The 144,179-nt window shown below is 46.7% G+C and overlaps 3 protein-coding genes across 3 annotated transcripts; all 3 read left to right on the forward strand.

The window, feature by feature from the left end:
* The first annotated feature begins 32,838 nt into the window (after window positions 1–32,838).
* On the forward strand, window positions 32,839–91,288 carry spz4 (Spaetzle domain-containing protein 4). Its single transcript, XM_084608271.1, has 8 exons — window positions 32,839–32,949; window positions 33,412–33,560; window positions 51,411–51,839; window positions 55,097–55,153; window positions 60,686–60,842; window positions 85,492–85,820; window positions 88,483–88,605; window positions 91,049–91,288. Exons 1-8 carry the CDS (start codon window positions 32,839–32,841, stop codon window positions 91,245–91,247), a joined length of 1,554 nt encoding a protein of 517 aa, XP_084464397.1. The 3' UTR covers window positions 91,248–91,288.
* A 22,552-nt stretch (window positions 91,289–113,840) lies between these two features.
* On the forward strand, window positions 113,841–115,732 carry LOC146182725 (uncharacterized). Its single transcript, XM_084608272.1, has 3 exons — window positions 113,841–114,006; window positions 114,969–115,416; window positions 115,709–115,732. Exons 2-3 carry the CDS (start codon window positions 115,084–115,086, stop codon window positions 115,730–115,732), a joined length of 357 nt encoding a protein of 118 aa, XP_084464398.1. The 5' UTR covers window positions 113,841–114,006; window positions 114,969–115,083.
* On the forward strand, window positions 115,729–119,824 carry LOC146182726 (uncharacterized). Its single transcript, XM_084608273.1, has 2 exons — window positions 115,729–116,295; window positions 119,469–119,824. Exons 1-2 carry the CDS (start codon window positions 115,729–115,731, stop codon window positions 119,538–119,540), a joined length of 639 nt encoding a protein of 212 aa, XP_084464399.1. The 3' UTR covers window positions 119,541–119,824.
* Window positions 119,825–144,179: the final 24,355 nt, after the last annotated feature.

Raw genomic sequence — 144,179 nt, forward strand, 5'->3', positions numbered from 1 at the left:
GGGTTTTCTCGCATGCACTGCACACACGGCAAGTGGATATGTCTCTCTGACTGCCGTAACAGCTGCGTTACTAGCCGGCCCAGACCATGAACAAGCATTAGTAAAGGGTTTTGGCCCTCAAGTCTTAGCTACATGCAGGTTGGGGTGTATGATGCATGCAGAATAAATACAGCAGTGCTAATAATGCAAATCATACATCATACAGTTGAATTTTCCTAACACAAATCAAGTAAAAATCAAATGCTCAAGAGAGATTTTTATTTATTTTGTGATCCTCAAAATGTTTTCATTGACAGTATGATGTTAACCATGATACAGTTCTTGGGCATTCTACCTCCTGCAGTGTTCCGAAACAAAACTAGCGCATATGTAAACAAGATCGTTTGAGCTCTTAAGATCATGTAACTTAAAATAGCGAAGATTGTGCACACTTCTAAAGTTTCGAAGCAGTGATAAATCTAGATCTTCTGAAGCAATAGCACAACAAACTGTTCAAATCGCATGTCGCAATTTTAGCTCAGCAACTAAAACGTGGTGTACCGGCCGTGCTTGCAGGCAGCTGTAATACACCGCAAGACAAGAAACCCTAGCTGCTGTGACTTTCGGGAAGTGCAGGATACAAACCGATAAAGCCTTGTAAAGGCTTCAAAAAAGTGCCCAATGTCCTTTTGGTATTTGCAAGCTTTCAGCTCTTAGCCATCGCAGCTACAATTCCTCGACAGTCTGATCCTACGTATCGCTAAACCTGCTACCGGCAGTCTAATTATCTGGCTTCTTCTAGCGAAATAGCTCTACAAATTCTTACTCTAGTACAATTTAGAGATATATGCAGCGACTGCATGATAACATCAACGAAAAGCGAACATTGGCCGAAAGAATTATGCATGCTAAACTTCAGCACGAACAGACGACACACGTTCTAATGGTTGCACTTGCAACAATTTTTCACCCATTTTCTTCAAATACGAAATGTTAATTAGGGTCATAACATGTGTGCAGATCATTATGGCCTTTTCTACGACCTAATTAGCGCTTATATAACACGTGAAGAGCCGAATTTAAGCTTGTCGATGCCGAGTTTCAAGCATAGCGCAGCAGGCGCGCGTCGGCAAGTTCCCTTGGAAGCGGATGATCGCCCCGAAACTGCCTTTGTAACTCCCGACGGCTTGTACGAATTTACAGTCATGCCGTTTGGCCTTTGTAATGCTCCGGCAACATTTGAGCGGATGATAGACAACATTTTGTGTGGCCTAAAGTGGAAGACGTGCCTCTGCTACCTCGACGACATTGTCGTCTTTTCTCCTGACTTTGACACACACCTCTACCGTCTGAAGCACGTTTTGACCTGCCTATCTGATGCCGGACTGCAGCTGAATTTTTGAAACAAAATGTGGTTTTGCCGTCCACCAGCCCACCACTCTCGGCCACGTTGTTTCCAAAGAAGGTGTATCTCCAGACCCTGCTAAACTTCGTGCCGTAGCAGCCTTCCCCAAACAGACTTCCATCAAAGATCTACGTAGCGTCCTCGGGCTGTGCTCTTACTTTCGTCGCTTTATTAGAAAGTTTTCTTCCATTGCTGCTCCCTTGACAGAACTTCTGTCCGGCAGTTCCGACCTTTCGTCGTGGTCACCAGCGTGCGACGATGCCTTCAATGCTTTACAAAACATCCTCACTGCATCGCCTGTCCTACGTCACTTCGACCCCACAACGCCTGCAGAGGTTCATACAGACCCCAGTGGTATTGGTCTCGGCGCTGTGCTCGCTTAGCGCAAATCAGGTTATACTGAATACGTGGTCGCCTTTGCTAGCCGTACACTCACGAAGGCCGAATCCAATTACTCTGTCACTAAAAAAGAGTGCTTAGCGATTATTTGGGCTCTTACTAAATTCCACCCTTACCTCTATGGTCGCCCTTTTGACGTGGTGACGGACCACCATGCGCTTTGCTGGCTTTCCTCACTGAAAGACCCGTCCGGCAGACTGGCAAGATGGGCTTTTCGCCTTCAGGAATATGATGTCCGCGTTGTTTACCGCTCCAACCGCAAGCATCACGACGCCGATGCACTTTCCCGCTGCCCCCTTACAGCGGAGGTCGCGAGCCTTTCCTCTTCCGACGATTCCTCGCCATCGCTTCACATCAATGACATGCCGTCAGCGCAACGCAAAGATCCTTGGATACATTCTATCCCCGATTTTATCTCATATCCTAAAGCTGCTTCTCCATAGCGTGCTCTCCGCCGCCATGCTTCCCACTTCGCCATTCGTGATAACCTCCTCTACCACCGCAACTACTGCGCAGATGGCCGCTATTCCCCGGCAGCTACGTTCGCAGATCTGTGACTATTTCCCCGCTGACCCGCAATCCGGTCACGCGGGCGTCTTCAAAACATACACCCGTCTCCGGCTGCGTTACTACTGGCGGGGCATGTACACCTTCGTACTCAAGTACGTTCGCTCATGCCTCACCTGTCAACGTCGCAAGTTATCTCCTCAACGTTCTGCTGGAGAGTTGCTGCCGTTACCCAGCCCATCACGCCCTTTCGACCGCGTCGGCATTGATTTGTACGGGCCACTTCCCTACACTACGGTCGGCAGCCGCTGGGCTATCGTGGCCTTTGATCATCTGACGAGGTATGCAGAAACCGCCGCACTTCCATCTGCCACAGCGTCAGAAGTAGGTTCCTTCCTTTTGCAGCGATTTGTTCTTCGCCATGGCGCACCTCGAGAGCTGCTCAGCGACAGAGGACGCGTTTTCTTGAGTGACATTGTGAAAGCTTTGCTCACCAAGTGCAACATTAGTCATAGAACCACCTCCGCCTATCATCCCCAGACTAATGGCCTCATGAGCGTTTCAATCGTACCCTTGGCGACATGCTCTCTATGTACGTCTCCTCCAACCACTCAAACTCGGACCTCGTTCTTCCGTATGTCACGTATGCATACAATACCGCAACGCAGTCTACTACTGGCTTCTCTCCTTTTTTTTTTCTCCTCTACGGCCGTCACCCCTCTGCTACAATCGACACCATACTCCCGTATCAGCCAGACATATCAGAGTATACTGCTTCGTCTCAAGGAGCCCAGTATGCGGAAGACTGTCGACAAATTGCCCGCGCATTCACGGCTAACACCCAGTACCGTCATAAATCCAACCATGACAGCCAACACTCTAGACCGGACTTCTCGTCTGGCGCTCTTGTGTGGCTGTGGATACCTTCCAATGCTCCTGGACTCTCTTCAAAATTTCTTGCTAAATACCATGGCCCATACCGAGTTCTAGAGCGCACCTTTTAGGTTAATTATGTGGTGGAACCTGTTACGCCGTCCCATAATCTACGCCGGCGCGGACGCGAGATTGTTCACGTCCAGCGCCTCAAACCCTATTACGACCCTGCCGTCTTGCTCACGCCGTAAGTCGCGAGAATGTCTCCTCTTCGTCCCGCGGCTAATTGTGAAGAGGAAGAAGTGCACGTCAGTCAGTGGAATCGTGATCGCTGCGCGTGCTGGACCTGACTGTGTTCGCTGTCGCTGTGTTCGCCGCTGATCTGGCCAGTCCTGCTGATCGAGTCCTGCTGATCTGCTCAATAAACCCCCCAGCTTACATGTTTATTAAAAAGCTTGCTGAGTAACAAGTTTAATTTTTCGAGCCGCTCCAGTTCGCGTCCTTTCCGTCCACCACGCCATCCTCACTTCATTGATGGCTGTAGCGGCCTGACGGATTGGACGACTCAACTGGCAGCTTGAAGGTCGCCCGAAACGCTGCTATGTTATTGTTTCTACTTTTGGCCCTCATACCAATAAAAGTTTTGTTTCGAAAGCCACACTACGCCAGTCGCTTCGCCTCTTCAGCGTGGTCGCACCTCCGAGGGTGCGCCGACTACACGAATGATCTTGAGCCAAGAAGAAGGAAGAAGAAGAAACCGCTGGTGATAACGACAACTCGATAGTTGCCACCCTGGTAGAGCCGAACAACAGCGAGTTGCCCGCACCGAAAGCTTTCGCTCCACATCCGTTTCAGCAGTGTTGAGCCTTATAATTTGTTCACCACTACCCCCATGTGTGCTTCACATGTATCGCATCACGCCATTTCTTGCTAAGCATGGCGCCGCCCGCGAGGTGAAAATGTTAAAACATGAAATTTAAGCTGCGTGAAATTCAATTTACCAAAGAGCATGGGTACCGGGCTTAAGTAAGGCAGTGTGCGGTTAGGGGAAAAATTATCTGGGGTTCAGAAAGTCGTCAGTGTGCTCCGGGAAATCAGGCCGACCATGAAGGCGTCGCAATGTTGGCGTTGCATATTTCCTTTCGCTCCTCCTCCTCCTGCTTTCTCTCTCGCCTCTATTTTCACCGATGGTTTTGCCTAAACGCAGTCTGCAAGTGCCTATGTCATCTGTACCTATCTTTGAAAAAGTATACTGTTCTGACTGTACGCTATATGCACCTGGGTGACCACTGCGTATCATGGGATATGGGCATACATGGCGGCCGCGGCACTCATGTATTTTCGTCGTACTTTCTGAGAACGTGATCCTCACCGAGTTTTAACATAGAGAACGGGTGCGCCTTATACACCGGTGCGACGTATCTCTGCTTTTTGTCATGAAAATTGCCATTTGGATGGGTGTGTGGCTCATACAAACGTTGAGGGTCCAGGTAGAACTAGAGGAAGAAGGTGCATAACATGGTAGAAATCACTGAATAAGCGTAGAGGGAGGAAGCCTCAGTTTGCAGGTCGAGCCAACGTTTCGACAAGTCCACTTGTCGAAACGGTGGCTCGACCTGCTAACTGAAGCTTCTCCCCTCTACCATTGTTCAGTGCTTCTTCATACCTTAATACAAATGTGCAACTTATACATGTACTCTCTCTGTTGTGTTTCCTCTGTGAGAGTACAGTCTCAGCGAAAAAAAAAAACGAAAAAAAAACGGGGCAGCAATAGCGTACTCCCCATCCCGTTGTCGTTGCAGCATCAGCATCTCTTTCGCGACGTGGTTGTTGAGCGGAACGTAGAAAAACGTGTGCCCTCTGCCGCACCATCAAAGTAGACAAGTTCGCAGCAATTACAGCAGCGGATATCGCGATCTTACCAAAGCAACGCCGTCCAATGGCTCGGCGGACAACGGCGCTCTCACCGTGCGCCGATTCGGTCTTCGATAGGCCTAAATATTTTCGCATCGAAAGCGTATCGGACAGTGGCTTGTAACTGCGCAACTGTAGAGTAACTGGTTTCTCATGGAACTGCTTTACGGCCCATTGCATCAATAAAAGAAGTATATTTGTTATTTCGGTGAAGCCTTAGTGGAGCATGCACACGATGAGCCACGGCGTACACCGGCGCGGGAGCAGTAACTGGCTTGTATCGTAGTTATCGCTCCTACCAGCAACATGATGTGGATCAGCGATTGTCTTGAACGATTTGTTTTTGGCAGCCGATGGCGCAAGAGATCCAGCGCATCGTTGGCGCGGAGGGCTTGCAGGACGCACGGCCGGTGCAGCGTGCGATGTTTACAGCGGTAGAGAAAGGGAAATGCGTATCATTTTCTACACTTCGTCGCTGGTATTAAGCTGTTTGGATTGTCAGAAACTTTCGTAGGCGATTGAAGTCAGGATTTACTGGAATGCAGTGAAGCAGAAACACATCACAGCCGCACTCTGATTGTTGTTGTATGCTTCCCGCATACGCTTTCGGCAATTGTCTTACAATTTCTATTTTGTACAGTTTACGATCACGCATTCCTGTCCCGAGGATGTTAGCCCTCAGAATGGCCCTAAAAAAGGGTTTTAAGTCTATTAAACGACAATATACGATCAGCAAGGACGCTCTGCAATGCATAAAGCGTGCGAATTCACAGCCAACTCGGGACTGGCAACAGTGGGCCGGCGCAATGAATGTGGTCAAACAGTATTTTCCTTCTTACTTATTTACTTTCGGTAAAATGGTCAACATTCGCTTTTACAGGAGTGATCCCGCCGAGCCGAAACGTTGGTACGAAGTGCTGTGTCGTGGGGTGCCATAACCCTGAAAACCGAGCCTCAACGCTCTTAAAGTTGGTGAGCGAATTCAGACATGGTGCTAGCGCACAAGACACACACTGCAGGTAGGCAGCGTGTGTCCTGCCCGCCTACCGGCAGTATGTGTCTTTCTTGTGCGCTAGCACCATGCATCTGAATTACTGAGCGACGAGGCCACCGTGTGAAACTATACCGATTCCTCGATCAAGTTTTGCGCAAGGCTGGTTTTCCATCCAAGCGGTCTCGCTCCGATTGGAGATGTGAAGGTCGTAAAAAAAACCCGGGAATTTGGGCGAATGGTTTACAAAGCTCATGTTTAAAACCCAACAAAATGGCTTACTGTGCAGCCGTCAGGAATACAGCGCAAAAGCACTGACTTTATCCTACGTAAGCTGCTTTATCTAAACACTAGCCTTCTTGCGCGCGGTGTTGGTTGTTCAGGTTGTTTTCTAGATGGCTGTAAAATAATTCTATGAGAGATATGTTAGAGCTGCCACCTGATAAGCTTCAGAGGAAACTAGAGAAAAGCTTCAATTTCTACGCTGCGCAGCCTTGATGCATGTGTAGCTACAACGGGAAAATATTAGTGCAGGTGATCTCTTTCGAGCTCGTGCACTTTACGCTAGTAACCATCTCTACCGGCGGCGGGCAGGAGGCGCCCCGGCGAGTTTTTGCTCCTCGCCAAGCCCGACCCACGCTCCAAGGTTAGGCGCCCCTTCTTCTTGTAACCGTTCTGCTCGCTCAATATTGAGCGCAGCTCTTTGGCGCCCGTTCCTGGGCTTCGCGTCGACGTCGGCAGCGTCGGCCTCGTAACCAGCTTCGCCCCAATTTCATCCTCCCAGATCGAGCCGGCGCTTCGGCAACCGGAGCCTCGAAAGAGGAGGGGGATGAAAAATGAAAAGTTCTCTATAATCGACATACGTCTCTTGCTCGAAATGTCTGCCTCAATCTGTCGAAAAGGTGAAACAGCTGATGAGCTGCGCTCAAATTTCGCATTAGAAAGTAACGTAATCGTTGTAATCAAGAGTTAGACGCAACATCGTCTGGTCAGGTGGTGGCATAAAGAAAATTATAGGGTCACTGACCGAGTCAAAGTTTAATAAAAACGAAATGACGTTTCGGAAACCCTACGGCTTCCTTGTTCACAATGGGGAAACCAGACATACAGCATGCGTTTATAGCTTCTTTAAAATGCATCGTAATGATCTAGCATAATCAGATGGTAGATTCCCCTGCGTCCAATTGAGCGTGCCATGAGTGATCTGAATCATCAGACTCAAGATACAATCGTCTAGCAGCAATCCGTTCTCTGGCAAGCACACGTGCCCCGTCCCAACTGATGGCGTGTCCAGTTTCTTGCACATGTTCGGCCAGAGCGTTAGTAGCACTGTGTCCTTTCGCCACATCATTTTTGTGCTGCTGTATCCGTTTGCACCAGTTTCCTGTTTCTCCGATAGAACTGCGGTCGCAATCTGCGCACGGAATCTTGTACACGACCCCAGGATATCTCTTAAGGGGAAGGGGGTCTTTCAGATTGACAAGCTCGTGCCTAAGTTTGCTCGTTGGAACGTGGGCAACTTGCACGCCGTACTTTCGGAATACCCGACCAAGCGCTTCACTAATCTGTGGGATGTAAGGGATGCTTGCTCGTTTTGGCTTAGAGGCATCGGAAACGTCAGAAGGTGGCGGTCGCTGTAGGAGTTTCTTTTCTGTGTTTGCCACAAAGCTTCTTGGATAGACATTTCTCGTCAAGTCCTTTTCGACAGTCTTCAGCTCTTCCTTGAGGGATTGCTCGTCAGAGCAAGTGTTTATTGCTCTTTTGATCAAGGAGCAGACAACGCTTGTGTGCCATCGGGTGGACAGAATAAAAGTCAAGATAACGGCCTGAGTGTGTAGGCTTTCTGTACACGGTGAAATCCAGTCTCGTGGGTTTTCGGATCACACGAGTGTCGAGGAACGATATACAGCCATTCCTCGACACTCGTGTGATCCGAAAACCCACGAGACTGGATTTCACCGTGTACAGAAAGCCTACACACTCAGGCCGTTATCTTGACTTTTATTCTGTCCACCCGATGGCACACAAGCGTTGTCTGCTCTTTGATCAAAAGAGCAATAAACACGTGCTCTGACGAGCAATCCCTCAAGGAAGAGCTGAAGACTGTCGAAAAGGATTTGACGAGAAATGTCTATCCAAGAAGCTTTGTGGCAAACACAGAAAAGAAACTCCTACAGCGACCGCCACCTTCTGACGTTTCCGATGCCTCTAAGCCAAAACGAGCAAGCATCCCTTACATCCCACAGATTAGTGAAGCGCTTGGTCGGGTATTCCGAAAGTACGGCGTGCAAGTTGCCCACGTTCCAACGAGCAAACTTAGGCACGAGCTTGTCAATCTGAAAGACCCCCTTCCCCTTAAGAGATATCCTGGGGTCGTGTACAAGATTCCGTGCGCAGATTGCGACCGCAGTTCTATCGGAGAAACAGGAAACTGGTGCAAACGGATACAGCAGCACAAAAATGATGTGGCGAAAGGACACAGTGCTACTAACGCTCTGGCCGAACATGTGCAAGAAACTGGACACGCCATCAGTTGGGACGGGGCACGTGTGCTTGCCAGAGAACGGATTGCTGCTAGACGATTGTATCTAGAGTCTGATGATTCAGATCACTCATGGCACGCTCAATCGGACGCAGGGGAATCTACCATCTGATTATGCTAGATCATTACGATGCATTTTAAAGAAGCTATAAACGCATGCTGTATGTCTGGTTTCCCCATTGTGAACAAGGAAGCCGTAGGGCTTCCGAAACGTCATTTCGTTTTTATTAAACTTTGACTTGGTCAGTGACCCTATAATTTTCTTTATAACGTAATCGTTGGAATTTTTTTCTTTCTGAGCTTTCCACGGCAACTCCTCAAACTGCCTCCTTCCCCTCAACCCTAGTTTTCTCCTTCTGTCTAACTTGTTTCGTCGTCTTGCGTTTGTTGCCGCCTGTAAACGACTCACTTCGATACTCCAATTTCTCGCTTCGAACACTTAAGGGAGCAAGTAGGCCCTAATCTTCAAATACATTTTTGCTTATGTTTATGACCCATTTTCTCATGATCTGCCTGGATTAGATCATTCATCATGTAATCAGCAATCTAAGCTCTTGATACTCAAGAAGGATTACTGTTTTCTGAATAGTGGAATTTTTGTTTGCTTTCTTTTAGTAGGACTACCAAATTATGCCAAAATTTGCACTAAATTAGCTTTAAATCAAAAGTATCTCATTGCTGATCGTCATTGCTTATCGACTTATGTCTGTTTTCGTGGAAGATTCTTATTTATAAAAACCCCTTCTTTCTCTTCGTCATTGCATGGGCGCTAAATATCCGGCTTCAAAATAAAAATAACCTCATTTGACCGTGAACGCACTCTGAAAAACTAGCAAAGTACCGCGCATCGCGAGTAATCCGGCTGTGTCGGAAGATGTGTTTGGATAAACAGATTACACTGGCTAACTGTTCACTGTTGTAAGATGAGTGATAACCGTCCCGCTATAGGTAAACTAACAAGGTGGCCAAAACATTTTTTTTTTGCAAATTAAGAGAGGCAGAGATGCCAATCAGGTTTCAAAGGGGGGCGTGGCTGGTTGCCGCCTAGGTATCTAAAAGTGTCGATTTCAGAGTAAATATTTTGCTTGTACATCAGTGAAAGATGAGACTATGTAGAGAATACAAAAGTGGTTTTAAATTACACAAAAACAACAAACTCATTTTTTTCTGAAATTGTCTGCCATTGCAATATTGGGATAGATATACTACCTTCAATGGTCCTTGAATAGGCGTGCGAAGCTTTGAGTTGAGCTTTTTGCATACAATTTTAAACAGAAGCATGTATGCCACTCATCAAAACAAGACGGCCACGACTCTACCGTTGTAACTGGGCAGTAATTGGAAGGATACATCTCCTTCGACCACTAGCGAGCTGGCGTTCCTTCACTACACAGTTTTCACTTACTCGGTCCCTGTAAACCGGCAGTGCTTGAAATTTGAAAGACGAAGATGGCAAACGCCATCTCATATCCATACCTCTGTTCTGCACGTCAGGTAGCAAGTAGCGTACCTCTGTAGTTTGTAACCCTTGTAACTGATAAACTTCTACGTGACCGCGCAAAAGCGGTGCTGCATTAAGCGTATACGAAAACCATGTCATTGTAGTAGTTTCTTAGATTAACGACACAAAAAGGATTCGAGCGGGTGGTAAAAGACGCTTTGGAGAACTCCGGGTCAGTAGACATTTGATACAGCAGCCCACATGTTAAATACGCCAACCACGACCATAAGTTAAGGCAGCACCGGCTAAAATTAGAAACCAGCCAGGCGCTGAGTAAGTGCCGGCTTCAGGCACTCTGTCTTAGATGGGTGGTGGTCGTCGAGGCCGAGATGGATCGAATATTAGAGAGAACAGGTTTGTTTATATGATTAGCACTGAAGCGGAGAACTTTCGCTCCGCATTTTAGTTTCCTGTGCACCTGTCTCTGGGCGGAAAATATACTTTTATTTAACGCGTAATCAGTGATTATTTTGTCCTAGTCACATGCGATGTCATTACAAAATACATTAACAAAACGGTATATTCTCCCCTCCCCACCAAGATGCCGGCCCGGGAATAGTGATGACGGGCTCGTATATAAATGCGGTTATTGTTCAAGATCGGTCATAACGGATCATCCACGCGGTTTACTCATTGCGAAAGGATGCCGAGGATGAGACGAGGTGTCCTTTGAAGGCGCGAACCCACTGGCGCCGTTGTGTGCGGTTTGAGAGACACGGCTGTATCCAGCTGATTTCCCGAAATCAAAAATGGGGACACTGTTATTGACGCTCATGGACTGAAACGGGAACACGCAATATCATGCCACCGCGTCCTGGGTGGTTCATGTTGGCCCAAGCCTTTTCATGAGAACAAATAGGAAGTTTTTTTCACACACCATCGAGATGCGACGCCGCGCCCTGATTGGTCCATACGGAGCGAACTCTGGCGGTCGGGTGAATTCTGAAAGGCCAGCGGGCGCGTCCAAATCAGCACCGCGGTATCAATATTTGAATAAGATAGAAAAATGCACCCCTCCGAAATTTCAGCCACCTGTGTTTAGTCACGTGCAGCGAATCACAAAATGCGTTTTCGTATTTCGTCCAAATCAAAAAGCGCCAAGTGTCCATCAGGAACGTTCGGGTCAGCAGAGTGGAATCAAATCGAATAAAGCACTGCGGAAAAAATAAAAGGAAAAAGCAACAGACAAATGCATCCAAGACAAGAACAGCGCGGAAGCAACCACGGGAAGCCGAGCAGGTACAGTATGAAGGTGCGAAAAAGCGAAACGCATTCGTGCCGCAGATTCGTATAGGGTTGCCTTTTAATTTTCATTTCGTATATACTGGTTATTCTCTCAGAAACAAAGAAAATTGGCTCAGGAAATAAGCGGAAAGTACCAATTCTCTAAACGACGGCAGCGCGCATCAAATGTTTTCACAGCGGCCTCACAGCATCCTGCACAAAGTGTCCCCTATGAACGTGGGTTCCCAACACCTCGACCCTTTTTTACATTTGCGGTGCCGAAATAGCCACAGCTGTCGGCTATTTTCTTCAAATCACATCGAAGCGTGTAAATCGCTGCACATTCACATCAAGCACGACTTCGTCCAAGCGCGAGTTTGTCACCTTCAACCGATGAAGCGCGAGCGAGAAGCAGGAGAGCGCGCAAGGCAGCTTTCACAACGGAAATCCAAGTCCGAGGACCAAACGCGCGCGCGAAGCGAGTTGGCTCTGCGTTCAGGGCACGCGCGAGCAAGCCGCTTTCAACAAACGCGAGCGCGGGCAAAGCGAGTTCACTCCGCGTGCGGACAGCGCAAAGAAACAAAAGTCTACAGGCGAGCTATCCGCTCTGCCCGATAAAATATGCGGCGTTGCCGGAGAAGGCGTTGTTCACTGTCTTCTGCAGTGCCACCCAGCGATGCATGGTTCCGGCCCCTACAGTGCTGAGAGTGTCGGAATGCATTTCCAATGCATTGCTTTGTACAAGAGCCAGTTGTCAGCTTGGAATGTGCCCCAAAGAGCCCGCCTACCCCACTCTCATCACCCATTTGTTCCTGCTTTTGGACCAGCTGCTAAGACACGAAAAAGTGTATTCAAAGAATCCTTCCAAAGCTTGGAAACGTAAGAGATGAATAAAAATCATAAAAGCAAGGAAAAGCTGAAACAGCACTTTGAGAACTAATTGCTCAGTGCGCTTCGGTCGGTGTAGTGGCCGTCCAAAGGCAGCTCTTTCCAGGCAATGTTTGCACAGGTCTCGGCACGCGATGGAATTACGAGCGCGCAGCTTCTATTTTCGGCAGGGCGAGGCTGTGGACGAAACCTTGAAAGAGGAGCGGGCGCCATCCGCGATGGCTCCGAAAAGCAAGGAGGTCCTTTGGGATTTCCCCTCCGCCAGGCATCGCGTGTCCTTGACACAGTGACGCGCCCGACGGTGCGAGCAGGTGAGACCACCGGAAGGCTTCCCGCGCAAGCGTGGCCGGTTTTCTGCTGACGCGCACCCTCCCTCAACTCTTTCATGCCTCCTGGCAACGCGGGGTGAACGGCCGGTCGACGCGCGGCCCTACTCGTCACGAGGCCTTTTGTTTTATTCAGATTCCGAAATGGTTGCAGCCGGTACTGTCTTTGCCCCCATTTTTGGTAGTGCCGTAGAAGGGCAACTGCTGCGGCTGCAGCGGCATCTTTCATCTTTGTCAGATACTATAACGAAGAAACGAGTAGCTCCCTTACTGTGTCGTTGCAGTATTGGTCATGAAGCTCAGAAGAGAAAGGTTCCAAAATATAGAAAAAAAGGAGAGGAGACAGTGGGCATCCCTGCAGCGCAGATGCTCTGACATCAGTTCTTTCAGATAACGCTTTGTTAATCATAAGGAGTGTAGAACAACATGCATAAGCCATTTTAACTCCTTTCATGACAACTTAGCTAATGCCAATATGTTCCAACAAAGAGTCATGAAGTGTTTCTATGACCTCCGTGTCATGTCCAGGGCATGACGTGGCTGAAGAATGAATAGATACGGGCTGGTTTCGCAAGCCAGAAAGAAAGACAGCCCCCATGTCCATTAACTACGCTTACAGAGTGTTTTAGCGCGTAGCACTACTCGCCTCAATCACGGATTTCGCCGACGTCTCTCTGACGGCGCTTTCTCTTCCTCTCTGCGTAAAGTGGAGAAAGAGGGGTGAGGACGCTCGTAACTAGACTTAGCAGTGAGGAGGCGGATAGGCCACTTATCTGCTGCCGAGGCTGTTTTCTCTGTCTCACCTCTCAGTGAACTTTAAGCATAGAAAGAGAAGGTGCCGAAGAAGTTCGGGGCGCGCGAGCTACACGTGACTGCTTAATCCGGAGTAACAGGGGCTTGCCGAACAGTGGCCGGTTAGGGCTTCGGCATCCGTAGCTGTCACCCGCCCTTGCTCTCTCACTGGGTGTATCGCGCGGCTCTGCCTCCTCCTCAGTTAAACCACCTGAAGCGCGCGTAAAAATGTAAATTGGTTCATAGGAAAGGACAGGCGCAATACTTGTCGCATGAACCCCGCTGAAAGAGGCGGGAGGAAGGTGGAGTAATAGCAGAACGAGAAATAGCCAATTATCACAATGCAGGGCTACGGAGTAGAACTCGACCGACGGCCGCTGTGTTTCGATGGAGGCGACAAGAGAGGCGTCCGTTTGCTGTGCACGTTAAGAATCCCCAGGAAGAAGTTACTCCGTAGACCTCCTACTATGGCACCTCTTCCTCACTTTTCGCTTTCACTCCTAACTTCTGGACCTATCTCGCTCATTCTGGGAGGACACTCTGCTTCTCCTTCTCCAGTAGTGATGATGATAGGCTAGTGAGCGACGCAATTAGGGCCAGCGTGTACTTATCATTGGACGTGGTTTGATTGTACTAGATTAGATTGGACTGGATTAGATTGGACTGCATTAAATTGGACTCGATTGGACTGTTTTGGACAGGATTTAAATGAATTGTATTTGACTGGAATGAGCTGCCCTTTATTGGAGTTGATCGGATTACACTGGATTTGATGGGGTTAGATTGGATTGAAGAGGAGTAGGCAGCCCAGCGTCAGGCACATGCATGCTTTTGCTACGTATATTCTGGCGTAGCTGAGGTAAGCCACGGCCATTTTTGTTGGAACTGAGGCGGCGCGCTAAATAAAATTTGTGAGTGCAACTTGGGATCCATCAATGGCTTTTCTGCTCTTCTGCATACCGCCCTTGACAGCATGCTTCTCCGCCCACCGGTATCCCAGTGGCGAGGGCACTTGACTGCTGAACGCACTGACGTGGATGTGGCAGTGCTTTTCGATGGATGCAAAAAGCGAGGCACCCGTGCAGCAAATGAAAGTAAAACTAAAAGCATGCTTTCTTCCTTTTTTCCGAGAACAGCGCAGTATGCTTCCCTCCTGAGACCAAAGCAGGGGGATGATATTTCATATCTTATTTTAAGGCGCACGGAGTCACCGCTGCGTTCATCAGTGCCATCGATTTCGATGGGCTGCGAATAAACACGGCATTTACCGATTCGCATTACGCTTCAATACAATGCAAAACATGCGCTGTCATCGGGCCGTCGTGACCGCGACGAGACTATGTCCGGATCGCGATAGCTGCATTTCCTAAATAGCAGCTGCGTACTGCCTTTGCCAATCAATGCGGTCAAGAGGCAGTACTTTCAGAGCATAGTTTTTATTCATTATATCATAATCTTTCATTTCGTTGTATCTGATCCACACTGCTGTGCAGGATTGACTTTATCTTCAGGGACTCATTTCGTTTTGACGCTACGAAACGCAGCACGCTCAATTTGTCTTCAACGCGCTGTTTTTAGAACTAAACGATATCGGTGCTGCTTCATAGGAAACAGGAATAGTAAATGAAGCATGCTGTAACAGACAGTTTTAGACATTGCGGCTCCTGAAGGCTCAGAGATTGGCTCAACAAAATTTTCTCTGGGGCTAAAAGCTCACTACCTATAAAAACAACGATGAAAGCCGTTTGGTGCCCTTTTAATCCACCTGGTTTTCAACAGAGCGGAGCGCACCCACGCCGTTGCAGACGATGCGGCGAGACTGCGCACCTCTGCAGTCTGCGCTTCCGCGAGCTTCCCAGCAGGACTCGATGGCAGCGCTCGCCGCATCGCTGGGCCACGCGCTGCGAATTTGCCTCTAACTGTGAAAAAGCCTGTACAGCACACGTGCATAAGTTGTGGAACCCAAGGCGGATGCTGTTACGCCGCATAGTCCCCAGCCGAGTTTCACAAACGTCTCTTAGTTTCCATGCGTTTTCATTTTCCAAGCTGTTTACTGTGTGGTGCACTCCATGGTTGTCTTCTTTCTCACCTTTATTTTTTTCAAGGGAAGATCCCATGCTGGTTGTCTTTATTTTTTCGACTTCAATGACATAAACTTCTGTTGGCAGATTGGGCTTAAACTCGTGTCGTCTTTTAACACTGTCCTTTCAAACCCAATGAGGGCTCGTATTTTCTTTCAAGAACGTCCCGACTAGCCAAATCACGATTACTGTTACTATTCACACGGCGGCTCACTATCCCTAAGTCCCTCATCGCTGCGTGCGAGTGAAGCGGTGAGCGCACAATCACGCGTAACAGCTGCGCCGTTCTACAACAAGCGCTCGTAGTTGTGGCTAGCGCTGTCTGCCGCCGCTTGGTTTCACTTTGGGCAGAGTAAAAATACGAAATTTGTGGAATTTCTCTAATTTAAGAAAGTTGCATCTGCGAAATTTCCAAGAATGGCACTTTCGAAATTCAGGAAACTGGCGTGGTTATTACTTATGGGTGGCTAATAAATAGGGAGATTAATTTTACTCGTTGAAAGAATTTAACTATTCAGTGTAGTTATCAAGCCTTCTAGTTAGCTCGTTTTGGCCGTTTTATTGTGCATTATACCGCTGACAGTACTATACCGAAGAATGTGGTCTCCAAATAGAAAAATAAACCTATTTTTAAATATTACGGAATGCCTTGCATGAAACACTCCGTATGCTGGCATTCAAAAATGTACGCGATTGCACGGTTTTCTCATAGTCTGCACGCTGAATTGGCCATATTCCACGTGGTTATAAAAATGAAGTACTGTAGCCTCCGTCGTTTGTGCACCGCCGGTCACTTGGGCGCCTGAACGGAGTACACGAAGGCGGAGCTAAACGAAGTTCCAATATTTCCCGGATTACCTCCTGGTGCCCTCATGCTGTTCTGCGCTTGGATTGCGCATGCGCCAACAAACGTCTTCTTAGTCCAGTGGTAGGCTATCCAGCGGAGCACACTTAGTGTACGCCCTGACCGCTCTGACCACCAAGCCTGAGTGGTACATTCTCATCCCTGCCAGCGAGCACATGACGAGCGAGGCGAGAGCGCTGAATGGGTTCCGCGCAATGAGTTGAGGACTCGTGACGCCCTGTCACCGCGGTAGATGGCGCAAAAAGTACACTCGACTTAAAGCCCCTCGACTCCGCAACGCCGACAGGCGGAGGCGACCTGTTAAAAAGCCGTCATCACCATCAACGAGAGGCGCATTATACAGCTCGTTACGGTGACAATTATCTCATCAGTTAATGCTCACATCAGCTCTGAATTGCGGGGGATGCCGGAATATTTTATAAATTTTGTGGATTTCTTCAATTAATCTGCACAGTGTATTTGACGCTTGTATGTTGTCGATGTCGCTGATGTAAATTTGGTTTCGTTGGTGGGGTTTTAACGTCCCAAAGCGACTCAGCTGGCTTTGAGAGACACCGTAGTGGAGGACTCCATAACCTTCGGCTGGGGTTCTTTAACGTGCATTGACATATTGCACAGCACTCGGACGCCTTGCTTTGCTCCTCCATCGAAAAGCAGCCGTCGCAGCCGGGATTGGATCCCGCATCCTTGGCGACAGTAGTTGGGCGCCCTAACCACTGCGCCACCTCAGCGGGTGCAATATTTGATGGTTCCAGATACTATGCATGCATTCAACGTTTACTATATGAAATGCGTGGCGTACTTCGAGAAAAGCAATTAAAGAATATGGCAGATTTTATCAACTCGATGATGCCGGCACAGATTTGGCGGCTCAGCCAATAAGGCGTCCTGCTTTACAGACCTTTGCATCGGGCGCGAGGGTTATAGAAATTCCTCCTTTCTCTACAATCGAAAACCGGTTTCGCTGGCGCTTCCACAGTGATTGCGCGGGCGGGCATTCGGCAGTCCAGTGAAGAATATGGCAGCGCCCAGGGAGACCAAAATGCAAATGTCTCCAGTTAATACAATCGCGTTCAATTTGTAACGAAGGCAAGAGCTTATTGCAAACAGCTGGTATGGTAGAACATAAAGCGATGCTTTTTCTGGTTCCCATTAGATTGAGTTTTGAGTTCAAAGCTTTCTCTCTCGTTTTCTCTCCTGTGGTCTGGTTGGCAGTAAAACGAAGATATGACGCTTACTTCGCTTGTATCAAGATATTTATTGTTTCTGGCTTGTTTTGATTGTTGATGCTGGCAAAGGAGAAAGTACAGGGTTGAAATTGAATATTGATACATTCCTAGATCAATACACGATAATTCGAACTTAATGCCTATCAATATTCCCGTGTAACAACCCAATATCCTCAACATACTACAGTTCCCTTCATGGAGAATTCTGATGGAAAATAAAATACAACCGCATAAAGAAACCTGATCCTGAAAGGCTTAAGTCGAATGGGACTGTAGAAAGAAGTGTTTATCAACACATAGAGAAGATAACACCTGATCAACACGTGAATGCAAAATGAAGAGACAGAAGTGACCCTCAGTCGGCGAAAAGTATGCGTTAAGTAGATAGGCTGAATTTATTACTCCGTGACGGTGTGTGGATTCATCGGGAAGAATGGGGGACCTCCGCCTTTAAGTGCATGACGCGTTAGGATTAACGGCTCCTGTTGGCGGCTTCCCTAGCAGTTCCTTGTTCACATACATACAGCATCTGCTCGCTTATTTTTCAATACCTTCACTCAGAGGTGTCAAACACACGGCCTGCGAGCCGCATATGCGGCCCACCGGATCCAAATATTTCATCCTTTCTTCCGAAAGAATGTGCGCGTTTTACGAGTCGGCTTTACCACTATATACACTGTTTCAAAATAAAATAACTAAAAGGCCGCGTTCCGAGACGGTATACGTTGAAAATGAAATCTGAGGTAATTTAGGACGGACGTCAGCTACGTTCAATGGCAAGGCGGTGGACAACCCCACCTCTTTTTTATCTACATGTCTATATTGTATTTTGTTTTGTTATTTCTTTTAAGGACAGTTGACTGTGGTCTGTTATTAGCTGTTGTGCCGTTTTAGTAGCTGTCTCCAAGCTATTCTTAAATGGCGCCTCTCCACAGTTTAAGCAGAATCGAGCACAGGCCTTTTTCTTTTCCACAAAGGACGGGTGGGTTTGGTTTGCGATCAAGACATTTTTGTTTTTATTTATTTGATTTGTTGTTTACATTTAAATTTTCAAATTGTTTTTATTCGTACCATTTATTTTTTTTGTCATTTGTAAGCTCCTCGCCCGTGTACGGTTTATAAATAGCGTCCCTCACTCGGCATCCAAGAGAATGGGAAGGTTAATTCATATGTCATCCTCGAACCTCAAATGAGCAAACAGAGCTGACAGCTCTTCCCAACTTTATGACAGCGTGGGCCATTGTTATGTCAAAACTGCCATCCACTGCCTGCCAGGCCCACGGCTGTATTTATTTATTTATTGAGGCTGCCTCACAGGCTCCAAGCGTTGGAGTATTGTGTCAGGGGGGGGAATGCATAAATAGGGGTAATAACAGGAGCTTGAATGACATGATTATACAATTCTGATTTACTGTTAGTACTCATTTAACAGTAAGAACATCATTGCATAATGCTAAATGACTGCTAGTACTCATCATAAAAGAATAAGAAGAAAGAATAAGAAAGAATAATTACTGACTCGTCAATACAACATTTATTGACGAGTCAGTAATTAGAAAAAAATGGCTGTTATTTCTGTCCTAAAGGAAGCTGGATCACGAATACTGGCGATGTGTTGCGGAAGACCATTCCAGTGAACAATAGCCTTCGGCAAAGCGCATGAACTGAATACAACGGTTTTACCTGAAAAGCACTGGAAGCTGAAGTGGTTGTTTAAACAGAGCGAGGTGCGGTGAGGTTACGCAAGAGGGAGAGACCAATGATTAGTACTGTAGACTATCTTGTGAAATAAGGAGACTAGGGCAATTAATCTTCGTGATTGTAAGGTGCAAAGACAGAGCGATAATTTAATGTTTGTGACGCTTGAGTGACGGTCATAGTTTCTGGGGTTGAAACGCGCAGCACGATTTTGAACTGATTCAAGGGAATGAATTAAATAAGCCTGGTGAGGTGACCAAATAGACGATGCTTACTCCAGTTGCGGACGAACAAATCTATTATAGGCGAGCTTACGGGTAGTAGCAAGAGTTCCATGAAAGTTCCGTTTTAGGTATCCTAAGGTACGGGATACTTTAGCTGTTATTTTCTGTATATGAGTAGACCAGGACAAGTTATTGAAAAATGGACACCGAGGTGTTTGTAAGAAGACACCTCAGAGACTAAGCTGTTATTGCGTATGCCATTGAATGAAGAGTTTGATTTGTTGCGGCTGAATGTCATTAACTTTTATTTATCGGTGTTCAGCGACATTTGCCATGATGAACACCAAGCGGTTACATGATCGAGGTCCCTTTGAAGTGCAAGGCGATCGGCACGTGATCTGATTTTGCGATAAATTATGCAGTCATCTGTGAACAAGCGAATGGTTGATGTAATGTTGGATGGCCGATCATTAATGTAAATCAGGAGCAGCAATGGGCCCAGGACGCTTCCTTGAGGAACACCAGATAGAACATCGATAAACGGAGATGAGTGACCGCTAGCAACTGTAAACTGCTTGCGAAAAGGCAATAAATTCCTTAGCCATGAGGTTGTTAGTGAGTTTAGGTTGAGGGAAGTAATTTTGCCTGTTAAACGTGAATGCGCAACGTGGTCGAATGCTTTTGAAAAATCTAAGAATATGCAGTCTGTTTGGAAGCTCTCGTCCATATTGCGTAGCAGCTCATTAGTAAATTCCAGTACTTGAATCTTACACAAGAAGCCTTTCCTGAAGCCGTGCTGGTTAGCAAAAAGAACTTTTTACTATCTAGATGCTGCGCCAGTGCTGATACGATGATGTGTTCGAGGATTTTACATGGGAAAGATGTCAAAGATATGGGACGATAGTTTTGCGCGTTCTTTTTATCACCTAATTTGAAGATGGGTATAATTTTATCAATTTTCCAATCCCTTGGAATTTCACCAGTTGAGCAGAGTTGCATTTTCAGCCGTATTTGATTTGCCGGATATTTGAACAGTTCTCGTCGGGATCGCAAAAATCAGCTGGTGAATGCGCCACTTATCATGTTCCCTTTTCTCGCTTCCGTGTATGCGCATGATCGTTAGTGGTTATTCCTAGCTATAAATATAGAGGAATATTAATATAGATAATGCAGAAAAATCCTGTAGCATTGTTGAGAGGGTGGCAGGCATCGACATTAAGATTAACAAGCGATAAAAACTGCAGGTTGTGCAGGCCTACGCATCTGCATGTAGTCATGGGAACCAGGCAGTCGAAATCTTCTACGAAGATGTAGATTTCCCAATGGAGAAAGTAAAGGCGCAGTTTAGTGTACTAATGGGCGACTTCACTGCCAAGCCAGGGAAGAAGCAGGCTGAAGACAGCAGTGGGTGACTATATAATGGTTCTAGGAATAGCAGCGGAGAGTTACTAGTTGAGTTTGCAGACCGAAATAACTTAGGAATCATGAATGCCTTCTTCAGCAAACGGAAGAACCTGAAATGGACATGGAAAAGCCTTAACGGGGAGACTAAAAATGAAATTACCTTCATACTGTGTTCTAACCCCAACATTAAGCAGGATGTATAGGTAATCGCGAAGGTGCGATGCAGTGACCACAGGATGGTAAGGTGTGGAATTAGTTTAGGTCTGAAGAGGGAGCGATACAGGTGAGTACGAAAGAACTCCATTAACGAATTAGCGGTGAGGGGAAGGGCAGAATAATTCAGGATCTCGCTACAGAAAAGATATTCAGCTTTAACTGAGGATGACGACATTAGCCAAGAAGCAATGGCTAATAATTTCAGAAATATTGTCACGCCCGTAACGTGACCAAGACGACCTTCAGGCAGGTTTGACAGGCCAAGTTCACACAGCCAACGGGGCCTAGCACAGGCACCACCAGACAAGGTCCAACAGAGCGCGCACCCCTCGAACTCCTCTTCTTCCTTTTCCTGGATATCCTGAACACTTCTCTGTAACACCTCCCCCGTCGCAGACGAATTCTGCGGGAGAGTCACTCATCAAGACTACGGTGACAAGTTTAAGTGTCGCGACGTGAGTGACCTCAGTGCGTGCTGAAAGTCGGCCACTTTTGGGGAGGCGCGCAATCCGACAAGTACGGTCACTAATTTTGTCCAAGATCACGCAGGGATCGGTATACTGCGCGAGCGTTTTCTTGCTTAAACCATGCTTCCGTGTTGGACGCGAAGCCAGACCAACTGGCCAGGGAGATAGGCGACGTGGCAATAATGGGCGTCGTAACGGGATTTCGAGCGTTTTTGTGAGGCGAGCGTTCTCAGGCGAGCTATCCGGCGGGCTTCTTCAACCAGGCAGAAGATCTCGGCAACCCCAGAATCGGTGTCTGTGAAGAATGAAAGAATGATTTCGAGAGTGTGTCGAGGAGAGCGGGCATACAGAAGAAAACAACGGACTGTAATTGTTGTTTCCGGTTGAGCGGCATTGTCTGCGTACGTTATAAATGGTAATACAGAGTCCCAATTCTTGTGGTAGGCGGCGATGTACACTGAAAGCATGTTGGTGATTGTCTCGTTGGTTCGCTTGGCCAGTCCATTTGTTTGAGGATGACACTGTGAAGATTGTCGGGAAGGCATGCACAAGCGAAGGAGTTCTTCCACATCTGCGGTGAACTGGGTACCGCGGTCCCTGGGCAACATTTGTGGTGGCCCATGGCGAAGTAAGAAAAGTGAAAAAGTGAAAAATGAAGAGGGAGACCTGGTATGCTGTAGCCGACGGAAGAGCTGCCATTTCGCAATAACGTGTGTGATAAACAGTGCAGATAATGATCCAGCGGTTACTGTCATGAGGTTTGGGAAAGGGCCCCAGTAGGTCTATGCCGGCCTGCTCGAAAGGAGATCTTGGCGGCTTCACATCATGTAGGAGATAACAGGAAGGGCACCAGTGAAACGTTTGTGACTGGCACACTGAACACAGCTCCTAACATACTCCTCAGTGGTTTCCCGCATCCGGGCGTCATGCGGGCGTCAGGGAACAGAGGTAATGCCACGGCGATGTAATCGTCAAAATTGTCGGCGTCACATTTTTTCGTCGCAACCGGCAAACGTGAGAGACAGTCCGCGTCATCGTGGCGACGCCCGTTCTTGTATGACACTGTTTAATCAAATTCTCGCAACCAAATTGCACACCGAACAAGGCGGCCAGATGGGTCGCAGAGGTTGTCAGCCAACATAGGGAATGATGATCAGTAACCACTGTGAGTGGGCATCCGTACAAATAGGACCGAAACCGATGAGCTGCGAAGACTACAACGAGGAACTCTTGCTCTGTAATTGTGCAATTGCGCTCAGGTTTACTTAAGGAGCGACTGGCGTAAGCTATAACATGTTCCTTGTCGCAATAGAGCTGAATCAATACAGCACCGATGCCAACACCACTGGAGTCAGTATGCCCTTCCCTGGTGGCAGAAGAGTTGAAAAGCCGAAGAATTGGATGTGATGTTAGTAGAAACTTTAGTTAGTGAAAAGAGTCACAATCGGCTGTTCACTCGTAGAGGGCGTCTATGCGGTAAAGGCACGTCAGCGGGTGAGCAATATCTGCAAAACGGGGAATGAAGTGGCGAAAATATGAACAAAGTCTGAAGAGACGTCGAAGTTCCTTTATATTCTGATGTGTTGGAAATGGCGCAACGGCAGGTCTGACTCCCTCACGATCAACAAGGTGGCCAAGAACCAAAGTCTGCCGTTCACCGAAGCAACACTTCTTCGCATACGAGACCAGCGTTTTTCAGGCAGTCCATTATAAGAGCAAGACGTTCATTGTGCTCATGGAATGTCCGGCCAAAAATGACATCATCGAGGTAGCACATCATCATCATTATCAGCCTGAATATACCCACTGCAGGGCGAAGGCCTCTCCCATATTTCTCCACTTAACCCGGTTCTGTGCTAGCTGCATCCACTTGACCCCTGCGAACTTCTTAATCTCATCCGCCCACCTAACTTTCTGCCTCCCCCTGCTACGCTTTCCTTCCCTTGGAATCCAGTTTGTTACCCTCAGCGACCATCGGTTATCCTCTCTTCGCACTACATGTCCTGCCCATGTCCATTTCTTCTTCTTAATTTCCACTAGAATGTCGTTAACTCGAGTTATTAGCACATACATATATGCCATTTTAAGCCACGTAGGATGATATTTATGGATACCATCCTACGTGGCTTAAAATGGCATATAAAATGGCAGCACATACATATATGCCATTTTAAGCCACGTAGGATGGCATCCATAAATGTCTCGAAAGTTGCAGGAGCATTGCACAGCCCGAACGGCTTTACGTTAAATTCAAACAGGCCGTCGGGTGTGATTGGGCTTCTTGTCGTGAGGGTGCATAGGTATCTGCCAATATCCCGACCACAGATCAACAGATGAAAAGTAAGCTTTGGCGTCATCGATTCGGGGAAGAGGATCAACGTCTTCTCTGGTACAGCATTGAGATGGCTCTAGTCCACGAAAAAGCGCCATATACCATCTTTGTTCTTCACCAGAATGATAGGAGCAGCCCAAGGACTTCATGACTCTTGAATAATGCCTTTGTCCAGCATATCCCGAACCTGTTCACTAATCACCTGGCGTTTTGTGGGCGGCACTCTCTACGGCTTCTTTAGAACTGGCTGTGAGCGTATAACCTTCGGGTACGGGTACGTGTCGGGAATGCACCGAGAACCACTTGTCTCTGAAAAGTCAAAGATGGACGTGTTCTTGAACAGTAAAGTTTCTAGCATCTCACGCTGTTCGCTGGTTAGAATTTGCTGATCATTCGGCGCCGTTGTGATTCAGGCGCTGGAGCAGACGTGACTCTGTTAGGCCCGTCTTCTATCAAATCACTGACGGAGCAGCATCATCTTGGCTATACATGGCAATCTTCATATCCATGGGCAAAACCACCGGTTGCGAAAAGCAATTGACGTCCCACAAACGTGTGCCACCCTTGACCACTGACAGCACGCAGTGAGGAACCACAATGAGTTGGCACAGTTGTAATGAAGCGGCACCACCGCAGCATCGAAGGTGTTGGAAGCACGACTGGAGCGCAACACTGGGACGTACACTATAGAAAGGGCTGGTACATTGGTATCCTGAGCAGGGCCGGATTATTCAGGGTTCAAGGGGTTCAAATGAACCGGGCCCTGCGTTCCCCGAGAGCTGAAAAAAGATGTAGGATTTCAATGTTTTGTCTAAAAAACAGTGCAATCATCTTCTTACTGATTTTTCATGATTCAAATTAAAGCTTATGGATCGCTATGTCGAATGGTTCAAAAGATATTCGTCGCATCATATGCATAATCCTGAAGCCAGCCTCATATTTCGCCACTCAAAGTAAAAAGCTTTGTACTCTCCTAAGTAGACGAAAAAAATCCATATAGTTTTAGCAGGTTCTAAATTAATTAAGTTGGTTTTAGCTGGTCCAAGGTTCCAGATGCCTACCGGCTGGAAGGCAGCGGATCCCAGTTGTTGGTCAAATGGTATCAACTTGTTCCAGCTGGGTTTCAGTGGGGAATAAGCTCGTACCAGTTGGTAAACCAACTGACCTCCATCATTACTGCTGTCGAGGTCAGTTATGTATTTTATTATGCTTAGCGTAAGCAGTGAAATCTGTGATAAAGCGATATATTTTTATGTTCTGGCAGCTCATAGCTGAGAGCCACCTCAATAATTTGTCGTTGCTGTGAGCGGAGACGCGAGATTCTTAGACGGGTTAGCGTTGAAGTTCTCATCAAGAAACTGTCCCAGCAAAACGCTGGAAAATGTCGATAGAAATGTAAATGTAAAATTAAAATGCAGGCATGTTTTGTGAATACACTTCGCATTTAAGAAGTTTAATTCCTGTAAAATATTTGCTCTCATATTTTCTTGATTGTGCAAGCAAGTGATGCAAAAAATAGGAGGACGCTTAAGCTTCGCCTTGTAGACGCTTAAGTGTCCAACCTATAATAAAGGAAAGTGCATGCACGCAAACGAGGATCCATATGGGAAGCCGGCGAACAGAAGCTGTTAACACATGTACTTAAAGGCGGAGCTTAAGTATCGACCATATTTTCATTTACCACCCTCATCCTATTTCCCACCCTGGTCATATTTACAAGCATTTGCGAGAAACTCATAAACAAGGCCAATCTCTACTTTGTCGTTCCTCACAGACAGTATATCGTCCTGCATTCAACCAAAAACATAACCACTCGGGAGCTCAGTCTAGGTGCCAGTCTGTCCGCGTGCTCTGCGAGAAAGTATATGCTCCGGCGATGTTTTTTACGATCAGTCTACATATTCTTCGAGTAAATATGATTTTCTCTGTACGGAAATTCTTAAACGTATCTAGCCTCAGTCATGACAACATGACGGGGGTGTGTCTGTGGGGTGTGTTTTGGTGTCAGAACACCGCTCGAAATTTTCTGACTGCTGCATGCCCTCGCTCCCCTGCCTCCATTACATCCTTTATTTCGCCCACATATTTGTTTCTACCGGCGACGTACAATACCTCCTAAAATATTTCTGGTTACGCCTCTGCAACAGGGGACGGGGTAGGGGGGGGGGGGTGAGTTATAGGGGCCCTCTTAATTTTTTTTAACCGGGCCCTCATCACAGTTAATCTGGCCCTGATCCTGAGACATACAAAACACATCCTTCTGCTCTGGGGACTCCTCTAAGAGCCCAGAAAGAAGGGAACTCTCAATGCAGAGTTCTCTGGAGCAGAAAAGCAATGATGAGAATCGCGTCATGCGTACACCGCGAAAGTACTGCAAACTCCGCTGTGAATATCATTCAGCCAAGGCACACCGTAGCACTGCACGTTCCCAAAGAGCACAATAACTCACCACCTGCTCCATGAAAATTCACATCTCTGTATCATATAAACAAAACTTTGTGGCCTAACCGCTTCTTAAATGATAAACTCACAATTGAAATGGATTTCCCCGTATCCATTAAAGTCATTGTCGCCACCCCGCTGACAAGCACAGAAACAGTGTTCTTTAACACTATAACAGATGATCGAATTTGTAAAGGAAGCGCACAGTCTCCAGCGGCTTCGCCTTCAGCGGCCACGCTTAATAGTCCTTTCTTATATACACTGCCTTTTACATGGTCTTAAAAATCTGGCCCATAGGTATAAGTTACGTGTTTTCGGCCCCAAATAAGGTCAATAAAATTTGCTCAATTGTAGAAAATAAGGCCCGCAATCCTAATAAATCTGTAGCGTCTTGTGGCATTGAACATGATAAGAAATTATTGCCGTGCACTGAGGGGGGTGGGGGGTTGGTCAAATATACATAGGTAAAACGGGATGGTGTATTAACAAACGGCTCAGAGAACGTCTTAACGCATTAGACTCTATCCGCTCCACTAATTTAATTGATCATTGCCGAGTGTGTAAGTTCTGTTTTTCTTCCTTATACTATAGTGATATTTTGTAAAACACAGACCAGTTTACCAGAGAAATTGTCGAGGCTTATCAGATGAGACAAAAAAAAAAAAAAAACAAGAGCAAGTGTCAGCAAACCATCCCTGCTCCTGCGTGACAGTGTGGTTTCCTATCTTGACCTAACATAGTAGCACGCGGCTTCTGGTTTTGCTGTTGGGTTGTTGCCTGTTTCCTTATGAATGCGTGTTTCCTGTGAATAAACGTTAGTTGAGAGTCAGGTCTTATCCTGTGTTTTTCTACCGTTCGTCCCCGTTGTTTGCGCTGGGATTGTTTTGGATCATGTTCTTAATCTGGGCTTCACCTATCTATACTCTGCTCTGAAAATCATCTTATCTCTGTGCTCCTACAGAAGCTTAGCTTTGTACTGAAGTTAAAAGGTCACATTTTAAACTTATTTCTCATCACCGGTGTCGTGGCAAAAAGGCAAAACTTGAAAATGCTGCTGAACTGGACTTTGATATAACCACGGTTAAACCTATTGGGGTAGTGAAAGCTACGGCAACTGACTACGCTAAGGTGCTTCGCCTCTACCAACTACCGAGTTATCCGTCTGCTTCGTCTACTTCTTCATTTTTTCCATTGTTTTCTTCTTTTATTTCTTGTTCTTGTTCTTCGTCTTCGGTTACTTTTTCCTCTTTCTTCTTTCTCTCCTACTTTTTCTTCTTCTTCCTCTTCCACGGTGCCACGCCGACGGCTTGAAAACCTACCACAGTGTAGCTTTCGCTACTAAACCTGTTTAAAAATAATTTGCTCAGTCCCATCATTTATTGTACAGGAAAAGCACAAATGCGAGAGATGCATTGCACGATCTCCACTTGAGCTTTGTTACTGATGAAATAGCAGCAATCTTTCCAAGAGCGGAAACCGGTGTGCCAATAATACTTGCCTTCTTCTGCCCACCCATAACCTGGTTATTGCCCCCAGCGCCCTGACGTCAAAAAAGGATCTTGACAGCACCGGTTAAGTGGTGACAGCCGGAGCCGCTAACTATAATTCCACCGAAGATTCCCAAAAAGCGGAAGCTGTATTATTTATTTATTTACCATTACTCTGCGCTATGAAGGCACGGAGTACTAAAATGGAGGCAGAATAAAAACTAATCTTCAACTGGTGCAGCGCAACGGCATGAAACCTAGACAAGAGAATGGGACAGACAGCGCTGAGCTGACAACATAGGTTTATTCGGGATGCCAATGCCCTATATACACTGGATACACTGGCGCCACCGAAAAACACGAAATGGCAACATGGGACAGCACAGTCAACCCGTATCACTCTGGCATGCAGATATTTTCATCAAGTCCGGCAATTACAAGATAGCAGATAGTTCAGCTCTTTCTCTACTATGGCAACGGATGGTGTGCTGACACATTTCGCACCAAGCTGCTTAACTTCCGATACTTCAATAATCTCCCTTGTTAGCTTATCTTTGTGGGTGGTGACAATCTGGCATTTGTTCAATATTGGATAACACAAGCAGTCACTACAGTGAATTCTTATGTGGCAAACAGAACTCTTAACATTGGTGCGATGTTCCCTAAGTCTGTCATTCAGTCAACGGCCTGTCTGGCCAATGTACGATGAGCCGCAGGACAGGGGGATCGAGTAAACAACAATATTCATACAAGACACATATTTACTTAGATCATTTTTCTTGCAATTGTTACCATCTTCTTCTGTCCTCTTACCAGTTCTATTCGCACGCGAGCACATGGAATTTAATCTGACAGGGGCTGAAAACACCACATCCACACCAGCTCTTTTCCTATTATTCTCAAATTATGGGACAAAACATGGATGTATGGTGTAACGGCCACATTCTTTTCGACGTTGCTATGTTTGACCCTGTCACCAACTTTTAACTTTTTCAGCAGTCCTTCTGCAACTGAAGTAATCATCTCAAGAGGGTATCCTGCCTGAACATGCCTATCTACTTCCCCTGAAAAGCTGCAGGTAACTTTGTCGGTGCAGACATTTTTCACAGCATTGCTTAAGCATGATGTCACTATGCCCCTTTAACAAGTTTCGAGTGAGCTGAGCTGTACGGAACAATGGCTCTTTACTTCTGGGCTCGAACGACCAGCAACCATGAACAGCGGTAAAATGGAATTTGAGATCCAGAAACTTTGCAAGACCGTTAACTAGCACTGCGTGCATTATTTCAAGTAGCACCATGAAATCAGGAAACAAAAAAAATAACAAAGGTCATTTACGTAGTTTGTGAAACGTGCCGAGTCACTTATACTAAAACAAGATAATCATCTACAAACCTAAACACTTGTTTCACATTTATACCCACAAGGCGTTTTTCAAGTGCCTTCTCTATCATTGAAAGATAGAAATCGCTGAGCAATGGCGCAGTGCATGAACCAATGCATATTCCTTTCTTTGGTATTAGAACTTTTCCTTCCCATTCGGCATAGGCAGATTGAAGGTAAGCAAGTAGTAGTTCTAAAAAGTTATCTGCCGCAGTGCCAAAGGCATTCTGAAATGCTATCGCTCCATAGCGGTCAATTTCTTCACATTTCTTCACAAAGTTTGTCATGAGAAATGGAATAAATCAAGTCTGTAATGTCAATGGAAAACGCGTGCAGTGGCTTGGCCTGGTCGTTTTTTTTTCAATTACTTCATGCGACGTTTTCACCCGATAAGGACCGTCAATGGTTAGCAGTGTTAGGTTCTTCTGCAAAAACCTCTCTAAGCACTTTTGCCGTGTGCCATTCTCAGTAACGATTAATGACTTGTTTTATTCCATTCCTCATGACAAACTGTTAGAGTGCAATTGTGAAGAAATTGACAGCTATGGAGCGACAGCATTTCAGAATGCCTCTGTCATTGCGGCAGATAACGTTTTAGAACTACTACTTGCTTACCTTCAATCTACCTATGCCAAATGGGAAGGAAAGGTTCCTATACAAAAAAAAAGGGATACTCATTGGTTCATGCATCGCGCTATTGCTCAGCGACTTCCATCTTGCAATGAATGACAAGGCACTCGAAAAACGTCTTGTGGGTATAAATATGAAACGAGTGTTTAGGTTTGTTGATGATTATCTTGTTTTGATAGAATGTGACTCGGTACTTTCTGACAAACTACGTGAATGACCTTTGTTATGTTTTTTTTTTCTGATCCTATGGCGCCACTTGAAATAACGTACGAAGTGCCAGCTAACGGCCTTATAAAGTTTCTGAACCCGACATTGCATTTTACCGCTGCTCATTGTTGCCGGTTGTTTGAGCCCAGAAGTAAAATGCCATTGTTTCCGTACAGCTCAGCTCACTCTAAACTTGTTAAAAGGGGCATAGTGACATCATGCTTGAGCAATGGTGTGAAAAAATCCTGCACCGACAAAGTTACCTGCAGTTTTTCAGGTCAAGTAGATAGGCTTGTTGAGGCAGAATACCCTTTTGAGATGCTTGCTTCAGTAGCAGAAGGAATGTTAAAAAAACTAAAAGTTAGTGACATGGTCAAACATAGCAACGTCGAAAAGAATGTGGCCGTTATACCATACATCCATGTTTTGTCCCATAATTTGAGAATAATAGGAAAAGAACTGATGTTGATGTGGGGTTTTGAGCCCCTGTCAGATTAAATGCCATGTGCTCGCGTGTGAATAGAACTGGTAAGAGGACAGGAAGAAGATGCTAACAATTGCAAGAAAAATCATCTCAGCAAATATGTTTCTTGGATGAATAATGTTGTTTACTGGATCCCCCTGTCCAGCGTTTCTTCGTACATCGGCCAGACAGGCCGTTGACTGAATGACAGACTTAGGGAACATCGCACTAATGTTAAGAAAGCTGTTTGCCACATAGGAAATCACTGTAGTGACTGCTTGTGTTATCCATTATTGAACAAAAGCCAGACTGTCACCACCCTCAAAGATAAGCTAACAAAGGAGATTATTCAGGTATCGCAAATTAAGCAGCTTGGTGCGAAATGTGTCAGCACACCATCCGTTGCCATATCAGAGAAAGAGCTGAACTATCTGCTATCTTGTAATTGCCGGACTTGATGAAGTTATATTCATGCCAGAGTGATACGGGTTGACTGTGCTGTCACATTTTTCCATTTCATGTTTTTCTGCTGCGCCAAGGTATATATAGCGTTGACACCTTGAATAAATTTATGTTGTCAGTTCAGTCCTGTGTCTGTCTCATTCTCTTGTCTAGATTTTGTTCCGTTGCGCTGCACCAGTTGAAGATGTAAGACCAAATAACCCTCCAGTTCTCGTTGAAAAACTACATAATCATGGTGTGCGACTCCTACGCACATTGACGAAGCGCAGATGATAAATATTCACCCTAAGATTTCCTCTCTTTTTTTTCACTGTAGTGCTGGTTTTGATGTTCGCCTTGAGTAAGATAATTACTGCACCCCTCGTTTCCTTGCCAATAATTGTTTTCATTTTCACTCAAAACAGATAAATAAATTGATCGCTGAATGAATACGGCGAACACTAAATAATTGCAGTTAGTAAAACATTCGCCGAACACTCATGTTCCGACATAATGGTAAGACGAGATAATATCAATGAGTTCTTTCAGGGACCTGGAGTTTTTTTGCGTGTCATTTCAAATACATGGACAATACTTTTTTATTTTTCTAGGCCCAGAATTCCGGGAAACCTTCTGTTATGCATATTTCATGGGAACAGCCTAAGCTACCTGTTGAATTTCCCGTAGAAAACCAATGCACTTCTCTTTTAAAAGTTATTGTGAAGCTGCTGTGGAATATTGTACGGTACATACTATGAAGCTATTGATATAAATGGTCTAAAATTCTAATGCTTAGCAAAATGTTGCTTATTAGGTTTGTCCAACGGTCATGTGTAATTATGACTTTGAACAAAAAATCAGTCCGATGCTTTTTAAACAGTTTAAGAGTGAAATAGGTGTGCAAAATTGCAAGTTAAATTCATAACGATAATGATAGAAATGTCCTAAGGTTTACAGACGTACCAAAATGCTTTCCGAACTTTCTCCCCCACTCACAAAAAAATTAATAATTCAGACTGCAAAAAAAGTGATGCGCGCATCAGCTAGAAGTATGTGGAAGGATGGTCAGTAGATATATTGATTATTATTGCGGTGTTAAAAAACATGTAAGGAATTACTTTGAAAACTTTTTTCAGAAAATGTTGACATTTTTGGGTACGTATTCAACACAGAACACACAGGGCTCCTTTCAGCCAAATCGAAGGAACCTGCTTCTTCAGCCTAATGGTAGCGTGGTCTCTCGCGACTGAAGGGTGACAATCACGATTCCCGTCTTGTTGCCGCAAGTTTCTTTTTTTTTTGTGCAGTTAACTTGCTCTCCATCTTTGCATGTCGAAATGACGTGCAAATCACGTTACGACCTACTGATTAAAAGTAATCTGATCCTTTTGATCCTTTTTTTTTCTTTCCGACGTCATGAGCCCTTTGACCAATTCTGCTGTTTTCGACACAATGCCAACAACTAAAACGACACTGCAGTTTCCACTGAACGGAGTCCTTAACGCTTTTGTGTTAACTGCGTCTCGCTCTTAACGTGATGCTTGTTGGCGATAGACGGAGCGCACTGTTGGCATCCGGGATCCGGTAAAAATGTCCCCGGAAAAAAGTCCCCGGAGTAAATGTCCCTTCTTGCGAAGTATGAAAAAGTGTCTCCGAATGGGGGCTGAAATCCTGGATTTCCCCGTGGCGAACTGCATTGATCTATGTCTGCATGATGTATGTTAACTTTATTACAGCGGTTCCACTTGTCGGCTTGGAGGTGACCACGAATATAGAACTGAGGCAGGCATTAATAACAAAAAAAAAAAGAGAAAATTGATGGCATCGGTAATCTGCGCCTCGATCGTCTTCGCTTTTTTGCTGGGAAAAGGTGAGCTGAGCTCCGGGTTTACCAGACTAAAAGCTTGGAGCGATGCTTTAGGGTGGGCATGGTGCACGACTGGTTAATCCTCATCCTGCTTACACCGTCATCACCCTTATCACCATTCTACACCGTCATCAGAGGAACGGTTGAACCTCGTCACCAGAAGGTCTGGGAGGTGATTCTAGTGACGTCGTCTGCTTTTGGCGGTTCCCCGAGACTACCATGCGCCGATCCGCTTGTACCGTTCTCAGTGGGCAGTATTACCGAGCTGATTAGACCTGTCCTAATGATTACTCAACGAGCTCAGGAGCTAGGAACCACGCAACGTGTAAAGAGCCAGATGGATCTTTCACCATGCTTTTCCGCAGTTCTTGTAAACATCTCGGGCGCCCAGAGGACAGAGGTGCGAAAGGATGATTACATTTAACTAAAGGTAGAGAGAATGGCTTAAAATGCGTACTTTTTACATGTGAGTTCCCAAAGAAATCATTTTTAGTTCCAGTTTTTGCCTTCAGGACAAGTGGCTGGTTCTTCAGGGGTCGTTTCTTCCCGGTACATTTTTTCTGGGGACGTTTTTACCTACACCCGTTGGTATCCATCGTGTGCCGCCACATACCCTCTTTTGTCTCGCACGCAGTGGCAGCAACAGCAGCAGTCCGGCCGGCCCGGGGGTGCGGCCGACGCGCAGAGCTGCGGACCACGCATTTCGGCCCGATTTCTGCTTGACATCCCCTGCGACATGACGCGCAGCGCCTTCTGCAACGTTGCTGGCAGCTCTTACCCGTGGTATGTACTACATGAAACACGACACCGCCTGCAGAATGACGGTTTCGGGGCCGTAGGTATGTTTACATGAAGTCGACCAAAATCGATTCGAGTCAACTTTTAGAAGAAAAAGTGTGAAAACTTCGAGGAAAGGAGTAAAAGACCATTCGCTTGTTTGATCTTGAGAACTCACTTTTTCATTCGAAAAAATTTCTTCCCGCACCTGTCGAGGTCATAAATGAAGGTACGTATCTGGTAACCTTTTGTCTTCTTGGTTGGCTCAGTGGCAACGTCAGTCACGACCAAGCAGGTTTGTAACAAATGACCAGTTGCTGATACGGCCGTTTTAAACACCACTCTACCACTACCGCGTGCCGCGCGACCGTGCCAAGGTTCCAGTTTACATGAGTCGTAATTAAAGCAGCGTCTAACTTCCTTGCCGAGAAGGAAATACTAGGAATTTCTAACCCGCCTTCTTGCTCCAGCGTTCGTCAGCATCCATGTGGGTACACCACAGGCAAGAGGGGCATTGATGAAAGGGGCATGATGGATGTCTTGCGGTCTCCATCATCAGGACGCTCCGCGGCTAAAGCGTCAGTGTGAGCAGCCACCAGTGGCCGAGCACAAATAAAAGGGAGCCAAAATTTGTCCCCTGGTGTGTATCCAAGCAGCTCTCGCCCCTACTATGCACTAAATATTAGTCTTAATCTTCTGAAAAACAGCGCGACTTGGACAAGGACGGAAGGAAGACAACACGACAGCGCCTGTCGTGTTGTCTTCCTTCCGTCCTTGTCCAAGTCGCGCTGTTCTTCAGAAAATTACATACCAACTCGCCCAAGCATCAGTTCTAGAATTAGTCTTAAACATTGGAGCCTGGTGCTCAGAGAGATCAAACAGGAAGACGGCGGGACGAGCGTGGTACATGTATGGAAATAAAGGCCATACTTGCAGCTAGCCGTCAGAGGCAGTTTGACACGACCTTGTGTCCCACCCTCTACATTTCTTTATGTCTAAACCCTGGAATGAAACTGGGACCCTAGACCTCAACAAATATGTTTAAGGTAGCACATAATTAAGGATCGAGTTGTGCCTACTCATAGTTGGTCGTTACCTGCTAGTCTAGTTGACCTTGCACGGGCTATTTTTCTTGTCAAGCAAACGTTGCTGATGCCTTCCGAAGAAACAAGCTCTGCCGTCCTATTTCTGAGTATCACAATAGCATATCTTGCGCTCACGTTGGCTCTCGATGATTTCTGTTTCTCCTGGTCTTGCATGCACATGTAATGCAACAGCGCTCCTTTTTGGGTATATTGTAATGCACATGGGCCAGTCATCCACACCCACAGCTTCCTTCTTCTTATACGTTCACGTTGCAGTTGCCTGGTCTCTAGATCATTAATAAAGCCTCAGTGATCAAATACGCATTTAGTGCCAGCTTAATGCTGTTTCTTGATTGCATACTCTCGACAGGTGTGTAGCATCAGCGCCCAAAAGAAACTCCACCTTATTGGCAATTCTTGTTAACAAACTCAGTCACCCTTTACGTATCCGTTCCTGTTCTTGACAGAAATTCTTTAGGCCTTTTTCTGTTTTGATTTTCTTGAGCAGCGATGACTGTTATTCGCCCAAAACGCAGTCCAAGAGCCGAGACGTGCCGGTGCGAATTTGAAGAAATAAATGTTTAGCCCTCCGCTGCGGACCACCTCACAGCCTATGTTGCTTCGGGGCGACAAGCACATATGCTATCCATATATATATATATATATATATATATATATATATATATATATATATATATATATATATATATATATATATATATATATATATATATATATTCAAAACATGTCCGGACACTCTTATGCAAACAGCCATACACATAAATATTGCTGCCACCACGATGCGAGTAATTTTGCTTTGGGCGCTATTGTAGTTCAGGTCCAAAAGGGTCAACAACGTGTACTGACGTACGCAAGTCGTTATTCTGCCACTGAAAAAGAGTGCCTCACCATTGTGTGGGCAATTATGAAGTTCAGACCATACCTGTACCGGAGACCTTTCAAAGTAGTGACCGATCATCACGCACTTTGCTGGTTAGCCAGTATCAAGGATCCGTCAGGGCGCCTTGCACGATGGAGTCTCCGCCTACAAGAATATGACATCACAGTGACCTACACATCTGGTCGTAAACATTTGGACGCAGATTGTCTTTCCCGGGCTCCCGTCAAGCCTGCCCTAACTGACGCTGGCGAAGACGACGCCTTCGTCGACGCAGTAAGCTCTGCAGACTTCGGCGTGCAACAACGCACCGATCCTGATCTTCAGCCAATAATCGATTATCTGCAAAGTGCTAGCGGCAGAGTTCCTGTAGCTTACCGGCGCGCTTTACCATCTCTCTGCCTACGCAACGACGTGCTGTTCAAAAAGGAGTTTGCCCGACATTACTTGCTTGTCGTTCCTACGAATCTACGCAATAAAATTTTGTATGCCTGCCACGACGAACCAGCTTCCCGCCACCTTGGAATCACTAGAACGCAAGCCCGAATGACAAAAAAATGCTACTGGCCTCGTTTGGGACATGACGTTACGAATTATGTTCGCACTTGCCGTGACTGTCAGCGCTGAAAGATTCCTCCTGTCAAGCTAGCCGGCTTCCTAAAACCCATAGAGCCTCCTTCACAGCCGTTCCAACAAATCGGGATAGATTTGTTAGGACCATTCCTCACCTCAAGCTGCGGACAAAAGTGGATAATAGTCGGCACCGACTACCTGACACGTTACGTGGAGACAGCGGCACTTCCGAGTGGAACCGCTATAGAAGTTGCAAAACTCTTTGTACTGTAAATCGTCCTGCGCCATGGTGCTCCCCGGGTTGTGATCACGGACTGAGGTGCTGCTTTTTCTGCTGAGTTTATGTAGCATATTCTTGACCTAAGTAACACAAGTCACCGCAGGTCTACTTCCTACCATCCCCAAACCAACGGACTAACCGAACGTTTAAACAGAACGCTTGCTGACATGCTTTCAATGTATGTGGACGTTCAGCACAAAACGTGGGATGCAGTCCTACCTTACGTACCGTTCGCGTACAATACAGCCATCCAAGAAACAATGAATATGACGCCGTTTAGCCTTGTTTATGGCCGCCAAGTCACCACAACATTCGACGCCATGCTGCCCCATGTCGACGACCACCCCAATCGTGACGTTGCGTACTTTTTGCAACATGCCGAAGAAGCCCGCTAGCTCGCTAAGCTGCACATCCGTGAGCAGCAGGTGCAGGATGCGCGACCCTACAACCTGCGGCACCGCGAGGTTGAATATCAAACGGGTGATCTTGTGTGGGTTTGGTCTCCTATTCGACGACGTGGACTTAGCGAAAAGGTCTTGCGTCGCTACTTCGGTCCTTACCGAATTCTGCACCGCGTTGGAGCTCTCAACTACGAAGCTGCTCCCCACGAGGCCCCACGATCAAGTCATTCCGCACGCCCAGAGATGGTCCACGTCGTTCGCCTCAAACCTTATCACGCGAGGACGCCCTCCCTGTGAGTCTGTGACTTGCCTCGAGCATCGGGTCGATGCTTCCTCACCGGGGGAGCTAATGCTGCCAGTGTGAAGAAGAGAAGAAAGGCAGAAGACGACAAAGTCCCGTTTCGCGCTCGCACCGTTTGTCCCTAGACTTCGCCATCACCGGGCTCTCTGTGTTACCGGCTCTGTGCCTTCACACGCCATTTTGCTACGTGATAATATATCTAGCTATACAGCAAAAAAGAATGTGACATTCTGCTTTCTCTTCGCATATTTCGTTATTGAGAAGAGCGCTTCATGGCAGACGGTTCGTCTAGACGAGCAGAAGGTGGAAAAAGCATAAAGCGAGCTATCTTCAGAGGCAGAGTATCCCAATACATTATGTCAGACAGCCACGAGCCGCGCTTGACCCCCGAGGAGCCGCAGTTTGCTATACCATACCATGTTATTTTGTAACAGAAGAGCGCTCTGAACTAGAAAACGGTCGATCGTCATCGCGGCACTGTGCACTCGACGCTTCCTGCCGCATGTTTTGCCTTGCTGAGCTAAAATATGGCACTAGACTCCTCAGGTGACGGCATCACAAGACCTTGCAGATACGAGACCGGTGGGGTTGAGAATGATGTCACCATAAGGCAGCCCCAAACACACACGCAAGCACACGCACACTTCAAGATTACATATTTCGTATGAAGAACGTTATTATAAGGCTGTGAAAGGGTATGACCATAAAAGTGATTCACAACATCTGCAATGCAGGCCACTCTCCCTGCGTTTGCCAGCCTGTAGCTTACGACCTAGCATGCCTCTGTACAGATGTGTTACCGGCGTATGCACTGGAGTGCATAGGAATTTGAGCGAGCTTCTTCCATACATTCCCATGGAAGCAGCTCTCACCAGAAGTCTAACACTGTGAAGGCCACACCGACATCAGCAGCAACATCGTCACCTATTTAGGAGTGTCACGCGCTGACACTGCTCCGTAGGCTCAGCTACTGCGCCACAATGCAGCCACCTGATCCACATACCTTTGGGATGGAGACAACCATTCTTGCATCTGAAAGGTTGTCGCTTCCGGCCATGGCTTGCGTCTGAATACAGGGGCATCATCGATGGCGCTTCGGAAACGATTGTGTTTCTACCATCTCTAGTTCGTCACCGGCTTGTCCCCGCTGTAGGATCAGTATACTCGCCAGAAGTCACAGATTCATGAGAGACCACATCGCCATCAGCAAAAATTTCATTGTAGCCTATAAAACTGCATCCACAGACAATACTCCACGTGCTCGGTGACTGCGCCTTGTACAAGAAAGCCACCTATGCTAATCTTTGTGATGGAAGTCATAAGTCACATGCCATTTTCGCCAAAACATAAACATTGCCCAGTATCAGAGCCTTGCTTATTGCGTTGCCTTTGCCGTTGAGTGTGCTATGTAAATCACTTGTTACGCATGTTTTAAGCTGATATCGAATCTGCCGCTGGTTCCGATAGCATTACTTTTATACTACCTAATTCCAGAAGTTAAGCGCTCGCTACAACTATTTGAATGCGGAGATACGAGGGAGCTCGTCTACTGATCCCAAGGACACTGTTTCAATCTCGGTGCGGCGGCCGCGCTTTGATAGAGGCAATAGATAAGGCGCCCGTGCACTGTGGGCACGTTAAGGAATCTCTGTTGGTAGAAACTTCCAGAATCCTCCACTCCGGCTTCTATCATAGCCGATATCTGTTTAATGCAATAAAACTTATAAGCCGTGACCAAAAGCATATTCCCCTTAGAAAAAATTAAAAGATAATCAACGGCACTAAAAAGGTTCATTTGCTGTTGCTGAAGGCACATTAAGCTGGAATAATAATATTTCCTATAATATCTTCGAAACTATAGCAGAGAAACATCAATGGAATCTGACATCTGCCGCAATAGACTTGAAAGAACAGTGAAGCACAACGACATAGAAAGATGGAAACAGCACATCATCTCTGTAATGATTCAGTCGATCGAATTCCACCAGAACTGTCAAATTTTCTCTTACAATACTTTTATGTATATACGTATGTGTTTTGTCGATAAAAATAAACAGTTGTAAGTTTGCGCTACATTCGTGTGTTGTCCTTTACCTGTCTAGCAAGTAGCGCAGTATTCGCCATTACGATCAACCAACTGGCACCCGTGTTAGCATTGTTGTAAGATGCACCTGTGTCAACTGGCTCTGAATCACAAGAAAACAAGCCCTAAAGCATTGAAGAAGGCTTTTCCTACTGGTTTTATATCTCGCGGAAGCAATTTCTTGCATTCGTTAAAACGCAGTGTGTCTGATACTGTTCGCGCTCAAAAATTTGCAGGTTTGCTCAAGACGATATGTGTTTAACACATAGTTAAATGCCTTTGAAGAAAGGGCATAGCTGCGGTCACGTCACTAACCATTAATACAACGTGAACACGCTACGCTCTTGAATGTCTGCCCATTTTCCGTAGCATTCAGTAACACCTTCGAATGCGTGAACTCACTTCGGACATCACTTCGACATCCTGTAGCAAAATACTGTTACTAACGGGAAATTTGTTACAGTCTGTGCCGTAACGTACACATAAGCCCTAACTGAAAACGGTTGAAAAGGCTCAAGGGGAGGAGATGCTTTCTTCTTGTCCCCATTTACCGCTGTATGCCACAGTGCTTCATCCAACCCCGAAATATTATGGCTTTTCAAGAGCGCTTCTCCCATAACAAAGCTTCTTTGTGTTTGTTATGGACTCGCGTAGATCACTCCAGACTGCATGCGTGCGTATTCTGAACAGTACCATTCATAAATGTGTTGCCTGTTACCAAATGCTCCCGTACTTTTTCAAGTGTTGGGGCGGGGAATAGGGGCTTTCTTATCTGGTAGAACAATAAAGTTGTTACCAATCTATCAGTCACTAGCAGAACATATTTAATTCCACAATAACATGTCGAAAGGAATCAATGATCTTTATTATTATCTGTTTAAATTTTGACCCCATTTAGACTTTTTTCATTTTGCTGAAAAAAATGTTTCAACCGCCGCATTTGCTTAATTATCCGGATAAAATAACCCGTATCCAACGAGGATGCGCTAATATTCTCGGCTTCATACTACCTATAATAGGCCTGAAAATCAGTCATCTAAAAGTTATCTACCAGGAAGCGGAGACCAGAAATACCTCATGCTATTTTCAAATATATCTTTAATCCAAATTTGATATCTGATGAAAGAATACGTCTCCGGTAAGGCGAGGTATAAATTGCAACATCACTTCACGTCGTTTCACCCAATTGCGGTGACTCATTGATTAGGTTGCTATGCTGCTGAGCCCGAGTATGCTGGTTCAATCCCGGCCACTGTAGCCGCTTTTCGATGGAAGCGAAAAGCAAGGGGCGATGTCAGTGCATGATAAAGCATTTCAAGTGTCCGCATTTTCCGCAGCCCTTCCCTAAGGCTTCTGTCGTAGCCCGAGCCCCTTTGAGACATTGAACTATATATGCACTAAACCAAATACGAGTCCACTTTTCACACTAGTTTAATGTATATGGTTTAGATCACTGGTTCTAAAACTTGGCTCCGCGAGCTCCCATTTCAGTGCTCCTCCCCCCCCCCCCCTTCACACACACACAGACACGCACTGCTACGGACTCAATTCTGTCGTAATTCTAGCTATGCATTCGAGCGAGGAACAGTGTGTGATTATTTCGAACCAGTTTACAGACTTACAAGTTCTTGTCATAGCTCACTCCTGAGTATTACGCTATCAGCATAGGCACCGTTGGAAGGAGATGAGGAGGGAGGGGGGGGAGGCAGGGTGCTTTATTGATGGCTTGTTCGGTTACTTGCGGCTAAAAGTTTGAAAACCCCTGATTTAGATTGTCGGCAAAAATAAACAATCTCACTAATACTAAAGGTGGATCTACACCTCAGCAGAAAACACACACAAGGTGGACAACAGGACACGAGGCTGACCTTACTCGAAGAAAGTCCGTGAAAAGTCGTACTTGCCTTCACAAATCAGAGCGCTGTATATTCGTAATAATCAGGGAGTTCCCCGATGAATGCCCGAGCCGGCCAAAAACCTCACAACTTCTTCTGGTGGCGTCTTGATACAATGCGACAGCAATCTTGCCCAGCACTGTGTAAAGGCGACCAAAAACGTAGAAAGTAGGGATCGAAGAGAAGAAAGGAACAAGAAGACGGGCTCATAAAACTAGAAAGATGCTACAGGAGGATCTGGATATGAGCTGGTTGGTTCATATGAAATGTGGAACAGCCTAACAGAAAAATGCCCAAAATGAAAATCACAGAACACGAGGCTGACCTTGCTAGAACAAAGCTGTGTGGCTTTATTTTAGGCCGTATAGTTGCGCCTTTGACATGAATCAACTAGCTCAGATCCAGATCGTCTCACTAGCACGTTTGTCCAGAGCTAACGTGTCATACTGATTGCAATTAACCGAGGTTGGCCAGGCTCTCAAAACGACTGGAAAATAAATAACGACTGATACGTTGAAATGGAAAGCATAACTGATGATACAAAACACGGCGTTTCGGGCCGCGCACGAGTACCTTGTTCCCATTAAAATGAAGGAAACAGGGGAGTGGCATTATATTTCTTTCATATATGTCAAGCATATATAATTCCAATTTCTTCTTACTTAATTTCTATATGAACAAGGCTTGCTTTTTGGGAACGTTGTTCAATTTCACGTGTGAAAATGTTTCTCCCCGACCAGACAAGCTTTCGTCCAACTCTCGATTTCAAAGAGAGATTGTTGTTATGTTCTACCTAATGTAGGATTAGGTCTGCTGCATAGAATAAATTATTCAATGCCGAAAAATGGTTACTTATATTTAGTAATGGTAACTACTCATTTTATCACAGTGACCTACTAAACTTACTAATCAGCAATCCCTAGCTATTCTGAGAAGTTCGAACTTCTATGTAGCTTTCCGATATTGCACGGACGAATGGCTGAAGCAAGACGGGGACCGGTTACCACCGCGCAAAAAGAGTAACTACGCATTCGTATCTGTGTTCACTACTGAACCTGTTGTGCCTTAGAAGTTGCGGTATGCTAATGTAGAAGTGTTATTTTCAGCCTTCATTTATAATACGAAACTTTGATCGAAGGCGAATGGTGGCAGTGCATGCCAACTTAGCCATGTCATGCGGTCCTCTGACGTCACCCATTCCGATGACCAATGAATGAATGGCCTTGTCTCAAGCTGGCAGAATGAGGGCCGTGATTTGACTATTAGAATTATCTACAAAAACGGCTTTTAATGTTTTAATATTAAAAGAAGATATGTGCAAGCACTCTTCTGCCAGAAATGCTTGTTTGCGTGCCTATTACGAAAGATGAGAAAAGAGGTAAATAGTGGAATTATTCTCTCATAAGGTGAAAACTTTGCAGACGTGGCACGTAGCATGCTTAAATATAATTAAAACTCAAGTGAACCATTTCAGGCCAGGTAGCGTGTAGCAAGTGTCCAGTATTGGCGCGCTTTTCTCACGCCGTCTATTCCATGACATGAAGTCTATTCTAGGGAGGGAATGGCGGGTCCGTTTGCTTGGTTTACAGGGTTTAACATCCTAAACTGACTCAGGCTAGGAGGGATGCTGTATTGGAGGGCTAGAGGTAATCTATACCGCGTTTCTTTTTAAAGTGCAGTGGCATTTCGCAAGAAACCCACTGCAAGGGTATCTTGGTTTCTCCTCCAATTAAGCGAGAGTCCTGATCACTTAGCCACAGCGGTATTGATAAAGAAAGTTGTCTAAAGAATACTGTTTTAGCTAGCACATCTTTTTCTTCCAACTAAGCTCGCCGCTTCTACAAAAATGGCCGGGGTCTGAATTTACTTCGCTTTTGTCTCTTGAAGAGACCCTTCAACTGTGTGCGCTCAGCGAGCGTTATATGTTCGTTCATCTTTCTTCTCGATCTAAAAGCAGCCACTTTTCCTGTCGTGTTCCGATCGTTTGTCCTGTCCTTTGTGCGAATTTCAATTATGCTAAACAGACCACATATTTGCCACTGAATTCAAGTGTAAATGCTCTAAACTTAACCCCCATAAATATTCAGCAACTAGGCGCATTGAATAGCGTACTATTTTTGCAGGTATGTTTTACTTTGCGCCTCTTCCATAATATTTCTAGCGCTCGCACAAAAAGCGAAAGTTAAGACAAACAATTGGCCATATTTTTTCTAATATGATGTTTGGAGTGAGTGTTTACAGCGGCACTAAATGTGCGAAGGCAGTGTGTGCAGTGTTCTACAGGGTTCACGCTGTTCGGCACCACTCACTAAGAAGGCGCCGAAGGTTAGAGAATTTTTTTGTTTTTTTGTTTACACGTTGTAAACGTTTGTCTCCGATAATGGCAATCACCTTTGCAAGGATGCCATGTCAAAACAACGAAAGCATATACGTGATGTTTACCAATGCAGAAGATGGAGCAATTGGTTACGCCGCCAGCTACTTTGTTTAGCAGTGCTGATAGATTTTTCAGCACTTTAAACACACACACACGCCCGCAAGCCCCCCCCCCCCCCACACACACACACACAGCGTGTTATACAAATACATGTACACCGCAACCCGTCATGATATTATATTTCATAGCCTGTTACCCTTACCGCCTTCATTCCCTTTGTCATTGGTATGGATATTATACGCAAAGTTCAGTTGTTGTAATGCGCTGTGGCCACTTTACTCGAATAACTGCTCAGAAATTTACCGAAGAAAACTACGCACGAAATGCACCCGATTCATTCTCTCCACTGTGCTCAGTTCTCGCGATATGTCCTGCGTGTGGTAAATGTGAGAAGAGCTAAACCACGGCGCAGTTCGAAGCGCGAAGCCGTCTTGTAGAAGCAGTACTGCGTGTGGCCATATGCTGCACCGGAAAATGAACGTAGCAGTGTCACGCGGCTGTAGTAAAACTTTCCACGAGATCGTTAGAATAAGGTCTGAAGTGTGCGCAAGAATATTAACTCAAGTTCATTGAAGGTAGTGGCGTAATCGAGCTCTACACTCGACGCCTGTTACAGCGCACGTGCATAATCGAGAAAACAAATGCGTTTTATCCAGTGAAGCGCTCGGGAAGCACACTTTGCGGCGCTACTTCCCGCAACTGTATATTATTTAAAAATGACTGTCTAAATGATGAAATGAAACGGGAGCCACTTCACTCCGAGTTTATAGTGCCTTCTATGAAATTATTATCAGAGCAGTTATATTGGTTCTATAAACTCCTAGTTCTTCTAGATGAGCTCAGTGGGTTCCTCCAAGATCTCATAAATTAAAGAGAATATTTGAAAAAAACCTCCATCGCAACTTAGTCATACCTTCGAAAAATGTTTGTAGGCTTCAGGGTCATCAGCGGGAGCTTAGACAGAGTCTTGCAAATTGTTTTTCGTCTGGATCTTCCTGATATCTCTATGGAGTCTTTAACCCGGCCTCTCAGGCCTCGAAAAGGCGGAGATCTCATTGTGCTAGACGATGACTCCCTTTCGTTCTCACGCAGTGCCATTCCCCTCTTTTTGGTTCCTCTCGCGTGTAGTAGAGAGCTGGCCCCAATGCTCTTTCCCTCTGGAGTGAAAAGCTGTGAACGCCCTCATCTCAGCCCAGTCCACCAAGCTTCTCGAGTTACGCGCTGGGCGACGGGCGTTTTTCAAGCTCGCCTCTTTCCGATCTGGAAAGCAGGCAGGAAGCGCATCGTCCGGCACGCAGTCGTTAAAAGCGTCACGGCAGCTAACAACTGATCATTAACTGATTACTGCATTTCACTCCACACAGATTGAAATATAAATCCTCAGAATTTGAGCTTATCGGTGTTGAATATAGTTTAAAAATTAATTTTCATTATTAATATCGGGATCAGCTTTCAGGTCTGGCAACCATTGGCCACTGAGGTCACAATGAGATATCATCCTCATGTCGTCTGCTATTTGTGGTGTCGGCTGCACTTTTGCATGCACGCCGTGGTTGACGGTCACGGAGTTCTTTTTTTGTACATCAAAAATCTTATTCACATATTTTCTTTCACTATTTCACTATTCACTATATAATATGCCACCGTAGTGATATTAGGACTTGTTTTGACCTTCGTGGAGATTGTTAAGGAGGCCGAAATCGATGGGTTCAGCTGTATTATTTAAGCATACACTCAGGAGCATATTATTCTTACGTTGTGAGAGTTAGCCTGCCAAGCAACAAGCGCTCCCGCATATAAAAAGGTGCATGTCCCACCCCAGGGAGCACATGCGACCGGCCCGATATTGAAAATTGAATGGCGACGTCTGGTCCACCCGTGGCCCGGCGTTGCCAATGCACTACCAATAATAGTACAACCATGCGATAACATTGACCACTCTTGGACCAGTGATTTACATGTTACCTCCATGATTGGCATTCATGGGCTATCAATGGATAATAATGACCTTGCGTATAGAATTCCTTTCCATCATTGTATACACAGTGATATATGATGGCCAATATTACCCGGCCATTGGCAATGTCTTGCCCATAATTCGCGAATCATGGCATACATTGGTAAATATTTTCGTGCCAGTATATATGGCTTGTCGACATTGAATTAGCTTGGTATTCATTGGCCAATATCATGCCGCCGGTCCTAGTGGCTTGTAAACATTGTACGCATCTTCAGTTCCAGTGGCCGATATTGCCCAACGAGTGGTGGCCACTGGCGTACATTGAACATATCATGGCATGCATTGGTAAATATTGTCCAGCCAGTATTGGCGGCTTGTTAACATCGAATATATCGACATACATTGGTCAATATCCCCCTGCCAATCGTGACGGCTTCTCGACATTGTGTATATCTGCGGATAAAATGGTCGATGATGGCATACAATGGTAAATATTGTCCTGCCAGTATAGCTGGCTTGTCAACACTTATGTTTTGGCATATATTGGTTAATGTTATCCCACCGGTCTTAGTGGCTTCCCAACAATGTATACTTGTTGGTTCCAGTGGGCAATATTGTCCAGTAAGCTGTGGCGACAAGCCAGCATTGCAGCTATCATGGCATACATTGCTGAATATTGCAATGCCAGTATTGATTGCTTGTCAGCATCGAATTTATCTTGGCATACATTGGTCAATATCCTCCCACCAGTCGTCCTGGCTTCCCAGCATTGTATATCTGCAATTAAAGTGGTCGATGTTGCCTGACGAAGTGTAATGGCTTGCCAAAATACCATACATCTTTACATAGGTTAATCAATATTTTTTGCCATCATTGATGGCCTGTGAACTTGAAATATTTGCTGTCTAACAATGGTCAATATTTTACTAATATTTGAGATGGTTTCCCAATAATGTATCCATCATAGTTTATAGTGGTCGATATTTTATGGGTAGCTGCGATGGCTTGCCAACATTGCACGCATCATTGTATGTATTGATTGATATGATCCTGTTAGTATAGCTGGCTTATCTACATTGGATACATTTTGGCATGCAGGGGTCCATGGGGCCGTGCCAGTCTTGAGGACTTTACAACAATGAATATGACTGGATTACAGTGGTCGATATTGTCCACTGAGTTTTGACGGCTGGAAAAACATGGCACATAACATGACGTGTTGGCCGGAATTGGCTTGCATATATTAAAGATCAATTCTCAACCTGCCCTGATATATTTTTACCGTCCCGAACAATACTGTTGTGTCCTTCGCGATGGCTTTCAAGTATGTTTTATACATCGTCAACGATATAGTAACAGCAGTAGAGAACATTTATTCAAGAAAAATTGCTTAGGCGGTAAGGGCACGGTTGGTATAGTGTCCTCCCAGATTGCTCCGGTGGCTTAACTCCTGCCGGCGTAAGGCTTCAGATTCTTGACAAGCCCATGCCATGAGATAAAGGAAGATGTTCATTAGCCAAAATATTTAAAATGCCCCGAAATTAATGATTGGGTTGCGCTATATGCATGCAAGCAGGGTAGATCAGTGCTCCTGTGACTGTGCCTTATGATGGAGAAAACATGCCTTTCATGCGGTAACATCTTCATGAAGCAATACTGCACGAGGACCGACCACTGTGTCAATCGTCAAAAAAAATATAAATAAAAAAGAAGTGTGTCCTTAAATTGCAGCCTGCATTGCAGACGACGCTCCGACGAGTATCCTGTGTGACGTCACAAGAGGTTTTCCGGTCGCTGTCGGTGGGAGGAGCTTCCCGATTCCAATTTCTACAGGTTTTTTTTTTGTAATATGCGCCGCGCGAAAAGCACTAAAATTTCGCGAGTAGAATCACGGACGTGTATATTATTCATAGAAGTAAAAAACGAGAATACATCGAACGACCCTGTCATTGCCTCCTTAAGTATTTAGGGGACGATGGGGAGGGGGAAATGGCATGCCTTGCGTAAACACCATAGAGGTGGGTTGTTGGCGGAGGGAAGTAATGAATTTTGTCCTCAGGGCTTCGGGCCTCAAATATAGATATAACAGTAAATTGAATTGCTGTGATAAAAATGTGCAATTTGATTTTTTCTTAGTAAATCATAATGAAAGTATTTACTTTTATTGTCTGGGAAATTACAAATAAAATGATTTACTTTAGAGCAGTAATTTCGCTGCAAGAGTAGTTTATTTCTTTCGAAATTACTTATCGAAAATGCCCCACTGCTGCCCTTTATATTAGAGTGTTTACGGCCCGAAATTTGAATCCTGAGTTCTATTCGGATCCTATGCTACAGACCCGAGCCAGGCCCGGCCATCACAATTAAAGCCCGAGCCCGGCCCATGGGCTCTTTACCATGGGCTGAAGCAGCTAGGGAGGGATGGGGGTTGAGAGTCGGGCGGAAACGCACGAGCACAACTGCGCGCATGGTGCCGAGGTAAATTTCTGGCAACGCCAAGGGACTAAATAACCTGCTTCGGCGGTTTCAAACTAGCCCACTAACTAACCCATGTAGCTGTTTTTATAAGGAAGGGAATATGTTGTATATTTGGTTTCTGTTCTAGTTTGTGATCACCTGCCACCTGCCATATACACGGTCGCTCTGTGTATATAAGTGAATGCATGCTGAAATAAAGGGGATTTTCTTGGTTGCTTGGCAGTCGGTGAGCATCTGCGGTACACGCCGCTACAACACTCTGCAGTAGTCATTTCAATGTAATGCCAATAATTTTGGCAATAGTAATTAATGAAGTAATTCCTTTTCAAAAGCCACTTTGTCATATATACTCAAACGCAGCTGATAATTTCGATCGATAAAATGTTTGTATTAAACTCTTTCTCCGCACAAGAAAACAAAAACAGGCGCATATGCATGTGCCTTGCGTGCTCATGTGCTCCCGCTGTTACTCCGCATAGCTTCAGGACCTCGTGAGGTGCGGCCCCATGCCATCATATATCCCCTTAGTTGCCTCGCTATTTGTTTCGGAAGGTCCTTTGAACAATAAGGTATGCAGCACACGCTGCAAGACTCAGTATTGATTATGCACAGCAATAGTTAAATAGTAACCTTCTACAGCATAATTACTAGCTACATAACTTCAGTAGAGCATTCGTCTTATGCTGCTTACCGCCCCCATGTTTTTATCTGTTATAGCATAGATGAGGGCGTTTGGGTGTTTGCGCTCGCCACTTGGAGATGCCGTTGATAAAGCGGTCCACCGTGTTCGCCAAACTTCGCAGGGTGAGGCTGACTGTCTTTACTCCATGGTGAGATGCAGTCTCGCATTTCGCCGACAAAAATGCGACACATCGAACAAGAAAACTGACATGTCGGCTCATGAGAGGGGTTTCCTTTGGTGTCATAATTCCACATCCTACCGGCACATAGCAAAGAAATGCTGTATTCTTATTGGTTTTAATTTTTTTAACGGGCTTTTCGGAAGGTAACTGAATACCATGGCTGGCATCGGAGCGGTATGGTTTCCGTAAGTTTCTTAGAAATCGGTGGTATCAGTCATAACATCATAGAAATGAGAAATAGAAACCAGGATTTATTGTTATGTCCCATAGACGACACGTGTTCTTTACGCCTGCGCTCAGTCATGCTCGGCTAATCCGCAGTGCGCTAATACGGCGCCCTACACGAGAAACGTATGAAAAGAAAACGCCCCGTCTCCATACTGCAGAAGATGGCGTCCTCAATCGTTTTGACTGCACAATTTAGAACCCTAGGGGTGTTGGCTATTTCGACTCTATGTTCAATAGAAGAGCAGGCATCGCAGTGAAGAGTTGCTTCATGAAAAGTTAAAACCGAAAATAAATCTCCGCTAGGCTTCAGACATATTCTCCCCTGGAATTTAGCCCGCGTTAAAGCCTGCATGTTGTAACCGGGGCCGTCGAAGCAAGAAGGATTTATTCGCGTTGAGAGCGAGCCAAACTAGTCAGACTTTTCGTTATATTCAGGTGGCATTGAGCGCGAATGCGTTCAAACAACGGTAAAATGTAATATGTGCACCATATTACTGGTTTTAATAAGCGGAGTGCAACAAGCATCACAGCGGAAGGCATTCCTTTTGACCATAGTTAAGAGCCGAGTAAATGGGTCTTGGAATCGCCACTTCATGGCTAGCCAGATAACGATCGAAGAGTTCGGGTATTCGACGCCTCATTTGTTGACAGCTGAGCTGAAAGTACTGTAGGACAGGAGGTTGCAGGCTACACTTGAGTTTGTTGCAAAATGGTGTGATGAAGTGAGGGCAGTGGAAGGCAGAGTGGGGGACGACTAAAACTACAAATGTGCGACCTTCAGTCACCCACCGATTGGACGTCTGGCGAGACGGTCCAGCGGGTCACATGTATCGGCTGGCAGCTCCCTCTTCACGTGGATAAACCGGCAAATTTTGAATGAGACGCCGTTGATGTACAGCTGGGATTAGAAAAACCTGAACTACACAGTGGTGCAGTACAATAAAAGAGGGCACAGCTGCGCACGGGTTGGTAGGTTGGGGTGCAAACTCGGGTGCCACGCATCGTGCTATGAGTTCATTGCGAAGACAGGAGCTCATTAGCGCAGGGCCTCTTTCTCGTGTCGTGAAGCCCGTGGCCACCAAATATGTGGCGCACAATGGCGCGAGAAAGAGGGTGGCATAATTATTAAAGGCTGAGCCCGACCATGGACAAAGGGGGCGTAGCATACCACAGAATATTGCGAGATAGCTGCCGTGCCAGCAAGGCGCTAAGTGCGTTCAGTTCTACTCGTGTTCACGCCGGTTATTCCTTTTCACGTGTACTAAGGCAGCGGGGATGCAACGATTTGCTGTGCCTTATATGCTAAGCTGATTAGCTCGCGCTTCTCTGGATCCCCACTTTTGATTGGAGTACTCTGTCGTAAAATGGGTTTCAAGTCTATTTCGTGTTCCCTTAAACTTTTCTTCGCTAGTATTTCTAGCACTACATTAATTATATTAATTTCGAACCATTTCTTGAAGTGCACTTTGACTTAGGGTTCGTCGAGAAGTCAAACGCAACAGCAGTTTAGAATTTCTCAGAAAAAGAACTGCTGTGCGGTTCATGGCGAAGTACAGCTGTTCAGCTCACGTCGAAGTATTACCTTTGACAAAAGTGACTAGGCTACATGGTTTACTTGGGACTCTTATAGTGGAGTCCTCTTGAGTTGCCTAAATATGGAAATGTATCGAAAGGTGAGGACGATGGGGCTTCCTTACATCACTTTTTTTTACGGGTAGAGCAAGCGCTCCACTACATGACATAGACGCAGCCCAAGCAGTCGGGTTACTTTGGCAAAAACTGCATGTATGCTGTAGCCCTTTCCGGCACCAGAATACAAACCCTCTGTTAGAAATCGCAGTTTCTACCTGCGTCTTAGAGCGGTCACTATTTCCTGCTTGTGCAATTCATTTGCAGTTTATGAGGCGGAATGATTCACAGAAAGGACATGAAGTTCATTACCCCTTCTTTGATGTCCTTTCAGGGACCGCTTCTTGAAAGTAAAGCTCATGCAGTGTTCAATTAGTGTCTGATGTCTCGAAATTGGTTTCGAGAAAACAATGCGTAGACGTGCACATGGTAGTGTATGGTTTGCAAAACAAAGAGAAAAAGATGGTCTGCTGCCCAGGGATGGTTTTGCACTGGAGGACCTTTCGGGTGGTACAAGTTGGATAAGGTAAGAAGGCCCTCGAAGGTCATGCTCTCCGTGTATCACACTGGCGTTACGTACACGTGCCTTTCCTTTCTCCTCCCGTCCTGAACCAATACTGATGTTTAGCTTACCTGCGGCTTGTGCTTTCAATAATATCTATAGGGACAACGCACTGAAATAGCTCCCTCGTGCCAGGCTGTATACGAGCGGATCTCCCTCCATTTGATTCATGCCTCGTCACAGGCACGCTGTGCGGCGCTACATCTTCGAGAACCAGGGCCTCGTGCGGCGCATGTACGGCGACCAGAGACACAGCGTTATCGTGGGCAGCGAGCTGGAAGCACGAAGGCTGCGCTACGACGACCTGCGCTTCCACGAGCCGGCTGACGTGCCTGCTCGGCCGCAAAGCTCCGCATCGTCTCGGATTCGTGGTCGGGCAGCGTACCGGGTCCGACCAAACAGCCGCTACGCCAACCTGCTCAAGACGTCGCCCTTCGCCGACGGCGAGAAGGTGCGACCGCCGTCTCAGCGGCCTCAGCCGATCACGGACTCCACTGTGGGCCTGACGGCTGGCACAGCAGGCACGAGCCCTGCAACGGAAGCGTCCAGGACTAGCCCTGTCACCACGACGCCGGCTGTGCTCGATGACGACGCTACCATCTACAGACCTGGGTAAGTGGATGTAGAAGTTGATGTTGGTGATGTAGGGTGGAAGTTGGACGTTGGTATTGTAGGGTGAGCGCTAACTCACGGTTACAACAATATACTTTAGGAACACAGCAACTAATCCATATTCTGGGAATTAAATATTTGGGGACACTAATTAACGCAGAGAACTGCGATCATGAACATCTATGTCTTTTTTATTGTCGGTGTAGCAATAATAATAAAATACACAATCTATGAAGCATAGGCGAAAGCTACAAAAAAGGCTCCATTTCTATTTCTTGTACGCTCCATTGCCATGCTATAAATTATTCCGTTGTGTACAATAACACTTGCGATTGTTTTGTCGGCGCAGCTCCTCGAGAGGAAGGAAGGAAGGAAGGAAGAAAAATGTTTATTTCAAGTATGTGTACATACTTGAGGGGGAGGGCAAAAGGCATGCAAGCCTGACGATGCCCATCCCCCTTGGTGCACCTGGCGCAGCAATACAGCGTAACATGTGCAACAGTAATAGAACATGTGAAATGAATACACACGAATTACAAAGGAAAATTACCGTAGGCACATCAAAGATATGTTGACAGAAGTTTAAAAGACACTTTCAACATTCATTAGACCCGCTTTCATCGGTATAAGTTTATGAGGGTTCTGCTGAAAGCATCTCAGCTACTTTTTTCCTGAATAAGCGCTCGTTTCTGCATTTATGGATGATATATTTTATTTCTTTACTAGAATTAAAAAGAGCTGTTATCTTGTACAATGTAGCTTGAGAGCCATAATTTGTTCTCATTCTGGGTGGCCTGACAGAATAATTTCTTAGTTCGTACTTCTTGTGTTCGACAGTGTGCATGATGTCTGCAAGTGTCCCCATGTAAAACAAGTAGTGAGCATGACTGGCCAGCCGCAGTGTGATTAGTTTATAAATATTTAATATCGTTAAGCTACCCCAGTGTGGAACTGTGGTCTCTAGATACCAGAGATGACTCTAATTGCTCTTTTTTGTAACAGAAAGAGTGATTTCAAATTTGTGTCAGATGTGCTACCCCAAACCAGAGAGGGATGTGAATGCTAAGCGTTTAGGACAGTCTTTTCATCTTCGCTCCTGTTATTCTAAACGGATGCATTTCAAAAGGGTATTAGGGCATTCGCCAAGGCCGCTGAATCCACGGAGTCGAGGACAATAATGAACTAAAATCAGATGTAAAGGGAAGGCGCAATAGGAAAGCTCTCAACTTAGGTCATTGCATTTTTGTTGGGTGATGAAACAGCGGAAGGCTAAAATGCAGTTTTCACCCCTGATGGCTTAGTGGCTATGGACTGGGCTGCTCAGCCGGAAAACCTGAGTACTGACCCGGCCGCGACTGCAATTTGATGGAGGTGTCACACATCTCAAAGCCCTCTGAATATGCCAAGGAGGTCTAAATTTTTCCGAAGTCCTCCATTATGCCGTGCTTATAGCCCGAGTCGCTTCGGGTGTTAAACCAAGTACTGCACTACTACTACTATATTTGACGGTACAGCGTTAGAGGGCCCGTTTTGCAGTTTTCCAGATTTGGCCTGGCCGTTTCAAGATCCTTGCATTCTAGTCACGCATGCTATCTCTAGGCCACTCAAGCATGTTCATGCGGCTTGGTTAAGCGGGGCTTTACACCTGTCGGGTGGTTTTCACGCACTGTGGTATCGTATGTGGTCATGCTGAAAAGTGCGTCTATATAACCGAAGCACCAATAAGGAGTTAGGGATTAGGCGAGCTACAAAGTGGAGTCGAAATGGGGCCACAGGCGGGGGCCGCTACAGCAATCGCTTCATTCGGTGGACTGTAATGGTCCCCCATTTGTATCCTGCATTCAGCGGACACAAGAACTACATGTGTGAAACCAAGGAGTTCGCTTGATTAAAGAAACAACAACATTCCAATACCTTAATGGATAGGTGAATATATAGAAAATCTGTTATTTTTGCTTTTTCTGTCGTAACACTGACACAAGTGCATTGTCTTTACGGCTTTTTACACTTTAAGAGTGGTGACACGCTTATGTGAAATGCACTGGCAGCGATCAATGCCACGTTTCTTTATGGCTTGTCAAGGCACGAAATTGGGCTGCTTAGTTTTGCCCGGTATACCGTGAGCGGAGGTATTATTTCAAGGGAGCGATAGAAAACGAAAACGAAGCCCACGCTTACCTACATTGGCACACAGAAAATACAACCGGAATTCATTCTTTCTGGCTAACATCCCGGCCTTCCGCCCTCCTTTTCTCCTCCTCCCCCCGGCAGGTACAGATAAGCGACTACAAAGAAAATTCCATCTCTCCAGACAGGCAATCTCTATTTCTTACAATGCTACGGAAAAAGCACTTACACAGTCATTACTCTTTTTGCGTATTGAAAAGCTTCAACGATCTTGCGTGTGACTTATTCCCGCTTTTGTTTGCTTAGTCGTGGCGCTCATATTGTGTCCTATTATTTCGTCCTGTTCTGTGAACAATTATCAATTCAGCTTCTTTAGAAGAGTTAAATGATCCGCTGTTTGCAATGAAATAATAAAAAAAATAAACGAAGGAGCAGGTAATGTAAAAACATTCAATAAGCAGCCAAGAACTCATTAATAACGTTCCCCACGCCGAAGCGTCCAACGCGGAAAACTATCTCCTTCGCTCCCCATCTTTCTGTATTATTTCAGCCGCCTACAACGCGCAGACAACCCCTGCATATCTTCGGAGCCACGGTTGTTATGATATTTATTAATCTTCTCTTGATCGCAGAAGTCAGCACTGCTTTTCAAGGCTGCATGTCCAAGGAGACCACCAGACAACTAATGCTATATTAGTATTCTATAAATTAATTTTTGTTTCAGTGACCATAATGCCATAGCACAATACCTGAGCAGTGGTCGGGCAGTAAGTTTTTGTGGAAACGCTTTGAATACATTCCAGAAGAGTGGTACGGGGAAAACAACAGAGAACATGAAATAACGAAATAAAATCTCCGCACCTTTCCATAATTATTTTAGAAAAAGTGATGCAAAAAAATCAACGCTAAGATGCGAAAAAAAATATCATAAAGAGAGCGCTCACGGAGAACGCTAAACGCCCTCGGTACAAAAGCAGGGCTTTATGACGACCCTGTTATTTTTCGTTTTTCAGATGAGTGCATTTTGAAGCTTCAGATCGCGTTCCGGCATACTTTCTGTGTGTTTTGTGGTCTCGCGTTTCGAGGTTGTGGCACTGTGTGGATGCATGTGCGCACCGTTTCCCTTTCAGCTGGCTGGGTGCTGCGATTTCCAACGCTGCCCGGTTGTTCCGCAAGCTTCCCCATTGGTGCGTTTGCTCGTGCAAGACAAGTGCGTACGTGCCGTGCAGTGAAGCGCCTTCTTACGCTGCTGAAAAATACACGTTTACCGTGTGGAATCATTACAATGAAAAATTTGAATCAAAGGTGGCACAGATCTATAGGGTTCTTGGTGCTAGCGTGTTCGGTTATTTGATTTGAACATATTGCTTACTGCTTCCGTGGTTTTGTTTTAGGACTTTAGTTCCGGTCGCTGCTGATTTTTTTTTTAGCGATCTTCTAATTCTGCTAGACGAATGAAGTATTTTTGTAATATAATATGACAATCCTGTGTTCTCAAAAGTCTTTTAGGGTCTGCCTCTACGTTTATATAAGCGTGAATTGTTTACTGCGTTAAAATATTACCTGTTAGAGGTCTGCTTGTATACAAAATCTCTATCGCAGTTGAAAGATTAAGGCTGACAAATCGGGCTGGCAGGAAATGAGGGCGGCGAGCTCAAGTTTGAATCGGGAATATAGGAAGACATGTTCTGGTTGGGTTATCGCACTGGACTGATCAAGAAGGCCACGCGTGACATTGTCGGCGAGTTGACTAGAGCGATAGAATTAGCGTTTACTCGTCGGAGTATTCAGAAAACCTGCATTAGCTTTGCGTCATAGTCTCACGTACAAGCAGTTTATGAACATGCTCAACAGACAAACTGATCGAGGCCTTAGAATGACAGTCACTAACCAAGCAGGCGCAGAGGGGATGATGATGCCTGATCTGCGGAGACATAGAAACTACGAGAGATAACCCTGAAATCGCAAAGCTGTGCGCCTTATTCAGCAACATCAACGCAGCATTATCACATTTCTACATTCGCTAGTTGAATGCGAAGATTTACTAAACGTAACCGGTATTCAAAGAGCCAGAAATGTATGCGCTTTCATGCCCTGCATACCAAGGTTTTTGGTTAAGTCAAATGCTTAACATTCCTTTTGTAGTAATCTCCCCGATTTTTAACCACTACGCATAATTCAACATCACCAATGCATGAAAGAGATAGTCGCGGGGAAGAGGATCTTCGAACAGATATTCACTGAGTGACGATAAATATCATCTCGCTTAATTCTGCACACTGCAGCATATCTGGCCCACAATTGCTGGTTGTCTTACAATACCGCGCAGTGCCTCTGGTTTGTGTTTATAGAGTATGCGTTGTCGCCTTCGCTACGTGCAAGCGCAATTTGTGATGCCAAGTTAGACAAAGAGAAATGGGTATTAAAATGTCACCCCCCTGGCAGGACGGACCGACCTTAGAAACTAGAGGAAAACGAGAACGAATTTCTGCGTTGCATCCAATACTTGTAGAGTGGTGAAGCAACACTTTTTTAATGCTTTGGTTTCCCTAATATTCTTCAAAATGAATTCTCCAATAATGGAAACCTAATTTTGGAAAAAAGATATTCAGCCAACTGCGAGCAGTCCGAGGCTCAGAGTTCGAAATAAGCGCAGTAGTACTGTAACAGTAAACCACTTCATCGGCAGACGTTGCGTTTGCATAGAGCTTCTTACACGCCTCATGCGCTCATTTGATCATCGTGCTAAAAAAAAAAAACCACACTCCTTCGTGTTTCAAGGCTTTAGAATCAGAGGCTTTCCCACTTCCAAAAGCTAATTTGCCACCGTTTTGTTCGCGGTTACGGAACGGCCGCTCACCATAGGTACTAGGCATGGTAATTTTCAAAATTAGTTCTTAAAATGTGCTAATTGGCAATGTGATAAGTTTCAAGATAGTATCTTAACTATAATTCTGAGCCTGTCAGAGAAAAAACTTCAAAATTTTATGTTTTTGCATGGAACATGTAGGACATGGCCCTTTTTTTTTTTCGGTTGGGTTGGAATAACTTTACGCCATAATTTAAGACTGCTTGTGAGATTTACATTAAATTTTCGTGAACCAATGTTGTAAGATGACTTCGCTAAAAAATATATCCTACATTTTGCTTTCTTGAACAACATGACCTTTGCTAAACCACCGAACGGTCTCACATGTGTTACGGAGCCAAGAGAGCACTTAAATGAAACCTTGAGCGAGATTTAAAACCTGCTTTCAACATTTATGTCGCGTGTGTTAAAATGGTTTTACATAGTTTGTTTCAAACAATTTGATATGCAAGCTCTAGGCATTCATGGCGGATTATCTTCCACTAGCAATTACTGGTGAGAGGGCTTTGAGATAAGGATTTTGGGAGAAAACGGCTTTTTTTTTCTTCCCGTTTTAAGTCGTACTGTGGAGTACTTAAAAGTCAAATTTTGGAATTGCTCTACATGATATTCAGATTTCCTAACGAAATTTGTAAATTTAGTAGAGTACGTCGGCAAGGAAAGTATAAGAATGACAAAGCACGGTTCATTTAGATTTCTTCGATTTGAGTCATTACATTACGACTAATGGTCAGTTGATCAGGAAGGCTTAAACGGCGAGTGTTGCGCGCTGGAATCATTTTGTTAGCGGTTTAAAATGAGCACAAACACGACACACAATAGACCCCCTTGACGGCATGCAACTAGCTTTTATTCGACTCATACTGGAACATATATAGTTTTCATTCACTACACGAAGCTGCCTTGTCATTCACAAGAGGTCTCGTGTCACTGCCCTCCCCTCCCACTCCCACTCCGCTCCTCAGTGGCATGCGATTGCGCAGACAACAAATTTCTTTCAGTGAAAATGCCAGGAAAGGTGTGCTAACACATAAATGTCGCCCGCTTCATGAATATGAAGGGCTTCAATGATTTTATTTTCCTTTTCCCGAGCACCATGCCTGCACCACAGACTTAGTATCATATATACTGGGCAGCAATCTTTGTACCTCGTGCAATGTTTCACCAGTTCCGTTCCCCTGGCGAGTGATGCAGATCGTAGGATGTTTTCTTGTGCTGTCATTCACGCACCTTCCTGTGCGTGCGGCCGATACATCATACATTGCCACAAGCAAGCGGCACGGTGTACACGACTACCGTTCTGTACATCACAAACTTTGTGCGGCGCTTTTTGCTGCAGCACGAATTCTTCGTTTCCGTACATACAGAGCATAGCCGTACACCAGGAGCCGTGAACAGCACCCCTAGGCCATACTTCTGTGCCACTTTATTGATGCAGCGGGATAGACAGTGGAAATAAGAGACCGCGGCTAGACGCTTGTGCTTTTCTTCAGATGGTTTGGCTTTACGCCGCCAAAGTCGTCATTGACGTCCCATATCAGTGCTTGAGCCACCGCAGTCATCGTTTCATGACGGTAGTCTGCCTGGGCCAAACAGTTTGCTGCTCCAGGAGACGGCATATTCCATGTTAGGCCGGCATGACTTTTGCAATGCCGCACGCAGACGTTCATCACTATGGCACGCTTCACTAACTTCGAATGAGCCGAAGCATGGTCTAAAACCTGTTGTTTTTTTTTAGATCGCGGAGTGTAGGTCCAGCCTATGCGCTTTTCAGTGTTGTAGATAAACAATACTAAAAACTGATAATTCCATTCATTGTTACAGTACAGTTGTCCATCGCCTTTAAGGATGAGAACCCGTTCCCTGGCTGTGGCATTGATTTGGCTATCTGCGCAACCGCATGCCACGCACGGGTGGAGGGGGGGAGGCCACGACACCTGTTGTGAATGACAAGGAATGTGCGTATGTTCAGTGCAAACTACATATGTTCATGTATGTGTGGAGTGAAATCTCGTTGCAGTCTAGCCAGTGTCACCTGGTGTGTCACCTTCGTTTGTGTCTGTTTCTAAACAGATAAGAAAACTATTCGAGCAAACCGTTACTTGCAGCCCAACTTGAAGTTTTAAGGAAGTGTTGCGCGCCTATGTTATGCATCAGAATACGCCTAGATGTAGGGAAAACAAAATAAACTTAACTTTCAATCAGCTGCTATTTTCTGGCTGCCCCTTATCGATAGCTCAAAAATTTGCTGCCTGAAGGAGAGCAGAACTTGAAAAACTCAAACATTACTGATTATTTCTCATTTACACAAAGCAAAACCAAGGCTATCATGCGCCGCATGCGCCAAGCTGGTTTAGTATAGTGAAACAAAATGCGATTACCTCCAAATATCATCCTGCGTTGCAGCATGAGCCGACATCCCTTGAAGATTCCTATATTTCTTCCAGAATTATTTCTACAGTTTCCCTCATCAGCTTCTCAGATTCAACAACTGAGATCCTGAGAATCGTCTGCTCAGCCAGTACCATTGATGGCCTCTCGAACACGAACTTGATGCCTGTATGGGGTGTTGTATAAAAGGCGCACTTACAGACTTGTTTTTCAGCTTCCTTATTTTTCTTTTCTTTTGTGCAGGAAGCTTTCAGCAATATACTTCTGAACCTCAAACAGAGCAACCTTATAAACACCTACGAGCATACTGCAAATTTCACCCTTAGGCGATTCCTTCTCGCTCAATTAATTTTTCTCCACGTAGGCTTTCTATGTCTCATCCCGGCTGTGAGAGTAGCTGAAGGTTAACACTACCAGTACCAGACACCTGCAAGCGGCAGTATTTTGGGAGTCAAAGAATCCGGCAGTAGCGCATGTGTGGGAACAGCAATGTATATAAAAAAACATTTAGGTGTCATGCTTTGGGCCCTTCATAGTCTTATTCGAAGTATATTCCCAATGCTTCTGGTAATATACAATTGTTTCTATGTCCTTTTCTCAACATTTCAAATTTTCATGAATTTTATGTTTCTAGCAGCCAACAAACGTCACACAAAACAAGTTGCGGACACACACGCATAAGCCGTGATTAAAGGGGGAGCTAACTTTCGTTTCTGCTGGTTCCTTCGAAGTTATTCTTTATATTGCTACTACCCTATATTTACGAACTTTAAGTATACGGCTTTTTGGAGTATGTGCCTCAATATCTGATTCCATTGCTGAGCGTTGCACTTTATTTTTCTTTTTGATATGGTAGGAAGCGGTGTACGAAGTTTGACGTTGCACAGTAGCATGGGCTAGAGGGTAGCCATAATGGCGCCCGTAATTTGATATACCTGGGGTTCTTTGCCGTGCACATGCGTCGCAGAGCACATGAACGCCTCGCGTTTCACATCCATCGAAACGACGTCACTGCAACTGGGTCTCGGTCCCAGCAGTGGAGCGCCTCCGATGATCCGCTGTGATGAGCTTTTCTTTTTCGTTTCGCGAGAGCGTGTTCCGCAAAGTTGGTTCAGGATAAGTCGAAGTCATTGCTTCGCCCCATTAGGATCAGTAGCCGAGGTCGTGGTAGGCACTAAACGTAAGCGCGTCATTGTAGTGGTTCGATGCGCAACCATGGACCGGAGAAATGCCACTGCGAACTGAAAGAACAGCTGCCCACATTGATGCTACTCTGCTGGCACATATACCTCATTACCTACACTACTGGCCGTCCTTTCTCCAGTCAATATTTGTGTCTGCAAATAATTTTTACAAGATTGGGACGTAGGTAAAAATAGTTTACTGTTTTTTTTTTTCGAAGAAAGAAAAACCAAACATTATTGCAATACTACCCGACGCGTTCATTTTCGGTGTGCAGGACCCCGACTCAAGTGGTGTTTCACAAAGAACCAGTCCCCTCCAGGGCGCCTTCGGGGACCTCGACCAGCACGCAGACCGCCCAGGACTTCACCACGACGAAGACAATGCCCACAACAACAGCTCCTGTCCCGGCCGCCGCTGTCACCACTAGAGAGGTAGGAGAATTTCTGCTCTCTGCATATATTTTCTCGCTGCAGGTAACATGCATTGTCCTGACCCGTTAATAGAAGTCGTTATATTGTTAAGGTTTATTTACAGAATGGTTCTGCACCTTAGCCTGATGTGCTAACCAACAGATGCTGAGCTTCCTCTTCTTCAACTTCTATCCCGGAGAGCCTCTTTTTGCACTTTGTTCTCTTCTGTTCGCATGCCTGACATTTCCCCCTTCGCAGACGAAGCCCCTGGGCTGTCAGTCAGAGTCCCGAGCGAGAGTGGCAGCGCTTCATTCTTGCGACATGAACTACCTGTGTTTTCCGAGAGGGGCGACCTTGGGAACATTGGCGAGACACGACGTAGTTCAACTCATTGATGCGTTTGAGCACAATAAATGGGCCTGTGTAGTGCGACAACAGCTTCTGGGACAAACCACGCTAGCCACACTAAGTCGCCGGGAAGATAGGAGACATCCTGATGCCGACGATCGTAGCGCTGCTTAGAGCGGTCCTGCGAGGCCAGAGTGCGTAATCGGGCGACCCGACGAGCCTCTTCAGCGCAGCAGAGGGTGCTCGAAACAGACGGCTCGGTGTCGAGAGAGAACGGCAAAATGGTGTCAAGAGAACGTCGAGGCGGACGGGCGTAGAGGAGGAAAAATGGACTATAGGAAGTTGTCTCATGCTTCGAGGTGTTATAGGCGTAGGTAATGAAAGGAAGCACGTCATCCCAGTTCTTGTGCCGCGAGTCAACATACATCGCAAGCATGTTCGTCAGTGTCCGGTTTGTACGTTCGACGAGGCCATTTGTCTGGGGATGGTACGGCGTAGAGTGACGCAACTGGCAAGTACAATAGCGCAGAAGCTGTTCCACAACATCTGCCGTAAACTGGCGGCCTCGGTCACTGATAATTACACGCGGAGGCCCATGACGGAGGACGACAGCGTGAAGAAGAAAGAACGAGACGTCAGCGGCGGTGGCGGAAGGGATGGCGGCAGTTTCACAGTAACGCGTGAGATGATCAACGCACACGATGACCCAGCGATTGCCTTTGGACGAGCGGGGAAACGGGCCTATGAGGTCAACACCCACTTGCTCATATGGTGTGGTCGGTGGTGTCACCGGATGTAAGTGGCCCGGCGGAGAAGTGGTGGGGAGCTTGAACCGCTGGCACTGCACGCAGGAGTTCACGTAACGCTGAGTTGTTCGACGCATATTTGGCCAGTAGAAACGTTCCTTAATGCGCGTAAGAGTCCTGGCAAACCCCAAGTGCCCAGCTGTAACGTCATCGTGCATAGAGCGTAGAACAGAGGAGTAGAGGCTAGCCGGAACGACTAGCAGAAAGCGTGCACCGCCAGACGAGTAATTTTTTCGATACAGCAAACCATCGCGAATGCAGAAAGGGTTCGCAGATGCCGGATCATGAGCTTTTTCAGAAAGTGATACCAAGTCTTGATCTTTTCGTTGTTCTCGCTGGAAAGTGGCAAGATCCGGAAATTGTACGGGAACGGCGGCAAGATAGTCGTCAAAGTTGTCATCGCAGAGGGTAGTCGCGAGAGGCAGCCGCGAGAGGCAGTCAGCGTCAGCGTGTTGGCGGCCACTTTTGTAAGACACTGTAAAGTTGAACTCCTGAAGGCGTAATGCCCAGCGGGCCAGCCGACCGCAGGGGTCGCGTAGATTCACCAGCCAGCAAAGCGAATGATGATCGGTGATGACTGTAAAGGAACGTCCATAAAGGTACGAGCGAAACCGCTGTACGCCAAAAACGACGGCAAGGCACTCTTGCTCCGTCACGGTATAGTTGCGTTCAGACTTGCTAAGGGTGCGACTTGCGTAAGCGACAACGTGTTGGTTTCCGTCATGCTGTTGTATGAGCACAGCACCCACGCCGATGCCACTTGCGTCAGTGTGGAGTTCAGTGGGAGCTGTCGGGCTGAAATGACGCAGTATGGGCCGCGAGGTAAGAAGAAACTTGAGCTGGCGAAACGCATAATAACATTCAGGAGTCCATTTGAAAGGAATATCTTTCTGCAAGAGGCATGTGAGGGGGTAGGCTACTTCAGCAAACTTAGGGATGAAGCGTCGAAAGTATGAGCAAAGTCCTAGGAAGCTCCTGAGTTCTTTCACAGACTTGGGCTCTTTGACGCAACTGACAGCTTCAATCTTCTGTGGGTCAGGCCTAACACCGTCTTTGTCAACCAAATGCCCAAGCACAACGATTTGTCGTTCACCGAAGCGGCACTTCTTAGAGTTCAGCACAAGACCCGCTTCCTCCATGCAGTTAAGGACCACAGCTAAACGGCTCTTATGCTCGGCGAAGGTCTTCCCGAAGATCACTACGTCATCTAGGTAACACATGCAAATTTGCCACTTCAGTCCACTCAAAAGAGTGTCCATAAATCTTTCAAAGGTAGCCGGAGCGTTGCATAGGCCGAAAGGCATCACGTTAAATTCATACAACCCATCGGGAGTCACGAATGCCGTCTTCTCCTTGTCTTTCGGATGCATCGGTATCTGCCAATATCCGGACCGTAATTCAACAGATGAAAAGTAGGAAGCTGAATGGAGGCAGTCAATGGCATCATCAACACGCGGGAGCGGGTAAACATCCTTCTTGGTGACAGTATTGAGGCGGCGATAGTCGACACAAAATCGCCAGGTGCCATCTTTCTTTTTCACGAGAATCACAGGGGCGGCCCATGGGCTAGATGATTCCTGAATGATTCCTCTTTGCATCATATCACGGACCTGTTCGTCAATTATCTTACGTTCTGAAGGTGAAACACGGTATGGTGTCTGTCTAATCGGGTGTGCAGATCCAGTGTCGATCATGTGATGGGTGCGGGATGGCGGAATTGGTGGTGGCTGATCTCGAGCAAAGTCGAACACGTCCGCATGTTCCATAAGAACCTCCATCAATATTCGGCGATCGTTGGTGGGTAGCGATTGATTTATCATGGACTGAAACTGGGAATCAGCATGATCTGGACGTCTAGTTGAACGAGCAACGCCGTCACTGAACGAGGCGATGTGCATAGAAAGGCGTTTTTCAAAGCCGGCGAGTTTCAAACCACGCGGCAATACGGCAGGTTCATTGGTATGGTTGACAGTCCAAAGCGTGGCACGGCCCTCGTTCACTCGAACAACGCTGCGGGGCACCAACACACTCTTTTTAGCACTGGAAAGGGAAGCGGGTTCCACCAGAGCGTCGAAGGCATTGGGAACCGTGCCCGAAGACACAACTGGGACGAAGATGGCGGACATCGCCGGAACGACGGTATCCTCGAAGACAGAAAACACTTGGACAGCCCGCGGCGAGTCTTCTATGAGGGCCGATCGAAGGCTGGGGCTTATTGATATCTCGCTACTGTTGAAGTCGAGAGTTGCGCCACACTGCTGTAAAAAGTCAACTCCTAGAATAACGTCGTGCGTAGAGCGAGGGAGCACCGTAAATTCAGTTCTAAACTCGTGTCCAGCCATCGCTACATTTACATAACAAATACCAAGTGGAACCAACGATTCTCCCCCTACACCTCAAAATATGACAGTTCTATCCCAACCAAACATAATTTTGCGGCCGAGACCGTTCTTAAAATCTAAGCTCCTCACGGAAACTGCAGCACCCGTATCCACTAAGGCCATAACACAAACACCATCCACTAACACTTCCAAGCGGTTCTTCAGCATAACGACCGGTAGAGGAATTGGCAATATCGATGACCTGGCGACCGCACCTCCATCGGCCGCACACGCTAGTTTCCCGGTGGCGGAGAAGAGCGGCGGGGAGAAGGCGATTGTCGGGAGCGGCGGGCAGGAGGAGTCAGGCTGCGATCAGAAACTGGTGAGTCGTTGCGTGGTGGTACGTAGCGGTAGGAGCCCGAAGGAGGGGGATATGTCGGGTCACGGACTTTTGGACTCACGGTAGAACGGCGATTCCACCATTGGCGCTGGTAGCGTGGTGGCGGGTTCCGGCGGCGGCAGAATCTGGATATGTGGCCAAGCATACCACAGCGGTAACAGACGGGTGGTTCACGAGCACGGTACAAATAATAGTCCTCGGTAACAGGATCGAAGCGATCAACAAAGTCCAGCCGCTGGGGTTGTTGCGGAGGAGGTGGCGTCCTGTAGTGGGTACGAGCTGGGGGAGCAGGGCCATATGAGTCGTTTCGGTGGTTACGGACGGGAGGAGGAGTGGTAGAACATCAAGAAGAGCGCTGGATGGGAGCTGCCTGCAGGGAGCAGCTATCACAGGGGATTGCACTGCGGTTCACATCTTGATGGCGGCAGAGCTCATCACGGACAATTTGGCGAATCATGTCGGCCAAATGCGGAGGCTCGTGTGAATGCTCGTGACAATCCACGCTTGCAACAGTGGTCACGTTAGGCAGACGGCCGAATTTCGGGGTTATGCGACGCAGCTTTAAAGTTTCGAACGTACGACAGTGCTTGATCATGGCCGTGGGAGAATCCAGTTTTCTTTTGTAATTAAAAAGTTGTATACGTCCACCGCGATGCCCTTTAAGAGGTGGCCAACTCTGTCTTCGTCGGACATGGTCGGATTCACCGCTTTGCAGAGTTTTAGGACCTCTTCTATGTACATTGTGCATGTTTCACCAGGCCCTTGGGCTCGCTGGAATAAAGTCTGCTCAGCGCATTTCCGTTTTGTCGTGGTATCCCCGAAACAATTTCGAATCTCCTCTTCAAAACGCTCCCAGCTCGTTAAGGACGCTTCATGGTTCTCAAACCATGTCAGGGCTGTGGAGTCCAAGAAAAAAACATTTGCCAGCATTACAGTGGCATCCCAGCGATTGTACTTGCTCACCCGCTGGTAATTGGTGAGCCAGTCGTCCACGTCTTCGCCAGCCTTGCCAGAAAAGGTCCGCGGCTCACGGTAATGCTGCCATGCGGGTGCCGCTGGACCTGGCTGCCGTGCATCGCCGTCTTGAATCATTGTGGGTGTCAAAGGGGGGAGCCCAGCGAGTCGTCGGCTCGAACGAGGTAGAGAGGTATCCGTGGTGATCTTTCAGCACCTTCCACCACACTGTTAAGGTTTATTTACAGAATGGTTCTGCACCTTAGCCTGATGTTGTTGTTGTTGTTCTCCTCTAATGTGATGGCACATACCCACACAGGGGGATCGGCCAAGAATTGGGGTGCAGAGATAGTAGATTTTGAGATGTATAACTACATCGGAAAAAAAAAATAAATGCTAGGGAATAGAATAGGAAATGTAAATATGATAAACCAAAATATATAAGAGTAAATACTAACGCACGCAGTAAGAGAATAGTAAGATTTATATGTACAGATTAAAACTTCAAAGCATATTAGCCAGGTAGACGTTTTGTTTCTATTAAGAAGTTTTGAATGGCGTTGAAAACATACCTGTGGCTGTACCCAAGCATGGTGGCACCGAACGATAATAAAATTTGGATGCTCAAATTAAGACCCAGCTGTTGTAACGGCTTCTCTAAGTACCGCTTTCTCATCATGGTAAAACGGCGGCAAAATATCAAGAAATGGTCTATTGTTTCCGGTTCCCCGCAGAATGCGCAGACAGGAGAAAGCGCCAAACCAGAATTGTGCATATAGAAATTTAGGGGCGGAATACGACAGCGTAGCATTGTTAGAGAGACCTCAGTCTGCCTTGATTGACATGATTTCCTATTCCAGGAATACTTGAGGTGCAGGTAGTCATCCGAGGATAAAATAGATCCAGACTGCGTGCTTAATAAGGCACGCCGCCGAAATAGTGCTGCTGTTATGTACGCTGTTGCCGGGAGGATGGGCAATACAGGGCCGTTCAGAGAATCTTTGGCTAGTCTGTCTGCAATCTCATTGGCTGTCACATTGCTGTGTCCTGGTACCCACGCTATATGTATGAGCCTCAAATGTGAGGGGAGCAATGAAAGAAAGGTGTTTAAAATTTGCGAGTCCATATTCGAAGAAAGCGACAAGCACAAAGAATAAGAGTCTGTAATTACAGCCACTGTTGAGTATGTTGGGTCTAGTTTGCGCAGAGCAAGCACCTCCGCCAGCAACTCCGCCTGGAAAATTGGAGTAAAATCCGGAAGACGTACTGAAAAAGCCCAGTCTAAAAGCGGACAGTATATTCCAACGCCGGCTTTTTCATTAAATTGAGAAGCATCCGTTGCTATCGTTATGCTAACGGGAAGACTTTGTAAATGATCTTCTAATAATCCATTTAAAATGTGAGGTGCTAAGTGTTTCGCATTATTTGGGAAAATGTCATCAAAGATGATTTGAACCGACGATGCACTTACTTTTGTTGGAAAGATGTTAGAAAGGACTACGTGCAAAGGATGTAACAGATTTTGCACTAGAATTACCTGCGGGGTATGAAACCGAGGCCATACGACTCCAAAAAAGGAGTCTGGCTCGCAACAAAAAATTGATATGGAGCGGTGGAATTGTGATTCATATATTTTCAGATACGTCTGGACAGTCAAGTATTGTAATCTAGTTAATAACGGTGGTATTCGGGCTTCAAGGTATAATACATTATTAGCCATGAATTTGGGGAGCCCAAGGCATAATCTAAGCGCTTCCCGCTCTAAAAGAACAAGCGGACGAATTTTGTAAGCAGGTGAACCAGAAAATAACACAGATCCAAATTCTATAATTGGGCGGACATACATAACATAAATCATTAATAGTGCGTCTCGCCGCATCACAGACCTTGGACTGCTTAACCTGCGCAACATACCCACAGCACGTGCCCCCTTCGCTGCAACATGTTCAATGTGATCCCTCCATGCCAGATGGTCATCGTAAATCACCCCTAGATATTTCAAAGACTTAACTTGAGGAATCATTTTCTGCTTAAATGTTAGAGCAAGAGTTACCGGATCCTGAATTTGGAAAACAAGGAACGCGCACTTTTTAACATTTAATTTAAATCTTAAGTCATCTAACCAATTTTGAAGGAAGCTTAGGTACGATTGCAGGCCCTGTTGAGAGATTGAATGTCAGGTGCAGCCGTAAAGAATGCGATGTCATCCGCATAGACATACGTGCGGATCTCCTGATGAGTGGGAATTGAACTCATTAAAATGTTAAAGAGCACGGGCGAGAGAACTGCCCCTTGAGGGACACCTCTCGTTTGTTGATATTTGCTAGAATGTACACCATTCAATGAACAGTAAAATTGTCTGTTTTGTAGGAATGTAGATATCCAATCAATTAAGTATTGTGGAAAACATAGCAATTCTAATCTGTGCAATAAAATTCGGGGCTCTACACTATCATAAGCCTTCTCTATATCTAGAGTCACCAATGCAGCATGCATTTTGTTGCGCCGCGCAAGAAGAATTCGACTCTCAAGGTCGGTATGTGCATTCCATATTGAAAATTTTGCTCGAAATCCGATTTGACAGGGACTAAGAATATGTTTTTGTTCGACAAACTCGGCAACACGTTTGAGTACGACCCTTTCAATTAATTTTACCAAGTTTGATGTTAAAGATATTGGTCTGATATTTTCCAAAGTATAGCCACCACCATTGTGTTTCCGTAAAGGAATCACTTTGGCTAGTTTCCAGTCACCAGGTATCCAAGAATGAATAATTGAATAATTTACCAATTCTAACAAGGAATTTGGAGACACTTCAAAGAGGATTTTTAACATTTTTGACGTTACTCCGTCAGGGCCAGGCGCAGCAGTTGGCAACGTCATTATAATCGAAGAAAGCTGAGAAAAAGTAATTTTAGGAACATCCTTAACCGTATATACTGGGCCTACTAACGTAGGGTATTTGGGAAGTGTTGGCAAAAAACGCTTTTCTAAACCTTTAGCGATGTTTTCTACTGTTCTAAGAACTTCTTTAGGAGTCGAAACACATGAGGGTAAATTTTCTGAGACAGGAATCTTTTTCCGCGATTTTAAAAACCTGAAAAGTGCACGTCGGTTATTAGATTGTGAAAGGTAATTGAAATACTCATTATCATAATTATCTTTCGCTTGTGCGACTGTGCGTTTAAATGCAGCTGCAAAAAATTTAAAATCATGCCAATTTTTGGGGCACTGGTTGTGAAGGAGCTTCTTCCATGCAGCCTTTCTTCTTCTATAATCGCGCGAACAATCTGCATTCCACCATTTTGGTGATGCATTGCCTTTAGATGCACGTACTAAGAATTCACACTTCTTACGACAGGATGCAATAGCCTGGCATAATGTTTGCGATTTTAACTGTTCCGTAGACTCAACCACTGACTCAAGAGACGAAATCAAAAATGAGTGAAACTGGTTATAATTTACGTATGATCTCAACTGAGATGTCGGCAGAGTTAAGCGGCAGTTAACCTCAAAAACAATAGGTATATGGTCGCTAGAGGTGCCACCATCAATTGTCGACCAATTTAGTATAGAAACACTAGTGCTGGAAAAAGTTAAATCTATCACAGATTGACTGTGAGCACGTACAAAAGTTGGTAAGCCAGAATTCATGCAGTGAAGGTTATTGTCTGAACGCCAATCCCACAGACGCTTGCCGCAGGGATCCATCTTGTAACCCCACGATACATGGTGCGAATTAAAATCTCCAGCCAAAATAACCGAATTTTGACAATTAACTAGTAGGTGGTCTAGAGATCTGGTGTCCTGAACACCATGAGGGAAATAAACATTCGCTAATGTAAACGGACTGAACCCTGGAATTTCAAAATCTAGAGCCAATAATTCTGAATCTAAACTAGAATATTGAAAGGAAATCTTAGCCCTATGACAAAATTTTGAAGAAACTAGAATCAGTAACCCACCACCTCTTGACTGCCGATCTTGTCGAAATGATCGATAATTTTGTAAGTGAAAATGTTTTTCAGTTGTAAGCCAAGTTTCTTGTAAAACAATTATTACTGGATTATGTTTTAAAGAAAGATAAACTAAATCTGTAGTAGCTGAAAGAAGAGATCTACAATTCCACTGAAGAACTTTTAACTTTCCTATGTTTATGTAATCCGGGCAGCAGCAACAGCCTGCCCCAAAATGTTTTCCTTTGGTTTAGATCCTAGCTGTTGCTTTCTTTGATTTTGCTTGTGGGCGAGGTGATGACGGGTTTGACAACGGGGATCCACTGCGTTTTAGAATTCGCCTATCTGTCTCTTCCATATCTGCATCGTGAGCCTCGCCTGACTTGTTGGAATTAAGCATAGGTAATGCGGAAAGAGACTCATTTTGCGAACAAGACATTGCAGCTAATGAGTGCTGCACTGATAGTGAATGTCCAGGTGCCGCAGGAGAAACCATAGCAGTTTGCACAGTCTGAGAATTATTAGCTGCTAGAACATTGGATATGCATTCTGTGACTATTGTCACAATCCTATCCACCATTTTGGTCATGGTTGCCTTCATAGCAGTTGTTATGGTTTTAGACATCGTGGAATCTAATGGAGCTCCTGAACGGGCCGACACACCTGCATACCCATAAGCTCTGTCTTTAATTTCCTGAATTGCCTCACGCCTCGAGCAACGTTTACGGTCAATAATCTCCAGAATTTTCATTTCATGCGCTCTACAGGGACATTCCAAAGAATTTGCTGAGTGAAGTCCGCCGCAAAGACAACATTTGACAATTTGATCAGAGCATAAGTGTGTTTTATGTGCTTCACCGCATTTGCAACACCGCTAAGTGGATTTGCAACCGCCTGCAGTATGGCCATAACGCCAACAGTTGTTGCACTGCAGAGGCTTTGATGGTAGGTGATCAACTCTGAATATTAAAGGCCACGCTTTAATCTCCGATGGACAGACTGTGCCTGCAAATGTAGCAATAACCGATTCTATCGGCACACGAACATTATTTACCTCCCGGCTACAGCGATAGACCGCAACAACGCCTGCCGCGGAAAGAAGGTCAAGGGTTTCTTGTGGACTTAATGAGGAATCTACACCTCGGACTAGACCTCTTGTGCAAGCCAGGTGTGAAGGGATAAAACTGCTTACCTGATGAGAGGCGAAAGGGGAGCATTTTAGCAGGTCCTTTATGCATGATAGTTCTGGCGAACGGCAAATAATCCCGCCGCGACCAAATTGGCGCACCTCGGCTATTCCTTCGTAGAAGAAAGTGATTTCCTGAAGGGCAGCTCGAACAGCTCCTGGGTTGTTCATTTTAATGGTGCCCCCATCCTTAGGTACGAGTGCCACAGGGATGTTGCGGACACCGGAGCTCTGAAGAGCTTCCAAGGGCAGATCATCGGTCAGGAGGGAAGCCGACCAAGGGGAGCGCCCTTGGCCGGGGGACTGCGTCGACATTACCTTAAATTGACAATGTCACCGCGTGCGTTAGTCAACAGAGAACAAAAGAAGCACAGGGGAAAGACAAAACCGGGACCAGCAACCCAATACTTAGCCGATCGTCAAGGAGCAAAGGGCGTCAACAGGCACCAGCCGACACTTCTCGAACGTGCTAACCAACAGATGGTGAGCTTCCTCTTCTTCAACTTCTATCCCGGAGAGCCTCTTTTTGCACTTTGTTCTCTTCTGTTCGCATGCCTGACAATGTATTCTCCATTCGTTTGCCGTGGCGTTCACGGTATTACGATGTCAGGCGAAGGCACCAAGCAGCCAGTCACAGGTACCACGCGGTATCTGATGCGCTCGTTGGCGACCGCATTCGTCACACGCCGCATGCACCAGCTCGCCATTAGCTGCGATACAGAGAAAATGGTGACGTATGGCTGGCTTGAGGGCCATAACTTCGCCACTGAGCAGCAGTGACCACTGAAAGATGGCCAAATAAATTGGAAATGCAAAACGAATAATCAGTCTTTAAATCATACACTCTAAAAACAACCGGCTGAAGTAGGGAGTAACGTCCACTTTGGTCGTCAAATCGGGCCGTTAAACCGCGAGAGGAGCAACTGCGGCGAGAAGCGTGCCGTGTGCAAATGTGGAGGATTAATATTTAGTGCTGGCTCGAAAAAGAATAAAAAGAGGGGGAAGGGGAAGACGAACTGTTCGGTTGATCCGTGGCCTCCCTTCCCGCCTCTCTTGTCGCGTGTTTCAGGTGCAGAGGTATTTCTGGCTAGATCGACAAAACGTGCATACTATGTTGCTGGCATTGCATACTACGTGCTGGAAGTAGCTTTTTTGACGCTGGGTGTGTAGCTGGCATCCGCGATGCACTGAGAGAAGTGCTGTATGTGTACTGGGGCCGCACTGGTCCCAGTATTGCTTTGGAAATCGTCGGAAGTCCGGAAACTGGGAGGCGAGAAATAATGCGCATGTGAAAGATATGGTTCAAGTACGCACTTTTCTGCTACGAAGTCGCTGCGTATCTGTACGAAGACAAAGGCAGTATCTTTTTTCTAGAGTTTCCATGTTTCGATAGGTCGTTTAGAGCGTTCCGAGAGAGACCACGATCGCCGCGCCTCTGATATTTCATGACACACTGACGACAACGTACAACTAAAGCTGGAATTGAATGATGTGGGTTACCATGCAAAAAAAAAAAAAACTTCACAGCTGATCTTGAGGGCACTCTAACACAAATATTATTGCCAAAATGTTCAACGCGGGCTCAATCGCAGGCTCCATACAGGGCCTACGCATTAGCGAGCGTCGCCTGCATCGCGCTCAGTATATATAGCAGAAAACAAATAAAACGAGGCAGAGAGCAGTTTAATGATATAGAAAAGTTCTAGACTGTCTCATTTGTTACCTGGAAAAAATTGGAACACGGCCCACTTCCTGGTTTCCTTTTATCGCTGTTCTGATGTGGTCGCTATTAAGCTCCGTGGTGCTTATTGCAGTCTCTTGTATGTATTCTCCCAACAGCATTAGCAACAGCAGTGAAGCTAAATCACCCAAGAAAAAAAGTTATGTGGTGAAGTCTATTTTGAAGGCTTGACGTTCTCATAGAAACTTTGCCAAATCGATGCAAGCATTCGTTTTCTACTCGGTCTTCCTCTTCCCATGCACAGCGTTCAGTTCTGGGGGTTTTCGAGCTTTTTGGATTTTATGGCTCCCCGTTTTACAGATAGTGGCGGGTATAATCTAGTTTGCCGCCTTAATTTAGAACGTAGTCAAGGAGCTTTCTTCCTTTCGTTCGTTCTGCATAAGCAGAGGCTCATCTCGTTTCTGTTTCATTTTGAATAAGGTACCAGCAGGAGCTCCAAGGCAACAATGTTCTTTTTTTTTAATTTTTCTTTCTTTTCTTCAATTACCTTGACGAGTGCCGTTTTCTTTAAACGTGCTGAATTTCCCTCGCCGGATGTGTTTTCCTAGAAACCTCAGCAAAGTATATAACATCTGTACTGTAACGGTGCTCGCCTATGGAACGAAAACATGGAAACTAACGAAGAGGTTTCACTTAAGGACATGTGGCGCGGAAAATGAAAAATGCTGCATCCGGAGACAGTTGCAGAGCGTGTAGAGTGGGCCAGAAAGGAAACACGCGAGTCAGTAACGTCCTTTCCGAATTCAAATAGAAGAACTAGGCGCTGACAGTGTATAGAGTGCGTTGGCAGGGTTTCCTACTGTCCTTAATTGTATTCCAATAAAAAGGCTACCGCTGGAGAGGGCGGCAGAGGGTTAGGTAGGCAGATGAATCTTACAAGCTTTGGTGAGAAGGGATATCTGCAGCTGGCACAAGACTGGTTTCCTTGCAGAATCGTGGAAGGGTCGTTTGTACTATAGAGTGGGCGCGTTCAGGCTGTGGTGACGATAGAGACACATCGCCGCATGCAATCGCTGCGTTTTGAGGCAGTGGCTACTACTACGCCTGACTGATCACACCGTCGCATGTTAGGGTTGTGCGCTAAAGAAGCGTCAGGAGCATTCGATGGCTCTGTTTTTAGGTTGTGGCCGGTGGTCGGAAGCTGCATATATGCGGGTACTTTCAAGTCAATGAACGCAAACTCGATAAGAACAAACTAGGGTTTTCGAGGTATCAAGATAGCTTACAGGGCTTTGCAATACCAGTGTTGGCGGATATCAGAAGACACGAAAATAAAACTAACTAGCAGGCTGGATAGCTGATTTCCAATAGTTAAATTGTGACAGTGGTTGAGCGCATGGCTGTTGTGCGCAGGAACCGTTCCTGCATTTAGGATTGAGAAATAAACCTCGTATGCCTTCGCTGTTGTTAAGAAAAAGTTTCGGCTGCCACGAATTCTTTTCGAACAGTGCTCTCTCCGAAGCGACGTGAATAACCAGGCCTCATTCTTTGGCTCCCCTTTATTTTCGCGGCACAGCTCCCGCTGCTACCGCCTATACATAAGACACTAGGCTACATGACATGTCACATGGTGCTTAAAGTTTGACTTCGTTTCGCGCGCTCCAACCACGCGCGCTTTTAGATGACGGAGAGCGGTGCCGATATCATTGAGTCACAGCGCCCCCCCCCCCGCCCCCCAGAACGATCATCACGTTTCCAAAACTCTTAAAAATGGTGCCTATTACAAACGGGGGCAGCAATGCCTGATTGTAATCAGGTGCCAAACTGTGATAGGTTATAAAAGGCAAAACGGTAAAGATGCCATGCTTATATATCAAAAAGCTAGGTTTTCAAAACAGTTGCCCCATTGAATTAAACCAGCGGTACTGAACTGCATACCCAGCCGATATAGACATCAGCGCAATTTCTTAGTGTATCGTAAGCTGTTAAGTCAACTGGAACTTCCCATCGCTGCCAATATGAAAGCAAAGATGCCTTTATTGTCTCACTTTTCGTTGGACACCTCAATCGCGCCTCGGTATAAAAAAGTTGGAGGACAAAATAAATAAAAAAGCAAAGGCGCAGTGACCCAATTTTTTGAGGACACAAAAATCGCTCTGCGTAGGAAAGAAGGTAATAAAATAAGGCAGTGTGATTGACAATCGGTTTCGTGGAAAGAAGAGGCGCAGCAATTGTCTCTCTGCACGATGCACATCTCAACAGCACTGTGGAAATAAAGTGGATACGATGGATCTTCAGCGCTTTTGCATTAGTAGGGTGATTAGGGGCAAAACATGACATTACTGATGGCTTGAAGACTAGGTTTAAGGGATACAAATTCATACCTGCAAGAGAAAAGTTTATTCTTACTCGACATGGAATTTGAAGCTACAGAATCGCATTCAAATAGGCTAATTGTCAAATGGAGGCTTAAATTATAATTGGTGTGAGAGAGTTCTGCTCCTCAATGCACAACCCTCGCGTAATCATTCTAGCAATGTTTAACGCTCGCCGCTTCTATTGAAACCGTATTGATCGTGAATTTTTCCAGAATCCGCGTGTCTCACACGATATTTCTCCGAGGTTCTCAACCACGGGTACGACAGTGTACTTATGTATACTCAACTCAGGATAGGCAATTTAAAGCTGAAAGAATTCTGCGGGCCGCGTAGTAGCGTAACTTTCACTTATTTCTATCCGCTGTCTTGAATATTGTCATTGGCCTTCGGTGTGCGTGCTTGAATTGTTCCAGGGATGAATTTTTCCAGTGACGTCACTAGCCAGGTAGCACAAAGTGGGTTATAATGTGGGGGCCCGCGTTGGGCCAGTAGGGGCAGCCCATACTGGCCCCATGCGGGATTTGCAATGCGTATCCAGAGGGGCCCCGCGTGGGCTGCCCAATTTTGCCGCGATTGGTCCCAATCTGTATCCGTGTGGGCAGCCGAAATAGGGCATCGCGCCTCCAGCCCAGATAGCCGAATGTGGGCAGCATACCAGAATCATTAATGGGTCCTACGTTTATGAAGGCAGTGGCGCCCCATTGATCAAGGTTTTAATTTTTAAGTCGAATAATTCCTCCAATATATGAATTGCCCCGGCGCGGGCTTTGCGGAGACCAGTCGTTTCGAGCTGGCCCACGTTCCCCGCTCATGGGTTGAATCTGGCATTTTCGGGGCTGCCCAAGTTCCATCAATCATCAAGTGTGAAACATTGAGCACTATTTCTTTACCTTGCATTCGACACCCAGTAATATAAAAGAAATTTATTCCCAACACTACAATTATATGGGCTGGCCCCATCACCCTACATATGTTGGTCTGAATATTTATTCTGGTCGTGTGTGTAGAATAATAATAGAGGAAAAATTTCGAGGTAGTTCAGTACATACTCGTAAACCCGAACAGTTACTGCAGCATATTTTCTGCCAATACTGCATAATTAAGGTTGTGTTTAGAGTAAAAATAGATATCCTTTATTCATGGCATGGATATGCATAGAATAGTTATGTGAAAAATCTAGAAGATGCAATTAGCGGCCGGTATAAGATGAATTACATAAATAAAATGGTGCCTGAAAGATAGGATGAAGATGTTACAGAGCAGTAAGCCCGCCTACGGCCAATTTGGGGCCCACTGCTGCCTTTCATGGGTAGCCTCAATTGGGCTTACCATATTTTTACCGCATCGAGTAAGAATATATGTTACATTTGCCCGCAATTACCCAAGAAATACCCGTCTCGGCAGCGTGGAGGCTTATGCCCGCTTTTCAGCCCGGATGCGAACCATGCGGGACATATTCAGTTTTTGAGTGGGCAGCCCCATTTGGGCTAGCCAGTCTATTATTCGCTTTAGGCCCACATTTGCATCAGATGCGCCCTAGAGTGCCCCGCAAGAGACCGATGCGTGCAGAAAGGGGAAGGACCACTTTCCTGCCCCGCTACAGGCCATGCGGAAATTATCTTGGTCTTTCGCGGGCAGCACCATTTTGGGCAGCCCAGGAATTTTCTGCATGAAGCCTACATTTCCGTTCGACCTTCCCTCGAGAACCCCTCAAGAGTCCTATGTAGGCAATACGCGGGCATACCCGTAATTAGCCCCGCCGCGGCCCATGTGGGACCAAACTGCGCTTTTGAATGGGCAGCCCCAAATAGATAAGTCCAGGCTTTTTCTACACAAGGCGTAAATTTTCTTTGCATTGGCCCTAAAATTGCCCAAGCGGGACTCTCGAGGGCCAGATGTGGGAATATGTACTCAGTTAGCCCTTTCCACCCCTGTATGATGCCCAGAGGGAAAACGCAGGGGCAAGCCCAATTTGGGCTTGCACGCTTGATCCCTAAAGGGGGCCCTCGTAGGTGCTATCGTGGTTGCCCAAGCCCAACTTGCCCATACGGGCCCCAGGTGGGCCACGTAATGTGTGCTACTTGGGTGCTGTGGCCCGGTGCTGTGGCCCGTCACAAATCCCTACCTTCCCCTCCTCGCCCTTACCTACATAAAATTGCTGGTTAATTAGCTACGGGTAAACCTAGTTTGTAGCAATAGCCTAATGCCCTCCACTACTGCGGCTCTTTCTATTTACACTCCCACCTTCCTCCTTTTCCTTACGACTTGGTTAAGGTGCCCGCGGAGAATTGGGACAGATTCTGCTCCTCTTACTTCCTGTAAACCAATTTGAAACGCCGCTGTGCCTGCTGCACTGACTCTGGTGCGGCGTTTGAGCAAGCACCAAATGAACGGCGTCGCACGGACGCCTAGATCGAACGCCTGGCAGGGTTAACTTCGCCTGGTGACGTCATGACCGGGTGTGACGCCATTACAACGCCACTTCAGGTTATTAGCTATTGCCGGTGTGACGTCGTGACGACATCACTTCCAACCATGACTTCACCATGTTATTACGTCATAGCCAGCCATTTTCAATACTCATGACTATTTAGTCATGACTGATGACTCATTGGGACATGGGCAGGACATGTAGTGCGAAGAGAGGATAACCGATGGTCGCTGAGGGTAACAAACTGGATTCCAAGGGAAGGAAAGCATAGCAGGGGGCGGCAGAAAGTTAGGTGGGCGGATGAGATTAAGAAGTTCGCAGGGGTCAAGTGGATGCAGCTAGCACAGAACCGGGTTTAGTGGAGAAATATGGGAGAGGCCTTCGCCCTGCAGTGGGTATATTCAGGCTGATGATGATGATGATGATGATGATGACGATGATGATGACGACTCATTAGTACTAGTTAGTGACTAGGTAGTCCCAATTCAATATAAAGCAGTCCAATCTAATCTAATCTAGTCTAATTCAATTCAATCATGTCCAATGCTGATTACTCGCTAGCCCGAAATATGCCGCTGTCTAGCCCAACATAATCACTGTCACCCTCACGCTAGAAGAGGAGACTCAATTTGCGCTACTGACGATCCCTGGCGTAGCGCAGGTGGTTATGCGCTTGTTTGGGGATCCGAAGAATGGGGGTTCGATTCTCGTTCGAGCCAGCAGGGTGGCTTATTAGTACTGCGGCGCCGCCAGTTGTGGCTGTAGCCTGGCGATGGCGGATGGACGCCTGCAGGAGCGGTTACCGCACGACGACCGCGACGAGGCGGGTTCCCGGATAGTCGAGCCCCTTGGTGTGACGTCACACAGAGGACGGGTCGGGCGCCCAACGGCTGAAGTCCCTCGATGGGCTTTATCAACTCTAGGAGCGGTGGCCGTGCGGCGACCGCGACGAGCCCAGTTGCTGGAAAATCGAGGGCTGTGTGGTGACATCACAGTGCGGCGACGGTGTAGAAGCGAAAACCTGGCATAATGTCGACAAAATAACTCCCTTTCTCGCATAACGAAAGATAGCTCCATCCTGCTTTTCAATCGCTGTCCATATCGCCTTTCTTGCGTTCTGCGGCTAATTTTCACCCCTCCTTTCACTTTGTGCACTTCTCGCCGCTGCAACATGACTGAACAAGACGGACAATAAATAAAAAAAAATGAACCTTTTTCTGCGCTACACAACCGAAGTATTGTGCGTAAGAAACGCATAAAAAGACGAAACGCATTTGTGTTCCATGTTCAGCCGCAGAGCTGTGGAAATTCATTATTATTCCAAATTTTCCTCTCAATATTTTTGTTCAGTTTCTTTGCTCTCAGTCTCTCGGAGATAATTCAGACGCATCAACACAGCTCCCACTCTTTCTCTTAACATTGAAGGCGGAGCGTGTCCGCGAGAAATGGTCTCACGCGACCAGTCCGAAATCCACAGTTTGTATAAGAACACCGGTTTATTCCGGGGCAACAAAAAAGTAGTCGGTAATTATTCCGCTATAGAAGTCGGGCGGTTCGTGTTCCCTGTCTTCTATATATAATTGCATTTGTATAGAACCCACATGGGTTTGAGGGTTAACTGCATTTGCCAATAGGCGCTTACGCATGGTACGTTCAAATAGTCCGACATTGCTACGCATGAAACCGCACGAAACTACGATTGTGACACTCTCGGGGCAAACCAAAGTACGATCAGAAATCACGTTGGGCGCCAGATGAAGGCTCCACCTTTTATTAAACAGGTCCGCGAGAAATGGTCTCGCCCGACCCCCTCGAGTCACAAATCCACAATTTGTATAAACAACACCGGTTTATCCGGGCCAGCAAGAAGGCACTTCGGAACGATGCATCGGAATACACTATAGAGTGAATCATACAATTGAGGCTTGCAGCAGCGCTATGCCAAGATTAAAAAAACCAATAGGTGGGGCTTAGCTTTAGTTTAGCCCGGCAGGTTGCGACAGAAATAATAGCATGGCTACGGTATAGTTAAGTTCCAATAGTGGTTTACCATGTTGACCGTACAATTACCACAGGACACACATTAGAGTTTAGTATTGTTTAGCGTTATTGATTGTACCTATAAGGACACTTCGGTGATCACTGAACTAGTGAGACTTTGTCTACACACAGGTAATCACATAGCCATCAGACTGTAGAGTCTAGTCTTTAAGGCTAGCTCGACACGTTCTACACGCCACTCTACTTCTTATAGTCTACTCGTCCCGTTCTGGATAAGCTAGGTGGAGAGTAGGTTACATGAGCTCGCTTACCGGAGTTAAGCAGCCTTTATGCCATACGCGATCACACACCCAGCACACACTACTGAAGGGGTTATTCGTGAATCGCCTATGAAATTCACGCGTAGTCGAGTCAAATTCACCAACTCTTCTCGCATACTCTGAACGTCATTACTCTTCCAAGTCCCCCACTGACAAAGTCAAACCAGGCTTTACAAGTGAAGCTTCCCGTCTCTTTTTCAAACGTACAGCTCGTTCTGGCGATGTCTCTTCTGCACGCCGTTTCCTCCGGGTCTCGTCATACTTTGCTTGTCGAGCAGCACGACCAATACGCTCCTTTTCAAGCCGTTGTTGCCGTTCTTCTTCTGTTCCCTGAACGCGTCGTTGCCGCCTTGTTGCATTCCAATGTCCTTGACCGCTGCGTGAACACGTCGGCAAAGGGTCTTCACTGTTTAAACCGTCCATTACAGTGTCGTTTTCCTCCTTTTCCTCTCATCTTTGAAAGAACAGGTGAAAGCAGCGCCTCCACTCTGTAGCAGCGCGGCTCCAGCTGTAGCGCGCTGTGCTGTACAGACTGCCGCCATCCCCCGACGACTCGACTTGGTAGCCCATCTCTCGCAGCTTCTATGACGTCACAGCCATCACGTGACTACGCCGTGGCTACGCGAAGGGCTGAAAATTGGAGTAGTATTGCTTTCGAAATAAAAGAAGGGGAACTGTGCTTTTACACGGCGTGGCAGGGCAAAACAAACTTGGGTGTAAATAGGGGGATGCGGCACTGCAGAATCGCTCATAGCGGCAGCAGAGACATTGCTTCGCGCGCGGCAATAAGTCACGCAAACAGTCGACATAGCCGCAGCGAAAAAACACAATCACAGAAGGAAGACACAAGGACCAACGCTGTACGTGTCTTGTACGTGTAGGTGTCTTCCTTCTGTGATTGTGTTTTTTCGCTGCGGCTATCTCGAATTTAAGCTACCAACTCGCCCAAAAGCTTGTTTTACTGAGTCACGCAAACAGCCTAACCCTTCTCCGGAAACATCACTTCAGTCTTCATCCTGGTCGGGCTCCGCTCCGCCGTCCGTGTTCACCCAGGATGAATCGTGGCGCTTGCTGACATCACGACCGCGTCCCAGGAGCGCTCTCAAGAATCTTCCGTTCTTGTCTTTCTGCTGTCCTTATTAGGCTCCCTCTCAATCCGAGCACATTTCACGCCCCGCGAGAAAGTCTTCACATGCGCAGTTGTGCTACCTCCGCGTGCACCCAGACAGAATGGGAGTTCAAAAGGCCATGAGAGGCGCGGAAGCCCCAGCCTCATCATACCAAATAGCTTACACCCGCACTCTATTAGCTTACCTCATCAATTCGTGGAGTTGGTACTTGCCGCTGAAGGGCCCTAAAGCTCTTCCGTTGCCTGAAGAGCAGCAACCGCAGACTTCGCTTGGCTAACGTGCAACTCTTACTCCATGTCTTCGACGGAGGAGCGCTCTGGGATCACCGCGATGAAGAAAAAGGCGATGGGTTGCGTTGTATTCTGCGCGGCCCGGTATGCGCATCTCTTAGTCGCCTCGAATACCTTCTCAGGATCCTAAACCAGAACCACCCGATGGCGAGATTCCTGAGGGTCGAATACTGACCCCTGCTTCAGCGAACGGCACCACGCCGGCTCAAATGTAGCCAGATGCAACAGTATGCATGCTGCAGAAGTCGTTCAGTTCGTGAAATGGTTCAGCCAGTCGGCGCCAGGCTCTTGCATACGGCAGTGCTCATACTACGCTTTGTGCTTGTGTTTTTAATGCCGAACTGTGTACTTCGGCTTGCGCGATGAACACGTTTGAGCCGCAGCTTAAATGGTTAACAATTACGCTTACTTGGATAAAGATAAAGAGGATATTTTTAAACGGGCATGATATTTGGTGTATCGTGGCACGATATGCAGCAGGATTGATTATCTCCATTGTCGAAATGAGTTTATTACGAGATGGGAAGCAGAGGATTTTAGGTAGTAAAATTAGGACGAGTCATATATTGCCGCCAGGAATTGTGGCCCAGGATTCCACGACAATATTGCCGAATTTTCTGTTATAATATGACCCCAGGACATATTTCTACTTGAGATAAACCATTCCGTCGAGCGAGTCCTGGGTGCATATCCAGAGGTTTTTATGTTCTTCCCCACCCTCTCAGGGGGACATCTCTTACTATGCATGTAATCCACTCTAATACGTGTACTCAGGCATACGTTGGAAACAAACATAAGTGTCCCGCTTTCGGTATATTTGGAGGTTCATGAGTGTTCTACGTGAGCAGTCCGAAGACAGCTGTTCTCTGCAAGCTTAGCACCTCCGTGCGAGTGAGCACGCATCCCATGTCTAGGGCGCATCTTTGGTTTCCAGCAGTATAGAATCATCATGTGTTGCGAGGCGCCCTTAGTGCTGCCCTTGTGCGAAAGTAAACCGCTTATTTCAGGCTTTCGTCTCAGTTGATACGAGGCAGTATGCGTATATTAGGACCCGAGTCCTGGGAACAGCTGTTCTATTGACACCACTTAGACTACCTCGGTGAAAGCTGCTGACTGTTTCAAAAGCGTGTCCAAAGATGAAAGCTCCGTTGACACTTTGCAACCAAAGATTCGCTTCATACTGCAACCTAGGGCGTTTGGCTGCATGAGTTTAAAGGCACTCGAGGTATGTGCGGTCTTATAATATCAGTTCACAAAGAAATCCTTTGAGCCGACCTATTCCCCCAGCCCGTTTAAGAGCTCTCAATCAATGAATCAGTACCTAACCGAGCCTTTAACTACCACAATTGTCCACGAAATATGGCATACATCGGTGAAACCACTTTGCTTTGCATTCAGATTCTCTATATTTCACTTCCCAAATCTTCATTCCTCCAAAATGGTATAAGCTGTACCCTGCATCCAGAGCAAAAAGCTGCCAATGCGTATTGATGTCATACGACAACAACACATTCTGCTGAGAAACAGCCATTTCGAGTTGGGCGATGGCGGTCGTCATCGGGCTCTATTTTATTACGAACTGAGTTCTATTTTTTTTTTGTTTTAACAATAACCTTCTTTTCTTTACAGAGAAGACATAGACACCCACATAATGCACGTGAATCATCCTGCGGATGTTTTCTCTGCAGCACTCTTCCTAAAGCGCCTAGATTGTGGTAAAAAGTCCCCATCCACTCATTTCTCTTTATGTTTTTTTTTGTCAGCCCCTTATGAGCACAGAGATTGATTCTCTTCGTCTTAGTGACCGGCATCATCACCTTTTCACAGAGTATTTGGTTACGATTTTTCCCCGCACCCATCTCGCCCCTCTCAATCCACTCCCCCAAGCGCTGCCAGTGCGATCCGTACCTCCCTAGTGACTCCACTGATAGGTGTATGCAGCTACGAGCGTGGCAAACATCGCGTGTTCGGGTTCTTGCTAGGTTACATGTGTGTCCAGCAAAATTACGTTTATTTATTTTCATGCCTGTATGAGGCACATGTGACTTTCCATCATGTGCTGGAGTGTCGTGCGCTTCAGAAACGTTGACGTATATATATCTATAATTTTTTTTTTTTTTTTGGGGGGGGGGGTGGCAGCCACGGTATCTGGTTATCGCTTTGTGCGCACCTCATCTTTGCTCAGCGGTGGCGACGGCTCAGCGGGGGCTAGGAAGGCGCGTTCGGCTCGCACCGACAAGGTTTAAATTTCATGCACGTAACTTTCCAGAGAAGACCAAGCTGCGGGCTGGTCACTTTCCTTGTCTTCCCGAAACAACGCGAGGGGCGCTAAAAAAGAGGGGGAAATTCGGGAGTCTGTTGCCGAGGCAGCTGTTGTGTTGTTTCTGCGACGTCGTTGCCGGGCCGCGAGTCTTTATCAATACTTTAGGCAATGTCTATAAACTATCATCTGTCTGCACGTGGTAGTGATTTGACTTCAGCTGGAGTCATTCGTAGGGACCGTGTACTTTCTTCGTCATTTTTCGATCTTGCTATCGCTACAACGCCCGAAAGAGACGCCTCTTCCTATTTGCGACCCTTCCGGTATCTCCTGCATGCACTGCTTTGGAGCACGTCGCAGCTCGGCAAGTTCGCTGATGAATGACATCACCTCTCAAATTCATTCGAAGTGTTTTGTGCATTGCTGTCAGCCAGAATCTGAAAATTCAAATAAGGAAGAATCAACTTTTTCTGCTAGCCGGTAATGGTGAGCTACAATGGCACACAACTCCATTAAACAGTAGCGAATGTCCCTTGAAGGAAGTCCTCTCGCCATGTCGTCAACGCATTCTGATGACGTCGCTGCTAATCCCTTAGCGTGTAATCGCAGTCGCGTACGAGAAATCGAACTTACCGCGGCATCATGACGATAGACGGGCACCATTTTGTTGAAGAACCTCCTTTGATGAATATCTTTTGCAGCGTTCTTGAGTAGAAATCCGGCCATGAGAAAACATTTATTGCGTACAACGACGTATTACGAACAGGTGTTCTGCATTGTGAGGTGCGTGTTAATTGCATCAGGTATGAGCGCTCGATCTTCGCTACGTATAGGGAGTTTGCATGAATTGATGCACGCTGGGTAATTCGCTATGATGTTGTCGTTGGCAGCAGACGACGCAGCACAACACAGCCATACAGCCTCGTTTAATACATGGTAGCTTAGTGCGCAGACGATACTGGCGCGATCGGACAGGCCGACTGTGAGTTCTTCATGATTTCAAAAATATGTCTACACGAGGACTAGAAGGCAAGGGATTCCTCTAGCGACGCCGATGCGAATGGCTTGTACGGGCCAACACACGCGAGATCGACACCATTCCGGCCAAGTATCAAATAACTTGCTAGAACTAGATATCATGAATGTCGGTGATGTCAACGGGCGGCCAGGTCTAGATGCATAGTGCAGTCAGTCGTTCTCGCGTAGTTTTAACAGGTCCGTGTCGCACTGCTTTGCATTTCTACATAGCGCGCCCGATTTTACAGGCACAGTGTCGACGCGTACTTTCCTCAGGAATCTGCCGACAATTGCATGCACGTAAAGGTGGCGTACGAAAAGCCGCATATTTGCTCGGTGGACAGTCGAAAACGGAAAGGCACTTGCTTAATTAAGCCTGGCTTCGCTGCCTGTTGTCTGCTACCAGCGACAACATCATGGGGGATTAGCCGCCATGCATCGCTTCATGTAAGCTCCCTATACTCTTGCTTACAGAAGTCGGTGCAGAACCGCAAGCAGTCGTAACGCTAGTGATGCATGCTTGAATTACGAGCAGATCAAGGTGACAGACTATGATACAGTAAAGTGCAAAGTAGATGCAACGAGTAAATTTGTATCAACTAGAGCATTACCCATCATGGCTACCGCTGTCCATATGCAACCTGTGCGATGAACAGCGGTGCTCGCCCCGCACAAGTGGGCCTGAAGACGCCGGCCAATGTAATTCGTAGCAGCATGATATAGAAATAGGTGAACTTCTCTTCGTAGTCACTGCGCACTGTCAGTGCACTTTAAAGGGCCCCAGGTGGTCTAAATTTCTGGAACCCTAGACTACGGCGTCTCTCATAGCCTGAGTCGCTTTGAGACGTTACACTTCATAAACCAAACAAAACAAATCGTTCATGATACAAACCGAGCTCAGAATGCGGCGCCAAAATCTGCCAACACCGAGTTGTGATCAAATGGAGATAGTAGAGCGGTGTATTGTCTGCAGATATAATGTTCAAAGAATTCACACCCCTTCCGCCTTTCGATTTATGGTGCTTTCCTTTGAAGGCAACTGATTTAGACTTCGCCGGCGTTCGCGATTTTCTTCTCACCTTTAGATAAGCGAACTATTCCACTCGCCGTCTCTCAGACAGCTAGCGACCTTGTTCCGTGCGGCCTAACACGTTAACAGCCACAGGCGATGCGCGCTTCCTTCCTACGTAGCACCTTGTGACCGGTACGGTGACCACGGAGCCGGCTGTCGGCGAATTCGAGCCTTCGTACGCGCCTGGTGAGCCGTTCACACATGAGCCGGAACCCCTGCACGCGTACGCCACCAGCAGCCAGGCGAGCACGACGGCCGCCGAGCCGCTGTTCAGCCTGCTCGACAGCAACAGCATCGACGCCCCGGACCGGGACGATGCGGCACCGCATGACCAAGGCCGGCCGGCGCAAGCTTCAGAGCAGCACCACGAAGACGAGGATGAAGATGCCTCGGCCTCCCCTGACGACCAGGCGCCACCAACGGAGGCGCAGCCACTCGGGAGGGGCGTGTGAGTAAGCGCAGAGCACACAAAGAGGCTGCGAGTTGTATCAATTTTGCAGTGAACCTGTTTGTGGCTCTCATCTCGCGTCACCGGTATCGTTGGCGCACACATCGTGCGACCATATCTTGGTTACATGACGTCATATGATCATCATCTCGCCATCACACATATATGCAGGAAATTATTACCTGAAGTCAGGAGCCCTCTTTGCGCACTGGGACTGTGTACAAATGTTTGTGGAGTTTTAATTCTTCATTGGTCGCAAAAGCACAAATTACAACAGCAAATGCAGCTGCGCTGGTCAAACGCATTATTCTAATATATGATCGCAGACGTTTTTTTCTTTTTTTTTTTTTTCAGATTACGAGTGAGATTCTTCCGCGGGGCATCGTCTCTCGTCGCACCCGGTGCAGTACAGTAGAGCTTCTCAGCCTCACCGTTAATACAGACATTTAGCCTTACATTTACATTTAGATATACAGCCGTGCGCCATGTCGCCATATCTTGTCCCACGCTGCAAATACGCAGCAGGCGTCCGGTAATCCGATTATACGACTACGCTATATTCCGTCTTCGCCACGCTAAAGTCGTCTGTCTGCATTGAAACCACACGTAAATTCCACGTAGTACGGTAGGGTAATTATTAGAACCGCCAGTTATGAATCAAATAATGCCGTCATTTCATAAAGAAAGGTTCCACATCTTTTTTTTAAGGCGACCACCTTACTTGCCTCATTAGCAGCGTTGTTGTCCCAGATAAGTGGTCCTGTAAATTCTACGTGACGTCATCGATACACTAGCTTGGTGACAGTGGAATTATTAGCGATTATTCTACTCGATTCACATTTTTCTCAGCGACGGGGGCAGACGTCATGTGATGAACATTGCCTTCCTGTAGCAAGTAATGAGTGTCCGGCTAGAAAAATGCTTGCAAAATTCAAGAATTATTACTCTATAAATTATTTATATGGATAATAAAAATGTAATAAGTAGTTGATATTCCATGTCCAGGTGTCATAATTCTTTTAAACGCATAGGCTGTCCACAATCGTCACATGGGAATAAAGAGTGCTGGAAGAATGGGATTTTATTAACTGATAGACGATAAGAACTACTTCATTAGGATGTGTAAAGTGACGAGATGAAGAAGCTTTGGAAGTAATAATAACGATGCAAAAGATACATTTGGTTCAATACCGCTGTGGTGGCTTGGTGGTTATGGCACTCGACTACTACTCCCAAAGAGGCAGGTTGTACCGTGTCCGCGTAGGGCTCTTTTCGATGGAGCCGAAAGCGAGGCGCCCATGTACAATGGGATTTTAATATACATTAAAACACACCGGGAGGATATCCGCTGCCCTTCACGACGGCGTCTCATGGCCTGAATCGCTTTGAGACCTAAATCCCTATAAATCAAATCAAGCTTAAATTTGGTTCGATTCGCTGAGCTTTGAAACGTTCCTTCAGTACAAGGCTTTTGCAGCGGCTGAGTCTGGCCCCGATCTAACCGCCTGAGCTCTTCGTACAGATGTGAGGTAGAGAGCATGGCCTCACACTGAGACAGGTGTACTGTCTTTCTAGACCAAAAAGCTTCTTAGTAGATGTGGATGGCGTTAGCCCCGAACTTCCTTATAAGATTTTTAAATCAGAATGTGGAAATTATCTAGCTGTCTATGTCTGATGCATACATATGTAGAATATGCCGATGGGCTGATGACTAGGGCCAGAACCTGCGGTTAGATGTCACCCTCGTTTAGTCACTGTTTACTGCGCTGCTACGTTCTAATCATATGCAGGATCTGTGATGTGTTCTGACCTAATAGGTGAAGTTGACGGTAGCGCTGGAATCTTACTGTATCAAAAGGACGACAATCCGTAGGCGTATGATTGCATGAATGTGAGCGCTCTCCATGATTAAATGCACTTCCGGTGCTAGGAGTGGGTTTCCCTAGCTGTCTGTCGTGGCTGAACATCTTGTGCATTCCTGTGCAGCACTGTACGACGCAGCCATTGCCTGATATGGTACAGATTGTGATGTCTGTGCAAAGAGAAAGTTTGTCGCCTGAGATATATTTGAGCATGGCGGGAAGCGTACCCATTGATTAATTAGGGCTGGTGAGAGGACAGTGCCCTATGGCGTGCCTTTTTTGGAAATGACAAAGACTTCAGTACGGAATACGCCAATTTCAGTCGTTGCCGTGAGGTCATGAAAGAAGGCTTGAATGCCGCTGAAACACTTCTTCTGCAGTAGATAGTGGTGAGGGTTGCGATCATCAGGTCGTAGCTGACAGTTTGGAAGGACCTTGACACAATGGTTCAAGGATTATGGGGTTGGAATACTGATTCCGAGGACGTCAGTGGTACCCCGGCCACATAGGCCAAGTTTCGATGAAGAGGAAACGCAAGGCGCTCGTGTTTGCTATAGGTGGTTAGGGCAGATTAGTGAACAAAATGAGGTGGACATTTCGGGGCTTCCCACTGCGGTTTCGTTTCCTCGCTTTGGCTCGTTAAACCCAATTAACCAAACCAAAGGACCCCTTTTCGGAAGCATAGGCTCCTCACGGCGCCATTGGATCAGCTCTCTTTGTTCCACCCTGCTCATTAGTTTACGCTTGTGCATTGAAAGCGTTGTGCAAGTTTCTTACATTGTTGAATAACATGCCTGCAGAAACGCGTGCCCGGTCAAGCAGGAGGTGCTGGCTCCCTACTGGGCCAACAACACGCGTGGCAAGGTGCTGGCGCTGCTCAACGTCTACCCTTTCGAGCAGTACGTTCACGCCGAGAAGTGCGCGTGAGTATCTAGGAACTCGTCCCTTAAGAAGAGGTGCTGCGAACGAGACTTCGCCACTCTGGTGTCACTCTTAACGAGAACTGCAGCAATTATATTACATTCGATGCGTCCTAACGCATAATGCAAAAAGTTTACTGAGACGCCTTTCTGATCTCTACTTTGCCGCACGTCTGCTCATTACTGCAGAAGAACAAAGCGGCTTCAACTTTATAGCATGGTTCACATCGGCGATACCATACAGGGAGGCATGCATCAACGGGCCTTCAAGAGGGTGAGCGTACAGTTGTTTAGAAGGGCAAGTCCAACATGAGGAGTTGTCGCATCAGGTGGCATTTGAAGGAATGAAAGTTGCTGTGCTCTTTTCTTCAGTTAATGTATTTTCTCCAAATAATATTTATTGCTCGGTGACAGGTACTGTATGCTTATTGCTAACCTGATGTTAAGCCGAGAAAAACAGATTTAAAAGCGGAATTTCGGCAACTTGGCCCTCATTTGCACCGTGCTTGCGTCATAGGAGATTACTTGTGGTTGCTTTTGTCTGTCGTACGCGCCGTTTTAAGCACGGTCATGCAACATCCTGAAGAGTGGCACCAACCTGGGGCCAAAGTGAGATTCCCTTTTTTGTGACAGTTGCCAGACTGAATAGAAAATCAGCGTATGTCCCATTCGTTAAGTCACATTGGATTTTCTCTTTCAAATAAGTTGTCAGAAAGCACGCAGGGTCCTGAGTACGGTACATGCACGTGTTTAACCACCTGCATATGAAGCGAAGCATCTCATCAGTATTGATGAACAGTCCATGAGAGGTGGAAAGAATGAATTGCGCCATGAAAATAAAATGTTGTTCAAAGAACGTTGGAAGCAGAACCAGAATGCTTTTTGATCCATACTGCAGGCATAGAAGCACGAGTGGATCGGCGCTTACCACGAAATGGTAGAATGAAATGAACTCCCAGGACCACTTTTATTGACTTCATAGTCTTCGTGAAATCAGTACAGAAACTTGTGAGGCTCAGGAACGGTGTAGACATCTCCGTGGCGACAATGGGCAGACCGCATGCAAGCGAGCTTTCACATCGAAACTGAGTACTGTAGTTTAGCCTTTACTACATGGGGTTGAACGGCGAGGAATAACAAATTCTTTGGTTTTGAAATCTGGACCCGGTAGAGCAGGGCGAGCACAACACGCAGGAGTGAATGCAATTATAATTGACGCCGTTTGGGCACAACATGCTGCGGCTAGAAAAAAAGATTGTCGCCTAATATTGCTTAAGGGTTTTATAGTTATTGCAGTAAAGTATTAGTAACGACACCGCCATCGCTCTAAGAACTGTAAAAAAAAAAGCTGCTCATCGTTAAATACAGCCGTCAAAATAAAGGCATCGCAGCGCAGGCTTACGTCCAAAGCATTTGCGACCGTGTTTCCTCTAACAAGTAGCTAGGGATGTGCCCCTAAGCTCCATTTTATATCCTAATGAATGCATGCAAGCAAGTTTCACTTTTGCAAATTTAGAGTTCCGTAAGCGTGTGCTTGCAGCGAATGAAAGTTTCATGGGAGCCCACTCCCACAGCGCTCCCTACATAAAGTTTTCGACCTAAAATGATTTTACGCAAATGCTTTTCTTGTCCTTCAGTAATACTGCTTGCCTTGGTCTTAATAGTTTATTCAAATCGCTGAGATTCTACCAGTATGATTTAGAGGTGAATAGTTTTTACTGCATATTGCGTACAGATGAATCTGATGTTTATATTATACTGTACAACGTGAGTCACAAGTAAACGTAACGCATACTGGGGCGTTACACTTCTCGAGTACAGGGTTTTACAGTTCGTTGGTACACAGATCGGTTAAAAGACGCACTATGATGCTAAAACTCGCCAGATTACGATTTCTAAACTTGACAAGGCCCCATGTTATTACATTATTGCATTAGAACCATGTTCCGTTCATTTCTCGGCGCTTGGACAAGTGTTCGTGGCATCATATCCAGCACTTTGTTTTCTCTCAAGAAACCAAGCTAGATTACTTTTACGTCGCGCTTCAGCCCCCTTATAACCTATCATGCGTCTCTACTATTCCTTGGAGACACGAAGCGCACATTGTTTCGCGCGAGCTCGACGATGTTCCATCCCGCAAAAGAAAATTCCTTCAGTCCCTCCTACAACATACCTCAAAGCCCAGTCTTTTTCTTCAGCGGTGTCCGAACTCCGTAAATTTAAGCAAAGTGAGGTAATATTCGTTGTTAACAGTCTCTAAGTTCTCGTATAAATTCTTTTTTTTCGACAATTCTCGGTCTTTAGTTTGTCTTAGAAAAAGGATAATTCCCCAAGCGGAGCATTACGGCTCGTACTCGAGCAGTGCACATATTGCTTTTCCCATTGGCCCTGTTTCGGCATGTACATGCATGCGCCCTGCCACGCTGGCATCCTTTGCACACCGCAGGTTTGAGAACCAGCAGATGTTCTGCCGGGACGGGTGCCGGTGTGAGCAGCAGTTTCGTCTGCACCGGCTGCTGGCGTTCGACCCACGCAACGAGTGCCGCGGCATCTTCGCCGACTGGTTCCGCTTCCCGTCATGCTGCGTCTGCATTTGCTACGACCTCGGCTCGCCGTCCTCGCGATGGACTAGCCGAGGCAACTGACTTCACCAGCGCAGCACCGCATCACCACCTCCAGTGCCAAAGCCAACCTATTCACTACCCGAGAAGAGCAGTTTCGTGTAGAAATATTTAAATAAAGAATTTCCAATGAAACGGCTTCATATCGCTGGGACGCAAACCCTGTTGAAATCCACCTGGCTTCGCAATGACGGATCATTCTCTCTAAATATACGGTAGCATTTGTGGGCTAATGAGCAGAAAAAAAACTGCAGTTTTACAGACACTGCAAGTAAAATCAGCATTTAAAATGGGGGCAAATTTCAGGCAACTCATTGACGCCTTCGGCTCTTGCTGAGGGACGAAATAGCAAGCCAGTTCGTTATTGATGAAGGGGCCGTTCCGAGACACAATTTGGGTCAAATTATACAGCTCTAACTGTTTACTTATTTAGACAGATTAGCATGAATAGTAAAGATTTTGTTGCCTAAGTGCTAAGGGAGAAGGACGAGAGTGGTCGTCCTATCCAGGCGGCATTCGGAGTCCTCGAGGCCATGGGCCTTCCCTTTTTGTGCGCTCTGTCCACCAGCGAAAACTCGTCCTGTCCTCCTACAGTTCTTTTCGTGGCAATCGCATGGGTGGTACTTCGGTGCCGTCACGTTCCCACACAGTGTGTAACGAGTGCTGGACTGGTTGCGGTGCTTTAACTTGAATGGAGTATTATGGTGCTGATCAAAGAGTTGGGCTGTAGTGGTCTGTGGATGACTGACTTCCTCTTGAGCATGATGGCGTTGATGAAAGAGTTGATGACATCTTCTCTGTTCATCCTGTGGTGAGGGTATACATAGACTCTGGAAAAGACTGAGGTTCTGTGGGATTTCACACAACATTTTATGGACGCCATCCATTTTCGGCGGCGCGCCTGGCAGGAATGTCAGGAGAACATACTCTCGGGCCACGCCGTCGGATGCCGCGTTCAATGCTAGAGACTGGTGTTTCAGTCTAAGTGACGTACGTGTTTGGAGGCTATTAATGCTGTTTAGAATGTTCAAAGCGTAGGCTGAGATATGACCCTCCTGAAGATTTTGCAGACTGCGTGATAGTCTGTGAGCAAGGCGCCTCTCTTAACTGTAAGGGGCCGCGCCTAATGCGGTAGCCCACTTCAGAGTCCGTGTCCTTCGTTGTGACATGCACCTGCGGTAGCTGGAGTATCTAGTAGTTTACTGCGCGGATCGCACTCACTCGTCTTCTCGCATATTTGACCGCATCCAAAACATCACGACCGAATCCTTGCCGTAGGTCTTCTGCGGAACCCTCGCTCTCTTCCTCGCTTTTGCTTTTGGTCCTGGCTTCCTGGGATTTCCGCGACCAAGGATGTTGTCCCCAGGCGTCCGTTTATACCTTTCTGTTCCTTCAGCCCTTCCGCGAAACACACCTTTCGCAGGACGGCCCTGCCTGTCTCCGTTACCTTGAACGTCTCAATGATGTTGATACGGTGTTTCGACCAACTACTCCCAGGAGTCGTGGGTACCGAAACGAGCCAGTCTTACGGCAGGCAAAAACCTGACGGGTAGTAATAGTGTGAGGTATGCCTTGCTAATTAATAGGTTTAGCTTTTCTACGCTTTCTTCCTTGCCAGTTATGAGGTGTCGTAGGTTACCTGACTTTTCACTAATGCATTAATCGCTCTCGTGTTATCCTACTCTCAGTCCATGCCTTCAGCTTGCGACCCTATAGACCAGATGGACAACATGAGATACAAAAGATTAAGTAAAAAGAAACTATTTTACTAGGCAAAACTAACGGTGAAAATATACGTAGGATACAGGTACTTTGTAGCATGAACGCCGCACATAAGGCAGATACCATTCGTAAAAAGAAGAAAAGAAAAAAAATGCAGAAGCACTAGTCACTGTAAAAGTCATAAGACGCACAAAGCACTAAAAGTAAATGCAATAGCAAAAATACACTGCGACCAAGAAAATAAAAGATAACAGAAGAAACGATGTCATATGAGATGTTTGCGTAGGTGATCCTGAAATGGTTGATGGTTGCAGGTGCATGCGATGCTGTCAGGAAGATCATTCCAAAGAGCGACGGCGCGTGGAAGTGCAGATGAATTAAAACCTAGGGTTTTTCCCTATATGCGTTTTATGCTGTACTGTACTGTAGGCGGCGTGAAATGCGTGTAGGCGTTTCTAGAGGTAATGGAGATGGCCTTGTGCTGTAATAGTATTTATGAAATAAACACAAAAGCGCAATGGAACGGCGAATGTCTAAAGGCTCGAGGCCGATGTCAAGTTTTATCGCTGTAATGGCGAGCGGCTCTGTTTTGGATGGATTCTAACATGTTGGTTAAATATTTTTGATATGGAGACCATTCTAGTTGCGGCCGTACGATTGCTAAATATGCCAGTTTTTGTACGCTGTTAGTGGAGGTTGGCAAATTCCGACGCAGGTAACCAAACAATCTGCAGGCGTTGGCATAGTTGGCTTGAATGTGTGTGGCCGATGAAAGATTATGCGTCAGATGAATACCTAAATACTTGTACGATAACACCCTAGACACTGTAGCGCTATCTATGACGCACGAAAAGTTAGAGTTTGTATGCTTGTGACTAAAAGAGATAATCTTGCATGTTGTCGAGTTAAGCGTCATTTGCCATTTAGTACACCAGTCCTAGATGAGGTTCAGGTCACTTTGGAGAGTAAGGTGACCTTCCGTGGAATTAATAGAACGGTAAATTATGCAGTCATCTGAAAAAAGACGCAGGGAGGAAGATATGCCAGAGGGCAAATCGTTAATGCATGTTAGAAACAATAAAGGACCAAGAACACTGCCTTGAGGCACATCAGTGGTTACGTCACAGAGTGACGAGGTGAAATTGTTAACTGTTGTGAACTGTTGCCGAAAAGAAAGAAAGTTGCAAAGCCATGTCAGTGTTAACGAATCTATGCAAACAGCAGATAATGTCGAGAAAAAGCGGGAATGGGCAACGCGGTCAAAAGATTTAGCAAAATCTAGAAAGATGCAATCAGTTTGTAGGTTAGCGTCCATGTTGAAGTGCAAGTCAGTCGTGAATTCTAGCAGCTGCGTATAACAAGAAAATCCTTTTCGAAAGCCATGCTGTTTAGTGAAAAAGGAAGAATTAAGTTGCAGGTGGCAGTAAATGTGAGGGGCGATAATATGCTCAAGTAACTTGCAGCAGATGCATGTTAGTGAAATGGGGCGATAGTTTTCTGGCGAATTTCTATCTCCGTTTATGAACACAGGGATGACCTTGGCTATTTTCCAGTCTGAGGGGAGCAAGCCAGATGATAATGACTGCTGAAAGATATGACAAAGAATTTTACTAGAAATCGATACAGTGTTCTTCAATATTTTTGAATTAATGTTATCAACACCAGAGCTAGTAGAGACCTTGAGGTTTGCAATTAGATGAGCTATACCTTAAAAGTTGATGTTAATCGGAGCCATATATGGATAATCATGGTCAGGAACACAGGGTATGTTGGAATGATCTTCCTGAGTGAATACAGATGCAAAATATCTGTTGAAAGCAAGGGGGCAGTCATGTCCGAAAATGGTGTGTGGTCGGTATTGCACAATTTGTTGTTCTTACTCAGTCCACCAGGGACTGAGGGTCGAGACGCGCTCATCGGAGACTCACTGCTTTTCATTTAGCCAGTAACACGCCCCACACCTCGCGGCGCCCTTTTATCTGCGTTCCACATCTGTATCTGGGCATCAGGAGTTACGCGCCCACAGGTTAGAGCGAAGCTTCAAAAGGCGGCAAGCATATTTGCGGCGTACCTCCACCTGCAAGATCTACATATATCAACTGAAAAGTGTTCGCTAGTGGCATTTATACGCAAGAACATGTCACCTTAAAACGTACGCATTGATGGAAAAACAATACCCTACGAAAGCAGCCATCGCTTTCTGGGAGTTATCATCGACCGAAATCTTTCGTGGACGCCCCATATTTCGATCATGAAAAAGAGGCTGACAGCAATTACTCACGTACTTGCCTTTATAGGGGGAAAGTCATGGGGAGCGTCCGTGCGGTCGATGCTCCAACTATACCGTGCATTATTTATGGGATTTCTTCGGTACAGTTTACCTGCACTTGGAAATATCAAGAAAACCAACTTAGGAATTCTACAGAGTGTTCAAGCTCAAGCTGTGCGAACCTGCCTGGGATTGCCGAAATGTGCCTCTGCGGCGGCTACCATTTTAATCGCACAAGAGCATCCCATATCTACCTACCTAATAGTTCACGTCCTGAGGACGCATTTCCGACACAGATCTCGGGTTCCCTGTCATCCCAGTCTTCCTATTACCAGGCCGCGTACATCGTTTACAGACACCGTTGATGCGCATCGCGCTATATTTCCGTCCCAGTTTACACCAGCATCCAGGCCGTCCTCTCCACTTTGGAGCCTGCATAAACCACACGTGCTTCTTTCAATACCCGGCATCAGGAAGAAGGTCGACCTATCGCCGACAGAACTAAAACAAATCACTCTTGAATACATCCATGAGCACCATGCGAATAGTTTGCACGTCTGCACCGATGGTTCAGTGAATGCTGCGAGTTGCTCAGGCTCCATGGTCATACCCTCAATTAATGCAGAAATAAAAGGACATTTCACCAGACTTCTTCAACAGGGCTAACCGCTCTTCATGTCCCAATTAGGCATATCAGTCAGCAGAGCGCCCAGAGGTGGTCTATTTTCACAGATTCAAAAGCAGCCCTGCAAGCCTTGAAAGCGGCTCTTCGCCGTGGGGCCCATGAACAACTCGTTGCGGAAATACGACAAATTCATCACTGTGCAGTTAATGGAGGACCTGACATCATCTTCCAATGGAGCTTCCACGACCCAGCGGCATAGGGGGCAATCTTCGGGTGGACGAGGTTGCACGAACAGCCCACCAAGAAGGCGATTGTGTGTTGATTCCGATTTCCAGGGCAGACGCAGCGGGCAGGCTTCGCGCACTTGCGTGGGAACGCACACTCTCCTTGTGAATTTCTGGCCAGTTTGCGAACTGCCGCTTAAAATCCCTGGACCCTGACCTGAAGCTCCGCCTTCCACCTGGCCTACCCCGACGCGAAGTAACTTTGCTGGGCCGCCTGTGGGCTGGTGTAGCATTCAAAAACTCGTATTCTTTTATGATAGGCATGGCAAACAGTCCTGCATGTACAAACTGTGGATGCGTCGAGTCTATAGGCCACATTCTTTGTGAGTGCCCGATATACAGTGAGGAAAGGCAGTGTCTGTGACGTACGCTGGAGCCTCTAGATGGATGGCCATTGACTGAAATTAAGATTTTAGGTCCCTGGCCTCGGCTATTGTCTGTGGTGAAGGCCTCCCAGGCACTGCTCCGCTTTATGAAAAGCACTAGCCTAATTGAAAGACTGAGTTTGCTATGATGATGCTTTTGATATGACTGCGACGTGATGTGATGTGACATGTCTGTTATGTTACTGTACTAACTTCAACTATCCCTTTCTCACAACTTTTATATCCGCTCATCCCCTTCCTCCAGTGAAGGGTAGCAAACCGGTTGCATTTAGTTGTTAACCTTCCTACCTTTCCTCCTCATCTTCCTCCTCCAAATCTTCACTGCTCTCAGTGTTCCCTGTTTGCACTGCTATCGCCAAAGTTATAAAAAGACAGGAAGTTTACAATCGTTAAAAAATGAGACAGCGTTGCGTGGTCGTCGGATCCACATGACTTCCTCACAATACCGAAGAAGTTCTCTAATTCATTTTGACTTAGTCGAGATATCAACAAATAATTAAAACCCTCTGCTTCCAAGTGCTCCAACAGAGCCTGAGTGCTGCACAGTGTCTCATGGAGCCCATAACAAGGAAACTGCACGAAGTAAGCACGTTGCAACCGGCCGCGACACAAGGAGAACGCGTCCGTACAGCCCGTATGGGGAAGCGCACGCATCGAGGAACCCTACAGCTCGTACGACTGCAGCGCCGCTGCATACATCTAGAACCTGTCGACGCTCCTGGCTTCAAAGCAGTGCGTGGCGCGCTCTGTTGTCTGAACACACTGCCCCTGTTCTAGTACACTGTACCATAAAGTGCAAACACAAGAACACCTTTTCAAGTCCAGTTCCTGAACGCCACCTGGATATCCACCCAGTCTACTTAGTGCCGCAGGTTACTACCAGAAGATTACTTCTGCCCCAAGTTGAAGCAACGGTGAATACCGCTGCAAGGGCCGGTGTACTCTGGACGACTGTCGACGCACTGGTGTTTGCAGTGTGGTGGGCTCACCAGCAGGTGAGAGGGGAGCAGGAATCATGATGTTTGATTCCAGTTTGGCCAGCACACTCTATTGTGCCTCACTTCTCTTTGGAGTTGTTCCATCGGCCTCCCCAGCGACTGCTGTGTGAAGACTGGCATTGAGTGCTTGTCACTGCTGACTCGCTCGTCACATGCCACTAGTAACACCCATGTGCCGTTCGTATTACAAGTCAGAGCGTAGACTCCTTTGCGCCACAGGAAAGCTCCGCCCACCACGCGGGACCCATTCCACAGCATTCCCTTTGGCGTATTTCAATAAGGAATAAACGCGGTTTCAATCAACCAGTCTACCACGGGACTAGAAACATACGTACACACACATACGTGGTCACAATGAGTTCCTATGTTTTTTTACATTTATTTGCTGTGGGGCTAAGACTTTTCGCTAGGAGGGCACTTGTTGACGCATGCCCTGTTCCAGCGGCGGGCAGAATGTAGGCACCGGGTAATGGCCTAAGAACGTTTTACCTTTTCGTCAAGTTTGTATTCGTTTTCTCCGTTCTGGCGACACGGTCAGCATCGACGGAATGACAATGAAAGCAAAATATTTTCAGGCTTAAAAAACAAAGCTGACGCAGTGTCTTGTTCATAACGGAGAGCGGCAGAGGGCTAATAAAAGCCGCGCGAGCCGCCGCATGAATCTCTGCGCTTTGCAGCCGATTGCGAAAGTACGGTGGAACTTTGTCTTGCGTCTTTTTCTGAGTTCACGTGTGGGATCTAGAGAAGCTATTTAAATGCTAAAAAAAAAGTCGACGGCAGCCAATAGAGGGCAAATGGGCAGAACACCACACACATTCGCTTGCTTCAAAAAACAAAAACAAATTCATGTTGTTGTATGAGCGAACTAACACATTTATGAATCAAGAACGAATCCAGGTGGCAGAAAGAATCGGCCCAATATTGATACTGTGTTGGCAGTGCATTCGTCCTATGTTGGACCGAAATTACAAGCACTGTACCACTATTATGCTCCAGAACGGTCCACAAATTTATTCATGGGATTATCCGATAACATGCAAGTCCTCCTTAACCACAAGCTGCCCTTCTTCGTCAAGCAAAATGCTTCGGGCAATTCTATGACTTCCGTTATTTGACTCCTGGTCATACCCTACGCTCTACAATTAAGCATGGCTACCAATATTTTGAAGGCCGGCTTCTGATAAGCTTTATTAACGCTTTTTGGTCAATGTTTCATTCACTTTCCTTCACCAGCTCATTGACGCAGTGCCCGGTTTCAGGTATAAGGAATGACCTGTACAAGAGGTGAATTCTCTACACTACACTTTTGGGTGCATTTAAAAAAAAAGCCGCTCATGATGCCATAAAAGCCACGTACATAGTCATTAATTTGTCCAGTTATCCCCACGGCCTTAAGTGAGTCCAAAATGGCCCAGTGTGGGAGGGAATCAAAGGCACTCTTCACGTCGAGCAGGATGAGAAATCCGACATGGCGGGAGAGGGTGGCTTGCTCCAAAGTGGAGACAACTTCGGCGATGGAGTCTGCCGGGGAGCGTAGTCTTCGGAAACCGCTCTGTTGTGGGGCAAGCGCGTTGGTAGCCATAGCTACCCAGTTTATAGCCGATGAAGGGACATGTCCTCAAACACTTTTCCGAGAACCGAAGTGAGGCACACCGGTCTGTATGATGTGAGGTTGCTTCGGGGCTTGCCTCTCTTAAGGATGGGGACGACAACGGCCGCACGCCAAGCTTGCGGGAGGTTCCTACTGCGCCGGACCTCGTTAAATGCGGTGAGCAGTTGGTGTTGCTGCGGTTTGTCGAGGTTCCGGAGCGTTCGATAGGTCTCTCCGTGTAGACCAGGGGCGCTATGCTTCTTGCGGTGGTTTAAGGCACGGCAGAGCTCAAATGGGGTGATATCAGCATCCCACAGGGCAGAAACTTGGTGTGCAACACTAGGAGCAATGCAGAGGGCATCGGCAGGTCGAACCCAAAGTGGCGAAGGAGGAGCGGTTAAAGTTATCTTGGGTGGTTCAAAGTGAGTGGCCAGTTGCTCCGCAAGTTCGAGGTTGGTGATGCCTCGATGAATGGCCACTGCGACAACCGGACATTGTGGAATGGCAGGTTGTAGGAACGAGCGCATAATGTGCCACACTCGGTGCTTGTGATGGTCCCTGCGAGAGACGGTTGCACAGAAGCCGGCCCAGCTTCGCCGGCGCAGGCGCTTTGCATGGCGACGGCAAGACGCTTTGAGACGATTGTAGGTAGTCCACAGTTCACATCGACGAGCGCGGATAGCACGACGCTGAGCAACACGGCGAGCGGCACGAAGGTTGTGCAGCTTGATATCTGGCACCGGTGCACCTACGGCGACGGTACACTTAGTTGTAGCCGTTTTCGTGCACTCACTTATGTGGGTGAAGAAAGCTGCCTCCGAGTGGTCACTGGCGCACAGTTCACGAAAGCGTGACCAGCGAATTACGCTTTATGTGTACACATTGGGTTGAGACACACGGGGACGCAGGCTGATGGGGAAGTGGTCGGACCCATTCGTGTCGGGGACGGGTTTGCAACGACAGTCACGAGCACATGCCTGAGAAGCGAAGGAGAGATCTATTGCACTGGAGAGACTGCGTGCACTCAGTGGTATGTCATTTCTCCTTCATTGAGATGAAGTAGACATGCAGAGAGGGCAGCGTCGAGTAGCTCTCTACCCCGGCCGCTAATAGTGGCACATCCCCACGCAGTAGGATGTGCGTTCAAGTCACTGCAAATAATAGCTCCCGAGGAGAGGAGAGGAACGATGCGGGAAATGGCAGTGGCGTCCCAGCGGACGTATGGTCGAGCATATAAGGCAATGGAGGTGTCTGTGTCCCCAACGCGCACTGTGATGGCAGCACATTCAAAAGGGCCACTCACAACACCCGAGACATCGATGACACTGTGCGGGATGTTGGAACGAACGTACACGGCCACTCGAGGTTTCCCAGGAGGGTGGGAGGAGTTGAGACACGGCACAGCGGTGCACACGGATGGGGCACACTCAGTCACGGCACTGAATCCGGTGTAGCCAGGGAGAGGAACATTCTCCGCACGCAAGTAAGTTTTCTGGAGGGCTAGGACATCATACGCACAGCGAGGAAAGTGCTGAGCCAGCTCATCTTGACGGCGGTGGAGGGAATGACACTTCCACTGAAGGATGCGCGGCTGAAACACAGGTGACCTAGCCATGATGGGAGAGCGCCCGTTGGGCAGTTAGGGCCGCTGCACAGAGTTGACGTGCAGGTGAGTTCGGAGGGAGGTGGTGGATGAGAGCCTCCACAGCAGCTGAAAGGGCTGGAATGACTGCGTCCCGCTGAACAGCCTTTGGTGGCTGAGTTGGTGCTTTGGATGCAGGTGCAGGCGGGCTGTTCCCGCAGGCGGCATTACAGAAGGAGTGGCCTGCTATTAACCTATTTTAAAGTGACAACGTATTACGAGGCAAACTTCCAAGGTACAACTAGACCAATACTTTTACAGCAAATCAGTATCATAGATGTCATTGCAAAACAAATATTTGGTAAAGTTCTACATTAAATGCAAAAGCAGCTATGCTTGGCACTACACATAGCGGAAACTGTTTAGCCTACCTTGTACTCTATATTTAGGAAGATTTCTCATGCACCTACTCCACTCGGTGATCAAAGTTCAGGCACCACTACCAGTTCTCCATTATACATCCAGCTCAACTCGTGCCTGTCAAATCCAGCTCAGCCCCTGCTCCATACAGGGTAAAACTACGCATTGCACAAGCTGTTTCAAAAAAGATGGCTTTTGTCCAATCCAAAGAAAAATGCAAGGCACAGTTTGAAGGTTATTTACTTCTTTATTTTCCTTCCTGTTATTTTATCATTTTCTTTTTATACAAAATTGCCTTGCAAATATGAACATCTGCTGCAGAACTAATGTTTGTCTTTCTAAAAGTTGATTCATGCTAAGTTTATCATTGAAATACATCCACATGCATTGCAAATGTCATAAAAAGAATTCTGAGGGAACTAGGGAACCACTCTAGAATATTTTACTGAGGCATAAAGATGTCCCTGTGCACGAAGCTTACGCACTATTAGAGGTACAACCGGATCGCTGCTGTGGACCAAGGTTGCATTCTGCTGTTGGCTCTGCTGCAGGCTCTGTGACAGGCTCTACCGAGAGCTCTGTTGTGGGCTCATCTGAAGGCTCTGCTATGGACTCATTTGAAGGCTCTGTTGTGGGCTCCGAGGTGTGTGAGTCTTGCTCTGGGATTTCGAGGTCTCTCCCTCCAATGCTGCCTGGGTAGTCAGTTAAAAGGAATGCTTGAACGTTGATGCAGTTATTACGATTTAAATGGTGCCTGCTTTGAAGACCAAACTTGAAAGAATGCTGACACTGCTTACAGGTTTCAGCTCTCAACGTCACCATACCTAAAGCTACAAATAAGTAATATAGATTTTTCTGTAAACTACCACGCAAATACGCATTCTTAGACGCATACAACTGGCACTCCTTACTTCTGCCCGGTCATTTCTATACCGAATCAGACATTCCCCCGCATGCCCAAATAGTTCTGAACACCATGCAAACTTAGAACTTCGCATGTTCATGCCCTGTTGCAATTCAATCATCTCACTTTCCGCACCATCCTCCCCCAGCGTGGCGAACTTCTGCCCAGCTGAAAGATCAGTTGATCTTGCTGACCCTGGCCCAGGCAATTCTCGACGCATAGTAATGCGTTAAATAAAGTTGTTTCCTCCTCCGTTATCGCATAATGAGGGCAAAAGTTAGTCTACATCCGAAATAGTTTAAGACACTTCCACTACTACATTAAAACTCACGGTAAAGGGCAGATAACAGGCTGCTGGCGCATGCAGTTACATGGCGATAAGTTTGTTAGTGCTGGGCAAGGACGCCGCCAATTGCATGACCACAGGAGTCACTTATAAGTTTCGTTGGTTCAGAAGAGTTGGAATAGGCCTGGAGAGGTGGAGCGGTTACGGTCGGAATAAGAGCTTCTAAGGCGCGAGCTTCGCAAGGACTCAGACTAAAATCCACATTCTCTGAAAGGGATACTATAGAGAAAAATGAAGTGGGCTTGCATCGATAGAATACCAGTCGCTGATTACCAAAAAAACCACTCTTACTAAAAACAGAGCTGTCATAAGGCAGTAAAGAGGAAGAACAGAAATACAGGTATCGCCGCCGAAGCCGAAACGGCCGAAACTCGCAACTAGAAATCACGGGAAGCGCAAGGGACCCCGGAGGTTGACAAATTAGGTTTTGCCTCGAACATGATAACATGCTTTTATCACACGTAAAAGATGGAGAAACGAGAACGAAAATGCTGCAAGGCAGATAAAAAAGTTATACGTGGCGATGCCACCGGCGCCCACTTCAGTTTCGGTTATGTTCCGGCTCAAGAATTTCGTGCGTGGTCGGATAGTTTCGTTTCGGACCTGCGGCGCCTGAAATACGAGCTCGGAGCAGCAGATGCGCCTGCCAAAGATGGAGTGCTCGCAGCCTCCGCAAGCCAACCTCCTCTGACCCCGCTCCCTTCTCTCTCTTGCGCGCAATGATTCTTGGGGATTTAGCCAACATCGCTGCCAGACTGAAAAGCAGCTGGGTACTTGATATTCCGTAGTGACTGTGGATGCCCCAGCGGAAAGCCTCCGGAGTGGATTACCGAAAGTTGCGCGTCTCGTCGTAACATATAAGTTACTTTGTTTATAAATGCTGAATTGTACTCGCGTGTTTAAAGGCATACTGGTGAGAACCGCAGGTAGGTTTTTCAACCACGGGTTTTTCAGGAAGACTACGGATTCGAAATAACGTAGGGTGCATGCGGGCTGTAGCAGTACATGTTATTTGACGTCTGCGTTTCATAAATGAAGCAGGCGATTTTCGTCTCGAACAATACGTGCACATACCCTAACAAGCAAACGTCTCGTTTCTAAAGAAGTGCGCATAACAGGATACTCACCGTTGGAGCGACAGCCCCAGGCGGTAAATTCGTCTAGCATCCCGGCACGCAGCATTTCATATGACAGCCTTTGTTGCTGGGCTAGTTGGTTTGATTCCATACTTGTGAGACTCAGCGCACAAAGGCGAAGCGCAAGAACAAGAAGGACAAAGCGCGAAGCACAAGAACACGAAGTACGACTGGACGAAGCGGATCAGCGCTTCGTCCTTCTTGCTCTTGACTGTGTGCGCTGAGCTCCACACGTCGCGAAATAGCGAAATACACCTGTGTACTTTGGTAGCAGGAGCTCCTAGAGTCATGGTTCGTCTAAAGGTCCAAAGTTTTGTCAATCGTCTGCCCTCAGCGCGCCTCAGATTTCTAGCGCAGGCGTCGCGTAGAGAAGGTATTCCTCCAGAGCGGAGCGTGCGAAACTCCAACCGAAACACCGTCTACCACTTGCCGTCTCACGTGATGGCTAAATTCCGATTATGCTTTTCATTATATTTTTATGACTAGGCTTCTCTCCTAGCCCGCGGGGCTCCCTTCTTCCTCCATGCTCGGCACACACCTGTGAAATATTCTCCGCTTCCCGCGCCAGCAATCACGGAGTCCCCTCTTGCGTCATAGTATACGTCCTTCTGCGCTACTACATATTAGGAGAAAATCAGTTTGAAATCGACCGGCAGGAACAAAAAAAAACCTCAACTTCTAATCCCAATATCTCCGCAATAATTCGATTTTTTGCTACCTGATATGTGGCGACAATGTCACGAAATATCGTCTATTAGATTTTGATAGCATATTTGAGTGTCTTTAGGCGGTAACCTTTATAGCATTATTAGTTTTCGTCCTTGCCTGCATGCCTCCGCGAAAAGTATCACACTGCTTCTCGAGACTCCGCCGGATACCACGAAACTACGAAGTCTCGGTATCGCCGAAATCTCGGCGTCATTGGTCACGACAGGACGTGACTTCATGTCCGAATGTGACGTTTTATTTCATATTCTGGCCTGACGTCGTCACGAAGTCACGTCCGGTCGTGAGCGATGACTTCCACAAGCGATTCACACATATAAGGATATGATCCTGCCTGGCATTGCACGGTAGCCCAAACAATCATTTGATGACGTGTCTTACACTTACGTCATTATATGAATGTTTCGTCTCCTGCTCATGTGCGATGCTGGCCTTGATTTGGCTATACGGGGTGTTGAAGCTAACTTTAGCCAAGGGTTAAAAAATAAAATATTTGAGATAGGGCCGAGAAGCCACTTGTATACTGCTTCCATTCATATTAAATTAATGCTTTGCATAAGAATATTTTTCCTGGTCATTATAGAAAATATTCTATGAGAGACAAGGTGTGGAGGACTCTGGAAATTTCGACCACCAGCGGTTCTTTGCCGTGCATTGACATCGTACGTTAAAAGAATCCCTGGTGGTCAAAATTGGAGTCCTCCACTATGGCGTCTCTCATAGCCTGTGTCGGATTTGGACGTTGAAGCCCACAAATGAAGTCATTGTTGGACATCTCTCTCACTGCGCGTCATATAGGCAACGAGAGCGCCGCTCGCTGCGAGGAGCGCACTTGCTGCAGGATACGCTCACCGGCCGCGCGTGGGAAACGGCTGCAATCCGTTTGCTGCGAGGAGGCTGCTGCATTTTCAGTTAGCAAAGATAGGCGATTTTAGGCATAAATCGTTGCGTTGTCAATTCCGCAGGCACTAACATATAATATTTCTCTATAAACAGCTTACACTAGTCGTTTGATTGCGGCTGATCTAGCGGTAAACGTTTGTTACTCGATCGGATTGGATGCAGGGCTTTTCGGTTACCGGGGGATGAATGCTATGAATGCAGCTTACGCAACATCGATATAAATTTCTTTCCTAAACGTCGGCAGAAAATAGATAGCAAGAATTTTGTCTTCTTTTCGAAGGCAAATGTAGAGGCCCATGCTGCGACTTACAAAACTGACGCTCAGACCAATTGGTATATTAATAAAAACTTTCTAGAAAAAAAAATCATTCATAATTTCTGCCTCGCTCTACGCCTACCATTACAAATACGTTTGTTGTACCTGCCGTAGTTCGTTCCCATTCTCTTGCAAATATATGCCGATTTCAGAAACAATGGCACGCGAGGCCGACTATGGCAGAACCAGATTTTATCCGAAGCATGCTGCTAAGCCCGTCGTACGTGGTCTAAATTAACAGCTGGCAAACATTTAGGGTACGCCGGGAGAATGCGAAAAAAGAAATAGTTTACGAAGTTTTCCCATGCTTATTTCTTGCTTAGGGCATACCAAAAGACTATCACCCGTCTCCTCCAAAGTGAAAATATCTTCAGTGGAGGAAATGTGTTAAGTTATTACGGCCTTAGTTCAGCTGGAATCCGCTGTGCACCAACCCAGAATATTTCATTTCCCCTTAGCCAGGTTTGAATTAGCAGCTGTTATTTTTTTTTTTTTTGCATGCTGTTCTCATTATATGTCCAACAATTCCTGCGATGAACATTTCTTTTACCTGCGTAAATACGCCAGTCTTGATGGTTGGTCATCGAATTTCGTGTCTTGAATGAGTAGCGCAACAGCTGCACTATGTTGACATATTTTAGTGCACTAGACTAGACTTAAAACGCTCAAATCCAGCCACGAATTTTGCGTGAAGCCACCGCCGAGCAAAGAGGGAAAAAGCTGCCAGAAATGAGTGGATTCGAATCTAGTAATTTCCCATGGGAAGTGGATACGAAGTCCCGTAGCTGTCACCTCAGCCGATCACCCCGCGTGCAGAGTGCAACATACTCTCGCGCTGTTTATTGCACGTCGTCTACATCAACTTCTCTCTGTGCCAAAAAGCTTTCGCTCGTGCCACCGAATCAGTTTAACTACAAGAAAATCGCAAATTTTTGTTGTTATTGCTGTCCTGCGCACAGCCTCAGGACGTCGGGGGTGGTGTGGTGTCCTCACAAAGTTCTAGGATTATCGTGCTATAAATATGCTGAAAACTACGGCATTACCGCATTTGCGGCCAAGTACGCGATAAATTATTACTTTGTTTTCTCAATGGGACCATACCAGAGTTTCCGATTTAGCTGATACACAGTTTAGGTTTCATTCATAGAATATTTTGCCGAAAGCACTGTTTAAAAGGTTTACAGGTGACCATGCATAGGAAGTTCGGGTACCGCACCGTTGAAACATCGAAATTATGCCGCATCGCCAAACGATAGCAACTAATGACGCGTTACGGCACTGGCCCTACTAGCCATACCAAACCCCTTTAAGAACACCCAGAACTGTGAGCCCGTTTATTACTGAAGAAACTGTTCATTCTAGCTTTTTCTAACTTTTAATCTGGCAACCTGTGTAAGATATACTCGCTCGACAAGGAGCAGCCTTACGGCAATAAACACCAGTCGTCCTTTATAACTGAAACAATGGTGTCGTCATTTGAGCGCGTCTCTAAGTTTACACAAAATTATGGTGCCGAAACCAGGGACTAAAACGCTGCAACGTTCCTTAAACATCGAGGCCATCTAGCGTCGGCGAGACAACGAATCCTGAGTCCTTACCGCAACGATCCTTGGCGGTGAAACCGCCTTGGACTGAAAGGTTCCAAGAACGAGGCCTAGGAAAGCCACGCCCGACGCTCTAACACGAGGCCTGGGGCCAGATCCCGCGACGGTTCCGTTCAGGAACTGGTTCCTTTCGCCGCTCCTAATTGATTGCTGCGTCACGTCCGGCGTGACCCCCAAAACTTCCGGAGGCGGCTCCACGTTTTTCGCCTACGTCACGGAGCGGCACGGGGCGGGGCCACCACTCCGAAAGGAACCGTTTTGCCGGCCGGCGCAGGAACCGCGAGGAGTTGGTCTGCTTCGAGATGGAACCGCTCTGCGCTCGCTGTGACGCCTCATGGCCGTAGTCGAGCGACGGCGCGCGCCGCGCAGCTGCTTGAGTACGGCCGTGGTATCCGTGGTAGATGGCATGAAATGGGATGTCACAGGGCTTAGTGAGGTTAGGAGGCCGAATGAGGCATATACTTTACTGAAAGATGGGCATGTACTGTGTTATCGAGGCTTACCAGAGAGGCGACAACTAGGAGTAGGTTTCCTTGTCAATAAGTATATAGCGGGCAATATAGATGAATTCTATAGTATTAATGAGAGGGTTGCAGGCATCGTAATTCGGCTTAATAAGCGGTATAAACTGAAGGTTGTACAGGCCTATGCACCTACATGTAGTTATGATGACCAGGCAGTTGAAAGCTTCTACGAAGATGTAGAATCGGCAATACGAAAAGTAAAGACGCAGTAGACTGTACTAATGGGCGATTTCAATGCCAAGGTAGGGAAAAAACAGGCAGGAGACAAGGTAGTAGGTGACTATGGCATTGGTTCTAGGAATAGCAGGGGGGAGTTACTAGTTGAGTTTGCAGAGCGCAATAACTTACGAATCAAGAATACCTTCTTCAGCAAACGGAAGAACCGGTAATGGACCTGGAAAAGTCCTAACGGAGAGACTAAAAATGAAATCGACTTCATAATGTGTTCAACCCCCGCCATTATGCAAGATGTAGAGGTAATCGGGAAAGTGCGATGCAGTGACCACAGGATGGTGAGGTCCCGAATTAGCCTAAATCTGAAGAAGGAACGCAACAGATTAGTAAGAAAGAAACCCATCAACGAATTAGCGGTGAGGGGGAGGGCAGAAGAATTCAGGATCTCGCTACAGAATAGGTTTTCAGCTCTAACTGAGGATGGCGACATTACCCTAGAGGCAAGGAACAATAATTTCAGAGATATCATTACTGAGTGCGCGGTAGAAGTAGGTGGTAGGATAGTTAGAGAGGATACCGGTAAGCTGTCTAAGGAGACGAAAGATTTGATTAAGAAACGCCAGAGTATGAAAGCTTCCAATCCAACAGACCAGATCGAATTGGCAGAGATATCAAAGCTAATCAATAAGCGCAAGGTGGCCGATATTAGGAAGTATAACATGGAGAAAATTGAGCATGCTTTAAAGTACGGGGGAAGCCTTAAAGCGGTAAAGAAGAAATTGGGCATAGGCAAAAACCAGATGTATGCGATAAGGGACAAGGCGGGCAACGTCATCACTAATATGGAAAAGATAGTCAAAGTAGCCGAGGAGTTCTATACAGATCTCTACAGTAGCCAAAGTAGTGAGGACCGTAATGAGATTGGAGGTAGGGAAAAACAGTCAGACGTTCCACCAGTGACGAAGGACGAGGTCAAGAAAGCACTAGAAACTATGAAAAGGGGGAAATCAGCTGGAGAGGATCAGATAACTACAGATTTGCTTAAGGACGGGGGGGATATCGTGCTAGAAAACCTGGCCACCCTGTATACGCAGTGCCTGGTGTCATCGACGGTACCGGAACCATGGAAGAATGCAAACATTATCCTCATTCACAAGAAAGGGGACTCTAAGGACCTTAAAAATTACAGACCAATCAGCTTACTGTCTGTTACGTATAAGGTATTTACTAAGATAATCGCTAATAGAATCAGGACAACCTTAGACTGCAATCAAGCAAAGGATCAAGCAGGGTTTCGGAAACGGTACTCTACTATCGATCATATCCATACCATCAATCAGGTGACAGAAAACTGCTCGGAATATAACCAGCCCTTATACATAGCATTCATTGATTACGAAAAAGCATTTGACTCAGTTGAAACCTCGGCGGTGATGCAGGCATTGCGAAATCAGGGGGTAGACGAGCCATACGTGAAAGTGCTGGAAGATATATATAGCTGCTGCACAGCAACCATAGTTCTGCATAAAGAAAGTAACAAAATTCCCATAAAGAGAGGTGTTAGGCAAGGAGACACAATCTCCCCAGTACTATTCACAGCTTGTTTAGAGGAAGTATTCAGAGACTTGGAATAGGAGCAGTTAGGGATAAGGGTAGATGGAGAATACCTCAGTAATCTGCGATTTGCTGATGACTTGCCTTGCTAAGCAACTCGGGGGATGAACTGCAAATAATGATTCATGACCTAGACAGGAAAAGTAGAAAGGTAGGCTTGAAAATCAATATGCAGAAGACTAAGGTAATGTTCAACAGCCTCGGGAAGGAACAGCAGTTTACATTAGGTAGCGAAATACTGGAAGTAGTAGGCGAATATGTCTACTTAGGACAGGTAGTAACCGCAGACCCGGACCACGAAAAGAAAATAACAAGAAGAATACGATTGGGATGGAGCGCATTTGGCAAGCACTCGCAGATTATGACTAGCAGCTTACCGGTATCGCTCAAGAGGAAAGTATACAACAGTTGCATCTTACCTGTACTCACCTATGGGGCTGAAACGTGGAGGCTAACCAAGAGAGTTCTACTTAAGTTGAGGACAACCCAGAGGGCTATGGAACGAAAAATGGTAGGGGTAACATTAAGAGATAGAAAGCGTGCAGAGTGGGTCAGAGAAATAACCCAAGTTACCGACATTCTAGTAGAAATTAAGAAGAAGAAATGGACATGGGCAGGACATGTAGTGCGAAGAGAGGATAACCGATGGTCGCTGAGGGTAACAAACTGGATTCCAAGGGAAGGAAAGCGTAGCAGTGGGCGGCAGAAAGTTAGGTGGGCGGATGAGATTAAGAAGTTCGCAGGGGTCAAGTGGATGCAGCTAGCACAGAACCGGGTTAAGTGGAGAAATATGGGAGAGGCCTTCGCCCTGCAGTGGGTATAATCAGGCTGATGATGATGATCCTTTTTGTTTGTGTGTGTGTGTGTTTTGGGCAGCGCTTTGCGGGTTTAGTAAACTGACGCAGTAAAAAAAAAAGAAAAACGAGACAAACGAAATTTCCGGAGTTCTCCACTGCGGCGTCTCTCATAGCCTGAGTTGCTTTGGGACGTTAAACCCCACAAACCAAACCAAACCTTCATAATCGCGGCGGCTGCTCCACGAGAACCCAACCTCAAGTCTGGCTGCGCGACTGCAGCGCGCACCCCTCCGCTAGCAGCGAAATTCTGCTGCGCTCATCAGGCGCGGAGTCGGCGCAGCGGTTGCAAGCAGACACCCGGCGGCAGCACGGCGCTCCGGCTACGTTGTGCAGTGGGCAGCTTTCTGATGCTTGAAGCGGTGTCGTGGAGTGGCGATGCGTCTTGCTTGCTTCCCTCGCGTGTTGCTTTCCTCACATGGCGCATTCGCCTACTTGTTTGTGTATTATGCACTGCAGCTCCATGCGGCTGGCACGAATTCTATATGTGAGTGATATATCAATGCAGTAGACCGCTACTCTAGAGATGTAAGAGGGAAGTAACAGGAATTATACATCGACTGCGGCAACAAGAAAGTGCATGCCGCCAGCTGTACTTCGCTATGCCGTTATCACGCATTAATAATTAGGAGCTATTAATAATGATGCGCCCTTAACGGTGCGGACACTCCCAGACACCCTTAGAGTGAGGGGGGGTAGCTGTTCCGGTCATAAAGGAGATGCCCTCGACCTGCGTGGCAAGCTAAGCCGGAATTCATCTACCTTGTAGTGACAGAAGGGGGTCGCCGTTTGGTGCCAAACTTTCGCCGGTTCAAGCCAGAGTAAGGGTCGGAGTCAGAAGTAACAAACAAAACTTCATACACAGCAAGAGACGATACAGAGGAACACACAAACACTAAAATTGCACAGACGAGAGGTTCAAAGAAAACCAACGCTAAGCATGCAACTACAGAGTAATTCAATAACACAGAGGCTTACAATAGAGAGCAATACACGAGAGTCACATAAACAAACATCAAATTGTTCACCGGGCACTGTTGCAGTCCGACGCCTCGAGAGTCACGATGTGGCCGCCATGCAAGACGAGCGCCGCGCCCTCGCAGGTCCGTGGGCTTGCCAGCAGCGGGTGATCCCCGGGAGTCCAGCCGAAGCACTAGTGAACACGCCGCAATCACTGACTGACTGGCTGACTACATAAGCGGCGCGGCCTCAATAAATAGGGCATGCCGCGTCTGTCTGTTAAGGCGCGCCAAAGCTAGCGCGCACACACACTTAGCTTGGCTGGTTAGAGCACTCCCTTTTCCTCCCGTCGAGCCGCGCATCTTCATTTCTGGAAACCTCTGGCATATTCCAGACTGATGAGCCACCGTTATCACCGAGTGATGAGAAAGAGGGCGACGGCGACGCGTACAAAGCTACGCGCTCTCTCGCGCGGAGAAGGAGGTTTTTCTCGAACATCCCATGCGACGCCGCGCGGGCCTCCCGCCGCGCCAGCTTAATAAAAAATGTGCGCCGATTTCGTGGCAGCCGTTCAAAATAACAGTACTACTACTAATAATAATAATAATGATTGGTTCACAGGAAGGGAAAGGCGCAGTACCTGTCACACTTGTTTCTGTGGACACCTGAACCGTGCCATAAAGGAAGGGAGGAAGGTGGGAGTGAGAGTGGATGGAGAGAAAGAGGAGCTGTAGTGGAGTGCTACGGAGGAAGTGTGGTCTTCAGTCACTCGTACGTAGATAGGGTGGTGGACGCCGAACCAGAGACGGACCATAATTTCCCAGGCAGCACATCAACATCGCACCAACCCCGGCCCAACGTTTACAAAAATTGGTACCAACATTGGCGTAACACTGGTTTTTTGAGAAATTACTACATTTTTCATATTGATCCGGCTTATATGTAGCATTGCACCTGTCTTGGCACTGCCAACATAGGTGATAAGCTGGCCGTGCCAATAGTGTCACATGTTGGTATTTAACGGCATGCCATTAGTTTCCACTGGCGCATGTGACATTGCCAATATGCCGGTCTCGCCGGTAGTAGTATCGCATATTGGTATTTATTAGCATGCGACCAGTATTCATCGGCACACGTGGCACTGGCACTGCCACCGTTAAGCCACCTTTAGCCATGCAGTTATTGCATCTTTGTCATTACTGCTGTCATTTTCTTAACTCAGTCTGACAATTGCGGTTTTCTTATGCAGTCATTTCCCAATACCATCTTGCATGTCATCTCCCTAAGGAGCCATTAAAACCGTGTAATTAAATGAGACAAGCAAAACATTTTCTGAAAACCTTTTATTGGGAGCTCATATACATGTACATGCCACAATTACACCAGAGGGCCAAATTGCAGTGCATGAGGCATTGCGTACAGGGTTAATATGAGAGGGGCTAGTAGGTTGAATTGGGAACAGGACACTAAGCAGCACATGACCAGGTAGTGCAGGGAGAGGGGATGGAGTGCAGTGTGCATTTGATCACGATAGGAGGGGCTGGACATGAAGAGCAAGGATGATGTACGATAGCTTTGTAGTGAGAGGTGTTGGAGAAATAGGAGGCTGAGCATGGATGCACTCCAGGGCAGTGTCCATCATGGAGGGAAAAGGCAGTGGACTGTGTTGAGCATGGTAGTTAGCAGTGAGGGTCGATGGATCAAGTGATGAGGTTGAGGGGGCGGGGGAAGCGCATGGCCCAGGCAGTAAGCTGGACACCCCGCAGGAAACAACCATTCAGGAACAGTTTGTTGAGGAGATTGGTCCGTGGGTCTTACAAATGACATCTGCACATAAACAAGCATTTATCACCATAAGATCCAAACTCACCTTCTCAACACTTATCCAAACACATATTTGAAGTCTGGGTGCCCTATAGGATTGAGTACAAAATACAGAACCTCGCTATAGTAAAAACTCTGATATAGTAAAGTCAAACTGAAGTCCCAGCTCATCTTCCATAGGCAACTGTACATTTTCCCCCCTTTATAGTAAATATATTTTAGGTAAAAATCGGTTAAAGTGCTTCTGGTCACGGCGACGACTCCCACAATGATATCGCCATCCGCGCACTACCTAGAATCGCGAGGCCAAGACTTTTTGTATTTGAAAACAGAAAAATAACTCCGAGTGTTTGTTTAGGTGGCGTTACCACTAGGCTTAGCAGCAGTCAGGAGAAGCCTACTTTACAAAAGCCTTGGATCCGTGAAGAAAAGCGCGCAGCGCGAAGAAAAAAAAAAGTAAAGCTGTCTGCAAGCATAGCAAGGAGGTAGCGTGGTCCATCCAGAAAGTAAAGGAGAGTAAAAGTGTAGCAAGAAATAGGGAAGGGAAGAAATGGGTTAACATTCACTGCAATGTGCAGCACAAAGCATGAGGCAGCGGCGGCAGAAAGTGGAGGTGCAGCGAGTACGCTCTTACAGCACTTGAGTGCCACGCGCATTTATCATTAATTGCCGTTTAAAAGACAGAGCAAAAAGGGACACCTTGTTCATGCTGTGGGGCTCCGCAGCCCCTTTAGGTGTTTTAAACCGCGCGCGCGTCTTTCTATTTGTATTGTGTTTGCACGGGCAGCGCGAGTGCGCATGAGCAAGCAGATAGTCTTGGGGGGCGTGATGTTAGCGGCGACAGACGAGGGTAGATACGCGCGTGCAGAAGCGAGGCGCGGGGCTTTTTGCGCCGGCGGAAAGGCCGGCGCGGGGCACCGGCGAGCGTCATGGGCCAGCAGGGTGTGTACGGACGGCCGAAAGAAGATCGCCGACGCGAAGATTGAAGCAGTGCCTGCAGGAACAGCCTAGCCGTATTTCTGTGAGTTGCTGTGCCGCGAGGGGCAATCTTTCTTGTGTCGCCGTTAGCGCTTTGGCCCCATTGCTCGTTTTATTCGTTCCGCAGTGTGTGTTGCTTCGCCGCGGTAAGGCCCTGACATTCTTGCCGCTTTCCGTTGTTCTATTGTCGCGCGCATGAACAGCCTGTTCTCAGCGCAGTAGCGCCTTATGTTTCTCTGTTTTGCCTTTTTTTGCTTATCCGGAATAAACCGGTGTTTTTTAAGAGACTGGATTTGTCACTCGTAGGGCGAGACCATGGCTCGCGGACCCGTTTTTTGAAGGCGAGGCCTTCATCTGGCGCCCAACGTGATTTTTGCTCGAGCTTTGGTTCGCCCCGCGAGTGTCGCAACTTTAGTGAGAACATGCCATGTTTTCATGCGTAGCTATGGCGGATAATCTCAACTTACCTGGCGCAAGCGCCCAGTTGAAAGCTGAAGTTCCACCTCCCACCCATGCGGGTTCTATGCATGAGCAATTAGGAGACCAGAAAAGTGAACCATCGGATTTTCAAAGCGGAATTATTGCCCTACTGTCTCAGCTACTTGCGTCAAAGGCACAATTTAGAGAAGTGATGGGAAACGAGCCAGTTTCGTTAACGCCCACTCCCTTGTATCGCGATAACCATCTGCAGCTAAATTTGCCCGTGCCGAGGTTTGAAGGATACGCCGACAAGAAATCTGTTTGCGATTTTCTTCATGAACTCGATGACTATCAGATGGAAATGGCAATTTCGGACAGTGCTCTGGTCACACGTGTGATTCCTGTAGCTTTAGTAGGTTCCGCAGCAACCTGGAGGCGTAGACAGCGGCCATTCACAACAAAACAGGACTTTGTACAGCGTTTTCGGGAAGAGTTTTTGCCGCCTGACTATGTCATCCGCATCAAAGATGAGCTTTGTACCAGGACGCAAGGCGAACACGAGGGTTTGCTCGAGTTTTTGCGCAGTTTTCAAGAGCTGCACGAGCGGGCAGATCCTGGAGCTCCGGAACCAGAGAAGGTGGCTCATGCCATACATCGGTGCCATCCGAGGTACCAGCCATACCTCCGGCGCCGCCAGTTCATGGACTTTGAGGACATGGCCAGGGAGGCCTCCCGCATCGAGGCATCTTTTCTGGCGGAGCTCAACTACAAGCCACCTCCCCCAGCGGAGACCTGCCTCGAGCCGTCCTGCGCTTGGCTCGGATCATTGGCAGCCCGCAGCGTGATGACCCCCAGCTGCCTTATGGGGGCAGGTGACTTCCACGAGGTCGCAATCCCTGGTGGGCCTCCTCCAGTGACTGGCCGCCTGCAGGGGGTGGCAGGCCGAGCCGGGCCTCCTCCAGTGACTTATCAAGAGAAAGGGGTGGCAGGCCGGACCGGGCCTCCTCCGATGACTGGCCGAGAGCGAGAGGTGGTAGGCCGGACCGGGCCTCCTCCGATGACTGGCCGAGAGCGAGGGGTGGCAGGCCGGACCGGGCCTCCTCCGATGACTGGCCGAGAGCGAGGGGTGGCAGGCCAGACCGGGCCTCCTCCGGTGACTGACCGAGAGCGAGGGGTGGCAGGCCGGACCGGGCCTCCTCCGGTGATTGACCGAGAGAAAGGGGTGGCAGGCCGGACTGGGCCTCCTCCGATGAGTGACCGAGCGCAAGGGGTGGCAGGCCGGACTGGGCCTCCTCCGATGAGTGACCGAGCGCAAGGGGTGGCAGGCCGGACTGGGCCTCCTCCGATGAGTGACCGAGCGCAAGGGGTGGCAGGCCGGACTGGGCCTCCTCCGATGAGTGAGCGAGTGCAAGGGGTGGCAGGCCGGACTGGGCCTCCTCCGATGAGTGAGCGAGTGCAAGGGGTGGCAGGCCGGACTGGGCCTCCTCCGATGAGTGGCCGAGCGCAAGGGGTGGCAGGCCGGACTGGGCCTCCTCTGATGAGTGACCGAGCGCAAGGGGTGGCGGGCCAGACTGGGCCTCCTCCGGTGAGTGACCGAGCGCAAGGGGTGGCAGGCCGGACCGGGCCTCCTCCAGTGACTGGCAGATTGCCGGCTGTGGCAGGCCGGACCGGGCCTCTCCTGGCTGCCGCCTGCTACAATGCGGGCGAAGGAGCGTGGCCAACACAGAGCCTGGTGTTTTGGTCATCTCATCACCCGGCGGCCAGGGTATGGGGCTGCTGCAGACGTCAGCCTAAGCGACGTAAGGGACGAGGAAAGAAGTCGTCTCCTCTGGCCCAGACAGCCCCGGCACCAGAGGTGATTGGCGGTCCCTTGGAACGTGAATCACGGCCCCAGGACATCAAGGACCAAACGGTAAGCGATTTGCCGTCCACTTTCCGCCTCCAGGATGCCCGCCCTGACAATGCACCATTGGTGGCTGTTAAAATAGCGGGGATAGAAGTTCCCGCTCTGCTGGACACCGGTTCCACTGTTTCTGTTTTTGGCGATAAGGTTAAGCGAGCATGCGATTCAAGACATTTGCAGTTACAAGAAGTGACTACAAAGCTTCGAATGGCGTCGCCACAGATAGCGTCAGCAACCTCTGCAGCACGCCTAACAGTTACCGTGAATGGTCGCAAAATAAGGCAGCGCTTCCTGCATCTTCGCGGACTTTCTTGTCCGGTAATTTTGGGCCGTAACTTCATCTCGAAGGCAGGGATCATTGTCGACCTACATTCAGGCAGCTACCGATACGGCAACAATGCACAACCACTAAAGTTCATTGCAAAGATTACAGAGCGTCACTCAAATCTTCTGGTCGCGGATCCCCCCTCAGTCGGAGCGGCAGAAAGTGGTGTTCTCACTGTCCTGCAGTCTTTAACAGGGTCACAAACGGAAAGATCCAGAATCCAGGCGACACTTGAGCCCTTCGCTACTATGTTCACGGAGGCTCCTGGAAAAGCTAACGTGCTGACGCACAGGATTGACACCGGCAGCTCCCGCCCGATCCGCTTCAACCCCAGGCCACTGAGCGTCCACAAGCGAGGACTCCTGGATGCCGCTCTGGATGAAATGGTGGCTACCGGTGCAGTTAGACCCTCAAAGAGCACTTGGGCTTTTCCCGTTGTTCTTGCGCCTAAGAAAGACGGCACAGCACGCTTATGTGTCGACTATCGGCGGCTGAACGCTGTAACAGTCAGAGATTCGTACCCTTTTCCATCAGTCGACTCTGTTATGTATACACTTGGATCAGCGAAATTCTTCACTACTCTAGACTGTAGCAGGGGTTTTCTGCAGATACCGATTGCCCAGAGTGACATCGAAAAAACTGCATTCACTTGCCATCGGGGCTTATTCGAGTTTGTTCGACTGCCTTTCGGTTTATGCAATTCACCTGCTACCTTTCAGCGCGTGATGGATATAGTGCTCGGAGAAGCGAAATTCAACTATGCAATGGCATACATGGACGACGTCGTGGTGTTTCAAGAAAGCCTAGATGAGCATCTGATCCATTTAACCACTGTTTTGCAACGAATGAAGAACGCAGGCATCACCATTAATCCACGCAAAGTGCAGTTGGTTTCGCGCAGAATCAACCTGCTTGGTTTCATTGTTGAACAGGGCACAGTCCGGCCTGACGGGGAGAAACTGCAGGCCATATTGCAGCTGCCATCACCAACAAACGTCAAGAGCCTGCAGCGATTCTTGGGCATGGTCGGTTTCTACCGCCACTTTATTCCAAACTGTGCGGACCTGGCAAGACCCCTTCATCAGCTTCTCCGGAAAGGCGCCCGTTGGTCCTGGACAGACACGGAGCAGGAATCATTTCGGGCGCTGTCAACAGCTATCGCCGACACTGCTCGTCTGCGGCTCCCGGACCTAAAACGGCCCTTTACAGTGCAGACTGATGCGAGTGAGTATGGAATAGGTGCTGTTTTACTTCAGGATCACGAAGGGAAGCTTTGCCCCTTGGCATTTGCAAGTCGCACTCACTCATCGCCGGAGCGAAATTATACGGTAACAGAGAAAGAGTGCTTGGCAATTGTATTTGCGCTAAAAAAGTTTGACATGTATTTGGATGGGGCTGAGTTTACAATTCAGACCTATCATCAGGCACTGTCTTGGTTGTCAAAGCTGCAGAACCCAGCCGGCCGTCTAGCCCGCTGGGCGCTCGCTCTTCAGAAATATAATTACAGGGTGGAGTACAAGAAAGGCACCTTCAACAAGGCAGCCGACGCCCTGTCCCGAGCTCCGTTACCTGCAGATGGCGAGCAAGCACCGCAAGTCCTGGTGATCGCAGAAGCCGCTGATGCCTGGGGAAAGCTGGTTTCTCGTCAACAGCTGCTCCATGGTCAGCTAAGTGATCCTCAGTGCATCCAAATACGAAAGGACCTGGACAGCGCCAACCCTGCAGGAAGCACAGCGCCTACCGGCAGCTATGACTGCTACCTGGAAGCAGAGGATGGACTTCTCGTGAGATATATACCCGCTGCCGACACAGATGGTGGTGAGTCCCCATTTCGTGTTGTCGTACCAAATAGCCTGCGCAAGCTCTTTTTAGAGTATTTTCACGACACACGCTTGCAGGCCACAGCGATGGCAAGAAAACATATGAAAAGTTGGGTCGCATCGTGACTTGGCCCCGCATGAGAAAGGATGTCGTAGCATACGTCCGTACTTGTCTTACATGCCAGACAGCGAAGGCAAGGGGAGGTAAACCACCGGGCTTCTTGCAACCCGTGGAGAGCCGTTACCCGTGGGAAATTGTTGCCTGCGACGTAATGGGGCCTTATCCTAGATCTGTGAAAGGAAATCGCTACTTGCTAGTGGTCACTGATCATTTTTCTAAATGGGTTGAATTATACCCGCTGCGTAAACTGGACTCAAAAGTAGTCTGGGATAAACTCCTAGACGCATTCACTCGGTTCGGCTTCCCGGCGCAGCTAATCACTGATAATGCGACGTATTTCACGGGCAGGATATTTGCTGACACCTGCAAAGTTCTTGGCGTGCAGCACAAAAAGACTACGCCCTACCATCCTCAGGCCAACATCACAGAGCGGGTAAACAGAAACCTGAAAAACATGCTCGTGGCTTTCACGGAACGTCACAAAGACTGGGATTTGCGAGTGCAGGAGATGGCTTTCGCCACAAGAACCACAGTAAACCGGTCGACTGGTTTTACGCCGGCAGCTATTCTTCTTGGCCGTGAGCTTCGATTTCCCATTGAACATGCCCTTACCCATGACTCTGATTTACAGGCTCCCAGTTATTCCAGGTTCACCCAGGATCTCTCCAGTCGTCTCGCCGGAACTCTAAAGGAGGCCAGGGAGAACTTGGACCTCGCCCGCCTGGAGCACTGCGGCCAGTACAACAAGGGCAGGCGTCCTTTGCAGTTCGACGTTGGGGATAAAGTACTCCGCCGCTCGCACCCGCTAAGTGATGCTACAAAAGGATTTGCCGCCTCTCTCGCTCCTCGATGGACTGGTCCTTTTGTAGTAATAAAGCGTCTTTCGCGTCTGGCTTACATGCTTCGTCATGTGCAGGGCGGCCGGGAGATCGGACCAGTCAACGTCGCCGACCTGAGAAAGTACTACGAGCGGCCAGAAAGTACGTAACGGCACTCGGGTCTGCCAGATGTGAACCACCTGGACCATCGTCTGATGAATGCCACCAATCCAGCGGATTCCTTCAAGCGGGCAGCTCGTCAGAACCAGCATTGTTTTTGTACTCCTCCCAGTGCCCTTCTTTGTTTCGTTCTTAGAAACATCGGGAGGTGTCCCGTCTTGAGAGGGGGGGAGTGTGGGGCTCCGCAGCCCCTTTAGGTGTTTTAAACCGCGCGCGCGTCTTTCTATTTGTATTGTGTTTGCACGGGCAGCGCGAGTGCGCATGAGCAAGCAGATAGTCTTGGGGGGCGTGATGTTAGCGGCGACAGACGAGGGTACTGCAGTACGCCAGTAAAGGTACACATACATTACTGCGGCCAGAATAAAGAAAATATTGCCCTGCCAGAATGAATCAATCTTCAATCAGCTAACTGATGGAGATGCGTACATTGCAGATATTCTCAAGGCTGTGTATGCATATTATATTCTCAAGATCAGTGATGAATTAGACACACCTACTGGGTTTACAAGAATCATACCGTTTCAATTTCCAGCTTTTTAGTTTTCACAGCTTTTATTGCATGCTGCATTCTACTCTAAACAAGATACTTTGTTGGGCGAGTTGGCCAACGCTTGTACTGCGGCTTCCTTTTATCTTGTCCTGTGTCTTCCTGTTCGCGCTGTTTAAATGAACTACTCTAAACAATTGCGTTACTTGTAATGTACCAAGGAATAGTTTTCGTACAGTGCTCATTATAAATCAAAGGCACCAGAACAAGCACACACACAAGAAAAGAAGAACGAGATAGAGCGCCACTCACAACTGATTTATTGTGCAGAATAAAGTACATATATATCTCATTGCCGGCGCATGCGCAAGCAACACATTCATCATCATGTAGTTTAAGATATGTTCAAGAAACGCTTTCTCAGCATTATGCAGAATGATTGACGTGTCACTGATTCACAAATTACCTTTCTTTCCGATATAAAAGACTTCAATTGGCTCTTTGGCCATCGTATTACCACTCCTTGCAAGAATGCGCACATCAGAAAAACATGGTTCACAAGTGCCTGAAGGGCAGGATCTGATACGCTTCGGAATATTGGGGCAATCTTTATTTTGCTCTCAATCAGTTCTTAATAATTTCTCTTAATCATACAGTGCTGCTTGTTCAGCTAAAATTATTACTGTCAGCCGGCAATGAGCAATTGAGCAAGTACTAGAAATTTACTTTGCATAGGCAGGAAAATATGCTAGATATTAGTATAATGATATCATACTTCCTTATCAGCTAGCAGCCTACCAGGTATGCATTTTCCCTCATCAAAGCTAATAATATGGCCATACCATCGGCAACATTTTATGTGCAAGGTTATTTTCGGTTAGGCATACATGGGTCATTTTATATCCAGGTGCCAGGAGTAGTGCTCGGGCATCTGATTGCTTCAAACCAATTCATTGTAGTTGTTGGTATAGAGAACAGTATTCTGCCTGAATATCTGAGGTGAAATATTACTTTCCATGCTTAAGCACACAATAAAATACAATGCTTGATGTGACTATGGGATCACTAAAAAAGATACATCTAACATGACAGCGATTTTTCATTTTCTCCTATCACAAGTTCCTTGATACACCATTTTAATCCTAAGCAGAAAAGTTGTTTCGCACACATTTTATATTTCAATATCTATAAAATGTTGCTATTTTGGGAATTTATTTCAAAATAAAAATTTCTTAACAGCCTCATAAATTATTTTTTTTTTTCAAAAATTGACAATATTTTGTACTCAAATTAAAAATAAGATTGTGTCTGAAGAAACAGTATTGTTTGCAGAACAAAACAGCACATATGCAAAACAGCCCCAATATCGCTCAAATTTAATGTGCAATGCATGAACTGAGAGTTCGCCTAAAATTACAAGTACAATAGCCCTGCATACATGGACTCGACAGCACCGGTTCGAATCAGCGTTGAGTATAAGCAAGGTCACCATTACTCGACCCAGTTGGTGTCTACATGAACTCGCTTTCTAGTGAGTAAGTATCGCAGCGGAGCGTAGCGTCGAGATTCAAAGTTATTGTGCAAGTTTCGCACTCGTATTTGATCCCATTGCCTTTTACTATCGAGAGCTTAGATTATTTTTTATCTTTGATGCGCGCTAAAAAGCATTCAATTTGAGTGACGCTCGTCGCCGCTTTAAGGGCTTTTTCCTATCCCAGAGTTCCCCATAACTCGACTCCCTGACTGGACAGCGTCTACATGCCTATAGATAAACGGGTCAAGCGGGTTAACCTACTCCCTAAAACCGAGTTAACGCAACCCGCTCCGCCGCCTTTTTTACTAGCCTCGACTGTGTATACATGAACCCCACAACAGAATTTTTACTCGACAGACATACTCCACCCAGTTCTGCCTAGTTAATGTATACAGGGGTCGAACGCACGTGTAACAAGTAACAATGCTGCTAAGAATCCAATCTATTATCTTCTGGCTCATCGAGCTAGGTTTCTAAAAAATATCTTCTCTGACAAAGGAGAGTATTTGGGGTTAAGCAGCTAAGCAACACAAGATCCATATGAGTGCTCCAAAGCATTACTCCTCAATGCACTTACAGTTGCAATTTGCTTGGTCATGTGGCAGTTCACTAAACCGTCTGACCAGACATGACAATCGAAAAAAAAAAAATCGGGGGATGATTTCTACTTTTATTAAGACATACAAAATCCGTCTGGCATGGTTTTTGTTGTTGGCATAGCATTCAGAGAGTGCGGGAGTTCGGCAAAGTTTTATACGTCTTATTTGGTTTGGCAGTAGCAAGTGGATGCAGAAAAAGAAATATGAGTAGGGAATATAAGGGGTGACAACATCGCGAAATGAACCTAACGGATCCGTGATGCACACTGTGTATCTTAAATGGCGTCACTGCGCATCAAACACAGAAAAGCGTCCTTGAGTATGAAATATTTGAAGCTTAGGAGGTGGTTTGGTTGTGGGCAGGTAGCTGGAAATGGGCAGTCCCCCTGAGAGATGGGCGGCAAGATCACTGCAACCCATTATGGAGAAAGCCCCGGCAAGCATTCAGGCAAAGCTGCACATATATGCGCAATAAAAGCACAAGCAACGCCCCCCTGATTGAGCAGCTGCACTAATAATTTCATTTTGTCTTGCAGCCCAACCCTTCTGCACTGTAAGCAAGTGCGCTCTGTTTTCCGAACTCAGAAGCATATGCAAAAACAAACAGAATGTTCTCTAAAATTTACAAAATTTGAACGAGTACTTCATGATGATCTCCTTTCCGTAAATGTCTTGCTCTAGGGTTACAGAATAAATTCATTGCAGCTGCGAATAAAGCAAGTTAGGAGCTAATGGCGAATCTCAATGGCTTAGGGAGAGAACTATTTATAATTGTCGCTTTGAGTAAAGTCAATAGCCTGGTTTAGGTCAAAGTAATATTACATCTACATGGCTGAAGCCAGTGTAAGCAACCAGCTATGTACAAGCAATCAGTAACTGCACATCTGTATGAACAAATACATATATTGTAGGCAACAGTAATGAAGGGAGAGTGGAAGGCAAATAACCTGAGCAATACTGAATGGCTTTCTTCTCTGCAACCTCCATACATTCTTCCAGCAAATTCTTCTGATGCAAACACAATCAAGTACGCTAAATATTCCATCTTTTAAAGCGCCTGCACCTCCCAAGTCGAGTGTTACGCAAATGACTACTTCGTCATTTCAATAAGCTATGTCTGTTATTGTGCTATTGCACCACACGTTCACTCAATCTTGCCTCAACTTGAAATAGTCAGATGCTGTTGAAATAACGCAGCGAAATATAGCACCAGCTATAAAAGCACTGCCAAGGGCACGAAGGGTATTATTTTCTGCCTACTACAGCCAAGACTTCTGAACAAGTAAGTCTTGAGCTAAAAAGCCAGAATAAGTCATATAGCACTCAATCATATCGCAAAACGCCAGCAGAGCATTTAAAGCCAATATATGAATGCAAAACAAAGGCAACATGTCATGCCTACCGAGGCAATGTTTCCTTACACAAAGCATGTTTCATGGCAAGGCTCCCACAGTTGTTGACAGGTTATGCAGCACCAAAATGTTGATGAAGTTGTCTGCCTCACATTCAGGCAGCACCCCTTTGATGGCAGATGATTGCTGGTGCAAAAGCAGTGCGATGATACAACTTGAGCCGCTGGACTGCGGGCGTTATAGAGCAAAGAGACCTAAATGCAAGGACAGAAAGTCTCCATTAAATCGATGCCTCTAAAGCATGATAACAGCATACCACGGCTCTTCTCTGTTTAGTTCACCTATAATTGCCATTGAAAGCTGTCTCAAAAAATGGACTACTCGCAACTCTATCTTACACACGGAATACCATAGCTGTGCCAGGGCGGTGGGGCGATCAGTCAGCATAACGACCAGAAAATGCATACCGATGTTCCATGCAGTCTTGACGCTGGAGCAGTGTCACGGTGCGAAGAACAAAAATAAAAGCAGGCACGGGCGCCAAACGTGCGCCACACAACCGACGCGACTAGAGGTGTGCACGGGCATAAATTTTAAGCCCGACCCTGGCCTCATGCTACAAACCCGAGCCCGGCCTGGGACTGAAATTTCCTGAGCCCACCCGACGCTCACACTTAAAGCTCCGGCCTTGCTCAGAGGAATTCTTGCACAGTGGCCACAGAACCTGATTCAGGGATAATAGTTAGGTGCAGTACATCCATCTCCTACAGTCCACGCTTCTCGCACAGATCATCGTCAGAGAAAGGTTTTCCGGCATTCTTAACGCGGCAATAAAGGGGGAGCACTGTCACATCAGGGCTGAAGAAAGAAGATTTAGAAAAGGGACACTAACTAGAGAGGGTAATAGTGGGGCGATAATGCGCACGCGAAGAATGCTGTGACGAATGGTCAAGAGGTGCGGGAATTACCCTACCCGTCAGGCGATGTTGCTAGCACAGTACCCCACTATTACCCAAAATCTATGCTGCTATTGTGCAGGAATTCCTGCCGCACAGGTAAGTTGACTTGTAGGTTTTGAAACTGGTCTATCGCAGCTGAAGCAATGATACAGAAAGATACAAATACGCGACAATCACTGGCGATGCGTTGCGCGACGACGACGCCTCTCGCTGCCGCTGGTGCACATCACACGGAGCGAAGGACCTCAGTTAACGACAGAGACGCGTTTTCAACCTTGATTTGTTAGCGCCGCCTCTTCGTTTGGTAAAGGAGTACAGTTAGGCTATATTCAGTTTCTCGCACTAAACAGAAACACTAATGAAATTTCTTGAAACGCGTCGCGTCCAAAAAAAAAAAAAGAAAAGCCCCAGCTCAGCGGCGCGCTACTATACTGCGATGCAGACATGATTGCAAGCAGTGACTTTCTCCTGCAACTTTCGAAAATTAGCAATATCTAGTCGCACTAGCCTTTTTTTTTTAGCATTACTACCCTACCAAGCTTTTACTAAACCGTCCCGGTGCGTTCATATATGCACGGATCAGACGAAATGAGCGCCTGCAGGTTCTTTGCTCATACCGGACTAGGGAAACAAACATTGCATGCAAAAAAGAATACAAAGAAGGTGAGTACCCCAAAGCCTTTTGCTGTTGGCTGCCTCGCGAGCTGGTTCCGGCCACATGAGAAATATTCTAAAAACCCAGAACTAGGGCAACAGCGACGAGCGGCAATGCTTTGGCGGTCCTCAGCCCACCGCGCATCATGCTGCCGCGCGACTTATGCGGTTAGCGGTTTATCGCACCAGGGCCGCATTTGCGCCTTTGCAAAGTTTGCATGATCTCAAAATCGGGGTGCCCAGCCCAACCGACGCGAGAAAGAAAATATGCCTTTGCTCGGACTCCACCGACTCCGCCCGAGAGAACCCGAGCGGCCGAGCCACGCGACGGCTCTACCCTGTGAATATCCGAAGTTTGCTTTTAGGGCTACGATGTCATGCAGTTGTTTACTTTTGGAAATTAGTTCTCAGCAAAACAGTAACAGTTTAACTTGAAATAAGCTGAAACATGATCGGAATCAAGTCGCGGACACTTGAGAACCACTTTTGAAAAGTTAACAACGTAATAAATATGCTAAAAGAAGACAAATCTTCCTAGCACATGGTTTGCGCAGCCTGCAGGAACAATGAAATGTAAGACAGCGCTTGTAATTAAAAAAAAATGCGTAATCTAGAGGCTAATTTTTTGCTCCAATATACACAAAGGCTTTATAAAATCGTAATGAAAAAATATGAAAACACACATGAAATATTTCTTGACGAAAGAAGTATTTCTCCGTTCGCGGTGCCACCGAACGGCGAGCCGAGCGTACGAGCGGCCATTGGATGGACGGAACGGAGCGCCCTCTTTGAAACGAAATGGCAACTATCGCCGTTATACCGGCTAAGCGATTGTCGCGTCATCCTTCGGGTTTTCCGGTAGTCGCTTTTTCAGCAGCTCTGCAGCCTCGGTTTCGCACCTTCCGTTTAGCAAGCGTTTCCTAGACTGTAGGACTCTAACCATCCTTGAACGATGCGCTGCTACTGCTGCTCATCTATGTAGGGCTCTGTGCCAGCAGCGAAGCGCATCGTCGCCCTGGAGAGGCGCCTAGCTGTTTTGTTTAGAACACCCAAACCTGTTCAAGTTGTATTTTGTGAATGCTGTGTCGCGAATATTTTTGAATATTTTGCTCACTTTAACATACCAACGAAATTGTTTTCATACAATAGTGCTCAATCGAGTGGAATATTTCAATCACCCTGAAATGAGGATTTCAAGCAAGTTTGTTGAAAATTATTGAGCTAAGCATCTCAGTACCACGACTTGCCACCTGTTTATAGCCTAGTTGAATACGATGATTACATTTTCTCTCATAAAGGCTATTCGCATATCCGCACTGTCAGCATCATTCTATCTGCTAGAGTAGTCGTTTGTTGCCCGATTCATTAGGCACTTGTCTCTTTGTCACAGTTTAGTTTCTTGTGTATATTTTATTGGCCAAGAAAAGGCGGTAAAAGCACATTTCTATATGCAACCTGTTATGAGAGCCCGATAATGTTTGAAAGAAGTCTCCAGTCTGTTAGCGATCGTCTTTTTATTACTGCGCAATTCCTTCCCCTGGGCGGCAGCCGTTCGCCCCTTGGACCATAAGTGGTGCGTCAACCCGTCCACCGCTTTGGCGCACGTGCGTGGATTTCGACGCGCGCTTGCAACCTCGGACTTTGCTCGCAACGCATGCGGTGAGAGAGTGCGATCAGGGGAACGCCAGGAGTGCGAAGTACCCGAGGTCGGGATTGAGTGGTGCGTCAGCATGGAGACCGGGCGCTGGAAAACTGTGCACGAACGTGCGTGTGCGAAACAAAGATGTGTAAATGTAATCCCATTGTACTTTTTCGTATTTTATTCGTGTTTCCAATCCTTTCTTTCACAGTTTTTTTTACTTTAGTACTAACAAGTTTACATGTGGGTGTCTTCTCTCCGTGCACAATATTTGTAAAAAAAAAAAAAGCTACCTTCCCCGCGCTTGCCTGTAACTGTTCCACTACAGAGGTAGTTAGAGAATAAATAAGCTCTGATACCGATTAAGCCTAATTGTAAAACAAGGACTGCTTTATTAATTTTATGAACTACACAGTTATTCCTTCTTGCCATATGTAGCGCAAGCATTGTATTTCAGTGAACAATGACGGAATCGCGAAATTGGGCGGGTGCAGAAAAGTTACAGACTTATTTTCTTCGCACTTGTGCAAAAAAAAAAAGAAACCAGAAATTCTAAAATTATGCTATCCATGCACTTGGCATGCCGTCAAATCAAATGTTGCTCTGCGGAGCTGCCGTTCTTGTACTGGCTGCTACACGAAGCTATTTTGTGTTCATATGAAATTCAGTGTGTCAAAGCTCCACGCGGATATATTTCGCGTTTCAAGTTCTTGTGAAATGTGAAAGCCGATTCGCCGCCGTGCCGCGGGCGACTCTAGCTGGCTCTGCGATCATTATTTCCCCTGCAGTGATTTGAATATTCGTGGCTTGTTTAGCGAATAGCTGGCGTACTCATTTGCCAAATCAGTGTTTCATGATAATCATAGAACATTTACCAGTACCGTATGTTTGCGATATTCCACCAGCAATTATCGCGCCGCGGTCATTGCAGTCGTACTTTTGATTATACACGTATGCGGTGGTCTACTCGTTTGCAAAACCTACAACGTAAGTTACGCGAGCTCTACTTATGTCAAATAGGTATATGAAAGAAATAGCGCCTTAAAGTATAGCGGCTGACGCACTGCGCCGGAAATTCCCGCCGGGGCGGCGGCCGTGCGCACCTTGAGCCACACGTGAAGCATCAGGGCCTGCGTCTTGGATTGCATCGCACAGCATGTAAACCGACAACCCCACCTGCAGAGCGCATCCACTCGGGCAAGTCGGCGCCGCTGTTGCTGGCTCCCTGCCGTTCATGTTTGTAGTGTTTGTTTGTACTGTTTCCAATGGACTTAGTAAGCAGCGAACAGAGCGTCGCTATTTCGGCGCGAGTGAGTGCGATCCCTGGATTGGAACAGAAGTGCGCAGTGTGTCGTGAACTAGAGCGGACGCATAAAAATAAAAAATGTGCGAACGTGTGCGATGAACAAAAGTTAAACTGTAACGCACTTGTTTTTTTCAGAATAACCTTATTATTATTCATATTGTGATTGCACCTGAAGTGTTTTCTTTCCAGTTTTATTTTTTTTCCTAATATGTCTTACAGCGACAATGAAGCAGGAAGCGTCGACACGATTTGCCATATGTGGGAACGTCCATGCATGTGCGAACCGACGTTTAATTTGCCGCTCAATATCCAAGCTTTAATTTAGATCACCATTTTTAAATCGTTTAAGCGAGGGTATGTGCTTCGACGTTTCGTATTCGTATAGCTTAAATGGCCTAGTTTATTTTAAAGTGTATTTCGATGGACGACGGAAGCCAGCACCACGGAACTATAATTAATTAAACACAGGATTTCTGAAGCATTTAAAATTGCAAAGGTAACTTGTAAACATCGATTATAACAACACAGTTAATGAATCCAAATCCGCAAAAGCACGTTAATGCGGTTTCCCACAGAATATTTCCAGCCACATGCTAATTTGCATCTAATATTGACCAGTAGCCGAAATAGAGAAGACAACGTTGACTAAAGTGTGTGTCAATGCATCTGACTTCGGCGGGAAATGATAAAAGAACTGACAGTATTGTCCAGCATAAGTCATATATTGGCCAACGTCAGTAGAGTAACGGCTAACGCTGATCGATATAGCCATTCTTATGAAATGGCAATGCCAATACAGGTGATGAATGAGGTATGCCAGTGTATATCTGACATTGGCGGGCCATTGTAACAGAGTTGACATTATTGTCATGCATATGTCATATATTAGCCAACATCAGTGGACTGACGGCTAACGCTGACCGTTATAGCCATCCTTATCAAATGGTAGCACCAACACCTGTGATACGCCGGATATCCAGGCCCATCATATCCATCCTTGTATAATGGCACCACCGATATTGTGGAGCATCGGATATGACGGGCCAATGTTGTTATCATTATAAATAGGTACGACCAATATTGGTTACCAGTGGAATCATCAGGGCCATTGTTGGACGTGTTATAGATGGCGCAACCAATACCAGCTATAAGATGGCCTACATAGGGCTGATCTCTGCCAGCTCACTGTCAATATTGGCCCAGGCTCTTGTGCTGCCTGGGTTAGAGAGAACCTAAGAGGTATATTTACCACAGAACTTTCGGCCTTCTTTTTAAATGGCTCCTGTGCAGCTGTCCCTAGGTAGGAGCTTGTACTTTTTATATATGTTAAATCCCTAATCATTTGGGTTTAGTCACGTGCTCCACATTAACGAAATGCCCAACACAGACGGTCTCGCCGCATTTTATACTTTCCCGACAAGATGCCGAACCGGCAATGTGATGACGGGATCGTAAACAAGTTTTGTTATTGCTCAAGTTCGGCCACATATCGCATCATCCACGCCACTTAATCGTTGCGCAAAGATACCGAGGAGAGTTGTGTGTGGTATGAGAGATATACAGCTGGGTGTCCAGTCATCAGTCAATTAGCTAGCGCAGCCGATTCCACGAAAACTAAAATGAGGACCCTCACTGAAACTGATCGACACGCGGTACCTTGCCGCCGAGTCCTGGGTGGGTCATGCGGCGCGAACTCACAAGCAGTCGAAGTCTTCAGTCCGTCTCTCTAAAGCCTTCCCTTGAGAACAATTGGGAAGTTTTTTTCTGGCGCCATCGCAAACTGGGGTGGTCGCGTCACATTTTCTCAGGCCAGAGGGCGCGTACAACTCAGTACAACTGTCCCTATCTGTAAAAATGGTAGGAACGTCACGTTAAGTCATGCCGAAAGTTGGGCGAGTTGGTGAACGTTCATGATAAAAAATAGCGCAAAAAGTACACAAAGGACGGAAGGACGACACGGACAAGCGTTCACCAACTCTCCCAACTTTCGGCATTACTTAACGTGATTTCTAGTTCAGTGGGCTCTTTTCCTTGTAAGAACTTCAAAATAGCGCTTGTCCGTGTCGTCCTTCCGTCCTCCCTGTACTTTTTGCGCTATTTTCCATCATAGAAACGTCACACCCACATTTCAGCCATCGGTGTTGATTCAAGTGCAGCAAAATAAAAAAATCGTTTTCGTACGTACACTTTGTCCACATCAAAAAGCTTCAAGAGTCAGTCAGGGATGTTCGGTCTAGCAGCCTGGAGCAAAAAACGAAGAAAGCATTGCAGAAACAAAAAAAAAAGCAAGAAGTAACAGACAAATGCTATAATCTTGCATGCTTGGTTTATTAATGCAAAAGAACCCAGTGTGCCGGCTCTAGCTATGTCAGCATGTGCACAGTTGATACGAAATCAAATAAACTATGCCGATATTTATTCCACACATTCCATACCAACAAATCGCTGCAGGGATATAGAGTAAATTCATGAGCTTTATTATACCTGATCGTTGCAATTTCGTGCAAGTAATCACATGTTGCCGTGCTAGACATAACCAAAATGCATGATTAAAAATTTACACTACCCTTCCTGGAAAAACCGTAGTCTTTAAAACGCAATTACGCCTCTCCACAGCACATGAAGGTAACAAGTTCAACATCGCCAACCACACCGAATGTCGCCGACTGTAATAGCCAGCACAGTCAGCCGACGATATCGGTCGATGGAACTGGAGCTCCACGCAGACGTTTTTTGTCTCGCGAAGGGGAGGGGAGCCAGCTGGATTGAGATGCTCGGCGTACGCAGGGCGTGAGCAACAATCGCGATTGGCCGACAAACGAACACGCAAAGAATTCAATTCAAAACTAGCGGAGCTGGAATGGTTACAGCGTGGTGCAAGGAAATTTAAGCGCGAGGAAGAAATCCTCCTACCATCTTTCGCCTTTTGCAGCCACGTGCAAGGAGGTGCGGCAAATTAGACTGGACGGAAGCGCTGCTTAGTTTTCCACGGCCTCACAAACCTTCACCTAAACATGAATGCAAAGATTCTGATCGAGAATTGAGAGACCCCCACAATCCATTCTTTTCGGCCTGATGTCTTATACGATGGCACCATAAACTGAGTCAGGTATATGTGGCATGCACTCAACTTTTCGGACAACAGTAAGCAAAATATTCACCTCGGACTTACGCAGGCTATTCATACAAACACGGCAAACAGTATTTTTTATCACACTATCCTTATTCTGAAAAAACAAAAATAGGCGTCTGTGACGATAAAATGTGGTTTGTAAGTGACCTGTTTAAACGTGCAATGCGATAGTCGCAGCTTCCTTCGATCTGCTTGGCGTCGTTTCTCTCCCTGCTTTTCAAGGATTTTATCCAGACCTTACTTGTCACCGCGCCGCCCATTGACCATGTTGCTCATTCGCTACGCTTTCACTCAATATTGCAATTATAGCTTTCAGTGCCACCTTTCTTCGCTGTTTTAAGTATTTGCATCAGTGATGGTGAACAAAGTGATAAAACGCTGTTTTTTTTTCGACGCCGTAGTTGTACGTGCCGAAACAATAGCACACCAGACAAAACTTGGGAATAATTACTCCTACCAGTATTCCACTCAGTTCCTTGATCCAAACATTGCTCACATTCATACATTGGAGCTTTATTCCTAGCACAGTTAACTTGCCAAGCGAAATAAAAGAAGCAGTCATCGCTAGAGAAAAAAGGACGAGAAGACAAGACGAGGAAGTCGACTTATGGAATCATTTTTTTGCTAAATTGAATAACTCGAGAAGAGACCGAAATTGCTGCCCAAGGCGGCCTTCCAATCATCAGCGTCGATTGAAGCCTTGCTGAGCCAAATTGCATCTGCTGGCGTCGCATCGCATACAGCTGCTATGCACATGTCATATGACTCATTGCGACGTCGTCGAACAAAGAAAATAAAATGATATGCGTGATATTTTTAGAGTGCAGCTCTTTGGCGCCTGTTCCTGTGTTTTGCATCGTCGTCGCCGTTAGCGTTGTCCCTCGTAACCAGCTCCGGATTCACTCCCACCTTGCTCTCACCACAAAGCTTCCTTCATGACAGTCAAGAACCGTTAGTGGAGTGTTTCTTGAAGGAATATTTGTGAAAAATGAAATAGTTTTCTATAATTGTACATACATGTCTTGCTCGAAATTATTGCCTCAATCTATCGAAAAAGGTGGAACAGCTGATGAGCCGCGCTCCAATTTCGTATTGTAGTTACGCAATCGTCGGCATTGTTTTTTTTTTTCGTTTTGCTAATTCGACATTTTGCTTTCGAGTTCTCTATGGTTATATATTTATTTAGCGATGAATGTTACTCAACTTACAAATTATGCGTTTTTATTTCACTGCCTAGGAAGGCTCTCAAATGGGGCTCTTTCTCCGTGAGCGGGGGCATTGCGCAGTACAGCGGCCACCCGTTTCCGGGAGGAAACGATAGCCCGACCCCAGACATTGGTGCTGTGCATGTGGCAATATATTTTAATTTGTTCTTGTCATCCTTCTTCAATGGACGAATTTTCAATATGGTTGTGATGTTTGCGGTGTCCAGTGGAGCTTTGGCAATTAGCTAAGAGTGCTTCGCAAAGCGCGACAAAAAAAAGAATAATAATGGATGTAAGTTGCCAGCAAAAGTGGGTCGGAACCATACCGAGAACCGGTTCAGAACGGTTCCAACAGTTTGCTCCGGGTCGGGTTCAGTTCCAGGAGGGCGGAAAAAATTCTGGTCAGGTTCGGTTCTGAGCAAAATTCGTGTTCGGTTCTAGTTTTCGGTTTGGTCCCAATTCCGGCTTGACACTCTGGTTCATTTTGGTAGAGCAGGATACCGCTTTCCACACGCGAGATAGTCGGCCTGAATACAATATTTAGCATTATATTTCTTACAAAACAATGTGAACTAGTATTTCATAGCCTCCAGCGGGAACACACAAAATGAAAAATTCACAAATTATTACACCCTTCAGCTCGTGCTGGAACATGATACTGATGAGACCTATATAAAAGCGCAGCTTCTAAATGTGCTCTGCTGTAGATGTTTTTGTAGGTCTTATTAAATTTGAGTGCTTTAATAGTACGGCAATATAGATCGCATTTTTCTTGAACTAAAATACGCGATGCCACTGGTCGACTGCGAATTGCCAGCATATTATTACGGACAGACAAATTAAAAAACGGGCTGGTACCACACGCACAATCGAGGGCATCGTCATTTTTCTGAAAGGGTAGGTAGTTTTGTGGGGTTTAACAACCCAAAGCGACTCAGGGTATGAGAGACGCCGTAGTGGAAGACTCCATAAATTGCGACCACCTTGGGTTCTTTCACGTGCACTGACATCGCACAGCACACAGGCGCCTTGCTTGTCGCCTCCATCGAAAAGCGGCCGCCGAGGCCGGGATTCGATCGCGCATCCTTGGGAACAGTAGTCAAGCGCCGTAATCTCTGCGCCACCCCGGCGGGGTTTTCTGAAAGCGTAAAGGCATTCTTTCTCATTCGATAAAGGCGGCGGTAATCGACGCAATACAGCCACTTTAGTATTTCGCTTTGTCTTTCGCACCAGCGAAACAGCAAGGTCATCATTTATATTCGGCGAGAACTCAGATATGTAATCCATCCGGTTACTGGCAGCAACGACAACCAGTACGTTTGCCTGACAGGGAAGAAGCACAATCTCACGTTTACACTTGTGGGTGCGTATATGTCGCCATCCAGTCATTTTGACGCCACACGATTGAGCGACTTGATGACGATTACACCTGGCCCTTGGATCATCATAGGAGACTAACGCTCACCACATGATGTGGGGAAGTGTTCGAATGAACCTCAAGGGAAGAAAGCTTGTTTCCTTCGCCTCTGATCATGACCTGCAATGTCTTAATGACGGTACATCGACCTTTATTCGAGGGGCAACTTACAGCAGCTGTCTTGATTTAGCTTTGGTGTCTCGATGCCTTACCAACAACGTCCAGTGGTTTACAGATATAGAAACACACAGAAGTGACCACATTCCTACATATGTGATCATTGATGGCCTTTCCACATCCACGTCTGTCCCACGAATGCGCCACATTGATTGGTCGGCATTTCAAGCTCTTATGAAAGATGCTTGCACAGCAGGCCTCACTGCAAGTATTGAAGAGAAAATTAAGGAGGCCACGATAAACGCGACGTCTTTCTTCACCCCACTGCCTACCTACACAGCGTTTGATACGGAATTACAGTGCCTGCGAGCATTGCGATGGAGGGCAGAGCGTAGATACTGACGCACGAAGTCTCGTTTCGACTTCAGAGATGCGAGGCGCCTCTAAAGGAAAATCAGCGCCGAATTCAAGCCCTCCAGGCAACACGTTGGCTGTCATTCTGTGAAACGGTTGATCTTCGTAAAACTTTATCACGCATCTGAAATGTCGTTCGGGGTCTCCCAACATCCCCTAAACAGCTCTACCCATTCAAATCTCTCGCACTCTATCAAAGACGTAGTGAGGTCGAGGTAGCAGAAAATTTCTGCGCTAGGGTAGCAGGCCAATCGACTCCAACGGCAATGCTACATTTCAACGATGTTCCAGCTTCACGGGATTCGCGAATGGACCTTCCCTTCTACGTGGAGGAACTTGACGCTGCGCTGGCTTCTTGCAGATGGTCATCATCGCCGGGTCCCGACGATGTAACATACACTGCGCTTGCAAATCTTGGACAAGAAGCCAGGCACACTCTTTTGGAATATTACAACAAATCATGGAGTGAGGGTACAGTTCCAAACGAGTGGAAGTGCAGTCGTTTAGTTTCGCTCCTGAAACCTGGCAAATCGCCTCTGGACTTGACATCATACGGTCCAATTGCACTGGCTAGTTGCGTTGGCAAAGTACTTGAAATAATGTTGCTTACACGTATTGAGTGGTACCTGGAGAGCTACCGCACATATCCGGATATAATGTCAGGGTTTCGACGTGGACGCTCTTCTATTGACAACGTGGTGGACCTGGTATCATCTGCTCAATGCCAAAAACTTTTTAAGCGCTTAACCGCGGCGTTGTTCCTGGATATAACGAGCGCATATGACAACGTTACTCACCAGGCCATTTTGGACGCTTTGGAAGCTGCCGAGCTTGTCGGTCATGTTTTTTGCTGGATACGCAGTTATTTATCCAACAGATCGTACTTTATGCAGACTGAGGATGGCCCAACAGCTTCTCATTTCACTTCACGTGGAGTCCCACAGGACGGAGTACTAAGCCCAACACTTTTCAATCTTACTCTTGTCGGGCTTGTCGACTTAATACCACAATCGGCGCAACTTTCAATACATGCAGACGACATCTGTATCTGGGCATCAGGAGTTACGCGCCCAGAGGTTAGAGCGAGGCTTCAAAAGGCGGCAAGTATAGTTGCGACCTACCTCCACCTGCGTGGTCTACAAATATCAACTGAAAAGTGTTCGCTAGTTGCATTTACACGCAAGAACGTGTCACCTTACATCGTACTCATTAATGGAAAAACAATACCCTACGAAAGCAGCCATCGCTTTCTGGGAGTTATCATCGACCGAAGTCTTTCGCGGAATCGCCATATTTCATTCATGAAAAAGAGGCTGACAGCAATTACTCACGTACTTGCCTTTATTGGGGGAATGCCATGGGGAGCGCCCATGCGGTCGGTGCTCCAATTATACCCTTCATTATTTATGGGATTTTTCCGGTACAGCTTGCCTGCACTTTGAAATAGGAAGAAAACCAACGTAGGAATTCTACAGAGCGTTCAACCTCAAGCTCTGCGAACCTACCTGGGATTGCCGAAATGTGCCTGTACGGCTGCTACCATTTTAATTGCACAGGAGCATCCCATATCTACTTACCTAACAGCTGACTCCCTGAGGGCCCATTTCCGACACATATCTCGGGTTCCCTGTCATCATTTGCCCAGTCTTCCTATTGCCAGGCCGCGTACATCGTTTACAAAAACCGTTGATGCACATTTTACAGTTTACACCCGCGTCTAGATCGTCCTCTCCACTATGGAGCCTGCATAAACCACACGTGCTTCTTTCAATTTCCGGCACCAGGAATACGGTCGAGCTATCGACGACAGAACTGAAACAAATCCCTCTTGAATAATTCCATGAGTACCATGCAAATCGTTTGCACGTCTACACCGATGGTTCAGTGAATGCCGTGAGTTCTTCAGGCTCCACGGTCATACCCTCAATTAATACAGAAATAAAAGTTATGACAATTCACCAGACTTCTTCAACAGCTGCAGAGCTAACCGCTCTTCGTGTCGCAATTAGGCATATCAGTCAGCAGAGCCCCCAGCGGTGGTCTATTTTCACAGATTCAAAAGCAGCCCTGCAAGCCTTAAAAGCGGATCTTCACCGTGGAGCTCATGAACAACTCGTTGCGGAACTGCGACAAATTCATCACTGCGCAATTAATGGAGGACATGACATCATCTTCCTGTGGCTTCCAGGACACAGCGGCATAACGGGCAATCTTCGGGCGGACGAAGTCGCACGAACAGCCCACCAAGACGGCGTTTGTGTGTTGATGCCCTTTTCCAGGGCAGACGCAGCGGGCAGGCTTCGCGCACTTGCGCAGGAGCGCACACTCTCTTTGTGGAATTATGGCCAGTTTGCGAACTACCGAATAAAATCCCTGGACCCTAACCTGAAGCTCCGCCTTCCACCTGGCCTACCCCGACGCGAAGTAACTTTGCTGGGCCGCCTGTGGGTTGGTGTAGCATTCACAAAGTCGTATTCTTTTATGATAGGCATGGCAAACAGCCCTGCATGTACAAACTGTGTGTGCGACGAGTCTATAGGCCACATTCTTTGTGAGTGCCCGATATCAGTGAGGAAAGGCAGTGTCTGTGCCGTACGCTTGAACATCTAGATGGACGCCCATTGAGTGAAACTAAGATTTTAGGTCCCTGGCCACGGCGATCGTTTTCGGTAAAGGCCTCCCAAGCACTGCTCCGCTTTATGAGAACCACAGGCCTAATCGAAAACTATGAGTTTTCTATGACGTGACTGTGACGTGATGTGATGTGGCGTGTTTGTTATGTGACTGTACTAACTTCAATTATCCCTCTCTCACAACTTTTATATCCGCTCATCCTCTTCCCCCAGTGCAGGGTAGCAAACCGGTTCCTTTTACTGGTTAACCTCCCTGTCTTTCCTCCTCATCTTCCTCGTCCTCCTTGTCTAAGACAACAGACGATGCCAGTGGATAGCTGGGAGACGCGATGATATTATTCACCAACTCTCTGTCTACATCCACCTGTATGATTTTGTACTTACGAAGAGAGACACAATAGGATCTGCTCTAGGTGGACCCGCCATCTCCAAATTGACGCGATTGATCACAGGAGAACTTTGGCTACGAGGACTGGCACCGAAATCGAAGGTGCATTTGGAGGCCACCAAAGGAGTGTTGAGGTATGAGCGCGGGCGTTGCCGGGTGGCAATTGTGCCGCGACCATATTTTACGACGCAGGGTCTGGATGTGAAGAGGCTTAGAGCGAGGGCGAAAAGAAGTCAGGCTGGTGTTCGAGTGTCCCGCCTAAAACTGTGCATTCAATCTGGGTAAACAAGTTCCAGAAGAGTGCGAAGTTACGGGTAAATTTAAGTTCGAGAAGATGAAGTCTGAAGTGGGAGGATAGATGCGGATGCTGGTGGCGGAGACCGCGCAGTTAGGAAGGATGATATTGCGATGAAGAGCAAGATCAGCGAACGGGGCAAGGAACGAAGGTCCCATAAGTGACAGAGCGAAGCGGACACATTGCAATATAGATTGCAAATTCTGGCAGCAGCCTAGCAATCTCTGAGACGCGTACACGGGTTTCGAAGGGACGCTGGAGACGCAGAAAGGCAGGTCCAAGAGAAGGGCGGAGGACCGATCAGTAAGGGCAGCGTGAACTGTGAAAAACAGAAGCCAAGGATTACATGGTGCGTGTACGAAGCTGCTGATGGCGGCAAACAGCAGTGATGTCGCACAGCCGGTAGTGCTGAAGCGCACGACACACATTGCAACGGCAATTGTGACTCTCTCACCGGTGACAAGTGCGTTGCAAGAACCGCAGGATGTCAGAACTTTCTTCAAAAAGGAGGACAACCTCAGCACAGACACTTTGGCGTTTGTGTCCCACGAAGATGCCGAGCAGGTGGCATTGATAAGCAAGAGCAGGAATACTTTCGAGTCGTGTCGTTTGCACAGTGTCATCTACGGGCGCTGCACTGCATAGTTTTCTAAGACAGCCAGAGTTGTGGTGGCTGAGCGCACGGCGAGTCTGCTGCAGGGATCAAAAGCAGCGGCGATGAGGTGACAGCCTGTGGGTGCGAAACCAAAGGTCGAACGAGCGAGTACCAAAGGCTGGGGCCTAAAATTCAATAAATGACAGACCGGCCATATTCAGTACAGAATTACAGCCCAGCCTTAAAATCGTAAACAAATAGTGCTATTCGGAGAAAGCAGCGAGGGCACAAGCTTTTGAGATTTTATGGCGTGTTCGTCACGCGGCAACCATTTAAGCCTTTTTTACCTGCCTTCAGCCTTGCGCATCGGTGCGATCGGCCTTTAGTCAATGTCGCTTTCAGCAAGACGCTGCTTTATAAAGGGACAGCAACTTCGTCGCGGTGGCCCAGAGGTTAGGGCTCTTGACTACGAAACCGCGAGACCCTGGCTTGACCCTGGCTGCGTTTTGATGGAAGCGAGTCATTATGTGCCCGTCTACCGTGTACTGTGCGGCGTCGGTGCATGCTAAACCGCACCAGGCCGTCCGATCTTCCTGAAGCATTCTATGCCAAGGCGTCTCTAAGTCTTAATAGATTTGGGATGATAAACCCGAAATGAAAGATAAAAATTGAAACGGGCATTGGTGTTTGCTTTCCAATCGTTCGTGGACGACCGATGTCTTCGCCAAAATGAAAAAAGGAAATTAACCACAACTGAGAGACTCATAAAGACTTGCATTTGCACGGAACAATTTTTTTATGTTCTTTCGATTTTTTTGCACTCAAAAAGAAAACGAACCAACATTTTTTCCGTATTTCCGCCTTTTTATGTCAGCCTCCACATCTCTAGCAGAGAGCTGTGAGTGAACAGATACTCCGGCTATAGTTGAATTCTTTCTCAAAACGCTTTGTGGACCTCGTGCTCGGAGTAAATTGTACCTGCTGTAAGGACTGAATCACTTATCCGCTCACTTACAATACCATGGCGAAAACGGTCAACTTCGCCGGCTTATGTTAACTTTTAATTCAGGGTTGTAATCTTCAGAAATGACAGCGCAGAAGGCGCGCACATTGTTTTTCGTAAATCTCAATTTCTGCGGAAAACACGGCGCTGTACTTCGGTATGCGGCCTCGTATTGCGAAAATTCCGATTTGTTGATAAGGTTAGCGCGATGCGGATACATGACCTCTTGCAGTTATTTCGAACATCTGACAATGCTCACGAGAAACATGATGCCGTGTGTGGAAAGATATTTTAAAACATGCTAAAGGTGAATTTAAAGAGGTCGGATTCTCTGTACGATTGACCATTATGAATATATTCGCTAAAAGACTACTTTTACCAGCATTAATGTTCTACACTGTAAACCACTTTGCACCCTTAAGGGTATACTAGTCATATAACACCCGTACAGCACCCATATTTTTCGGGAAATGGGTGTTCTTATTTTTTCGCACCCATTTTACCCCCACTCGGAATTTTTGGGGTGTTGAAAATGTTAATTTAGTAAAATGCACCCTGCCTATCTCGAAGGGTGTAAGGGTGTTTTTTATTTATTTTTTCATTTTTCATCAATAACGAAAACTTCAGGATAAGGGGAGGGATCAGCGTGGATTTCTTCTGCAGAATGACAAGTCTTTACAAGTAATTGTGAAAGCAATACAAATGTTCTCACATTGCTGATATCATGCGCTCTTTACTGCCCATTCAGGCACTCGTTTTTTTTACAAACGATTGCAAGAATGAAGAAAAAATATGGTAAGCGGGGTTCAGTGTCCTTAATTAGGCTGTATACAACAGCAACAACTAGGGAGCGTCGTACGTAGTGGAGCAATCCGAGATTAACTTGTAATGCACTATACATTGGCGTTGTAAACATTACATGTTGTCAATATTCATTCTAGACAAACTTACGAAATCTGGGCACTGCACTACGCCGGTCAGAGTCCATGCATCAGATATAACCTGAAATCAACATTTTCACCCACCCCATTAACAGCGCATCGCCGCGCAATATGCGCGCTCAGAGTGACGGCGCCAAACGGATCGCGCAATGCCGTTGCGGAATTAAATTTTTCCAGTGCTTCTTTTGCATCCTGACGATCTAGGAGAAAGTTGCACATTACTGCAGATGCATTGTTAACTATGCGCAGCTCGTAAACATTGCTGCATGTTGCTATTTTATTTGGCCACAGATTTAACGCCTAGACCACCACCTCTCTACCTCACCTTCCGGCTTTCCTGCCTTACTGACCCCACTACGAGTAGCCCGGTGCTCCACCATCACTGCACCGGCCTTCGACGGTGGCGATTGATGGCGGAGCGTAGAACCAGCGCAGCGTGTAACTCGATCGCTCCCATCGCTCGCAGTTGTGAGAAGGCTTGCGTCCTTGAATTCGTGCTGCCGATTTGTGCTACGCGAAAGAACGCTACCTGATCACTACTCCGGTTACAGCAACACTGCCGCCCGATATGCAGAACCGATGAAGGAGTGCGCCCCTTCCGAAAAAGGGCTGCGTTCAGAATGGAAGTAACGGAAAATCGAAATGTGGGGCATCACATATGCATTTAAAATTGGGAAATTACCATTCATTTAAGCTCAACTTTTATGTAACAGTAGTTTTTGCGCTCCATGTACCTATAGAACTGGAGGCCGACAGCCCTTCTTTAAAGCTCCTTGTTACCTCGTTATGGGTGAATATGAGAAAACGCTTTGCTTCGTAATTAGTTATTCCATGTTTTGATGCGAGCTTGCTTCTCATTCTAATGCATGCCGTGAGACCAACTTTCGTGGCGCCAGAGCAGATTATACATGCAACTGTATCAATCGTTCTGGATGCTGATGCTGTACGGAAAATACTTTTTTTGTTTCGCGATAACACCGAAACCGAAAGCGAGGCTGCATCGCTGCATGTCTGCGGCCAGGTGGCCACCGGTATCGTCGTGGTGACGTTTTCCCACCATTTTGTTTTTCAGCGTGTGGCGTGGCGGCGGTGCGTTGTCCGCGGCAACGGCATTTTCGGGCATATTTGTGACGTATTGAAGTGAACCGTAGTGTTTGTGTGCATGTTTAACTGCAGATGTGAGTAGTTTCGTTCACTGCTCTCAATGTGCCGCCTGACATAAACTCTGAACAGAAGTGGCCCTCGAAGTTCCCTATGAAGCTTTGCGTTCTTTGTTGTCTTCACGACGACGCTCGACCTCCCTCTAAAGGTAAGCGATCTTATGTATTGGCACATGGTGGGTGCGAATGTTAGACCACGTGTTTTACAGAAAACATGCCTGTCATACTGCTGAGTTTGACGCTCAGGTAATTGCGAGCGTTACAGACATGTTCGGAGCTCGGAGGGGATGTGGGGGGGGGGGGGGGCGCTGTACAGGAAACATAAAAAGAAATCATTCGATTTATACGATTATACCTGGAAGCCATGCATGCATGTTAGAGATTACTAGCGCATACTGTGTTGTTCTACAAATATCGTGTTTGAAATATGCTACATCCTGCTCACTGACGCGGAGACAGTGCACCTCAGTTACAGTGTACAATTCCGCCGATGAAACGTAACATAAATGCTCTCTCTGTTATATTTCACTTGTTGCTCTCATAAGACTTCATGCTTGCATGTTATCTGCAATAAAAACATTAAAGAATATCACGCTCTATGAAACGAATAAGGGTAGAGAGCGAAACAAATTGTGGATGTGACATTCACAAGAAACCAGTTGGCAAAAATGCTCTCGGTGGCAGCATTAAACTGGCACCGCCATCGCAGATGCAGTTGATATGTTGTTCTTTTGATAAATGGCCCTAGTACACAATTTGTATTTACTGTTGGGCACAAATCAAGTCTGTAGCAAACGCCGCACACAATAGAGGCTTTACAAAAGTTAGCGCCATCTAGTGAAAGAAACAAACTGTGCGCGGCGGCCATGCTTTGTTCAGTTCGCCCGCGCCTCCCATCGAGTATGCTGTCAACGTGCGCCTTCGTAGAACCCGTGCATGCACCGAAAGGTGCATTGGAATGCTCACAAGCGAATTGTTTCATTTTTTAACATCACAGCAGTCGCTGTTAGCTCCAAGCTCTATTCGGAATGATGCCAGCATGTCGTTGCGTGCCCTTCTGCAGCCAGCGCACCGTCGTAGTCGCGCACGGAATCATGGTATACGCGTGTATGCGACCGTTCGTTTGCAGTCCTAATCGGCTTTACAAGGGTCACTTGCATCATGTAAAGCATTACTGCACGTCCCACTGACTGGGAGCTAGCTCACAGAATGTGCTATCACCTAAAACAGCAAGGTTGTTTTGCGCGCTATGGAGCCTTGTGAACTTGAAGGATAAGCTTATGCTGCGATGGAGGACACGGGAGAAGGAGCAATGCATGCATAACGAACGCTATTATGCAAATACGTTCTTTGAAACGTTTTGTACGTAGGTTGCATTTACCATTGCGTATTGGATTTATACACGGGCATGATTACTGAAAGTACTTTTCACAGTCGTACGAAATGTTAGTGCTTGGTGCAGAGAGCAATACGGTTGTCTAGTGCGCCCGAGGTGCGTGTTTCACGCTGCAAAAGCAAGTGGCTGCCAAACCCGCGCCGTCTAGAAAAGCAGGAAAAGATGACATCCCAATAGTTTGTTGTAACATGCTCACGTGCAGCTCATTTCGATCGGTCCATGTCCAGAGCGCGCAGCTCAGGTTTTATACCTGCCCACGCGGCCGATAGAATAACGAAGCGTGCGCTTCATTTTTGTGTTTTTTCGAGTCACCCGATGGTTCGCTAATTCACCGCTACCTGAAATTCACTGCAATTTTTAAATATGTCGATTTCTTGTTTATTCTCTCTGTCAGAAAGTAAACATTTGGAGCAGTGATCTCATATGAAAGCGCTGACATTGGAAGCTTCGAGGAACTCGGAGGAGGAGGAACTCGGCTGAAACGAAAAGAAATTTGAAAAGTCAACTCACATTACCGCGAAGTGTTTGTGTTTTGTGCAACTGGCTGTGTTCATAAAATCAGATTTATATTATATCACATCGTTATTGAAAAATTAGGGGGTCACTTAAGCTCCGCTGTTAAAGGTATAACGCGATGGTGTCTCTCTCTCATATACACACACGCACGATGTTTTCTTTCTTCGCGTGTTATATTTTTAGCTCTTTTATTTATTTATTTACCAAATACTGCAGGCCCTAACTGGGCCCTAGCAGGAGGGGCGAAAAGAATACAATGCAGTGAAATATGAATTCATCAAAAGTAACATTCTACACACAAGTGTAGTATGTTATATGTTGTTATGTATGTTATATTTCTGTGTTATGTATGTTATGTTATATTTCTATCCTTTCTTTATTTATTTTTATTTTATTTGACGTTTTATATGCTTATACACCAGTACGCATGCGTCAGCAACAATCGGCTTTCCATTCTGAGAAATATGACACTTTTGAACAAATTCTTCAAATATTTCAATTAATAAATTACTTCTAATTTTTTTCATTCTGACACCTTTAAACCCTTACTGTCCAATTTTTGCTTTTTTTTCGTTTCTTTATTTCATCAATTCATCAATTAATTACAAAGATTTTACTAACTCGTCATCGCCTATCGCACACCAATCATTATTCAATCACTGGAAGCACAAATTGCCATGCCACTTATTTATTTTATGCAACCCCCGATTATTTCTGAGATCAATGCCAACTACTGCGTCGACGGCATGGGAAGGAAAGTGCTAAGCGCCAGTCCAACTTGCGTCAAATTACGCACGATCCTTTTGTCATAAAATAAAATGCATCCTTGCTCATTTCACCAACAAACTCGCGATGATCTCTCATAGGCGTTTAAGGAAACAGCAAA

This window comes from Amblyomma maculatum, chromosome 7, assembly GCF_055883805.1.
Source record: "Amblyomma maculatum isolate TAMU_Amacu chromosome 7, ASM5588380v1, whole genome shotgun sequence".
NCBI lineage: Eukaryota > Metazoa > Arthropoda > Arachnida > Ixodida > Ixodidae > Amblyomma > Amblyomma maculatum.

Coding starts and splice junctions, on each gene's coding strand:
- LOC146182726 (XM_084608273.1), top strand. CDS start 115,729: ATGAGTGACCGAGCGCAAGGGGTGGCAGGCCGGACTGGGCCTCCTCCG. Junction 116,296..119,468: donor AGGACATCAAGGACCAAACG/GTAAGCGATTTG, acceptor CGTCATGTGCAG/GGCGGCCGGGAGATCGGACC.
- LOC146182725 (XM_084608272.1), top strand. CDS start 115,084: ATGGACTTTGAGGACATGGCCAGGGAGGCCTCCCGCATCGAGGCATCT. Junction 115,417..115,708: donor CTGGCCGAGAGCGAGAGGTG/GTAGGCCGGACC, acceptor AAGGGGTGGCAG/GCCGGACTGGGCCTCCTCCG.
- spz4 (XM_084608271.1), top strand. CDS start 32,839: ATGGTGCACGACTGGTTAATCCTCATCCTGCTTACACCGTCATCACCC. Junction 55,154..60,685: donor TTCCGCAAGCTTCCCCATTG/GTGCGTTTGCTC, acceptor TTCGGTGTGCAG/GACCCCGACTCAAGTGGTGT. Junction 88,606..91,048: donor GTTCACGCCGAGAAGTGCGC/GTGAGTATCTAG, acceptor TGCACACCGCAG/GTTTGAGAACCAGCAGATGT.